The sequence below is a fragment of the Dama dama genome, chromosome 16 (genome assembly GCF_033118175.1).
Source record: "Dama dama isolate Ldn47 chromosome 16, ASM3311817v1, whole genome shotgun sequence".
Lineage (NCBI taxonomy): Eukaryota > Metazoa > Chordata > Mammalia > Artiodactyla > Cervidae > Dama > Dama dama.
In genome coordinates this window covers 31,610,651-31,754,829 of record NC_083696.1, presented here as the reverse complement: position 1 = coordinate 31,754,829, position 144,179 = coordinate 31,610,651, and the positions used below count along the sequence as shown (strand labels likewise).

Sequence of the window (144,179 nt, the reverse complement as noted above, 5' to 3'; positions counted from 1 at the left end):
GACTGATACAATAATAGCAATACCAAGCAATATAGAACAGCAAAAGATGAACTGTTACAATTAAACCTAAGTAATTACTGGATATTCCTCATATGGATGCCTACTTGGCTTCATGTATATTCCTTAAATAGACAGGCCATGTCTCAGAGATTGTGCCTCCAAGATCTCAAGAAATGAATTCATAGAGGCAGAAGAGAGATTTTAACATAGAGTCTGAAAGGGCAGATGAGAGAACTCCAGAGGAAAGGACAATTAGGCCCGTATGGGTGGCAAAGCTGTAAATGTTTCAGACCTATCAAACATTCAAAGCCTTCAGCACTTCTTTAGTAGGCATTTTGCAAATTCTTCTTATTGATTCTCAATACTTTCTATGCTTTTTAGTCTCTGGGCATACCTCACTTATGTACTTTTGTGGACTATCTACAATCCTACAGTTTTCCTAATTTCTACTCTGCCTGGTCTCCATAGCATACTAAGTGTGACTCTGCAAAGGAATTTGAGACCTGAATTAGGCTCTGTCAAGACATCAATGCAGGGAATTACAGCGAAGATTCTTCCAGCATCTTGGACCAAACATGATCAGAATACTCAATACATTTCTTTAAATGTGTTCCTTCAGACACTACTTTTAAGAGAACAATGGAGGTGTCAAAATATTTGCTGGTTTTGAGTCAAGAACTTACTTCAGAGGGTCTCAAATATTTTACCATTGATCTAACATATTTTTATAGCTACAGAGAATAACAAGATATTACTTTCCTTGCTTACATAATGAAAATGGAAATCTTAAGAAGACACCCTATCCTTGCTAAAAGTAACCATTGTATGTTTTATAACACTTTAAACTTTCTCTGTGTGGTCTTTGGCTTTATATGGGTGCATCCCTATTCAAAACTCAGATATGGCTCACTTAGAGTTCATTCACTCAGAGCTCCCTCATACTCTCCATTAAAAAAAAAAAGGAGGAAAGGAAGGAAGGAAGAAAAAAAGGAAGAAAGAAAAAAGAAGAAAAAAAATCAGATATGAAGTTTCTTTCTGTTGTTTGTGTCCTGTTGATAGCCCTGATAGAGATGCAATAATAACAAAAGGATAAACATTTGTGAAAAAAAAATTTTTAAAACCCTCCAATTGCAGTTGAGGTAAGATACTTAAGAAACAAAAGCCATTGCTCCATAGATACTTGACTTATTCATCAACCTGGAAATGATAGAGTCCAAGTTTAAGTGGCTCACTTTATAAATGTTTAAATGCTGTGCCTCAATAGCACACCCTGTCAAGGGTGAATCTGAGACGTGGCCCTCAGAGTTTGATTCCCTGCTTTCTATTCCCCCCATCCCTGTGGGCAGCGGGTGCATCAACCCTGAACCTCAGAACTGCATGACTCCCTTGGATCAAGGACTCTAGGAACCAAGGTGCAATTTGCAGTCAGAGTCCACTCGTTTTCTTCCACATGGCCTCATCTGTTTAGATTACCTGGATCGATGAGGAAGTATGTAGGGGCTTTATCTTCAAAGATAAACTTCTCTGGCGAGACACAGGGAATGCCCAGTCTGCACAGTATCTTGGTGCTCTGAATCTTCTTCCGTATGGTGACCATTGACACGGATTTGGACTGATTGATGAGAATCTCGTAAGGAAAAGTGTGCACGGGAGGAGGGATCCCATACTCAGAGATTCTCTGCTGGGATTTGGAGAGTCTCTCCACGGGGGAGAGGGACCTGGGAAGCAAGCTGCGGTGCAGAAGCTCAGTCATAGACTCCGGCCGCTCTTCTCTTCTTACCACCTTGCACGTGAAAACAGGTAAGGAGTCGTCTGCTCTCCCGTCAGTCCCCCCGGTTCCATTCAGGAAATGCTTTTGACTGAGCATTCTCTGAGCTTCACCAGGTGAAATACAGTGTATTTTCAGGAGATTCAATTTCTTGTTCTCCTTATTAAAATTCTCAACAAATGCATATAATTCTGGCAGCTGTAGAAAAAAAAAGTGGGGAACCAGGAGATTGATCAAAATGTCATTGTCTGGTAGACTAAAAAATCCTAGAACAAATAGGGCAACAATCCTACAAACAGAAACATCTATCTTTGAAAGATAACTTTGCCTAACTAACTAAACAAAATCAATTGTGGGTCGAACTTGTTGAATTCAGAAGGTTGACAGAGGGTCGAATCATAGATTGAGTCCCAAAAGGGTATTAGTTTGACACATTGTTAAATCCTGTGAACTCAAATGAGCCCATTAGACGTGGATTCTAATGTCTTTAAGATCTTTCCTACTTTAAAATTCTATGAGTGATTAGGGAGAGAGACTGCTGTGGGCATTGGTGACCTCTGTTTTGAGTAAGGCTATAGTTCTTTCTCTCTTTCCTGCCAGCTCAACAGTAAAGAATCCGCCTGTAATGAAGAAGATGGGGTTTGATCCCTGGGTTGGGAAGATCCCTGGAGAGGGAAATGGCAACCCATTCCAGTTTTCTTGCCTGAGAAATCCCATGGACAGAGGAGCTTGGTGGGCTACATTCCATGGATTCACAAAAGAGTCAGACATGACTGAGCAACTCAAGAACAACAACATATTTCTTTTGAAGGAAGAAAGGGAGCTGAGCTAATCCAAATATCAAAACTTCACCCTGGTGTCCCAAGGGCTCAAATGTTCAGGAATGCCAAGCAAAGGAAGCTGTAATTGTCCTTATTCACTGAATATTTTACCAAAGCACATGGGTTTGTGGAGTGTTTGACAATGGTTGTTGGCAGAAAAGACAGTAAGAGTTCTTTCAGAGTACCCTTCTCCATCTAAAATCCTGTATTGAAAAAATAAAGTTCCTAGAGTATCCTGCCTACTAATCCTGTTATTCCTAACAGGCTTCTGAGGCCTTTGGAAGGCCAGCAAGGCTGAAGTGAGAGCCTGCTCTTGGGCAGGCGAGTTTCCCTTCAGTCCTGGTCAACTCTCTTGCAAGAGCAGCAGATGGGAAGGAGGCTAAAGCTGGCACAGGGCTCTTTCATAGGCATTGCCATCACTGTGAAGACGCGTGAGAACCCCTGCCGGCAAGCGCCGCATGCTGCTGTGACAATAAAGCGTAAGTCACTGGAGAGAGATTTTTGTGTTCTCGGTGGCCCATCGCTGGGAAAACAGGAGTTGGGATTTGAACAATTCTTGAATGTCAAGTGTCCTGTACTCTCAAGTACTTACCGAGCATGTCAGAGAGTCATCTTCCTCACCATCTTTACTCAGATCCATGTCTCTATTGAAGGACATTGTTCCTTGACTTGAATCTTTGATTCCTAAAAGATCAAAATAAGGGAAGACCAAAAGAAAGATGGAAAATCAGATAAACTACAAAGAGAGAAAGGGAACACTTTTAAGTCTTCAGAAGTTAGTAAGACACCTTTAAATTTTATACCATTTAAATATTTCTTTTGTTGTCTCCTTACTCTGTCAGTCAAATTAATGATGTTTCAACCAAATCTTTTTTATGAAACACCTCAAATTTTTATGTGACATGTATTTTTAGGCATTTAATACTAGTTCAAAGGATTCTATATGGATTGTTCGATTTTCTTAGGTCTATATTTTTTTTATCAACTTCAGTTGCTCTGAATATTAACTCACCTACCTCCTTATCCAGAAAAAGTATTTTTTATTCAGGAAAAAAAGGCTAACAATAATGAAAACAACAATAATTAATGTTTGGAAATAATTTGCTTTGGGCCCCATATAGAGGAGGCACTTTACAGATGGGATTTTGTTTAACCCCTTTGTGAGAGACTAAAAATGGCCACAGAACATTCACAATTAGCCTCATGGATAAGAGGTGCCTAAGCATGCTCAGGGCTTCTCTAGTGGCTCAGACAGTAAAGAATCTGCCCGCAGTGTGGGAGACCTGGGTTCAATCCCTGAGTTGGGAAGGTCCCCTGGAGGAGGGCATGGCAACCCATTCCAGTATTCTTGCCTGTAGTTTCCCCATGAACAAGGAGCTTGGTGGGCTATAGGCCATGGGGTCGCGAAGAGTCAGACATCATTGAGTGACTAAGGACAGCACAAGTCTGCGCGACATTTGACTGTGGGCTGGCTTTATGCTTGGCTCTGACTGGCAACACAAGTTAAGGCACTGAGGAGCTTTGCAGTTTCACTGCACACTCTGGGAGGCCTGAGCCACCCTGTAAGGGGATACAGCTACCCTTCTGGAAAAACCATGTGGAGTCAAGACCCAGCACCAGACCCTGGACATGTAAATGGGGCCATCTTGAATCATGATGGCCCCAGATGACCTCAGCTGTACCAGAAACTTGAGATGAATTCAGATGGAGAAGAACCGTCAGCTGAGTCAGCCAACTCCAGAATCATGGCACGTAATCAATTACAGTTGTTTCTAGATGCTGCGTTTTGAGTGGATTGTTACAAAGCAATAAATACGAGATAAACTCCATGGTAGTTAAATTCTTGGTTTGAATTATTCCAGTGAACCTCAGTTGGTAGGTAGGGTATGTGAGAAAACATCTTCTTGGGCACACTTGTATGCTAACCTGTGGGTACGGTAACTGGGAGGAGTGTCAGAGATGAGTCCAGAATGCTCATTTGGTATTTGGGGATGAAGTAAAAATGGTTAGGTGCTTCCTCCTTCCCAAGCAAAGTGGGAAAATTCAGGATGAAGGGTATATACTTGAATATAGATTTATTTGAATATATACTCATTTTGGGATATTTATTATTTGACGATATCTACGTATATCTATTGGAAAAGACCCTGATGCTGGGAGGGATTGGGGGCAGGAGGAGAGGGGGACGACAGAGGATGAGATGGCTGGATGGCATCACCGACTCGATTGACATGAGTTTGAGTAAACTCCGGGAGTTTGTGATGGACAGGGAGGTCTGGTGTGCTGCGATTTCATGGGGTCGCAAAGAGTCAGACACGACTTAGCAACTGAACTGAACTGAACTGAATATATATCTAAGATATAGATTTATATCTTAATATATTATTGTTACTACTAAGTCCACTATATTTATGACTATATCTGTACCTAAAGATATATATGAAGTGAAGTCGCTCAGTCGTGTCTGACTCTTCGCTACCCCATGGACTGTAGCCTACCAGGATCCTCAGTCCATGGGATTTTCCAGGCAAGAGTACTGGAGTGGGTTGCCATTTCCTTCTCAAGGGGATCTTCCTGATCCAGGGATCGAACCCGTGTCTCCCGCATTGTAGGCAGACGCTTTACCGTCTGAGCTACCAGGGAAGTCCCAGATATATATATATGTAAAACATAGGAAACACCAGGGAATCCATGGCAGTCCAGCGGTCAGGATTCCTTACCTTCACTGCTGACGCCCCAGTTTCAATCCCTGGTCAGGAAACTAAGATCCTGCAAGACGTACAGGAGGGCCAGATAGAATGCCTCCCCGCCCCCAAACAAGAAACAAAGCTGATGTAACACAACATGCCTACCCACTTTCCTACCTTTGGGACCCACTTTCCTACCTTTGGGCAGAGGCTTCACATACTTGTCAAACCCCAACCTGCTGAAATAAGACTTGATTGTGCTTCCCTTTTGATAGGGAAAGCTAAGAAAACTATTTCTGGAAAGAAAACTATTTCTCAAACTTGCTTCACCTGAAACCTCTGGAGTTTCGTGGTCAGCCATGACTTGCCTTTCAGGGCAGTCGTCCACCACGGGAGGGCTGCCTTCTCCCATTACCAATAGGCAAAACATTCTCTCTCTTTTTTTAAATTTTATTTTTAATTGGAAGATAGTTACTTTACAATATTATGATGGCTTCTGCCATATATCAACATGAATCAGCCATAGGCATACACATGCCCCCCTCCCTCTTAAACCTCCCTCCCATCTCATTCTTCATCCCATCCCTCTGGGTTATCGCAGAGTACCAGCTTTGGATTCCCGGCATCACACAGCAAATTCCCACTGGCTATCTATTTTACGTATGGTAATGTATATGTCTTAATACTACTCTCTCAAGTCATTCCCACCTCAGCCTCCCCCACTGTGGCTGTGTCTGTTCTTTACATCTGTGTCTCTTTTGCTGCCTGCAAATAGGATCGTCAGTACCATCGTTCTAGACTCCATATATATGTGTTAGTATTGGATATTTGTCTTTCTGCTTCTGACTTACTTCACTCTGTATAATAGGCTCTAGGTTCATCTGCCTCATTAGAACGAACTCAAATGCATTCTTTTTTTATAGCTGAGTAATATTTCACTGTGCATATGTACCACAGCTTCATTACCCACTCACCTGCAGATGGACATCTACATACTGCCACATCCTTGTTGTTGTTCAGTCATCAGTTGTGTCCAGCTCTTTGTGACCCCACAGACTGCAGCACACCAGGCTTCCCTGTCCTCCACCATCTCCTGGAATTTATTCAAACTCATGTCCATTGAGCTGGTGATGCTATCCAACCATCTCACCCTCTGTCGTCCCCTTCTCCTCCTGCCTTCAATCTTTCCCAGCATGGGTGTCTTTTCCAATGAGTTGGCTTGTCCCATCAGGTGGCCAAACTATTGGTGCTTCAGCTTCAGCATCAGTCCTTCCAATGAACATTCAGGGTTGATTTCCTTTAAGATTGACTGGTTTGACCTCCTTGCTGTCCCAGGGACTCTCAAGAGTTTTCTCCAACACCACAGTTCAAAAGCATCAGTTTTTTGGCACTCAGCCTTTTTTATGGCCCAACTCTCACATCCGTACATAACTACTGGAAAAACCAAAGCTTTAACTATACGGACCTTTGTCGGCAAAGTAATGTCTCTGTTTTTTAATATGCTAAGTTCATCACAGCTTTTTTCTTTTCTTTTATTTCATGGCTACAGTCACCATCCACAGTGATTTTGGAGCCCCCCAAAATAAAGTCTGTCATTGTTTCCATTGTTTCCCCATCTATCCGCCAAGAAGTGATGGGACCAGGATCTTAGTTTTTTGAATGTTGAGTTTCAAGCCAGCTTTTTCACTCTCCTGTTTTACCTTCATCAAGAGGCTCTTTAGTTCTTCACTTTCTGCCATTAGGGTGGTGTCACCTACATATCTGAGGCTACTGATATTTCTCCCAGCAATCTTGATTCCAGCCTGAAATTCATCCAGCCCAGCATTTAGCATGTTGTACTCTGCATGTAAGTGATGCACTCCTTTTCAGATTTTGAACCATTTTATTGTTTCCTGTACAGTTCTAACTATTGCTTCTTGATCTGCATATAGATTTCTCAGGAGACAGGTAAGGTAGTCTGGTATTCCCATCTCTTTAAGGATTTTCCACAGTTTATTGTGATCCACACAGTCAGAGGCTTTAGCGTAGTCAGTGAAGAAAGTAGATGTTTTTCTGGAACTCTGTTGCTTTTTCTATGATCCAACGACTGTTGGCAATTTGATCTCTGGCTTCTCTGCCTTTTCTAAATCTGGTTTGTACGTCTGGAAGTTCTTGGTTCACATATTGTTGAAGCCTAGCTTGGAGAATTTTGAGCATTACTTTGCTAGCATGTGAAATGATTGGAATTGTGCTGCAGGTTGAACATTCTTTGGCATTGCCCTTTTTTGGGATTGAAATGAAAACTGACCTTTTCCAGTCCTGTGGCCACTGCTGAGTCTTCCAAATTTGCTGACATATTGAGTGCAGCACTTTCACAGCATCATCTTGTAGGGTTTGAAATAGCTTGGCTAGAATTTCATCACCTCCACTAGTTTTGTTCATAGTGATGCTTCCTAAGGCCCACTTGACTTCACCCTCCAGGATGTCTGGCTCTAGGTGAGTGATCACACCATCGTGGTTATCTGGGTCATTAAGATCTTTTTTGTATAGTTCTTCTGTGTATTCTTGCCATCTCTTCTTAATATCTTCTGCTTCTGCTAGGTTCATACCATTTCTGTCCTTTATTGTGCCCATCTTTGCATGAAATGTTCCCTTGGTATCTCTAATTTTCTTGAAAAGGTATCTAGTCTTTCCCATTCTATTGTTTTCCTCTGTTTCTTTGCATTGATTGCTGAGGAAGGCTTTATCTCTCCTTGCTCTTCTTTGGAACTCGGCATTCAAAAGGGTATATCTTTCCTTTTCTCCTTTGCCTTTCACTCCTCTTCTTTCCTCAGTTATTTGTAAGGCCTCCTCAGACAACCATTTTGCTATTTTGTATTTCTTTTTCTGGGGTGGTCTGGAACACCTCCTCCTGTAAGATGTTACAAACCTCCATCCATAGTTCTCCAGGCTCTCTGTCTATCAGAACTAAAGCCTTGAATCTATTTGTCACTTCCACTGCATAATCATTAGGGATTTGATTTAGGTCATACTTGAATGGCCTAGTGGTTTTCCCTATGTTCTTCCATTTAAGTCCTAATTTCGCAACAAGGAGTTCATGATCTGAGCTAGTCAGCTCTCGTTCTTATTTTTTCTGACTGTATAGATCTTCTCCATCTTCAGCTACAAAGAATATAATTAATCTGATTTTGGCATTGACCATCTGGTGATGTCCATGAGCAAAGTTGTCTCTTGTGTTGTTGGAAGAGGGTGTTTGCTATGACCAACACAAGTTCTAGCTATTGTAAATAGCTAGCCATGTCCTAGCTGTTTTAAATAGTTCTGTGATGAACACTGGGGTACATGTGTCTTTTTCAATTATGATTTCCTCAGGGTATGTGCCCAGTAATGGGATTTCTGGATCATATGGTAGTTTATTCCTAGGTTTTTGAGAAATCTCCATAGTGGTCTCCATAGTTGCTGTATCAATTTTCATTCCCACCAACAGTGCAAGAGAATTCCCTTTTAATCATACCCTCTCCAGCATTTATTGCTTGTAGAGTTTTTGATGATGGCCATTCTGACGGATATGAGATGATACCTCATTGTGATTTTTTAAAGTTAATTTATTTTTTTATTGAAGGATAATTGCTTTACAGAATTTTGCTGTTTTCTGTCAAACCTCAACATGAATCAGCGATAGGTATGCATATATCCCCTCCCCTCATTGTGATTTTGATTTCATTTCTCTAATGAAGAGCAATATTGAGCATCTTTTCCTGTGTTTATTAGCCATCTGTATGTCTTCTTTGGAGAAATGTCTATTTAGGTCTTCTGCCCACTTTTTGATTGTGTCGTTTGTTTTTCTGGTATTGAGCTGCATGAGCTGTTTGTGTATTTTGTACATTAATCCTTTGTCTGTGGTTTCATTTGCTACTATTTTCTCCCATTCTGTGGGTTGTCTTTTCACCTTGCTTATAATTTCCTTCATTGTGAAAAAGTTTTTAGGTTTAATTAGGTTTCATTTGTTTATTTTTGCTTTTATTTCTATTACTCTAGGAGGTGGGTCATAGAGGATCTTGCTGTGATTTATGTCAAAGAGTGTTCTGCCTATGTTTTCCTTTAAGAGTTTTATAGTTTCTGGTCTTACACTTAGGCCTTTAATCCATTTTGAGATTTTTTGTGTATGTTGTTAAGAAGTGTTCTAATATTCCTTTACACATAGTTGCCCAGTTTTCGCAGTACCACTTACTGAAGACTGTCTTTTGTCCATTGTATATTTTTGCCTCCTTTGTCAAAGATAAGGTGCCCATAGGTCCCTGGATTTATCTCCAGGCTTCTTGGATTGGACGAATCAATGCTGTGAAAATGACTATTTTACCCAAAGCAATCTATAAGTTCAGTACAATTAATATTAAACTAAGAATTTTTCATGGAATTAGAACAAATGGTTTGACAGCTTGTATGGAAACACAAAAGACCCTAAATAGCTAAAGCAATCTTAAGAAGACTGAAGAAGGAGGAACCAACCATCCTAACTTCAGGATATACTACAAAGCTACAGTCACCAAGACAGTGTGGTACTGGCACAAAGACAGAAACATAGGCCAGTGGAACAAGAAATTCTCTTGCTGGACCTACTGCTGAGGATCTTGCCCTCTCATTGTAGGGTCAAGACTCAGAACACTAGAACAGAATATTAGCCAATGATGCTTTTATCTAGTTTAATGCTGACTTCATAACACACTCAGACTATGAGCCAAGTCAGTGCACGCACTTGGGTTAGCCCTGTAATGTAACCCCCCTGGACTGAATTCCTAGAAAAGCCATGAAAATATAGCCAATGTCCTGTTACAGATTCATGCAACTGGAGGGAGCCCTTGTCAGGATTCTCTAGCACTTCTATTTATCATCTGTTATTCCCAGAAATTCCTACAGTTGATTCTGATTTTACCAAGATCAAGGGCATCTCACAGGAACTCCTCTCCATCTGCCATCATACCCAACTTCTCTCTGCTCATCTAATGGTAACTTTATCCATTCCACATTGGTATATTTTATCCTCCCCATAACTCCTGAGCTCTTTCCCCTTCTTCCCTCCCCTTCAAAGGGGAAATAACTTCTCTTTCTCCTTCTTGTTTCTCTACTGTTCTCTTATCTTCAATCTCATGACCCCCAAGGGCTTCTTTCTTTTTTTTTACAGACATGTAAAATCTCTTCCATTTGGGAAAAAATACAGTTTCTCTTGACTCTGATCCTACCTCCAACCTTTAAATTTTCTCTCTCCTTTGCCTCTCTGTACTTGCTATTTATAATATTCTCATTATCTAATCTTCAGAATTTAGCTTTCACCCTGACTAATGAAACCAAATTGAATTCTTGAAGGCAGTAGTGACTTCCTCATCATCAGTGTTAATGTTGTTTTTAAAGTCCTCATTTCATACATCTCAACTCTTAACTACCCCTTTGCTTTGAAATTGATTTTTAAAACTCTCCTGGTGATCCAGTGGCTAAGACTCTATGCTCGCAATGCAGGGAACCCGGGTTTAATCCCTGATCAGGGAAGTAGATCTCACATGCCACAGCTAAATATCCTGCATGTTGCAACTAAGAGCCATTACAGCCAAATAAATTAATTAATTAAAATCTTCCTTATTTTTCCTAAACTCATTTTAATGATCTCAGTGTAAAATTTCTAATAAGAAACCTGATTGATTTCAGATTTGGACTATTGCAGTCATCTTCTGGTTTCCTTGCCCTTATTTTTTATTTTTACTTTTTTATAACCTATCCTAAATTTACTATTTGCATGTAATCTCTTTATAATGACCATGTTAATGTGTGTCTTTAACAATATTGCTTCACCATATTCACACAATTAAACATTCCTTTTTGCGCAGGGATCCTGACTGTACTATTGTGCCACCAGGTGGCGTTTATTGGAAGTTTGCCTCTAATACTCCTTACAACTTTTTCTTTCAATCTCTCTCCTCCCCTCTTTCCTTCCTTCCTTCCCTCCTCTCTTGACTGATTTTTTTTGGCTTTAATTTATGGTATGCCTTAATTCAGCAAATACTTTACAATGTATCAGGTACTGGACTAGGCCTTAGGAAAGACAAATGAAGGACTGTGTGTGCAAATAATAAGGAAAGATTTCTAAGACATTTACAAATATTTATTAATTACCATTATGCCCCAGGCACTGTTTAAGTCCTTGATATACATTAGCAAACAAACAAACAAAAAGTTTCTGCTTTTGTGAGGTTTACATACAGGGGAGACACACAGAAAATCGTATATATAATAAATGAATTAATAAATGGGAAAGCCATAAGTGCTACAAAGGAAACAAAATAGATCAGGGTCAAGGGGATTGGGAGTGCCACGGGCTGGGTGTAACTTTAATAGGGTCATCAAGGGAGATAATTGAGGTACCATTTGAGCAAAGACTTGTAGGGGATGTGAACCCTTAGGGTAACTATGGGGAGAAACGTCCAGACAGAGCAACCGGGGCAGAGGCCATATGCTTCTGCCTGGAGAAAGAGCAGGTTGCAAGACAAACAGGAGAGCGAGGAAGTGAGGGGAAGAAGGCAGAGAGGAGACCATGTGTCCTCATGGTCTTGGAAGCTGGCTTTTCTCAGAGGGAAGCCAGGAGCCATTGCAGGTTCTGTGACAGCTTCTGACTTATATTTTTTAAAGAACACTCTGGCAGTCATGCGGAGAGACAAACTGTTAAACTGTTTTATCCATATAATGCTAATTGTCCAATGTGATTCCACACATTTAAAAAAGCTGTATGTGTGCTTTATGTAGCAGAGAAAATGTATACCAAGTGAATATATCAATACATGCATAGATGTCAGTTCATAGCAAATCATCTGGAAGGACAAAATTTCAACAGAAGTGAGTGAGTAGGAAGGGGATGAAAAGCAAGCTTTTGCTCTTATTATCATCTTGCATTTTGCTTGAATTTCTTTTTTAAATTGTAAGCATGTGTCTCTCTTGCAGTGTCAAAAGAATACTGTTAGAAATGTGGCTGACTTCCTGTTTGAGGAGAAAGTGGTATACAATGGGAAAGATCACCCCATGACTGTCTTCTTGTATATAGTTACTTATGTACCCAGTCATGTGACAGGCCATTGAGAACAATGAAGCACTGAAGCAATATCTGAAATAATTCCTACTCTAAGAATGTTTTTTGAGGAACTTCCCTGGTGGTCCAGTGGCTAAGAATTGCCTTGCAGTGCAGATGACATGGGTTTGATCGTTGGTTGGGGAACTAAGATCCATATGCCACAGGACAACCAAGTCTGCCTGAGGCAACTACTGAGTCTGCACAATGAAGATCTTGCTGACACAGCTAAGATCTGACACAGCTGAGACCTCACACAACTAAAACCAGAGGCAAATAAGACCTTACGCAATTAAGATGCAACATGGCCCAGTGGCTGTCAAGACTAGCCTCATGGCCTGTGTTTGCAGGAAATTGGACATGGCTGTTGCCATTACCATCTATTCTCCTAGGTACATGTATTATGAGTAGTACTGGTGAGTTTAGTTGCTTATGAAGTATTTGCTAACTCTGCACCTCTCCAATAGAGTAGCCGACAGCTCTGGGTGTGAGTGCTTGAAATGTAACTAGTCCAAACTGAGATGTTCTCTTGTACGAACAAAAGAACAAAAAAACCTCACTCATGAGTCATATGTTGGTCACATGCTTAAAGTACATTATTTTAGATGTATTGGGTTAAATAAAATATGCTAAAAATAATTTTGGTTGTATCTTTAAAAAAAAGTTTCCCTGGCCACGCCACATAGCATGTGGGCTCTTAGTATCCCAACCAGGAACTGAACCCATGCACCCTGCATTGGAAGCCTGAAGTCTTAACCATCGGATCACCAGGGATTTCCAATCTTGGCTGCTTCTCTCACTTTTTCTAATGTGTCTACGAGAAAATTTAAGCTCACAAAAGTGACTGTCATTCTTATTCTATTGGTACTGATCTAAAACATGATGTTGATCTGGCAATGAGCACAGGCGGGTGCTGTTAGGGAAACTAAAATGGAGGTAGTCTTGTTCAGGCTTCAGACGTAGGATAGCTGGCCTCTGGCCGACTTCTGACCTTGCCGGGATCCTGCCTGGACTACATGCCTGGCTGCAAGCACACCAGTTGTTACCAGCAAGTTAAGTGGCATTTAAGATAAGAAAGGGAGTGGGTCTTGGCGTTTCTTAAGCCACTGGGTACCTGGCCCGTTCCCCAGGGTCTAAGGAATCCTATGATTCACAAGGTGAGACAAACAGCTTTGTAAATTTAAAGAAAAACCAGAGCGGCATGTTTGCAGTCTGGGATTATAAATGGGAGCCCCCAAAGCTGCAATCTGAAGTCTTACTCATGGGGTTGACATACAGCCTGGGACCCTTTCCCAGTTGGGACTCCAGATTGCTGTCCTTCGGGACTTCCCAGCGCTGTGAAATGTGAACACCTGGGTGTCTATTTTAGTCAATAGCCCACTCCCTGAAATGACTTTTCACGGAGTTTTCAGTGACAAAGAGAACAAAGAATTGCTGTAGCCTTGTTCTTGGTGTATACATACAACATATATATCAACACTTCACAGTTGCAGCTGGAAATGCTTTGTCACATGGTATAGTGTTAATATTTATATAGTAAGATCTTGGATAAAACTTTTGTCAATAGTTCATTTTGTTTCTTTCTGAGCATAACATGGGATTAACTTGTAAGTTTATAAATTCTTAACAGAAATGTAAGAAGGTACTCTGTGTTTACCAATGAAATTAATTTTGTCCTGAAAGCATTGTTTGTACTTGTTCTGGGAAAAACTCCATTGGTTGATTAGAATAGTGTCATTGTGTTTGCTTGCTGAATGACTCACAAACTTCAGTGGTATCCTCCAAGTGGGAATTATAACTGCATGGAGGGCTTGTAGAGTGAATTTTGATCTAATCAAATTCAGTTTTCAGGTATTTATTGTGGCACCTCTTATTCAGTTTCAGTTTCAACCACTTTGGTAAAATCATCACACCTGCAGATTTGCTTGACTCAGTCAATCCTGACTGACACTCCACATTACCTGTGTGTTTGTAAGATTATTCTGATCTATAGGACAGATGCTACTGTTTCCATCACTATTTTATGCTTCAGTGAACACTTTTGAGGCACTGCTCCTTTTAAAAGAATGAATTGGAGTAGACTATAACCCAACAGCAATAACAAAGGTTGCAAATTTGCAAAAGATAAACAAGCCAATGGTGTGAAACCAGGATGAATCTTGATAACTGAATGTTATGTGACAAGCTGGTTAATGGAGTCCTTGTGAGAAATGCTTCACATTGAAAGAAGCAATGATTACTGAGAACAAAATGGATTTCTGTGAAATCATGGCAATCTTACTTCTCCAGTTCATGAGGTGTGATGATGACTGTTTCACTGCTTTTTCCTCTGAAGCCCCCAAAGGCCCTGTGGTCTGCGGAGAGATCTCTGTGTTCCCTGCTGTGGGGACACTTCAAGCAAGGGAGCCTCCCTGGAGGCAGGCAAGAGCCCACAGGGACCTGAGGATTCCATAGACACATGGGCTCCGACCTGATCTCTCACCAAAATGCCTAACCGACCTTCCTGTGTGCTTTCTTTCGATTCCTCAGCCCTCGAGTCTGTCTGTCCGTCCGTCCCCAGGAACGACTTTCCTGGTGTAGCGACTGGCCCAGGGTCAGTGCTCAATAATCATAGGTCTTCTGCTTAGGTTATCTGGAGACTTCATTGATGAGGTAATCTGCACACTTGCTTGATGACGGAACACACTTTGCTCTTGTGGGTTATGTTACACAATCAGAGTAGGGAGTGTGGTGCAACCAGATTCTGCACCTCTGAGGAGGAAGTGAGTCTGCAGCATCAGTCAAGAGCAGAGCGTGGGGTGAGGATGGTGACCTCATGGAAGGCATCTTGCAGCCCTGGCTGGTGCTGATGCTGAGACAGCATATCAGTCTTGAGAAGATATTAGACGCTTTCTGATGGGTAGATTTTATGACTGTAAAATGACCTTATTATTGAAATTCTTGCACTTCCCTCATAGCTCAGTCAGTAAAGAATCTGTCTGCAATGCAGGAGACCCGGGTTCGATTCCTGGGTTGGGAAGATCCCCAGGAGAAAGAAATGGCAACCCACTCCCATATTCTTGCCTGGAGAATCCCACAGACAGAGGAGCCTGGCAGGCTACAATCCATGGGGTCGCAAGGGTCCGACACGACTTAGCAACTAAACCACCATCACCATTGAAATTCTTGTAGGAAAAAGAAACATTATAGTAGAGAATGAAAATCAGTTCCCCCATTGGAATAACAACTAATTAATTTTTAAAAATGAAACGAAAGATTATTTAGATTCTATAATGCTTTACAATTTTCAAAAGTTTCACACAAATGATTTCATGTAATTCCATAATAACCCTTTTATTTTTTTTCTTACCCCACCTTGTCTGTGCCCTCTTGCCTCTCCCTATTGGTAATTACTAGTTCATTCTCTGAATCTATGAGTCTGTTTCTTGTTTTATTTACTTTTTATTTACTGTTTTTTTTTTTTTTTGCCACTTGGCATGCGAGATCTTAGTTTCCAGGCCAGGGATTGAACCCGGGCTTGCTGCAGTGAAAAAAGCACGGAATCTTAACCCCTGGATCACCAGGGAATTCTCTGACTGGTTTGTTGTATTTTTTTTTAGCGAAATAATTGCTTTTTAAAAACTTGAATTTTTCTTGGGAATGCAATTATATTGCTAATTTAATACAAAGCTTCTTTTTTCCTTTAAGATTTTTTACATGGATCATTTTAAAGCCTTTATTGAATTTTTACAATATTAATTCTTTTTACTGTTTTAGTTTCTGGCTGTGAGACATGTGGGATCTTAGCTTCCCGACCAGGGATCGAACCCACACCCCCTGCATTGAAAAGCGAAATCTCAACCACTGGACCGCCACTGAAGTCCCAAGTCTTCTTTATCTTGTCTATAATCAATAAGCCTGGTGTTTTATGAGCCGTTTTAGTTTACAATGGATTGGAAAGTCCAGAGTATTCACACATGCCTCTCTCCATCATACGCAGTTTCTCCTATCATTGACACCTTGCGTTAGTGGGATGCATTCATTGAAACTGATGAACCAACAGTATACATTATTATTACTTCAGTTCATAATTTCCATCAGCGTTCATTCTGTGCTGACTGTATCCTACGGGTGTTGACAAATGTATGAAGACGTGAACCCACTATCGTGTATCACACAGAACAGTTTACCTGCCCTAAAAACCCCATGCTTCATCTTTTTAACCTTCTAAAAGCCACGCTGGGTTAGCCTTCCTAAAAGAGAACTGTGATGCAGACTTGCTCTTGCTGCAGTCAGCGCTGTCAGCGGCTTCCCTGGGACCCGCAAAGGACAAGCTTGCAGCGCTCGGGCTTCTCACCCTCCAGCCTCCCTTGCATCCGCCACCGCTCCTCTCCCAGGGCCTTCGAGTCCTGCCGCTGCTCTTTGACCTTCCCCACACGCGCCCCGCGCCTCCCCACTCCCTGCCTGTTTATGTCGTTTTTCTCTCCACACGAAGGCCCGGGCCTTTCCCTCAGAGCGGCCTTCTCTCAGAGCCCAGCGCAGGAGCCCTCCCGCGACAGACTCTGTTCCCTTGAGAGAGCCATCTCCCGCTTCTCAGAGCCTCCCTGACGCCGTCCCTGTCTCCTCAATGGCATTTACAGGTGGACCTCACGTTACTGCACTTGCCAGATCCTGCATTTTTTACAAATTGAAGGTTTGTGGCAACCTTGCGTTGTCAGATGATGGTTAGTATTAATATTTTAGCAATAAGTTAGTTTTTAATGAAGGTATGTACATTTGTTTACATATAATGCTATTGCACACCTAATAGACTACAGTATATTGTAAGCATAACTTTCATAGGCACTAGGAAACCAAAAACATGTGTCTCTCTTCATTGCAAGATTCGATTTCTTGCTGGAATCCGGAACCCAACCCAGCACGTCTCCGAGGTCTGCCTGCATCATTTTCCATCTCGTTTAGTTGGACTTGTTTTATTTCCCCCAGTGCAGCATGGTGGGTAAGAGAATGTGCTCTGGAACCGAGACCTTTCTTGCTGGCCTCTGACCTCAGTATTGGGTGTACACACACATAATGTGGGGACAGTTTGCATGGTGTGAACCGCCTGGAGTTATGTGAGGATAGAATGAGTTCATCCACGTGGCGTTGACAAGACAGCCTGGCCCCCAGGAAGAGCTCGCAGATCATTAGCTGTTTGTTACTCCTCCGGTCTTCCTCCCACCACCCTCCGCCTGGAGGGCAAGCTCCTGGGGAGTCCAGGGCCTGTCACATTCACCTCTGTGTCCTCCACAGGGCAAGACTCAGGAAAGCCTGAGAGCAAGGGCTCAGTAGAAGCTTAATGGTTACACAGCCGAAGCCCTGACGTCCCACACCAAAACAAGTGTAAAAAACAAACCGACAAGACAGACTCTGATGCTTAAAGCATCAGAACCAGCCCTGCCCTGCCCGAGCCCATTACAGAGAACGTGGCCATGAACATCTTTGCTGTGATGCTTACAGTAGAGTTTGTTGTGGCCCTGGGTCTCAGGGGATGGGGCGGGAAGCAGCCTTCAGTGCTTCAGGAAAGGGTGATGGATGATGCCAGTGTTTTCAGAAATGGGAAATAATCAGTACCTGGTGTAGGCTCCAGGGGAAGCCTCTGCGTGCTTCTGGTCCCCTTGGTGGAGGCGGCAGCTCTTGACCAAAGGCTGGAATCCCAAAGGCAGGAGCTGGGCTCCCAAAGATGGAAACGCAAAGAAGAGAGACACCGTTCTACTCGGCAACCTAAAGGAGGAGGGACAGCTTCTTTGGTGTATCTTGTAATTGCGTCCATCATTGCACCTACAAATGTTTCTATTCTGCTTCCTCTGATACCAAAGAACAGCCAGGCAGCAATAGTGGGGCTTCCTGCCCCGCCTCTTCTTCAGGGAACTGGCAAAGAGACTAAACAGGATTTGGGGCCAGTCTGGAAAGACTGCCCCGGGGTCAGCACCCTTAACCTGTGGGCTATTCACAATAGCACGGTGCACTTGCGGGTGCTCCGACACTGAGACATTAAAGCAGCACATAGGAAGGAAGGAAGGATGCTGGGGTAGGGTAGAGTGGGGTGGATCAGAGGGAACAATTCCATCCGAGGGAATGGCTGAGGAGAGCTGCCTGTGCTGACTGTTCCGAGCGCTGCGGGCGGTCCCCAGGGAACTGGGCCTGCTCAGGACCTTCACTGGCTGGATGAACATTGGCCTTGAGGACTGACAGGCCTGTTGGGACAGGGGGAGGAGGTGACATCTGGCAGCTTCGGATGGGAGCCCGCATGACTGGTTCATTTATTCCCATCATTCAGTTTGGGCCCAAGAGACAGCTTGTCCCTGTGAGCTGGTTCTGGAAAACGGGAGAGAAATTTCCCTGCCCTTTTTTTTTTTTTTTTTTTGATCTCTTCGTTCAGATTTTCATCTCTACTGAGGCTGTAATGCTCAAGGCTGCATTTGGGGAGAGGGAGGAGAAGGGATGCCAAGCAAGGTCAGAGCAGAGCAGTCTGAGGGCATGGGTGGGGAAGGCAGGGTGTGCCGAGATGGAGAGAGGGCTCCAAGGGAGGAGGGAGACTGTGTGGGCTCAGGCCTCACCCCTGGGGCCAGCTTCCCACGACCTCCTGGAGGCCTGAAAGTCCTGACCTGACTTGTAGCCATGGACGCAGCTGCCATCTGTCCCCAGTCCTGCTCTTTTCTGCCCCTCTCTCCACCTCCCACTTCACCTACCCCCTCCTTGCCAAACCCAGACTGGCTTCATTTTCCTTCCTCTGTGTTCTCACTTACCACTTGCTTTACAGTTCTCTGTTTAGGTGGCCAACTTGATCATTAATCTGTGTGCCTGGGGCCGGGGCAGAGCCTCATTCACCCTGTGACCCCATCCCCAGCCCTGCACCTGGCACATGCCAGAGCCGAGGAAGTGCTGAGCAGATGAGTGTGGCCGCCCATTGTGACATACGGACAGCCTCAAGGTCACAGAAATAGCTGTGTGACACTGTCAGGGGATCATCTCCTTGCTTGAGGGTAATGGGTGGAGGATGGAAAGTTTTTTTTTTTTAAAGTGAGCTTTAAATAACTGAATTGGGAATATAATTTCTAGTTGGTCAAGTTTTTCCTTCTGTAGACATACGCAAAGTGCAAACGAGGTGTCAAAACAGTTCAATAATAGGAGACAGACCCTTGCTCCCCGCATCTGCCTAAAAGGTTGGGTTAGTTGTACTAACTGAAGATGTGAGCCAAGATGTTGTGCCCTGGACTCTGCTCTCGCCCTGACATGGCTCCTTGCTCAGGAGATGGTCATCACTGAAAACTCCCCAAAGACCATTTCCTTAGAAAGGAACCTAAAGGAGTATGATCAGTGTTTTCCAGACACACAGAATCGGTAGAATAAGGACTTCCCTGGTGGTCCATTGGTTAAGCATCTGCCTCGCAATGCAGGGGACTCAGGTTCAATTCCTGGTCCCGGAACTAATAGCCCACATGTCGCAGGGTAACTAAGCCTCTGTGCCATGACTAAAGAGAAGACTGCGCATTGTAACAAAATGCTCATGTGCCGCAATGAAGGATCCCGTGTGCCGCAACTAAGAGCCGACACAGCCGAAAAAGAAAAACAGAACCAGTAGGATGCACACACATGCAGGGCTGGCTCTTATCATGCTCGGGCTTTGTGTCCACAGATTCAACCAACAGCGGATCAAAAATATTAGAAAAAAATTCCAGAAAGTTTCAAAACGCAAAACTTGAATATGATCTGTTCTGACATCTATTTACATAGTCTCTACATTGTATGTACAACTATTCACATAACATTTATACTGTTAGGTATTACAAGTAATTTCTGGATGATTTAAAATATATGGGAAGGTGCAAGTAGGTTTTCTATACGGAACTTGAACATCTGAGGATTTTTGTATACGCGGAGGGTCCTGGAATCAACTCCCCGCAGATACAGACAGAGGTGTATAGAAAAGATGATTTATTATACAGAATTGCCTCACACAGTCATGGAGGCCAAGAATCTTTGATCTGCAAGTTGGAGATTCAGGAAACCTAATGGTGTGATTCAGTCTGAGGCAAGGGCCTGAGAACTAGAGGAGCTGATGGTATAAATGCCCGTCCCAGAACAGGAGATGAAGTGAGATATCCCAGCTCAACAGTGAGGCAGGAAAAAGGTGGACAAAATGTTCCTTCTGGTGTCTTTATTTTATTCGGACCCTCACTGGATTGGGCGGTGCCCACCCACATTGGGGAGGCAGATCTATTGATTCTGAAACACCCTCCCAGACATGCCCAGAAAAGATGTTTAATCTCGGCACCTCCTGGCCAGTCAATTTGACACAAAGAACTGTCCATCATCATTGGGTAATTAAGTAGTCTGGCTAATTGGGAGTCATCAGCTTTTAAAAATTGTGGTGAAATAAATATAACATAAAATTTACTATTTTAACCATTTTTTAAGTCTAGTGGCATTTAAGTACATTCATATTGTGCAGCCATCATGATTATCCACCTCCAGAACTTTTTCATCTTCCCAAACTGAAACGGACCCCATTAAACAGTAATTCCCTTTCTTCGCTCCCCTAGCCTCTACTTTCTGCTCCTATGAGTTTGATTCCTCTAGTTTGATACCTCATACAAGTAAACCATACAATATTTGTCCTTTTTGTGACAGGTTTATTTCGCTTAGCATGGGGTCTTCAAGATTCATCCATGTTGTAGCATGAGTCAGAAGTTCCTTACTTTTTAAGACTGAATAATATTCCATTGTTACTGAATTCGGGTTTGGCTAATTCTAGGTACCAGTCAGGGCAATCAGGCTTCGGGTTCATTTTTACCTGTGGGGATGCAGGGGTAGCATTGTTGGTGGTGCTAATGGTGACCAGGAATGACAGCAGATGAGGTGCAGTGAGACAGGCGTGGCCTCTACAGCGACCCCAGTGGATTTTATGTGCCTAAACTTATTGACTTTTTCTAATACAGACTTGATGTTGTGGAGGCTGTCTTCCCCAAGAGGAAAAATATCTGAATTTTTGTGGTATTTTTAAGATACAGAGAAGTTTGCTATATTGAGAGTAAAACATAACTCCCTAAAATAATCTAGGTTTTATTTCCTATAATGCTAAGTTGTGTTGTTCAGTTGCCAAGTCGAGTCTGACTCTTTGTGACCCCGTGGGCTGCAGCACACCAGGCTACCTGTCCCTCACCATCTCCTGGAGTTTGCCCGAGTTCATGTCCATTGAGTCAGTGAGTTGTCCTCCAGTCTTCCTCAGTAGCATATTGGACACCTTCTGACCTGGGGTGCTCATATTGGTGTCATATCTTTTTGCCTTTTCATGCATTTCATGGAGTTCTCACGGCTAGTACACTGGAGTGGCTTCCATCCCTTCCTCCAGTGGATCACGTTTTGTCAGAACTCTCCGCTGTGAACATTCTGTCTTGGGTGGCACCACACGGCATGGCTCATAGCTTCTTTGAGTTACACAAGCCCCTTCATGAAAAGGCCTGATCCATGACGGGGAATGCCAAGTTGCTTTGTTTTAAATAAATGCTTGGACGTGGGCTATCTCCTCTCCGCCGCTCGCCGCTCCAGCACCACGCAGCCACCCCTCGTCGCTTTCACAGTAATCCAAGTCTATGCCCCACCAGTGCTGAAGAAGCTGAAGTTGAACAGTTCTATGAAGACCTACAAGACCTTTTAGAACTAACACCCAAAAAAGATGTCCTTTTCATTATAGGGGACTGGAATGTAAGAAGTCAAGAAAAACCTGGAGTAACAGGCAAATTTGGCCTTGGAGTACGGAATGAAGCAGAGCAAAGGCTAATAGAGTTTTGCGAAGAGAACACACTGGTCATAGCAAACACCCTCTTCCAACAACACAAGAGAAGACTCTACACATGGACATCACCAGAAGATGGTCAACACCAAAATCAGACTGATCATATTCTTTGCAGCCAAAGATGGAGAAGCTCTATACAGTCAGCAAAAACAAGACAGGAGCTGACTGTGGCTCAGATCATGAATTCCTTATTGCCAAATTAAACTGAAGAAAGTAGGGAAAACCACTAGACCATTCAGGTAATACCTAAATCAAATCCCTTATGATTATACAGTGGAAGTGAGAAATAGATTCAAGGGATTAGATCTGATAGACAGAGAGAGAGCCTGGTGAACTATGGACGGAGGTTCATGACATTGTACAGGAGACAGGGAGCAATACCATCCCCAAGAAAAAAGAAATGCAAAAAAGCAAAATGGCTGTCTGAGGAGGCCTTACAAATAGTTGTGAAAAGAAGAGAAGGAAAAAGCAAAGGAGAAAAGCAAGGATATACCCATTTGAATGCAGAGTTCCAAAGAATAGCAAGGAGAAATAAGAAAGCCTTCCTCAGCAATCAATGCAAAGAAATAGCGAAAACAATAGAATGGCAAAGACTAGAGATCTCTTCAAGAAAATTAGAGATACCAAGGGAACATTTCATGCAAAGATGGGCACAATAAAGGACAGAAATGGTATGGACCTAGTAGAAGCAGAAGATACTAACAAGAGGTGGCAAGAATACACAAAAGAACTATACAAAAAAAGATCTTCATGACCCAGATAATCACGATGGTGTGATCACTCACCTAGAGCCAGACTTCCTGGAATGTGAAGTCAAGTGGGCCTTAGGAAGCATCACTACGAACAAAGCTAGTGGAGGTGATGGAATTCCAGTTGAGCTATTTCAGATCCTAAGATGATGCTGTGAAAGTGCTGCACTCAATATGTCAGCAAATATGGAAAACTCAGCAGTGGCCACAGGACTGGAAAAGGTCAGTGTTCATTCCAATTCCAAAGAAAGGCAATGCCAAAGAATGCTCAAACTGCCGCACAATTGCACTCATCTCACACACTAACAAAGTAATGCTCAAAATTCTCCAAGCCAGGCTTCAACAGTAGGTGAATTGTGAGCTTCCAGATGTTCAAGCTGGATTTAGAAAAAGCAGAGGAACCAGAGATCAGATTGCCAACATCTGTTGGATCATCAAAAAAGTGAGATTTCCAGAAAGACATCTACTTTTGCTTTATTGACTATGTCAAAGCCTTTGACTGTGTGGATCACCATAAACTGTGGAAAATTCTGAAAGAGATGGGAATAGCAGACCATCTCACCTGCCTCCTGAGAAGTCTGTATGCAGGTCAAGAAGCAACAATTAGAACTAGACGTGGAACAACAGACTGGTTCCAAATCGCAAAAGGAGTATGACAAGGCTGTATGTTGTCACCCTGCTTATTTACTTATATGCAGAGTACATCATGAGAAATGCTGGACTGGATGAAGCACTAGTTGGAATCAAGATTGCCGGGAGAAACATCAGTAACCTCAGATATGCAGATGATACCACACTTATGGCAGAAAGTGAAGAACTAAAGAGCCTCTTGATGAAAGTGAAAGAGGAGAGTGAAAAAGTTGACTTAAAGCTCAACATTCAGAAAACTGAGATCATGACACCTGGTCCCATCACTTCATGGCAAATAGATGGGGAGACAGTGGAAACAGTGGCTGACTTTATTTGTTTGGGCTCCAAAATCACTGCGGATTGTGACTGCAGCCATGAAATTAAAAGATGCTGACTCCACGGAAGAAAAGCTATGACCAACCTAGACAGCATATTAAAAAGCAGAGACATTACTTTGCCAACAAATATCTGTCTAGTCAAGGCTATGGTTTTTCCAGTAGTCATGTATGGATGGGAGAGTTGGACTCTAAAAATGCTGAGCACCAAAGAATTGATGAAGTGTGGTGTTGGAGAAGACTCTTGAGAGTCCCATGGACTGCAAGGAGATCAAACCAGTCCAACCTAAAGGAGATCAGTCCTGAATATTCATTGGAAGGACTGATGCTGAAGCTGAAACTCCAATACTTTGGCTACATGATGTAAAGAACTGACTCATTCGAAAAGAGTCAGTCAATCTTTACCTGATGCCGGGAAAGATTGAAGGCAGAGAAGGGGATGAGAGGGGATGAGAGAGGATGAGATGGTTGGATGGCATAACCGACTCAATGGACAGGAGCATGAGCAAGCTCTGGGAGTTGGTGATGAACAGGGAGACCTGGTGTGCTGCAGTCCATGGGGTCGCAGAGTTGGACACTACTGAGTGACTGAACTGAACTGATAACCCCCTAATTGAGGGTTATAGTTCCATAAACTCTTTCTTTGGCTGATAATCCATGGGCTTACCTTGTGGCTCTGTTGGTAAAGAATATGCCTGCATAAAAATATACAATGGAAAAAAGACAATTTCTTTAACAAGTGGTGCTGAGAAAACTGGTCAACCACTTGTAAATTAATGAAACTAGAACACTTTCTAACAGCATACACAAAAACAAACTCAAAATGGATTAAAGATCTAAATTAAGACCAGAAACTATAAACTCCTAGAGGAAAACATAGGCAAAACACTCTGACATAAATCACAGCAAGATCCTCTATGCCTCACCTCCCAGAGAGAAGGAAATAAAAGCAAAAACAAACAAATGGGACTTAATTAAATTTAAAAGCTTTTGCACAATGAAGGAAACTATAAACAAGGTGAAAAGACAGCCTTCAGAATGGGAGAAAATAATAGCAAATGAAGAAACAAAGGATTAATCTCAAAAATATACAAGCAGCTCATACAGCTCAATACCAGAAAAATAAAGGACCCAATCAAAAAATGGGCCAAAGAACTAACAGACGTTTCTCCAAAGACATACAGATGGCTAACAAACACATGAAAAGATGATCAACATCACTCATTATCAGAGAAATGCAAATCAAAACCACAATGAGGTACCATTACATGCCAGTTAGAATGGCTGCTATCCAAAAGTCTACAAGCAATAAATGCTGGAGAGGGTGTGGAGAAAAGGGAACCCTCTTACACTGTTGTTGGGAATGCAAACTAGTACAGCCACTATGGAGAAAAGTGTGGAGATTCCTTAAAAAACTGGAAATAGAACTGCCATATGACCCAGCAATCCCATTGCGGGCATACACACCGAGGAAACCAGATCTGAAAGAGACACATGCACCCCAATGTGCATCGCAGCACTGTTTATAACAGCCAGGATACGGAAGCAACCTAGATGTCCATCAGCAGACGAATGGATAAGCAAATTGTGGTACATATACACCATGGAATATTACTCAGCCGTTAAAAAGAATACATTTGAATCAGTTCTAATGAGATGGATGAAACTGGAGCCCATTATACAGAGTGAAGTAAGTCAGAAAGAAAAACACCAATACAGTATATTAATGTATATATATGAAATTTAGAAAGATGGTAGTGATGACCCTACATGTGATGGTAGAGACACAGATAAAAAGAACAGAACTTTGGACTCTGTAGGAGAAGGCGAGGGTAGGATAATTTGAGAGAATAGCATTGAAACATGTATATTACCATATGTGAAATAGATGGTTCAATGCATGTTCAATGTATCCACTGAACAGTCCAAGTTCGATGCATCAAACAGGGCACTCAGGGATGGGATGGGAAAGCAGGTGGGAGGGGGGTTCGGGCTGGGGGACACATGTACACCTATGACTGATTCATGTCAATGTATGGCAAAAACCAGTACAGTATTGTAAAGTAATTAGCCTCCAATTAAAAAAAAAAAAAAAAAAAGAACCCGCCTGTAACGCGGGAGACCTGGGTCTGATCCCTGGGTTGGGAAAATCCCCTGGAGAAGGGAAAGGCTACCCACTCCAGTATTCTGGCCTGGAGAATTCCATGGACTTTATAGTACATGAGGTCGCAAAGAGTTGGACATGACTGAGCCAATTTCAGTTTTTCACTTTTCCATGGGTGAGAGGGGCTAGGACTGTAATGCACTGAGCATGCACTCTAAGCTGATGCTGCTTGCCTGCAGTTAGCTCAGCAACTCACCCCAATTCTGAGCTTGTTCTAGAGAAGGGAAACAGGCTGAGAGAAGTTCCTTACTCTGTGTTAGGTCTGAAGACTACAAAATGACAGACCCCAGGATTCAATCCAGGTGTATCTCACCCCTGACCTATGTGCACACCAGCTTCCCACAAATAGCACAAACTTAGCGTCCATATCGCATTTGTGTTGATTCCACCCAGAAGCCGTCTCTCTGGCCCGAGGTGTGTCTGTTTGAGGCACAAATGTGATGCTGGTAGTTAAAGACGATAAAGAGCTTTGCAGGCAGTGAGTGTCCTTAAAGCTGTTAGACGGCAGGGGAATTACCAGGCGCTTAACATCACAGGCTTCTGTGTTTCTAGATCTCAGCCTCCAAAACAAGAAAGCCTGGTTTTTCAAGATATGTCTTGCTGAGTGAAATCTAGGAAGTCCTGGAAACTTAACGGACATCTGATCTTGCAGGGATTTTTCCAACCCTCTTCTACCCTTTCCTCTTCGAGGAGGGAAAAAAAAAAAAAAGCCATTCTTATGGGTTCAGAGACAGAAGGCAGGGCTCACCCATCATTTCTTGAATGAAATTCCTCAAGGGGTATTTTAGTCACAGTGGCCTGAGCCCCACAGTTAACCTCCTGTTAGGGAAGACTGACTGGGCTTCTAAACCTGATCTAACCATGATCATCCATCAGCTCTGCCTCCCTGTGAATCTCCCTCCATAGCAGCTGACGGCCTATGTGTCACACAGGGTGCTACCAAGTGACCACACAGGATGCCCAGGAGCTGAAGCAGAGCTGGGATGAACAGGATGCAGAACAGACCGGACATGACATGGCTATAGGAGTTATTCTGCCAAATAACCAAGTGCTTGGTGCTAAGTGAGTATCAAAGAAAATGACGGTGCTCCTGTCTTCAAGAACCTTTCACTATCGTGCAAGCAACAAACCAAAACCCAGACACCAGCACAAACATTGCTAATGTGATTGGCCAAAAGTCACAAAATGCTAGCCTGTTGGGGTTGGTGTTAGTGGAGCCCCTCCCACTTCACACTGGCCCTGCCCTCAGATCCCCTTTGGGGTTTTGCAGTAGCTTCCTCCTGTCTGCCCTCCTCCTGTAGCCTTCTCCAGCTCCACGGGGCAGCCAGGCGGACACTTCACAATGTAGTCCTTTTCATGACCCCCTTGGGAAAGCCTACGTAGCTCCTGACACCCAGAGAACCCAGAGTCAGTTCCAGGTCCTGGGCCCACCTGCCATCTCCTGCACCTCGTGCCTGTCTTCTAAGTTTCCTGGCGTGCTTTTAACCCTCCTTACTTTTGTTCATTCTCTTCCCTCTTTCCCCTCTAAGCTCGGCTCAGGTGTCATAGCCTCTTAGATACCTTTTTAGAAGTGCACCCGCAATCTCGGTTCTTATCACGTGTGAAAAAGTGGAAGTGTTAGTTGCTCAGTCGTCTTTGCGACCCCATGGACGACAACTTGCCAGGGTCCTCTGTCCATGGAATTCTACAGCAAGAATACTGGAGTGGAAAAAAAAAAATACTGGAGTAGGTAGATATTCCCTTCTCTAGGGATCTTCCTGACCTTGAACCCAGGTCACCTGCATTGCAGACAGATTCTTTACTGAGCCATCCTTAGATACCTTTTTAGAAGTGCATCTGCAATCTCAGTTATCATGTGTAGCGTGACCTAACGGTGGGGGTCATGCGGTTGGAGTCAGATGCTGTGGCTTGTTGTCCTGACTCGACTACTTACCATGTGACCTCAGGTCAGCTGTCAATATTTTATCCATGCTACACTTCAGTTTCTTATTTATGAAAAAGACAGTCATCAGACTTACTTTACTGGGCTGCTGTGAAGAGTATGCTAATCAGAACAGTTCCTGGTGTGAAGCAAGTATGGAATAAATACTATCAGCCTTTACCTACTATTTTACTTACCTATTCATTCATGTCTGCTGCATTTGTCAGTGCTGAGATCTTTGAGGTCAGAGCCTGTCTCTGGTTATCTGTGAAGTTTCAGGGATGGGAGAAACCAGGTGCTTACAAATATGCCTGAAGGTATAGTAGGAGATGAACATAAAGCTCAAGTGACAGAGTTGGAAAAAGCATTCCATATCAGGATAATGCCACTTGAGAAAGTAAAGAACAAATCTGCGTGGGAGGCTGTAGGTCGCAGTTTGGATGAAGCGAATGACCATAACTTACAATGAGAAGGGGAGAAAGGCAATGCAGAAGAGAGAGGATGAGGATGAGGACTCTGGAGCCCAGAGCAATCTGAAATGGTCTGTCAGTAGGCTGCACAGGGAACCCAGCTACTGAAAGAGTGGATGCAACAGAATTGGGTGGGGAAAATCCTGGCAGCGGGGAGACTGGTTAGAAAAATATGGCATTACTTACTAGTGGCAACAATGGCTCTACTCCCAAATCCTGCTGTCTTAAAAGAAAAGGCAACTTTATGATCACAAAGAGGCTACTTTTCTTTTTTTTTATTGGCAATTCAATCTCTACATATATACAGTATTGCATAAATTATAAGTGGGTTGACAATTATAGTAACAATACAAATTCATAAGCATTTACATAAAGCGGCTGCTCTAGGTTTTGGTGCATTTTGTGCCAGGTACCTTAGTAAATATAACAAACATACAGGAACGCAGCTACTTCAATTCATAAGAACAGGCTTTCAAAAGCAGCAAATATGTCATCTCATAGAACACTTAAGTCAAATCCAGGAAAATCAGTAACTAAAGGACAAAAGGAACACTGTTTAAGAAAGGGTGGCGATAAAAATGTTAGGTTAAAATATTAGGCTTAAACTTTTAGCAACTGGACTTAGGATCCAGAAAGTGTACACATGCTGGGAATTATAAGAAAAGATCCCCGTGTTCTGCTTCACAATCACTACCTCATTCCAAAAGAACAACTCTGGGTTGCTACGGTGCCCGCTTCCCTGCTAATATGAACTCCTGTTGCAAGTCCTAGTGAAACAAGATGGTAATTCACATACGTGGGTTTTAAAATAAGACTCTTCTCACCCCAAATAAAATAAAGCTAAATAGGCTCTCCAAATGACAAGAAAATCTAATCAAAATGCTGACCAGATAAGAAGGCAGATCACCCAGCTACCTCCACTGGCTGCCTCAGAGCACACAGCTGGCGTGGCACCTCCGAGAGAGGAGATGTGGGTGGTCCCCCCTCTGCCCCGATCCAGCCTGCAGTGGGGGGGACAAAAGCCCATCAGCATCCCTGGGGTTTTATTCCCCAGGTAAAGAACTGAGTGAGTGGGTTAGACGGCTTTTAAGAGAACTTCCTGCTATTTTTTGTTTGGCCTTGCCATGCAGCATTTTGGGGTCTTATTTCCCTGATCAGGGGTGGAACCCACGCTGCCTGCAGTGGAAGCATCGAATCTTAACCACTGGACCACCAGGGAAGTCCCTTAAAGAGACTTTAAGAGCATGGATCTAAGTCAGCTTGAGGTCTCACCGCTGGGCAGACACTTAAGAGTGGCAAAAGAAATGGACTTAAAAACAGGTGGGTGAAGTATTTACCTTCTGATCTCATCACTGGGAACTGTTCGGCACTGTAGTTCAAGGAAAGCTTTGTCCAGTATTTTAATCTAATGGCTGGGGATGTTACAGGGTAATAAGCAAATGAGGCATCTGACACTGAAATTCTGGATAAAAAATGTAGGAACACTATGCCAAGTCTGGGTAGGAAAACAGTGCGCCATCACACGACACCAGCAGTCTAAGACATCTTGCCTCTGAATTTCAAGTCATCAATCTTGTTGGGAAGAGAAAAGATCTACCAAAGCACAGCAGTTAAGAATACGTTTTCTGAAATCCTCCCAGGAAGGCCACTTCCATGGAACCAGTTCTAACAGAAAGGATGCAGGAAGGAGAATTTAACTTTTTCTTTACAGATCAGAAAGAAGACCCAAAGAGAGCAATGGATTCTCATTTTCTGTCCCCTATAAAGAACAAAAGTATCAATTCTTCTGGAATCTAACACACTGGCTTCATTTTCAAATGCATCACTTTATTTTCCTTGGAAGGCAGTCATACATTACACACCTTAAGCATGTGACAGTCACATGGTTTCTTCAATAAGCCCTAGAGCTTCCACAGCTCTCCTGGGGCCTGCAGCCCGAGCAGTCCTGAGGAGTCAAATGTTAAAGCTTTCTCCACAGCCACATGTTCCTTTGATGTTTGGGTTATTGAACACAAACTCACTAGATAATTTGTCTTCAACATAGTCCATTTCTGTCCCCAACAGTGTTAGCTGTGCTTTCTTCTCGATGAACACTCTGACTCCTGAGGGAGAAGAAAACGTGAGTCACAGAACATGAGTCATGCCCACCCTGGAACCTGCTGATTCAAAGCACAACCGAACTTTAAATAGTAACCGCTAACAGAAGTCAAACAAGACGCTTGTGAATCTGTCTCATTTCCTTTAAGGAATGCAGCGCTCAGTTTCCTGTCAGTCCCCTTTCCTACACAATAATTCATGTCAAAGACAATTGCATTAGGCTAGACAGCTGTACACAAGCAAATTCCATGACAATTCTGTGTAAAACTGGAATTTGCCACATGATGAAAATCTGTATCTTCTCAGTAAGAGTTCTGTAAAGATGCAGTCAATAAAATTAATGAAAATCCTGAAATGACATCTGTGCACACAAAAACTGCCAAGCCTTGGGAAACACAAAGGACTATGATACAATGGACTGATTTAACAGGACTAAGTCAGAGTGATCAGGACAAGTGTTCTGTTTTTCTACTTATGGACTGGAAAACTGATAATAACATAACTTCCTAGTTACTATGTAGGTGGAGGTGGGTATCCTCATAAATACAAATGGATTAAGAAAGATTTCTTCCTTACAAGAAACTGAGTCAGATAAGAGGGTACAGGATTAAGATACTTTTATGCATTGATTTTAAAAATAATATTTACTTATTTGACATAGATGCTTCACACCAAAGTGGTTGGTTCATTCAAGTGGTTGAAGTTTTATCATCTTAAAATTTTTAGGCACACAATAATAACCTTTCATAACTGAAACAAGTTAAGTTTCCAATAATCTATTATTGGAAACAAGTAAGTTTCCAATTATCTATCCAATAATCTATCAACTGGTTACTAAGAGCACAGCTCTGGGGTAAACTTGATTGGGTTCAAATGTTCACAAGGCCATTTCCTAACTGTGTGACCTTTCGCAAACATATTTAACCTTAGTACCTCAGTTTCTTCATCTGCCAAATGGGGGCAATATAGAACTATTCTCATTTGGTTGCTGTGTATAAAACAGTTAACATATGAAAGCCTGTCAAACCATGTCTCCCTCATAGTGAGCATTAGCCACCATTCTTACTATTATCATCATTACTCTTCAGGCTTCAGAAGGCTAAACATTTCAGGTAGAACAAAGTGCCCAGAAAAAGTTTGTTTAAAACCCACCATCTTGAATAACTTCTTCATCAGAGTCTCCTTTTGTCTTTGTATATTCTAAAGTGTAGGAAAGGCCATTACAACCCCTGGTTCGGACACCAACTTTCACACCAACCTGCAAAGGCATTGTAAAAGTAAACTTGGTTTTGAAGTAGCACAGATTAAACAATTATTTTAATAAAAGCCCTATCTGACATTCATTTCTTCAAAAGCGAAAGATAAATATTAGATTTCTGTTACAAAATGTCCCTTTAGGAAGCAGAATGAGAAACTAGCATATAAAAATCTCAGCTATCTACACATATCACTACAATGATGGCAGGGATCTGAAAAAGAATAAAACCAATTATATACAAAGAAAGAATACAAAGGGAAAACTGCTCCCCAAAACTACAGTCATCACTACCATAAAAATGAGCTATGTGTTTCTTCCTGTTTTCTTTCAGTCTATTTCATATAAAATCTAAACTTTTTTTGGGGGCTACACCACACAGCTTGTACGATCTTACTTCCTTGACCAGGGATTGAACCTGCACCCTTGGCAGTGAAGGCCCAGGGTCCTAATCAGAGGACTTCCAGGGAATTCCCTAAGCACAGCTTTTATTAGGAGTAGAAACAAAAAAGTTTATTCTCTGTTTTTTCCCACTTAAAACACTTCCCCATGTAATTAACTTGTATAATTATCATTTGCAATTAATGCCTTTGTAATATTCCACTATACCTAAACCCAAGTTTACTACTTAACGATTACTATTAGCCGTTTAGTCTGGGAATAACCATTTTTAAGAGAAGAATTTTAATTTCAAAAAGGAATAATCACCTTTGCTTTTTTAAAGGAAAAAAATATCCAAAGGCAGATACGACTATCTAAGAAAACCGGACTTTCTCAAAAATGTTTTTGCTCTGCCTCATCACGTGAGCCGCTCCCTGAAGTCTCCCTGTGGTTAGGTTCACCAAGGTTCATACGCCGTCACCTGGCAATCTCATTTTGCCTCTAAGTGACATGGAGCCGTAATTCTGCAAACATTCTCGACTACCAGAAAGCAAAAGATTGCAGTCAACACAGACACAAGAAATTTAATAAGTGGTCAAAGAGCACTTTTAAAATACTAATATCAAAATAAATAAAATAAAATAAAATACTAATATCTTCTTCTATGTAATTTTCTAACATTTCCCCAACTTCTATTCTGGGGTCCCATCTTTTTCATGTGTGTATATAGCATTATTATAAGAAATATCATTTCAGTAAGCTGATCTTGTTTCCCTGAAAAGCAGTAACATGTGCTTGCTCCAGTAAAGTAACTATAACGTGGGAAGACATCTGGTGAAGAGCGTGAGTTAGATGCTAAGCCATCTGGGGGTTCTGATGAACCAAAGCATTCAGAGCACTCTCTTCTGTCTTCAAACAAGGAGACAGTAGTCTTATTCACACCTTCAGAGTGACAGCTTTGAGAATATGCGAGGAAATTTCACATACTCAACAAGGTAAATAGTAAACTCCCTGACTGAAATTCTGGAGCACATGTCATAAATATTTAACTTAGCTTTGATCTTTACAACAGGAAGACTCAAAGTAGCAGGAAGTTCAACTATCAGGAAAAGATTCAGGCACTTTAGGTAACTGGAGTTTGGAAAAGGAGCTGCTTACGCCACAAATAACACCTGATGAAGTGTCTGCTCAACCCTTTTCACGTCACGAACAAACTTTCCTCAACACCACAAAGCAAAATTGTGTCAACTGGTCAATTTATGCTCTGGTCTTTAGTCTACCCAAATTGAGTTGGAACACTGATACACTTTATATTTAATAATTCTTAGGATGAACATGCTAGAACTCCCATTACACTGTAACACAGATTGTGCAAAGGAACCCAGAAATTACTCTGTTGTCTAATCACCAAATATTCATTGTCTTGGAAGTCATTTACATATCCCTTAGATAATTAACGATGCACTAAGATGATATGCATACCCCTTGTTGAACAATTCTATATTGAAGAGTATCGTCTACATAGATGAACTAAGCTATGCCTACAGGTCTAGAGCAATGGGCATGCTACAGGCAGTAAATATATGCTGAATAGTATTTGTGGCAGCACTGAAAAAGGACAACCCCAAAGACCTTTAATATGAGAGCCTGGCTAAATAAACTTGTTCAGTGGAATATACTCCTCTATGCAGCCATGAAAAAGAATGAGGACCTTTACATAAGGACAGGGAAGGATCTTCAAGCCATATTATCAGGGCAAAGCAAAGTGTTACCACAGCCTGCATGGCCTGCTTTCACCTAGGTAGGAAAAAAGACACATGCAAACGGAACAAGCAAGGCCTAGGCTGGCGGTCAGGGAATTACTCTGCAGAAGCCAGAGATGCTGCCTAACATCCTGCAATCCACTCTCAACAAAGAACTACCCAGTCCAAAACATCATTGGTGCCGAGGCTGAGAAACCCTGGTCGAGGTATAAATAAAATACAGATGTCTCTGCAAGGACATGAGGAGACTGCCTCTTAGAGGGGAGAGTGAACAAAGGATGTGGGGTGAGAGAGTGACTTCCTTTTCATAACCATCTGTATTATTTGCATTTAACAATCATGAGTGTATTTTACTTTTTAAAATAAAAACCCCTAATTAATCAAAGTATACTGTTTATCACAAGATAAACTTCTTGTGAAAACACAACTTCAATTTGTTTGTAAATATTTGTCTGATCGGTTTTACTTACATGTTCAGGCTTATCTTTAAGAAGTTGTTTTATCTTGTTTACTGCTGAAGGTGTCTGAAAAAAGAAAAGGTTATTAAGTTGTTAGTTATAAATTTTATGTTCTTAAAGCCTTGTATTTCCTAGGCTTTAAGAATTCAGGACTAATCTTTAACAAATTCATGTGATGAATTTATGTTCCATTCTTGCCAAGTACCTTTTGGATTTTATATAGGCATATGAACTCTACTCAATTAAAAGCATTTAAAAAATTAAAAAAAAAAAAACATCTACTAGCAACATCCTCCTCATCCCTCCGTCCTCTACTCCAGTCCAGGAGAGCTCCCTGTCGTAATCTCTACAGTACCATCTCCTCATAGCACAAGCTTTTCCGGTCAGCATCTACCTTGTATTCCTACTCTATGCTCAGCACACTGCCTGAGACACGGAAGGGGCTCCACACTCAATGAGTGACATCAAGTGCCGCGCTGGGAGAGACAACTTTCAGGCACTCTTCCTGTTGCTCATTCTGCTTACCCTAAACCTCTTCAGAGCCAAACAAATGCATGCCTAGAGGAAAAAGTAAGATAGGGTAATAACATCAAATAACACCGAGTGCGCCTCTCATGCCAGTCCCACCAAATGTTTACAGAGATTCTTAAATCAGCATCTCGGGTATCTAAATGAAAAGGCAGAGGAACCAGAGATCAAATTGCCAACATCCGCTGGATCATCGAAAAAGCAAGAGAGTTCCAGAAAAACATCTATTTCTGCTTTACTGACTATGCCAAAGCCTTTGACTGTGTGGATCACAATAAACTGTGGAAAATTCTTCAAGAGATGGGAATACCAGACCACCTGACCTGCCTCTTGAGAAACCTGTATGCAGGTCAGGAAGCAACAGTTAAAACTGGACATGGAACTGAACTGAAGCTAGTCAATGATACAAATAAGAACACACAAAAGTTTTCAGGGGAAATGCTGTTTAACTGAGCCTAGTTGTTCTCAAAATAAGAAAATGTCTTGATGTACTACATGTGTATAGATAAACTTTGATGAAAAAGCCTTTCCAGGGAGAAAGCCTATCCCAGGGCATTCTAGGCCTACGTCTTAGCTGTGTCTTAGCCCATTACTTGGCTTAAACACGGATAAAAGTCCCTCTTCCTCAGGATTCTTGCGAAGAGCAAATGAGCAAATTAATGAAGAGCATCTGGAAGAGTACCAGGAACAAAGAGCCCAACATAAGCCAGCTGTTACTCCAATGTGAGTATGTCATCATGAAAAGACATGTCTTTCCTACTTTCTGTTTTACTAGCTCCTCTAGCTGGCAATGCTATGCAGCTTCTCTAATTTTCTATACAGGCATTTTCTTGGTTTATGAAATTGAGTGGACATTATGACCATCACTGGGGCCAGAGCTCAAGCCTGTGCTGGGGGAGCAGCCTGGATGGATGGCTCGGGGGTGCCCTTTCACTCCGTCTGGTGGGGGCCTGGCCAGATGAAGATGCCAAAGCAGAGTCTGGACCCAAGAAAACTCATGAAACAAATTTAGAAGGTTGAGACTAGCATTAAAAAAGCAGCTCCCTCCCCCCACCCCCAAATAGAAGATAAACCAATGACCTGCACTTGACAAACAGTTTGTTAAACTTTGATTTCAGTTATTAATATATGCTGTGGACATATTTCTTACTGTGTCACTGAAAAAAAAAAGTTAAATTAATCACAGTGGGTTAAGGTTTAAAAAGGCCATTTCCCACGGTTCTACCAGAACAGGAGCCAACAGAGCAACAATTTGGAATGGGATGGGGATGGGGGAAAGGAGGAAATGCTGAAGAATTATGGATTTTTTTTTTTTTTTGAGATTACAATTATGTCAGCTTCAAATAGTTACAGAAATTTTAGTGAAAAAAGTTTTTAAGTGCTTATTTACCTTTCGAAATGACTGCCAGTAAAAACTAGCTTTCCAAATTTCCCGGTCAAATTTCCCATGTGAGAGAAATTAACCTAATTACTATCAAATTACAATCAACAGATTTTCAGTAAATTAAAAAAAAAATGGAGCAGCCATGGGAAAATATTCCCTGCAAGTCCAACCTGATGTGGAACCTTGGTTTAGAGCTGGTGGCTTGGAGGTGTGCTGCTGCGTGATGTAAGATCAGGGCAGGCGTGCTACGCTGCCCCTATGCCCCCTGGTGTTTCTTTTCATCCCAACCAGACCTGGACCTGGGTCAATCTTTGGCAGTGAAAGCACCAAACCCTGACCACTGGACAACCAGGGAACTCCTGAGCCCTATGCCTAACTTTCTAACTTGTCTAATCTGGCTTTACAAAAGTAACAAGTTTCCTTTTTTTCCCAACTCCTGGTAGAAAACACTTAAGCAGCAAACGACAATTCAGAGAGAGTGGTTCCCTTATCACAAAGCGGTTGATGTTCAACATCTCATACTGAAAGGAGCTTGAGGGAAAAATAACCTGTGTGTTGGGGAACTGTCGTTACAGGAACCAAAACGTGTCTTAACTGTCTAGTCAGGCAGAAACCAAACATACCCCACTGGGAGGAGTGTTACTAATGAGGATGGAAAACCTTGCTGAGTACTCATTTCAGGGGAAAGAATCTTCCAAGTGATAGATGTTCAGAACAAGTCAGAACGACTGAACAGGAAACATTTGGGACCTAAGATCCTTCAAGGAAATAATATAAAAACTTCAAAACAACATGTTGCATGCCTAATGTCTCTCCAATTCAACATACTCCCCAAACAACTAAGAAACCCACATCTGTCCAAGAAATTTATGGATAATTAATGAGTATAATTCACCTGAGATTTGGTCAGTGAATTAAAATTTAAGCAGCCCCTGAAACTCAATGAAATATAATGATGTCTTTCATACATGTATCACAGAACAACATTCTTTCATGAGTATCTTTGAGTGAGATATTTTGGCCTTAAAAAAATAAAAGAGTTCCAGTCTGTCTTTGTTGCCGAAATTACAGGAAAAAGCACTGTAGATGAAAAAGCTTTTTTTAACTACTTCATAGCAACATACTTTTACTTTATCCAATGCCATAGGGTTTCTATTCCTTGTAGCAGAAACTTTCCATCCTCAATACTGTATTTCCTTAGTCATTCCCCAGGCAATTTTCATTTTTTGCTGTTTAAGGAAACAAGATTAAAACCCAAAGTTAACTCCATGATTATGTATACTAAATATGAGCCAACAACTACAACCTATTTTATTTTCATAATAAATCTGACATTTTACAGTTTAAAAGATGGCAGATAAGGAGTAGCCAATGAATATATTACAGTATACTGTTTAATTCATTCTTTAATAACTATGGCATTATGGTGCTGTTTCCCTTTTGCCTTTTACTATTCCTGTGTCTGCAGGTAATCATTGTATCTATTCACAATTTGTAGCCTACTTTTGAAAGTTTAACATGCTTCTTATTTGACACATAGTATAATAACATACATATATTCGCTGTCTGCAGAGTACTTTCCAGATGCTTAATGGTTTATATGCACCATCGTTTTATTCGATTCTGTGATTTAGGTATTAAAGATTACACATTCAAATAGTTGCACAGGACTACCAAGTCAAAGAATGAAGAATTATCACTCTCAAACCTTTAAAAAAAAGTCATGATTTACAAATCTCACCAACAGGATTTACTCTAATGTAACTGACCTTTCACTGTTAGATATTCAGGCTACTTCCAATTGTTTCCTGTGTAATGTCCCTTAAACTATCTCCATATACAAGTCCCACAGCTTGGTCACTGTTCCAAAGGACTTCTGGGCTAGTCCTTCAGTGTACTTAACATTATATTGTTTCCATACGCTTCTCAACCAGGTGCAGCTAAAAATTAAGCCTTGAGACACTCACTGTATATAATAAATTAACTTGTCTCTGGTGCATCTAGAATGATGCTGGCTATGTGGCATTAATCTTTACAGCTTTCGCTGAGCTTTAGGCCAGCTGTGGGTATATCTCTAACAGTAAATTACAGCGTCAATGATTCTAATTTGTATAACAATGGAAATAAAGGGCTCTGCCAGCAGTGGGGGTTTCCCAGGTGGCACTAGTGGTGAAGAACCTGCCTGCCAACAGAGGAGACGTAAGAGACGTGGGTTCGATCCCTGGATTGGAAAGATCCCCTGGAGGAGGGCATGGCAACCCACTCTAGTATTCTTGCCCGGAGAATCCCATGGACAGAGGAGCCGGAAGGGCTACAGTTCATAGGGTCACAAAGAGTCAATCACGACCGAAGCGATTGAGCATGTACGCGTGCCAACAGTGGAATGTTAAATCTTCAAATTCTTTGGTTAGCTAAAGTAAAGTTACTCTTGCTCCTGGATGTTCAATACCATTCATCAATTTGTGGGTCTGCCGGGAAGGAGGGGAAAGGGGACGTCATCCTCCCGGGGTGTTCTCTGCAGGTGTGAAGGGTACTGCCCTTGACGTGGTGAGTTGAAATCTTAAGGTATTCTATCAAGGGCCTATCCTGGGCTGCATAAAAGTGCCTGGGACTAACCTTTTAAGTCTTTCTTTCCAGCAAACGGCCAACGTCCCCTGGATTAACATCAGTTACTCCTGATAATTTGGTGCTGAAAACATGGAATCACACTTCTTGCTGACAGGTATAGCACTTCTCCAAGGTTGCAATACATCTAATTCTTGTCAAAATACATCTATGTCAAAACTTACATATTTAGCTAACATTTCTCTCTTCTTACCAGTTTTATTATCTCATTAAATTTGCTCTCATCTCTCTTCACTCATTAGTCCTTTGATGATTTCACCCCTTTTGCACTTAAATGAACATGGTGGTGTTAAATGTTTGCAAAAACACTTGAAAGTTAGGCAGACATCAATACATGTGTTAAGGCCAGTGTGTTAAGACTAGGCAACACATGCTGGGATTAAAATGACTGCAAGCCTGCTACCACAGACCTCTGGTGGAAAGCAACAGGGGTGTGCCCTGGCACCAGCTAAGATCACAGGGAAAGGGACTGAAGTCTGCTAGAGAGTTAAGTCGGATAAATTCACACAACGGACTCCTGCATGCTAACTGGAAATGTTGATATAAGGCAACACAGAGTCCGTGTGAACCGAGCACTGAAATGATAAAGCAGTGCTGGTGACAGAACTGGCCTGCTAAGCTAGAACAAGTAATCGGGTATAAAGGAGCAAGCATGGATTGAGAGCTCAGGTCTGAGAAAGGGAGCTAGGTTATCATTCCCAGTCATTTCTAGAGGTGCCAAAGGCCTGGCCCAGGACTGTGTCCCAGGAGGGTGGGAAATGTAGGTCTTAGACTTAATGGTGTATCCTTCAGAAATGAAAATGGGCTTGGTGGCACAGAAAAAAGGAATGCAGAATATAGGATCATGTCCTTATGGACCCAAAACAGTGACCCATTATGAAAACAAATTCTCCCACCTGATCGTGACTTTATTCTGTTTCGCTAAATCCTAATTTTCCGGCAGCAATTTGCCATAACCCTTCTTATGGCATTAGATTGAACAAAATCCATGATTCATTCTCATCTTTTTTCCCAGTCTTCAGGAAGTGCTTGCGCAAAGGTTTCTTAATCAAGAGTAGCGTGCATGTCTGTGTGCGTGTGAGAAGAACGCTGATTATAAGTTTTCTTATGAAATTAATCTTTTAAAACCGCAAATAGTGACTACTTAATGGTTAGGGGGTTTTCCTTTGGGGCCAAGTGTGTGTAGGAACTACGGTTCCATAAATACTGTGAATGTATTAAACGTCACCGAATCGAACGCTTAAGAATGGTTAATTTTCTGTGAATTTTCCCTCAGTTAAAAACAAAACAAAACTGGGCAGTACGTCGAGGAACCAGTATGCACAGTTAATTCTGTTAAAGAGCTACAGCACGTACTCGGTCCCCTTTGAGTGTGTTTGACCTTTCACCCTGAGTACGTTGTAAACTCACTCAGGGTAGAAATGTATCCTTCTTTGTTAGAGTCACCAGGGCCTAGGACGACTGGAGGCACAGAGTATCTCAAAGCCTCTTCCACCCCAGACATCAGGAAGCAACCCTTTGTGAGCTGCAGCCTTGATCTCCGCAAGGGGGGTGGGCTTTGTTTGCGCTCTCACCGGCGCTCAAGCACACCGCTGAGGTCCTCCGGCTGGGCTCGACTCGGCTCCTCCATAAGGGCCTCAAGCTGGTTCATTCACCCGTTACGCCTGGAATCTGGCACATCAACCTCTAAACCACCTGCGATCCCCAGCATTGCAGCCCCTGCAAGACCCTGCGCGGCCCCAGGGTCCCGGAAAGCCGCGGGGACTGCCGGGGGCCACGCTCACACCGCCCCTCCCCCCTCCGCACGCGGCGGCGCGCGGCCTGCTGGGAAACGTAGTTCCCGGAGCCGCGCCCGCCCGCGCTTGTTTATCTCAGCAGCAGGGGCGAGTAGGCAGTGAGGGCGATGCGGCGGCTGCGGCCCGGCTCTAGGGCGCAGTCGTCATGCCGTGCAGTGCCCCGCCACCCTGACCTCCCATCTTGCGGGGGGCAGAGGTGAGCCAATGTCACCGGCCCGGCCACGCGCCCCAACCACTCACCAGGGTGAGGGCGGCCCGGGTGGGCTGCAGCTTCCTCTTGCTCACAGCCCGGACAGTGGCCCGGACTAACGAAGCCGACATCCTCGCCGTCCTGCCGCCCCGGTCTCTAGGGCTGGAGGTCGGCCATCTCAACCTCTCTCCATGGACACCGCGGGCACTCTGACGCCACAAGCTCCGGCGCACGGAGCCCTGGGCTCCGCTCCTCGAGGGCCCGCCCTCGCGACCGCTATTGGGCGGGCCGTGTGAGTGACGGGCGAGGGGGCGGGGCGCGGCGCTAGGGCATCGGTCACGTGACGCGGGGCGCAGGGGTCAAAAGAAAGGTCGTCACTTTGCCTGCTGTCTTGGCCCGCGGTCTCTAGCAGCACTGGGGCACGTGGAAAGAGCTCCGCCTTGTGGACTCTGGAGGCGCGCGGTACCTCGCCCTGCCCTCTGGACAAGGTGCGGCGCCGCCGATTAAGAGCTCAGAGTCCACAGGCCGCGGAGCTGCAGCTTTCAAGGACAGACTGGATCCGAGGCCCAGGCAGCTCCCCACATTCCCGTCTTCCTTTTTGATTCGGCGAGGCAGTTTTTAGGAGCGTAGGATTACCGCAGATCGATAAACAACTTGCTCCCTTCCGCCTTCCCCAAGCTGCTCCGGAGGTTGAAAGACGGTACTAATGCAAAGTTCGCTTTAGGTTGGAATCCAATCTTACTGTAAGATGTGACTAGGCAGCTCGGGGGATACTCACTTTTATAGCGAGTATCAGTCGATAACTTTATTGAATACCTGTTGCTTGTCAGATTTTGTGACTCCCTTTTAATCCACAAATATTTCCCGAGCCCCAGGCACTATACCCGGGCATTATTAACAGGAAGCCCGGTAAACAGGAGAGAGATCGTGGTAGGAAATGCAGCAGCGGTTGCAGATGGGAGGAAGACACCAGGAAAGGAGGCATTTCTCGTGAAAGTGCTAGAGGTAAAGGGGAAAAGGAGGGGTTCTGTGGACTGGTGCTGGGGAGGATGGATTCTTCAGCAGTGTTTTGATGTGGAAAGAACTATTCAGGTGATTTTTTTTTTTAATTTTAAAATGCCAGGCCAGGGCTGGAGTGACGAGTTTGGGCTAGGAGAGGGCTCCCGCTCGTCCCTCGCTGTGCGCACCACCGCGAGTGGAGTGTCAAGTGTTTATTAGAGCCCAGTTATATTTCATCCCTCAGATCCTACAGAATTGGCTAGTTAATTCATTAAGTGATTGTCTCCCTGCTAATGAGATGCAGTCGCACTGACAGTAAGAGGATGGTTATTTTTCCAAGCCCCGCTATATACAGAAGAAACTGGGATTAAGCGATGGTAGCGTGGAATTTTGGAGAAGGAAATGGCAGCCCACTCCAGTGTTCTTGCCTGGAGAATCCCAGGGACGAGGGAACCTGGTGGGCTGCCATCTATGGGGTCGCACAGAGTCGGACACGACTGAAGTGACTTAGCAGCAGCAGCGTGGAATTTTGGCTCATGTTTGACTAGGTGGGTGATCTAGGTCAAGGCATGTCCCTTCTCATCCCCTTTCTCCTACAGGTATGGTGAAAATTAAACGAAAAGCTCTTGGAAGAGTACAGGGGATACAGCAGCACTCCATAAACTGTGCTAATGGGTAATGGATACCGGAAGATGCCATAAATTGTGAAAATACTTTATATGGTACAATACCATTATACATTTGTCCAAACCCACAGAATGTGCTATGCCAAGAATGAATCTTAAACAATGGACTCTGGGTGATAATGATGTGCCCCTGTGGGTTCGTGGACTGTAACAAATGTCCCACTCTGGTACGGCATGTGGACAGTGGTGGAGGTTGGGGCACTGCACCACACTTAAGGGAACTCTGCGTTCTGCTCAGTTTTACCTTGAACCTAAGCCTGCTCTAAAAAGTAAAGTTGGTTAATAAAAAAGTTTAAAAAAAGCCTTGCCATGCTCTCCTCCAGGGGATCTTCCTGGAGGGGAGCCCCAGGGATCAAAGCCCCATCTCTTCTGTCTTCTCCTGTATTTGCAAGCGGTTCTTTACCATTAGGGCCAACTGGGAAGCTTTCTTTTAGGTTGGTGCAAAAGTGTTTGCGGTTTTATATTATTGAAATCTGCCATTTGATATTGGGATACATTCTTAAATGTGGTTATGTTATATACCATTTTAATGTGCATTTCTCACTTTATGTTTTTTGCTAATGACTTAACTACATGCTGATTTTAGACTATGAAAATGATGTTAGGCAAAAAGCAAATTTGAGCGACTTTCTTATTTGAGTTTAAAATGGGTCATAAAGCACCAGAGACAGCTCTCAACACCACCACCTTTTTGGCCCAGGAACTGCTAACAAACATACAGGGCAGTGGTGAGTCAAGAAGTTTTGCAAAGGAGACCAGAGCCTTGAAGATGAGGAATGCAGTGGCCAGCAATCAGAAGCTGACAATGACCAATTGAGAGCATTATCAAAGCTGATCCTCTTAAAATTATATGAAATGTTGCCCAAGAACTCAACATCAATCATTCTATGGTTGTTTTGCATTAAAACAAATTGGAAAGGTGAAAAAACTCGGTAAGTGGGTGCCACAGGAGCTGACTGCAAATAAAAAAAGATCATCTCTTTGAAGTGTCGTCCTCTCTTATTCGATGCAACTGTACCGAACCATTTCTGGATCAGATTGTGAGGTGCGATGAAAAGTGGATTTTATACAACCAGCGGCTGACTAGCTCAGTGGTTTGACCTAGAAGCTCCAAAGCAAACTTGCACCAAAAAAAGGGTCACGGTCAGTTTGGTGGTCTGCTGTCGGTCTAATCCACTACAGCTTTCTGAATTCTGGTGAAACCATTACATCTGAGAAGTATACTCAGCAAATGATGAGAGGCACTGAAAACTGCGACGTCTACAGCCACTTGCAGTCAGCACTGGTCAACAGGAAAGCACCCAGTTCTTCCCCATGCCAATGCGTGTCACACAACCAGTACTTCAAAAGTTGAACAAATTGGGCTAGGAAGTTTTGCCTCATCTACCACATTCACCTGACCTCTCAGCAACCAACTACTTCTTCAAGCATCTTGACAACTTTTTGCAGGGAAAACACTTACACAACCTGTAGGATGCAGAAAATGCTTTGCAAGAGTTCATCAAAGCCCAAAGGATGGATTTTTATGCTACAGGAGTAAACAAACTTACTTCTTGTTGGCAAAACTGCATTGATTTTAATGGTTTCTATTCTGATTAATAAAGATGTTTGAGCCTAGTTATAATAATTTAAAATTCAAGGTCCAACATCACAAGTACTTTTTCACCAACCTAATATTTAGTACACACTACTCAGTTTTTAGATACTATCACCAACTCAGTGGACATGAATTTGTGCAAACTCTGGGAGGCAGTGAAGGACAGGGGAGCCTGGTGTGCTGCAGTTCACGGGGTCAAAAAGTGAGACACGACTTAGCAACTGGACTAAACAACTCAGTTTTTAACTTGTTGGCTGTTTTGCATGTACATGCTCAATCACATAATCTGCTTGTCAGTGGATGAGGTATACCTCATGTTATCTGCAACTGGTACAGATCCCTGAAAGAAACCGACGCGTTAGAAGAGTGTCTTCATGACTATGTAAAAACTGTGTGCTTATCTCAGAGCAGCAGCTGTTCTGTGGGGTCAAGATGAGGCATGTGTGGGAACTGCTGGAAGTGGTTGCAAGGTATAACCATGTCTAGATTTCCAGTAATAGGTTAAAACCTTACAACGGGGAAATGTTCAACACTGCACTTCAGGATTTCATTTCAGGGTTCTATACATTAAAGTATCCTCTGGGTAAGAAGGCACTGGATCCTCACTATTGTGGAAGGGCAGGTATGATTTCCATTTTGCAGGCAAGGAAAATGAACTGCTTAGAGGTCAGGGGGATTTGCTACACTCTTCAGCTGGAAAAATGGCAGAGCCAGAACCTAATTAAGCAGAGAATTCCAGTCAGTGCAAAGCGTGCTAAATTCTTGACTGCAGCTATCCAAATAAGCCGTCTTTCGAAGAAAAAATAAGTACTGAGCACATCTTTGTAGTTTTAGAGAGATTTGTTAAATTGTTAGCTTTTTCAACAATTTTCTGCCTATAACATGAACCCTATTGACTTAGCTACACAGGATTTTTTCCACTAGGGTTTTATATATATATATTTATTTATTTTAAATAAATTGAAGTATCTCAGAACACCTTAATAGTACCTCTGACTGTGCATAGTGCTGTTACTGTAAACACTCAGCAAGAGATTAAAAAGTGTAGACTGGGGGTATGAAAATGGATTTCGATATTTTCGTTTGTTTTTGAGAGGAAGAGGAAGGGAGAACCCTGGTAGCGGGGCACTTTTGGAGCTTGTAGGAGATAGGCCAGCTGCATTTGCAAGATAGCCACGCCCTGGAACCTGGACTCAGCATGGAACAGATGTACCTGTCCCCTGGCTGGGGTGCTAAGAGGGGGCTGTGACCAGCACCCAAGCAGAGGGAGTGAAGAACCAAGGGCAGCACATTGTCCAGGTCTGCAGGCAAGCACTCGTCACTGCCCCACGGAGTCAGTGTGAGGAGTTGAAAAACTGAACCCGAAGCTATCAAATTCACTGGACAGAATCTACTCTAGGAATCAGAATAAAATGTAGGGAACTTTTTAACATTCTTAAAAGGATATATGAAAATATGGCATCCTGAGAAGGAAGATAATAAGAAAAAACTAAAAGACAGGAACAGGAAGGTGATGGGTGGTAGGCTAGGTAAGTTCAAGAAAATTAAAAGTACAGTAATAAAAAATTGATGTGAGAAATGAATGGCAGAATGACACTAAAAATCAAGCTAGTCATGTGGAGATCAAGCTTGACAAGTTTTCCCAAAAGAAAGGAAAGAGATGATTGGGAGAGGCATCTGAGAAAAAAAATATTTCTGAGAAATAAAATTATGAAAAAGATATATTCTAAAACAAACAAAACTTAGGTGGGAAGAGACACTGGATTCACTTTTGTTTCAGACAAAAGTTAATGTCAAACCTTTGTTTGATACAAAAGGTATAAGGAGAAATAAACACAGAAGCATCCACACAGAAAAATAAAACCTATAAGGGAACAAAAATAAGGTTGGCTGTAGTCTTCTGTGACTATGCCAGAAGACAACAGAATGGTATCAAATCTTTTCAAAGAAAGTGAAGAGAATTTTATGTCCAGTTGACTTTGCAGAGCCTCGCAGCCAAAAAAATAAATGTGCGTGCGTGTGCAGGCTCAGTGGCTTTAGTTGTGTCAGACTTTGCGACCCTGTGGACTGCAGCCCACCAGGCTCCTCTGTCCATGGGATTCTCCAGGCAAGATTACTGGAGTGGGTTGCCATGCCCTCCTCCAGGGGATCTTCCTGACCCAGGGATCGAACCCACGTCTCCTGCACTGCAGGCTGATTCTTTACCCACTGAGTCCTCTGGGAAGGCCCCCAACCCAAATAAATAAAGTTAATTTTGATATGATTCTTCTTTAGGTGGAAAATGTCTTCAAGGAATTTGTTTAAAAGAAAAGCATACAGGTGTGCTACTTTCGAGCGCTCTTCTATCTGGGAACGCTTGCCCAGCAAGCACCCCCAGCAGCCCTCCCTATGCATCCCTGCCCTTAAGTCTGTGCGGCTCGTCTGCACACTCCCGGGGCTTGGCAGGTGCTGGCTGTCAGTGACCACCAGACAGACGAGCACGTGGAGATGCAGCGTGGGATAAAGGGGCGTAGAGCCCTTAATCCTTCACCTGGTTTCCTCATGAAACCTAGGACTCTCACTGGAAAGTAAGGTGGATAAAATTACAGGTTGAAATCTTGATTTTATTTCAAAATGATAATCCGAGGCATGGTTCTGACCACTTTCGAAGGGCTCGTGAATTAGAGAAACAGTTCTGTGAAGGCTCCAGTCAGATCTAAATGATACCAATCAAACTTGTGATTGGCAGAGACAGCCTCTTTAATCATCAGGGATTTTAAAAGTCATCCACCCTGATTTCGGAGTATCATAAAAAGTAAAAATTACTTTTATTTTGTCATTTTTCCTTTGCAAATGTTTTTAGCAGCAAACAGGACTCTTGTTTTCCTTACTTCATTTTTACGATCATAGTAGTTATATGTCAATTTAAAATTAGAGAGGGAAAAAAACTAAAAGCCCTTCAGTGGCACTGCTCATCCGTAGGAGGCTCACATAATAGGTGGTAATTCATGTTCATGTTATCAATTCTACAAATATCAATAAAATAAGGTTTGTAAATTGTAAATACAGCAGTAGCAGTTCACACGTTTGACACGCTTTCACACAAGGATTCAGTTGACAACAATAAATATAATTTCCCCTCTTCAAAACAAACAAAAAGGATTTATAAAGGAAAAAAAGGATTAATTTACTTGGAGTTTATCAGCCCACTATTTTTAGTGTGCTTTGAAATAATTAAAAAGCTTGAAATTGTATTCAATGAATACTGGCCCATAGTTACATTTTTTTTTTTTTTAAAACCTGTCTTAAATACATACATCATGGCTTTCTATTGAAATCCTTAAATCTGTAGGGATCTGTAGTAGGTAAGACTGTATTAAACATTTTTTTCCTCATTAACAATTTCATTAAGTTAAAAAAAATCTGACATTTCCCTTAAATGTTAAGTTGAAGCCTGATCTATGCTGCTGTGTCCTGTAAAATGAACCTAATTTTCAAAGTGAATGGGACGCCTGAGTGGCCATTTAGAAGGCGGCATTTTCCTTCCCTCATGATTCCTGCTGGGTCCTCTTCGCTGAGGCTTTTCCCTGAGTCATATATTTACTGGAAAGGCTACCTAGAGGAGGGGAAAAAACAAAACCCAACATAAATGAAACAGGCCTCACTTCATCGTAAACGCTATACAACTACTTCTTACGGTTAGTATTTACAGAAACTTCATACTCGGCACTTGTTTTGAATCAAGTCATCTGGCTAGGTATGAAAAGGTATAACAGAAGCCTCGTCATATTCTTTCTAAATGCAGATGAGCTGCTAGAGTGACGTCACGTTATGACATGCACGCTCACCTCATACTGGTACAGAGGCCAGGAGAACTTTTTAAAGCTCTGCTTTGCATCTGCAACCAAACAGAATAAACTCCAAAGAATTCTTTGGTCAGAAATAAATATCTCGTGTCATTACTCTGCAGACATGAAGCTGTGAGTGGTGACATGGTAGCCATAACTTATTGATTTAAAAGAAAAAAAAGGAAATTTATTGTATTTACAGCTGAAGGACAGAAATGAGGACTGCTAATTACATGCACACCACAGAACAGTTAATAGATTTTGTTCTGGAGTCAAAACAAGCAGTTCAATGAAACAAGGAAATTGACAAATTCTTAAGTGATCACTTACAAGAAAGTAGTATCTAGCAAAGGATATACACACATTGATTATACACATTTCAAGCCAATGGTGGAAAGTATGGATTGTTCACTAACTGGTATTGTGTCAAACAAGTAATTTTGGAAGGAAAGGGATAGATAAGTTTCCTTCCTCACATCATACCTTTCCTCCTTACCTAATTTCAAATGAATTATAGAATTAAATATGAGAGAGTCAAAGTGTAAGAAGTAGTGAATATTTTGGAGTGGGGAAAGAGTTTCCTAAGTATACCGCATTATGCTTTACTTATTAAAAGGGCTTTCTATTCTTAGCACTAAAGAAATTACAAATTCATAGAAAAAAGACAAACACTAATAGACAGCTGGTGAAAGAAAAAGCAACATATGAAAGAGAAAAAAAAGTATGTAAGTAGATAAAAATTAATCAATATCAGTGGGTAATCAAAGAAATGCAAAGTAAAACAAGGTATCAATTCTTAACCACTAACTGCTGAAGGAAGAGCAGAAGGACAGCTAGGTGTGCAGAAATTTTGCTAACGGAATATTCATATAAACCACAGAAACCTTGTAAAGCATGCAAATAACACAAATGTCCAGAACTTGTGATATGCCTAATTATAAACACAATAACATATTAGGTATGCAGAGAAGGATAATTAATAACATGAAAAATGAAGGTTATAAATCCTCATGAATAGTATTTTCATTAAAACTAAAAATTAATAAAAAAAACACATTTGAAAAACACCACTAATCAAATACGTATTGCCTCATTTTGGTTATCTGTAAAATGAAGACAATAATACCTATCCCCTTGGAGTTACTGTGAAGATTAAATAAATTAATATAGGTAAAACAACTGAACAGTACCTGGCACACAGAAAGTGCTCAATCAATGCTAACTATTATCATTACATTGATGTAAAAAGATGAGAAGATTTTATCTCCAAAACTGAAATAATAGTTAATGCTTTAAAATGGGACAAGTATAAATGGCTTTTACTTTCAATTTGTCTAAACTATACTTTCTAAAATGTCCAAAGTCAACTTATTAAGTATGCAAACAAACTTATGCCCCCTCAAAAGCAAACTTTCCAAAGCAAGATATCCTGAGAGTCAACTCAGTGAAAAATCAGTGATATGGCAGGAAGAATCAAAGCACTCTATGAGTATAAATACTATATTCATACCACAGATTGTCTATTGGTCAAAAATTGTCTATTGGTCAATGTCTTTGACATTCTAAACTTCATGAAGTACTGAGGAAAGGCTTTTCACTTAAGGGACAAAAATTTACATCAGTACCTCATATTCTACATACAACCAGATAGAATAAAGATCTAAATAAGAAAAATAAAGTTTTAAAGCTATTAGAAAAAAAATACAGATGGATATCTTTACAACTTCAGGTGAGGGAAAAATTTCTGAAAGACAACCCTAAAATCATGAATCACATATCCATGAAAACTAATCAGGGAAAACCAATCATCTAATTATCTCAAAATTAAAAACTGAAGTGGTACAAGGCAAGATATACTGGAAGAAAACATTTAGAATGTATGTAATAATAAATACATGGTATTCACAGCCAGTAAGCATATAAAAAGGTGCTTAGCATCACCAGAGTAAAAAAAAAAAATATATATATATATATCTATTAGAAAACCACAGTATTTTTTCACTCATCATATTTGTATGAATAAACACTGTTGATGTAAGTGGTAACTGTTTCAGCCAATTAGGGGGTATCTGACAGTATTTAAGTTGAAAAGGCAAATATGCACATATGAAAATGCTCAAATACTCAAATCCTATAGAATCTCTCAAATATGCTCAAGAAGACACACAGAAGAGTGTTCACTACAACACTGCTTATAACAGCAAAACACCAGACATAATCTAAATGCTCATGTACTAGGTGATGTTTACATAAAATATTCTGTATTCATACGATGCAATACTGTAAAGAGACTAAATCCATATACAACATATATAAATTTCAAAATCATTGTTAGATATAAAAGGCAAGTTGTAAAACATTCATATTATACAGTGTGAGTCATTTAAGTTTAAAAATTCACCAAGGATACGTATATTAAAGTATATACATGTTAAAGGATACATATTAAGAGTTTAAAAAAGAACGGGTACCTGAATTCTTATTAATAATAAATGACTGAAAAGAAAATATGAAAAAATAAGGCCAATTCTCTAGTAGATGAGTAGTTGTTATATTATTTAGATCTTTAAAAAATTTTTTGCCCAAATGTTAAGAAACAGTTCTAAGAATACTTTTAGTTTTATTACTTATCACTTAAACATGTAGTCCCCTGTATACATACATACATACATACATATATATATATATATATATATATATATGGGTGTGTGTGTATCTATGTATATAAAAATCTCAACATACCTGAAGAAGCTTCATGTAAAAAAATTCACACACAAAAAGATAAAACTATGGGACTTCCCTGCTTCAGTGGTTGGGACTCTGTGCTTCCACTGCAGGGTTTGATCCCCTGGTTGGGAACTAAGAACTTGCATGCTGCACGGTTCGGTCAAGAAAAAAAGATAAAACTACTATAAATAAAATATGAATTTTTATGTAATCTGGGGGAAGAACATGAAATTCTTAAAAATGTGTAAGCATGACTTGAAACTACCATACAGTTGGCTAGCTCAAACTACTAAAACAAATGTATCCATGGCAAAATAAATCATAAATGAGGTTGAAAGAATAATAAACTGGTGATGATGATGGATACTATAACATATTTGACAAAGCATGAATAAATTTCTAAGTAGAAAGAACTAAAGACAAAAATGAATACTCAAAAATACCAAGATGTAACATGAAGAAATACAAATGAAAATGTGGAAAATTGTTAGAATTCAATGGCAAGAACAGAACTTCAAGCAGACTGGCAAAAAAGACTATCCTAAATGAAGCAAGGGTATGGGAAAATTGTGACTGACTCTCTGAAACTGTCCACAATCACAATGTGGCATTATTGGTATCGCTGTCAAAATATGGTTACTTTTAAACCTATTATTCTCCTAAGTGGGAATTTATCCTGAGGAAATAACTAGACAAATATGCAAACTGACATTGCAGTGTTTTATATAGACAGTGGTCTTCAACCTTGGGTACATGGTATTAAGCTATTCCTGAATAGCTTAAGAGGACAAGTGGGTTGAGTTTTGAGAGAGTTGACCACAGTGCTTCAATTTTTATCTGAGTTCTTTTTGAGAATGTCTTTGTCGCCCAGGTTTTGGGGTGGTTCTCAGGAATCATACCACTTTCTCTTTACCCTTTCACAAGACAGAGAGAGACACGTGTGTTATAACCATTCACCTCTTAATGTGGCACATTACCCTAAGTGAAAAAGAAAAAGCCTTGGGAGGCAGAGAAGCACACAAAATGCTGGGATCTGTAGCAACATGTGAATACATCTAATAAAAACCCAAATTTTTAGCTTTCATAAAATTAACTGGTAGTTGATAACCATCAGAATAAGTTCTGATGATACGATTTATGTGATTTTTCGGTGATTTGATTAAAAAGGAATGAAAACAACTGAGTGGCACTGTTGTATCTTCCCTTCCCAGACTCCAAGACTTATTTCTATTCCTTGTAATTTGCTATTATAAAGACTAATGAGGTTTCACAATGTTTATGAAGTATAAAACAAAAGATTAGGAAGAGAAATGATTCACTGTTTCATTTGTGCATTAAGTAGTACTACTCTGAAAATAAATGAATGCATGGGATAAAAGTCTCATCTAATTAAATGAAAGTCATTTTCAGTAAGTAAACATAGGAAGCAATTTTTAATCAAAATTTGTAACATTGGTTTTGGTCAATTATATTCTTCTAATAACTATAAACAATTTAGAAGACATTTTTACACTTTGAGATTTAACAAAAAGCTGAAAAATTCAATTTATATGAACACTTTTGCGGCCAGTCAATAAAATGCTTGAAATATATATGATAAAAATATATCATCTTAAGATAAAATTCCATGGAAGTGAAACAAAAGAATTCAAGGAGAAAAAAAAAGATGTAAAATTTCTGCAATAATATTTATATTTCATTTGATACATTTAAAAAGACTGATTTAAAAGTTTTGTTTTTAAAATGCCAATATTTTCCAAAAAAACCTCCAGAAATTACATGTTTTGCAACTATGACAAAAAACTTAGATGTCAACTTAAACACATACAAGGAGATATATGGGTGGTTCAACATTTTGGGAGCGAGTATGCAAGCAAAAAAGTTTTGAAGACACTGATATAACAAATATTTGAAAAGCACTAGTTCCATTAATAAAGAATGGTTAAATACATAATGTATGTTCATATATTGGAATATCAAGAAGGGTATGAAAAACAATAATCTATATATTCACTGATAATAAGATCTTCCCATATGGTTTTCAAAAAGTGCTTCTATTATTTTAAATTTACTATCATAAAGACCACTGTGCTTTTGTTTTTTAATAAGTAAGCTTTAACATCCTGGTCAAGGAAAAAAGTATACATTATCATAAAGGAGAAAAGATATTCACCAATCTCTTATAGCATCTCCAATATTTAAGATTTCAAACCCTTGGATTAAAATGGAATAAACAAAGACACAGAGGTAGTTTCTTTTGAAAAGTAATTTTCTTTCCAAAAACAGTAGAGGATTAAGAAATAGACAAATGTTAGTTTCTTGAGATTCTCATACAGTTTGTGACTATGGTTCTTCAATCTCCACATACTCTTTTGTTAGAAACTTCTGTTATATATTTGTCCTAGAAGTTAGACAGTCAGAGCATAGTTGGAGACTTTCTGTTCACTACAGCAATAAGAGTAGTAATAATTTATCAAGTGATGTGTGCCAGATACGGTGTTAAGGGCTTTACATATATGAAACTAATCCTTACAGTTGCCCTGTGAGATATTAGCCCCAGTTTATGGACAAGGACACTGAGGCAGAGAGGCTCACTAACTGGACAGAGGTAATGGAGCTAGTAAATGACTGGGTTGGATGTCAAGCCAGAGTAAGTCTGACTTTAAAGCTCATGTTCTTGATCACTCTCCCACTTTTCTTTACTCTGTCAAAATGAGTCCACCTCTCATCAATGAAACTTACTGAACATCGAAGGCACTGTTAGCTGTGTGTATGTGACGGAGGGAGGAATCGAGAGCAAGGAAACTCGTGGGATTTCCCATCTACTGCTGTCTCATTTGAGAGTCAAGAACCGTATGTAGCTTAGTGGAACGGAGGAAGTATCAGGAGAGGAAAGAGAACTTGGATGAGAACTCGGATGTGGGTGGCTGCTTTAACCTCAGCAGCACAAGACAGATGGTGCTATTGCCAATTTTATAAACGGGACACCTGGAGCTCAGAGGAGCTCACCTCTTTCTTCTAAGGTCAATTCAGCTATTGCCGAAGAGCAGGGGCTGTACACACTAGCAGGTTCTCCTCAGGAAACCACCCATGCATCACAGATAAAGTCTGTGAAAAGGAAGAGCTTTCTGGAAACTTAATCCTACTTAATGTTGAGACATTTCACATAACAACATACATAACTTGTGTAAATTTTTCATGGATAAATTTGACAGTATTAATAGTTGTCATTAACTTGAGGAGTTTATTAGAAAAGATAAGTTTTAACCACTTATAAATTTTTTTTTCTGGTAGAAAGCAAACTTTATTGCAATAACTTTTTTTTTCTGTAGTAAGCTTAAGTTTTATGGTTATTAAAAAGATTTATAAATACGTAAATCTTTCACTCAGAAGATAATTTACTGAAATCCTAACCTACTGTCAATTGGTATTGCCATTTCTAGGTATATGTCTAACATCTGTACTTTTCCCCCACTTAAAATTTTACTTTCAAGATGCATAAAATCTTTAGCAGAAGCAATGATGACAGATGTCCTGCAGGACACCAAACGCCATCGGCGCCCACCAGCAGAGGCTCTCACAGCATCAGGTACTGTTCTAAGTGCTTTTGCATAGATTTTGCAACTGTCCTATAAGATAAGTATTATTATTATCCCATTTAACAGATGAGGAAACTGAAGCAATGGAGGATAAGATCACAAAGCTACAAATCACACCGCGCAATCTGACGGCAAAGCTGGTATTCATAAACATCTTACCTTTGACAAAACAAATCGCAACTAAGCAAGGACCAGTATTTTCTTAAGTAAAGTGTTCTGGAAATACCTATTCAAGGCTGAAGCTTGTAAAGACAACAGTCTTTTCGCTTCTTTACATCTGGTAACTATGTGACCTTCAAACTCTCAGAGGATCTATGGGAAACAGCCCCACACTCTCCCATCCACTCTCATTTGCTGAAGGAGCTTCCAGAGCAGCTTGTCAATCTCCTCATCCATGTTTCATGGCCACTCCCACTATCAAATCCTCTCAGAACAGACCCCATTCTCATTTTGCTCCATTTCATTTTGAGGGTTTTCCCAGTAGAACTTTTCTTATTTTTAAGTCCATGCATTCCACTGAGAACAATTACAAAACCTTCCCAGGAAAGAGCTGCTCTTGCCTGTTCTTACAGAATCTCCTATGTCTTCACCTTTCATGGATACCATGATCCCCTTTTGGGTAAGGGTGGTAATTCTTTGAAGATTTCTGTTTCTCTTTGCGACATTCTACCTCAGTCTGATTGTAGAGAAACTTGATGCCATTTCAAATGGTTTTCCCAATCATTAAAAAAACACAACTGTAAAGTATTCACATATTATAAAAATAAAGGCCTATTTCTAAGTAGATCATTTTATATACTTGAGATAATTCATCTTGGTACTAATAGAAACAGAAGTACTTAAATAATTTAATAATTCAATTTATTTTCCTTGTTAACATTCGAAGTAGAGACGGCCAAATGCCCTTCACCTGGAGCTTCGTTAGCTTTCCCAGGGTGAGACCACTGCGCCCTGGCTTGTTGCAGCCTGGGCTGGCGACAGCAGGGAAGAGCTCTATCTGCTGCGGGGCTGGGGAGGCTGCCAAGGTTCTGGGAGTGCTCTCTCTCAGAAACTGACACCTGATGGGACAGACGGCTTGGCCTCTTCATTCTCTGTAACTAACACAGGCATAGCTCCAATCTACAAGCAAACACTGTTTGCACCTTAGCAATAACATACAACACGTAAAAGCTGACCACAAAATAGGTGGCTTGTTTTACAATATATATGAAACTGTCAGGTTTTATCAATGAAGCTTTAAGTTCAAAAACTTGAACTTTTCTCATCAACTATACAATCAAGTTAAAAAGAGTACACAAGCTCTATTTTTTAAACAATTTCCCTTCTTTAATCCTACTTTACTGAAAATTAGAGCAGAGAAGAGAAAGAGATATTAAACAAAACTAGTTAAGTGTCTAAAGGCCAGCTGTTTGCATCATGTATTATAGTTTCATCCCCTTAAAAAAAAAAAAGCTGAAAAAGTGATCCATTATATGTTAGTTACTTTGATTTTTCTTTTACCCCTCAAATTTCTCCCTTCTATTTCAGGATTAAAACTACTCTTGAAACACCAAGAAAGGCCTTCATAGCATCCTATTTTCCCCTCCCTTTTAGCATCTATCCTTGGGCCTGGGGGGACTGGGTAGGGATGGGGTCCCTGGCACGGAGCCATAGCTGAGGTCAGGTACCCTACAATTCTTTCAGCACTTCTCAGCACAACTCCCTACAAGCAGGTTTTTTGGCCCCCTATTTCAAAGAAATGACTCTTTTCAAAGTCACAGTGAGGGACTTCTGTGTTGCCAAATAAAATGCTGCATTCTCAGTCCTCGTTGAACAGACCTATCAGAAGCAATTTGCACAAAGCCAACTGCCCCCTCTTCGAGGCACTTTCTCCATTAAAGCTCCATTAAAAGATCAAACTCGCTGCTTCTCCATCCCTACTGTTAAACATTTTTTTCTGAGGGTGTGTGTCTGTCTCCTTGGTTTATTTTGCCTAAGCCTCTACATGCTTTTCTCTTTTCTTTCTGCATGTATTTCCTAAGTGATTGCAGTCAGATCCAGGGCTTAACTACCATCAATTACATACTGATCATCCTCAAATTTTTATCTGCAGACTGGACTTCTGCTCTAAATGCCAGGCTCCTTCCTATATCTACTTGGCTATTCAACACCTCTACCACAATATCTAGCAGGTCTCTTAAAACTTATACATTTAAAGCTGAACTCTATTTCTCCCCATAGCCTGTTCTTCCTGATGGTTCCCCAGCACAGGAAATTAAAACTTCACTCTTCTAGCTGCTCAGAACAGAAAAATCACAGTGTCACCTCTGAGTCTCAAAATCTCAGCATTTTCTGTCATGCCTTATCATCCAACTCTTCAACGATCATGTCAGCCCGACCTTTAAAGTCTCCAGAACATGAGCAGGCCTCACTTCCTCCATCCCTTCCACCCATGTCCAAGCTGTCCTCATCTCTTCTCTAACTACAGAAGGAGCCTCCTTGTTGGGTTTTCACCCCTGCCTCCTCAGCAGCCATAGTGAACCTTTTGACAATTCAGATGACACCACTCCTTTGCCTCCAACAGCTGCCCATCTCACATAGAGGAAAAAACCCATCCCTCCCACTGCTGAAGGGGTTGTGTGACCCACCGCCGTGTACCCTGACCTCACCCCCAGTCACCCTCTTCTCCCTCATCTGGCTTAGTGTCGCCACTCGGGACAAAACTGTTTTCAGCTCTGTTGTAAGAGTCTAAATCCAAGTTCTTCTCGACTTGCTTCTTCCTTTCACTTTGATTCTTTGCTGAAATATTACTTTATCAGAGGCTGCCTCCTTCCCAACATTCTCTTTTCCTTTTCCTTCTTTATATTTCTTAACATCTATCGCTGCATGAAATATGTCTGTCTCTTTTCTGACAAGAAGGCAGAGTAAATGAGAGAAGGGGCTTTTATCTTCAGTATTTAGGCCCACACACCGCACTTGGAGGGGGTGGGTGGGTGGAAGGTGTGGCTTAATATTTGTTGAAGGAACCAGTAAATGACATAGTTGAGAGAGAGTGTTCAGGCACACGATTACTTTCTTTCTTTGGTGGCAAATAATCTCCATGAGGAGAATATACTGCTGACAAGACAGTGGCAATTTCAAAGCAGAAACAAAATGTGTAGAAGAGGAACAAATAATTAGAGACTATGGTTCCTATTCAAGGATGGTATAAGAATCACCTAGAACATTAAAAAAAAAAACACAGGCCTAAGCCTAACCCTCGAAGAATCTGATTTAGGAAATGAAGGTAGGGGCAGGGCAAGTCTATTTTTAAAAGCTCCCCAAGTTATTCTGATGTCCAATCTCTGTTAAAACCACTTATTTAAAGGAAGTGCCTCAAAAGGCATGTGGTACACTATGCAGTAAATAAAATAACACACATTTGTTTTTTTAAAAACCCACATACCTGACTGGGGACTCAAAAATATAGATGTTTTTTGTTTCTTTTGGTCTTCATGTAAAAGCACTGCCTAAAAAATGAAATAGACTGGTTTACAAAGTCGAAAGGAACAGCATCCGAAACAGTCTGAAAACTGTAACCAAATCCAAGGAGAGCTGAAATTAGGCATGTGGGTGGCAGAACTTTGCAAGTTAATCGACAAGCAAGACACACCTGCAGGACCCCCGAAAGGCACGCCCGGCAGCCGGCGCACAGCAAGCTCACCGCTCACGGCACCGCGGGCGGGGCAGAGGAGCCGCCGGACCTGCCCGGCCCCTCCCGAGCACCTGGCCCAGAGCTGCTTGCACTCACGGAGTGTTTGCGGGAGAGGCAGAGACGGGAGGGTTTCCTGCTCGGGTCTGAGCTAGGTTTACCTGAACAAATGTGCCAGCTGGTCTCAAAGGGTTTTGTGAAGAAGGGGATCCAAATACACAATCTGATTTAGACAGACCTGAGAAAGAAATGAGCACTTTTTGTTCTTACTTTAAATTGAAAACAGTGGCCCTGTTTCAAATTTTCACAGAAAGATTTTCTGTTGAGGTGACAGAGCTCTACTCAAAATATTATGTGGACAAAATTCTAATGTATTAGAAGAAATGGGACGGAAGAACATAATCTTTAGACAGAAGCTGATTATTTTTAATTGCTATTGGAGGAAATTCACCATACTTTGGCCCCACTCCTCTTTTACTTCTCTTTAGTGTGTGTGTTAGTCACTCAGTCGTGTCTGACTCTTTGCGACCCTATGGAATTCTCCTCGTGTGTGTGTGTGTGTGTGTGTGTGTGTGTGTCTGTGTGTTAGTCAGTCACTCAGTCGTGTCGGACTCTTTGCGACCCTGCGGACTGGAATTCTGTGTGTGTGTGTGTGTTAGTCACTCAGTCGTGTCTGACTCTTTGTGACCCTATGGACTGGAATTCTGTGTGTGTGTGTGTGTGTGTGTGGTAGTCACTCAGTCGTGTCTGACTCTTTGCGACCCTATGGACTGGAATTCTGTGTGTGTGTGTGTGTGTGTGTGTGTGTGTGTGTGTGTGTGGTAGTCACTCAGTCGTGTCTGACTCTTTGCGACCCTATGGAATTCTCCTCGTGTGTGTGTGTGTGTGTGTGTGTGTGTGTGTGTGTCTGTGTGTTAGTCAGTCACTCAGTCGTGTCGGACTCTTTGCGACCCTGCGGACTGGAATTCTGTGTGTGTGTGTGTGTTAGTCACTCAGTCGTGTCTGACTCTTTGTGACCCTATGGACTGGAATTCTGTGTGTGTGTGTGTGTGTGTGTGTGTGTGTGTGTGTGTGTGTGTGTGTGGTAGTCACTCAGTCGTGTCTGACTCTTTGCGACCCTATGGACTGGAATTCTGTGTGTGTGTGTGTGTGTGTGTGTGTGTGTGTGTGTGTGTGGTAGTCACTCAGTCGTGTCTGACTCTTTGCGACCCTATGGAATTCTCCTCGTGTGTGTGTGTGTGTGTGTGTGTGTGTGTCTGTGTGTTAGTCAGTCACTCAGTCGTGTCGGACTCTTTGCGACCCTGCGGACTGGAATTCTGTGTGTGTGTGTGTGTTAGTCACTCAGTCGTGTCTGACTCTTTGTGACCCTATGGACTGGAATTCTGTGTGTGTGTGTGTGTGTGTGTGGTAGTCACTCAGTCGTGTCTGACTCTTTGCGACCCTATGGACTGGAATTCTGTGTGTGTGTGTGTGTGTGTGTGTGTGTGTGTGGTAGTCACTCAGTCGTGTCTGACTCTTTGCGACCCTATGGAATTCTCCTCGTGTGTGTGTGTGTGTGTGTGTGTGTGTGTGTGTCTGTGTGTTAGTCAGTCACTCAGTCGTGTCGGACTCTTTGCGACCCTGCGGACTGGAATTCTGTGTGTGTGTGTGTGTTAGTCACTCAGTCGTGTCTGACTCTTTGTGACCCTATGGACTGGAATTCTGTGTGTGTGTGTGTGTGTGTGTGGTAGTCACTCAGTCGTGTCTGACTCTTTGCGACCCTATGGACTGGAATTCTGTGTGTGTGTGTGTGTGTGTGTGTGTGTGGTAGTCACTCAGTCGTGTCTGACTCTTTGCGACCCTATGGAATTCTCCTCGTGTGTGTGTGTGTGTGTGTGTGTGTGTGTGTCTGTGTGTTAGTCAGTCACTCAGTCGTGTCGGACTCTTTGCGACCCTGCGGACTGGAATTCTGTGTGTGTGTGTGTGTTAGTCACTCAGTCGTGTCTGACTCTTTGTGACCCTATGGACTGGAATTCTGTGTGTGTGTGTGTGGGTGTGTGTGTGTGTGTGTGTGGTAGTCACTCAGTCGTGTCTGACTCTTTGCGACCCTATGGACTGGAATTCTGTGTGTGTGTGGTAGTCACTCAGTCGTGTCTGACTCTTTGCGACCCTATGGACTGGAATTCTGTGTGTGTGTGTGTGTGTGTGTGTGTGTTAGTCACTCAGTCGTGTCTGACTCTTTGCGACGCTATGGACTGTAGCCTGCCATGCTGTTCTGGAATTCTCCTGGCAAGAATACTGAAGTGAGCAGTCTGAGATACCAGGGAAGCCCCTCCTCTCTTTGTTTTACATTATGACTACTTGATTTAATACAAAAACATGGCAGTCTGGAGGAACCAAGATTCTAGTATTTTCTGTATGCTTGATAATACCTCATCCCTGTTCCAGGACAGCCCCTGTCCCTCTTGATTGGCTGCTGCCCTCTAGATGGCCAGGATTATGGCTCTATGTTTTAAAAATTTTGGTAGGATCTTAGTTCCCTGACCAGTGATTGAATCCGGGCCCACGGCAGTAAAAGTGCCAAATTCAAACCACTTGACCGCCAGGGAATTCCCTACTTTCACTATTTTGAGAGCTTCACTTATTTTGTTTACTCCACTTACTACTGGCAACTTAAAACTTGCTACTAGCTAGAAAGAGAGATCCATCCAAGCTGGGGGAGTGCAGGGGCATCCCTGCACCACTTTGTTGTACCAAAGAGGAAGGCAATGCCCATGTACTTCTTGCTCTGAGTAAAAGCAGACAGTGAGCTGTTCTGAAGGGTAGCCTACAAAAGGCATTTTGATGAGACTGTATTACATCTTATGTATATATACTGTTTACAGTTGCCTCATCTGTAACTGAGGATATCAAAATAATACCACAGTTAACGGGGCTCTGGTGAAAATTAGATGAATTTACCCATGTAAAGTACTTAAATAGTGCCTGACCCACCGAAAGTGCTCAATGCCTGTTAGCTATTGCTTTTATTTTAATTTCTTTTAAACATTTTACCCTTATAATTATAAAACATCATTTTATTCTGCTATATGTCCCTTGTGAGGGCAATAAAAGTTTGAATTTCTTAGAAGTAGGACAAGCTGAAGCAGTATAAACATTTCATAAACATTTACATTCTATTTTAAAATTAATAATAAAACAATTTAAGAACTTACTTTTCATATAAAGCTTATTTAAAAAAATAAGGATGACTGATCTAAAACTTTCCTATCTTAAAAAAAGAGATACTATATTGCTGATATGGTATCATAAAGTGGAAGAGAGGTATCAGTGTTCCAGGAACGACAAGGACTAGAGTGAATAGTTTAAGGAAACTTTCAGTGCTGACGTTTTTTATGCTGTCCATAAACACTTAACAGTTGAGGACATGAACAGGGTCACTAATTTAATCAAAAACATTATTTCTCAGGTTTTCATTTTTATGATAAATTTCATCCACTTTCACAGGTTTGTTCTGAGAAAAAAAGTGAGAGTGTATAAACTGCCTTGTAAACTGTAACTTACCCTCCCCGCTCCAAGGTACCCTTACTTTTAATAGTCTGTTAAAAATATGCCCCAAACGGATGCTTCACTCATTTCATAGAAAAAGCAAATTAAGATCCGACAAATCACAGGGGCAAGATCTATGGATGACATTCAACTATGGACAGAAACTACATTTTCCCTCATTGTAAGAATAAGCATGCTCACTGAAGAAAATGATGCAATGCAAAGGTAATTCTCTGCAGGCAGAGGCACCACTAATGGTGTCACCCTTCTTCTACTCCCCTGTTTAGGCCTGTGAGCACATGCGTTTAAACAACAATAGAAATGGCTCCTGCACACAAAGTGTGGTGTCCTGAGATCACTTCAGCTATGCCTACCCATGGCTCTTCCATTTCAAAAGTGCACATACTGAGTTGGGAAAGCTCAAGTAAGTGGTAGCTTGTCTTCTGGTCAATTAGGTCAGCACTAGTCCCTAACCTTTCCGGTACCAGGGACCATTTCATGGAAGACATTTTTTCCATGGACTGGGTGCTGGGGGCAGGTGGAGGGGGGCAGGGTGGTGGTAGTTCAGGAGGTGATGCAAGCCATGGGGAGTGGTGGAGAGCAGCACATGAAGCTTCTCTTGCTCACCCATTGCTCACTTCCCACTGTGCAGCCCGGCTCCTAACAGGTCACAGACCAGGGCTGGTCCATGGCCTGGGGGGTGTTGGGGACCCCTGTCTTAACTTTTTAATTACTGGGGATTACTAGGTCTTCAATTCATTGATAATCTTATCTGAAAAGTCAACCAAACTTATCAGAGTCAACCAGACTGATAAGCCTCTTAAAAAACCAGGAATAAGTGTTTAAAAACACATAGAGAATTAGAAGTAAAGGTGGGGGAGGTGGGTTTACTTTCTGAAAAACAAAATCTTATCCAGTAAATAGATCTGTACATATAACTAAAATAGTTAAGAACTCTAAAAAAGAGATTTCCCTTGAGATGTGAGTGCAAACATCAAGGCATGATGGGCATCCATACCTGAAGAGCCTTTAAACTGAGGGCATTCCTTTTTAATGTGCCCTTCTCGTCCACAAATAAAACAACGTTTTTCTCTTAAGTCTTTGTCCTCCGGTCTCTTCCACTTCTCCACTGGTGGCCTGAGGATTTTCTCTCTCCCTGGCTCAGCGGCTGCCCTCACTGGCTTGGCTTTCTGAGGTGTGCACTGCATGGGTTTATCTTCTTTTGTTGACACCTCTCTCTCTGTGTACTTGTTTTGAATTTCTTTATCTTCTTTGCTTTTTTTGTCTCTGTTCTCAGGGTATCTTTGGTTCAGGGTATCTTCCTGATCTCGCCGTCGCCTCACTCTGTAGAAGATATAATACTAGTAGGAAAAATCTGAACAGAAACCTAACAAACTATTAAGACCCCTCCAGGTTTAGGAGACAGCTAGATACAGAAGGCATCAGAGGGAAAAATAAGAATTTAAGTCCATCTTCTCTGTTAACATATTTTTGACTGGGGGATTTCTGCAGAAACTACCATCTGTGGCATTAATACATCTCTGGTCAATAATGTGTTAAGAAACACCCTCAGAGCTTAAGGGTGTAGTTGTTCACTTTCACAATTATTCTAATACTGTGAAACCAGTTTTTGCAATTAGTGGAACTTCTTAATTTAATACCTACTCTGGTACTGATGTAATAAAACTCAAATTACCTTTGGACTGATTTCTTAAAACTTTCTGGCCCACTAGCATTCTTTACTAGCACTGGAAACTTGAGACATAAAACTTTAGGTTCACAATGGAACAATGGTTACAAGGAGCTTTGTGCTCTTAAACTGTCAAAATTATTTCTTCCTTGCCCTATAGCATCAGTGGCTACTATCTTAATAAAAAATAAAGTAAGAAATAAGAGCCTTGAATTCCAGATGGTGATTTAAGTACCATGTTTTTAAATGAGAATATTATCGTCCACTTAAAAATACCACCACCACAAAACAAGAATATGTCCCAAGCAAGCAACCAAAAACATCTCCCTCTGCCCTCCTGAAAACATTATCAGAAGAAAGCATGATGACCAAATCAAGTAGGTCACCACAACACACAATAATTATTAAGAATTAAAATGCATACAAGTGAAGGGTCCTATAGTGCAGTATAGTATTACTGAGTCTCAATTCCCACACAGTGCACCCCAGTTATTGTACATCAAAAGTATAACTGAGATCCTTAAAAAAAACCCATTTTACTTTTCAATGACTGAAATGATTTTGGACTTCTCATTGCTGTAAAATGGAGGAATTTCAGTTTCCTCTTCTGCTCTTCCAGCCTTGTTGGAAAGCGTAATAACCAAATGATCACGGGGTGATGAGGGACGTGCCCAAAGTTAGGAAAAGGGACGAGGCCTGGAAGACTGTCTCCTGTACACTCAAGTTAATCCTAGCCATCTGACTTAAAGGCAGGTTTTAAATCACTTCATTTTCCTTGTAAAAAATCTCCAAGTTATCTGAGAACTTCTGGGTTTAATATAAGTTTATTTCCTGGTACAAGAGAATCTCATTTGAAAACTGGTGCAGTAAGAAAATAAAAACAAAACCACCCTTTTGAATGTTCACTTACTTTCTCCTCATAGGACAGTCCTTCATGAAGTGTCCGATTTTCCCACAAATGCGGCAACATCTATCATTTGGGGCCAGCTCTCCTTCAGTTAGCACATCTGGATCAAAAAAGTACTCCTAGCAGAATATAAATACATTAAAAACCTAAACTACTAATAACAGATCCAAACACAAAAACTAACCAGTATCAATCAGGAATCTTATATCTCAACATTGACAAATCATTATTTTTAATAATTATTATTTTATTGTTTAAATAAAAAAATCTAAAACCATTAAGAGGTGTAATTCAGGATAGGTTTACCTGAATTCATTTTGGTTAATTTCTTTTCACCGTGCAGAACACTTTAACCCTACCTTTTTCCCCAGCACAACTCTAAATAAGAGTATTACATATGCCTGTGAGTCAGCTTCCTAGGATCTGGGGAAAACTGAGGCCAGGTACAAAAACTTCATTTTCTCATAAAAACAAAAGGCTAAAACCTAAAAAGAAAGAAGCTATGTGTTGTTGCTTTGTTGTGGCTTCTGAAGGAAGTATCAGAGGAAAGGAAAGACAATGGCCTGGATTCTAGCCTCCTTACCACTGACATGAAGCTGGGTGCCAGCAGAGGCGGCATCACCTGGGGGTTTGCACGACATGCAGTCTTGGGCCCCACCCCAGACCTCCTGAATTAGAATCTGCATTTTAACAAAATCCCCAGGTGATCTGTTAGAACAAGTTTCAGAAGCAGGGTGTAGAAGACTGCCACAGCAATATCTAGCAAAAACTAGATGCAGAGATGTAATCAAATGCTGAACATGCTTACACACCTGATAACTTAAAGTTCATTTAAAAAGCCTTAATTAGGAAAATTAATGCAGGAGAAAAACCCCTTTATTTTTAACACACAACACTCTAGTTCCTAGCCCCTTCCCCTTTTTTCTCACTAAAATGAATTTTTATAATGTAATTTTGTTTTGCTTTTATTGTGTGGTTCCATAAAAACCTGAGTATCAGGTTATATGAGGACAGATTTTTAGCACAGGGAGCACTGTGTCTCTCCTAGCTTTATTAAGGTATTTATTATTCTTTGCAAGCAGACTGGAAAATTTAGATTTTCCTAAATCTAGGAAAATCCACCCAAAGTTCACTTCTGGCTATCTCTCCCCATGCTGCTGACAAATGACTTCAAAATAGCTATGTTTATGAAAAGGCTTTAATTGTGGCTAGACTCACCAAACTTTGGAGTATTTAGGTTATTACTGAAGTAATGTATACAAATTAGGTGCTTAAAAGGGTTTTGGAACTAGCTTTTTGGTATTTCCAACAGACACTTACCATTTTTGAGGGGTAGTCCTTTGGAAATCCTTTGACTGGAATCCCAAATACTCTTCTCCCATTAATAAATGCTTTCATTATAAAATTTGTCACTTAGAAAAAAAGAATAAAGTCTCAATTAAATGGATTAACAGGAAAAGAGAAGGCATTATTATTTATAAACAAAGCAGAACTTACTTTTCCTTGATAATCCGGCTCCAAGATTATGATTCAAATCAAACGGATCTAAGTAAAGAAAATTAATGAAAACAAAAAAAATATAAATAGGAAATACCACTACTTATACATTAAGTGAAGTCTATAACAAAAAGAAAGCGTTACATACTTAAAAGTATTAAAATAAGTGCATTTTTAATGAGCTTCAAGTCTATAATACAGCTAAGTACTATTTATTTCTAAATATATGGAAAGTTTTTCCCAAAAAGTATCCATCAAAAATGAGGATATTGCTTTATATCTGAATTCTTAGAGTCCTTCATATTATGAGAAGGTGCTTTATTTTGGACAACAAAATACTATTTGGAAAAGACATATTAGTCTGATATCACCAAATCATACTAGTTTTAGAGGTATATAGAAGCCACAAATATATTTAAAACATTTTACCACTGAATGTTCCTGCTAATTAACAGCCTTACAAAAAATCATTTTGGAAAATAAATTTATTGGGACCTCCCTTTTGGTCCAGTGGTTATTAAGAATCTGCCTTCCAAAGCAGGGGACTAAGATTAGATCCCTGGTTGGGGAAGTAAGATTCCACATGTTGCAGGGCAACTAAGCCTGTGTGCCACAACTATTGGGCCCACACGCATGTAACTACTGAAGCCCTGGCGCCTGTGCTCCGCAGCAAGAGAAGCCACCACAATGAGAAGGCCTTGCGCTCTCTGCCAACTGGGAAGTGCCCTGCAGTCTCTGGAACTAGAAAAAGCCTGTGCATGGCAACAAGACCCATGCAGCCAAAAATAAATGAATAAATAAATCTTAAAAACAAAACAAACAAACAAAACCAAACCAAAAACAAGCAAAGGGGAAACAAAACAGAACCTTTTTCGAGGCTCATCTAACACTTAGGAAAATGGAGGAGGTATACAGTGCACGTAAGAGGAGTAAAGAAGTAAAAAGAGGCACCCTTCTGGTTGTCTTGTTACGCTTCTCATGTACAGTAACTGGGGTATACCATTTGGGATTCGGACCCACTATGAGTTTACTGGAGAGAAGCGCCCTTCACTCCGTTTGACGTCACTAACACTTGCTGTAAGGTTGCCTTTCTAGAAGGTTTGGCCACGCTGTCCCCTGGTGACTTCTGTGTGTGCTGTGTGGAAGTATTTCTGGTGCTTGCTTGCTGTAGCAGAGATACTACAGTATTAGTTACTGTACAAACACTGCAAACTACCACCACTGAAATTTCTCGATTCTAGAATAACTAGTCAGAAGTCGTCCTTCTAAGACAGCCTATTACTAATGGCTCATTTATAAATAATGTAAAGTTAAAAGCAAAAGGTAATGAGACTTCAAAAATTCAAAAACAAATTAATAACTGGCAGACCATAAGAATCCACTGTGATAATGGAAAGGTTTAAGACAAAGTTCTGTTTTTAGCTATGGGATACTAAAAAGTTACAACCATATCCATAATCCATGGTCATCTGAATTTAATTTTGTAAGTGGTCATCATATTTTAATAATGTAAATTAGCAGAAGTATTGACAATAGCACAACCTAAAGTAACACGTTTTTTAGGTGATTATAGTTAAAAAAATTATAGAAGACTAAAATATTTCTTAAGCATTTTCAATTGCATTTTTGAGCATTTAAACTCTGTCTTTAAAATTAAAATCTCACAAATTGATCATTTACAGGTGGAATCTAAAAAAGAAAACAAACAAATGAATATAACAAAACAGAACAGACTCACAGATATAGAGAACAAACTAGTGGTTTCCAGGAGGGAAAGGGAAGTGTGGAGGGGCGAGACGAGCTATGGGATTCAGAGACACAAACTACCATGTATAAAACAAATAAGCAACAAGAATATACTGTACAGCACAAGGGATACAGCCAATGTTTTATAATAACTTTAAATGGAATATAATCTACAAAACACTGAAACTCTATTTTGTACACAGGAAACTAATATAACATTGTAAATCAACTATACAAATCAATACTGAGCAACCACTGAAAATAATCCGGTGTACAGACAGAATAGAGGATCAAAGTAAAACCATTCAGTGTAAAAAGCAAGTCTCAGAATAATGACCACAAATATCTAAAAGAAAAAAGTGTATGTATATATATAAATTTATCTGGGTACATACAAATATATATAAAGTTAATACAAAAAATCTACAATTATAACAATTAAAATCCCCCAAATTGGAAATAAACAATTAAATACACACACAAATGGCCCATGAATCCTAGCATTCAGCATGGGCGAACTAAATGACAAATTTTTGAAGCTGGCTTATCTCTATAGCAACCTTATTCTCCAGAACTTGTTAAACAAAGATAAAGGACTTATTATGGTGAACAAAGATTTTTGGATTTGTAAGAAACCCCACATGAGAGCATCAGTCATTAAAAAAGAAGGAAACAGATCAGTCTGCCTGACATGGACAGTAACAGGGCAACTGCTAGGTGCATCCTGATAGGTGGCTCAGGGCGGCTTGGGAAGATCTCTGCAAGGACCAAGAATACCCTCATCAGTTCAATCTCTATATTCTATTCAGTTTTAAGTTCGATTTTATTAGTACCTTCAATAACAATGTATTTTGATGTCCACTGTTTCTTAAAAGTTGTAAGCAGACTTTTTCTCCTGATGCTAATTACATGTTCTTTAAAATCAAATTCCTCTGTGTAGAAACGAAGAAGTCCCAACCACAGCTGCCCAACAGATTCTGTATTTTTTCCATATTCTGGCCAATAGTTGGGCTAGAAATAGAAGGAACAAGAGATATCATGCTCTATAGTAAAGTGTTAATATCAATAGTCATTTGTATCTTAGGGAATAAATCTGGATTTATTTTAATTAACTAGAGTTTCAATATATAAAAACAATTATAAAACTTTTCTATTTTAAAGTATCATTTACATGAGTTTATTAATCTCTACCCTATGACCCAGAGACAGAAAGTGCTCTGGGTTTTAAATGTCAAACCTCAGAATGCATGTTTGTGGAAGAATCTAGAAATAAATTTTAGAGCCTTGGTGACACCTAGTTATTATACCTCTGTACCTCAAGAGTTTTTCTAAATTCTGTAGGAAATCACAGAGCAAATTATTTGTTCATTTGGAGTAAAGCTACTTAACCATTTTGAATTATTAGTCAGTAAAGAAATCCTGCATACAGTTCCTACAAACTCACCTGGCTTAAAAAATATTTTCAACTTCAAAGGAGTCATCTGTATATGCTATTTTTCTTTTTTACTATCACAATATAAATATAACAACTGATAATATAATCATTGACCATCTACACTACAGCACAGTATAGCTAACTTTCAGTCAAGGATGTAAAAAATCTTTACTATTAAAATACGTACCAGTTCATCTATTTGATCAAAAAAATAAATATTCCAGCCATCAACAAATATTTCAGGTTTCTTTTCACCTTTGTATATCTGAAATTAATTTTTAAACTATTAGTATGGATTACAAACTTAGTGCATTGATACAAAAACTTGTAGGAAAATAGTAAAAATTTTAACTACAGAATCACAGAATTTTAGAGAAGGAAAAGGGCTCAAAAATCATCCAGCTCTACAGATGACAAATACAATTTCCTTTACTAGTACCTCCTGAAGGACAGGAATAACTGGTGGATTCCTCTGCTGAAGAAAATATAGCACCATGAGCGTATATGCGTATGACGATAAGCTGCCTCTAGAAGCATCACCAATATCGCACATCTGGGGGTAAGGAAAAGGAGGAACAAAGGAAAGATCACTAATGTCTTCTGCTACACTTGCAGCTATTCTATTGTCACTAAAAGTAAGGTGCTTCTAGACAGCACTAATATAAAAATCACACTTTTCAAATGCTAAAATATGTCAACAAAACCAAATAAGACCAACCAAAAAAAAAAAAAAATCAAAGAGTAAAACAAACCCCAACAAAGTTGTGGAACTATCAGCCACAAGCAGTATTAGATTATCATGTAAAATTAAGGTAACATTTAGTTTGTTCAGTAGGGCTTCTCAAATAGTTGGCTATGGTTCTTTAAAAATATAGGTGTATGTTTTTTTTTTTTTTTTTTTTAATTGAAGTATAGTTGGCTTACAATATTATATTAGTTTCACGTGTATAACACAGTAATGCAATTTATTTTTATAGATTATACTCCATTTAAAGTTATTATAAAACAGGGAACTGTCTGGTGGTCCAGTGTTTAGGACTTTCTGCTGTCACTGTGGAGGGCCCAGGTTCTATTCTTGGTCAGTAAGCTAAAATCCCAGAAGCTCTGCGGCGTGGCCAAAGGAAAAAAAAGTTATTACAAAACAATGGCTACATCCTCTGCGCTGCACAACATATCCTTGTTGCTAATTTACTTCACATATAGTAGTTTGTGTCTCTTAATCCCATAACATCCCTGTCTTCCCCACTGGTAACCACTAGTTTGTTTTCTACATGACTGGGTTTGTTTCTTACTTTTTCAACAAGATTTAAAGATGTAAAGAAATTTCCTGAGGAAATCTCAGGAGGAAGCATACTTACCTTTGTAAATACTTTCATAGTATAGCACAAATATTTCACTCTGGGATCAATGGCTGAGTAAGCAGATAAGAGTCTTGTGTTATGAAGGGCCTATTAAAAGGGAAATTATATAACCTTAAAAAAAAGTTTTAAGGTGAAATATTCTGAATAGGTTTACAGTGTAATTCATTTTTAAGATGAAGACATTTAGACTGAAACTAATATTTTTCCCCTACAGAGAAGCTTTACTAACTTACTAGATGAGAATTATAAGACATCTAATCTCAGGCCACCTTAGTCTAAACATTCCTAGAAAATACGGGCTATAAAAATAATCAGTTCCCTTTAACTCAACCTAAGATCTGCATCCCTGCCTATTATTCATATTAAATGTCCTTAGGGGCCGGAGAGGTTTCAGAGAGCCTTGAAAACAAACCAGGTCTGAGACCAAAGACACACACACATACACCAAAATTAAAGTTCAAGCCAAAAAAACCCAAAACAAAACAAAAAAACACTTGCCACTCTGACCTCATTTTTAATGAATACTAATGTTTACTCAATTCTGTGTTATATCCCCAGTCTCAGAACACTGCTAGACACTTAGTAAGCACTAGTAACTACTAAAAGAATGAGCAGGATGAAATGAATGGCTTAATTTTACTTAAAGACTGAGTAAATTAAGAGATACTTCTTCCCCTTAATCTCCATAAAGAAAAAGTCTAGGGAAAAATCTTACCAATGTGTTATACAAACTGATGTCCACTTCGAGACCGCTTCTCAAATGGAAGAACTTCACAATCGGCACCTTTGCTGTTGTAATAGGCAAGATGTTTCTCAGTCCTAGGTTGGGAAACAAGATAGTGTCATTAAACCCAGCAGCAGAGGGTATAAGTTGCTCTCATGTTAATGTTCCAACATAGAATGAAGTAAACCTGGCTTTGGCTTGTCTCAGTGAGTCACCAAGACTAGTCAAAGAACTGTTATTAACAAACATGATTCTTCTGGCAAAGTTTACATTTGTTAAACACATGAATATCTGAAGTACAAGAATCAACAAGGCAGCCACAGTGCTTCAGGAACACACTGGATCCTGTGTATGTGTGTAGAGCTGCCAGTCTGATACACCTCAAAACAGGAAACTACTACAGAATCTGGACTAGGTGCGCCCTCCCTGTTCTCTCTGTATGACCACACACATTATATGAAGAAAAGCCGTACATCGTATGAGTCATCATCTGAATGCCCATCATGCAGCTAGAAGCTATGTCAGTATAAGAAAAGAATCAGTGTCAACAGGAGAGGAGGATATTGCCTCATCTAGGTTCTGAAAAACTACAGGCAGAAAAGAGCAGGCTGAGGGAACTTAGCAGGCAAGGACAACTGCACAGGGAAGGGGAGCTGCCTGAAACAGAACGACAAGCTCGGGGAACTTCCATGGAATTGTGCAAGCGACAGAGTAGACTTGAGGGAAAGAAATAACGAGTAACAGGAGAAGTGGCAAAAACTGAGAAGAGCCCAAATATGGAACAAATATATCCTTGGAGGCAAAGATGCCAATGAACTGGCAAAATCTGGGAAGAATCACTGACTACTGGAGGTACTCGGAAGAGAGACAGGATGACCATTATAAAAATTGACCTGGGCCTGAACTATAATGGTGGCATGGGAATGAAGAGAAGCAGCAAGACATGTTTGAGAGCACCTCTAACTGGATGGGTTGGGGAAGAAGTAGGGGAAAGGAAGGCTATAACAGAAAGAACATTCCCTGAACACCCATATTCCTTTACAAACATTACCTCCTAAGACCATTCACCCTTACCGAAAAGATGACACAGACCCAGAGAAATGAACATGCTTAGGAATATACAGTTGGTGAATTGTGGAGTGGGAATTCAAATCTAGGTATGTCTGACTCTATTGAACCTAGTCTGCTGCTGCTGCTGCTAAGTCGCTTCAGTCATGTATGACTTTGTGGGACCCCATGGACTGCAGCCCACCAGGCTCCTCCATCCATGGGATTTTCCAGGTAAGAGTACTGGAGTGGGGTGCCATTGCCTTCTCCGTGAACCTAGTCTAGGACAGGCTAATTATCACTTCACTCATTTCGGTGATTCCAAGGATGTCAATGTCAATAACCAAGAGAGAGGATGTAGAAGGAAGAACAGCTAGTGGCGGTTGTAGCAGAAGGGAAGTGGAAGAGAGAAAGATGTGTTTATTCTGGGTGCTGAGGTCCGAGTTCCTTTTGAGAGAGTTAAATGGTGGCATCTAGAAGGACAGATGACTAATGATCTGGAATTTAGAAAAAAAAAGTATGCAGATGAAAGGAATTTCAGCAGAAAAGGTATGCATGGGAGACAGAAGTCGTCTAACTTATACTGATGGGGAGAAGGGGCAAGGAAGCTCTACTTACTGAACACTCAGCAAGTCAGGCCTTGTACTGTAATATATTATTTTTCTTAATCTTAAATCCTATTACTGTTTTTTCTGCTTTACAGATGAGAAACTGAGTGCTTATGATGAAGGTGAGTGACTTTTTGGAATCACACAGCCAGCAAGCAAGGACCCAAGATTTAAAACTAGGGAGTCTGATTTTAGAAGCCACCATTAATTACTTTGCTATGGTGGCTTTAAATTAAGTATCCTTTTTTTCCCCATCTCCTTCCTAGATGGAGAAATTCTAGAATTTGACACTGTTAAGTCACCATTTTGACATTTATAAACCTGTCCTCTAGGATTTATTCACAGTACATCATTCTGGCTCCTATTTTACCTTTCCAATAGCTCCTTTTTCAGTGCCCTTAATTTCTACACTTATAAATTAAAGCTTGGTCCTCGACCTCCCTCATAATCCCATGGAACTGTTTTAATCTTGGCCTCTTCCTTCAAGGTTTTCAATACAAAACTGCTTCATTTTGTTCTTCAATCTTAACTGGCAACTCTATGTTCTAACTGCTTGCTGGACTGTTAACTCTTAGAGATTATAGCTTCATGGCAAACTATCACTCCACACTGCAAACATTCCCATTCCCATTTCTTAGTTCAGATATCAGCCTGAACCCATACTTCCTACTTGCAGGTTCTGAATCTAGGAAATCTCCCTTTGGAATCTCTCATATTCTTTTCCTTTTAGGATCACTGGCATCTGGTTAAGATCCTTCTGCCCTATCCCTTAGACTGTATCTTCCCTAAGAGCATACAAGCTGCCTAAAAAGTTCTGCTTTTATTGGGTTTCTTCTCTCAAACACAGTTCACATTTTCCTACTAGTTCCCACTTGAAACTCCTCTCAAAATGTATCAATCTTCTCATTGTCCTACAAAATCAATTACAGTGATTCTCATAGTCACATCCATGCATCTTTGGAATGACTTCTCATCTTATCCTTTTCAAATCATTTTCATCAATATCATGAGATCAGAACAAGCCCATCTCTTCCATGAACCTCCCCTACCCAACTCTTTCCCCAAATCTCTCTCTCCTCAGAAGTTATTTAATACTTACTGTAGGCTCTACAAGTCATTTTAATAAATGAATACCACCATACATTGTTCCACACACTGTGAGAGTATCTTACCTTTGAGATCTGAAAGTTGTCAAAGGAAAGACCTGTAGACTTATTTTTCTATCCTACCTACATGCCCAGCACAGGAGCACATAACAAGCACCCAATAAAATATGTGGGAAAACTGCTTTCTTAATCATCACTTTCTAGCTATTATTCAATTTTTGCTCCATGCAATCTGTATTAATTATAATCTGTTTATAAAAGTCATTTTTAGTCTAAAAATGACCTATTTTTAACATGGTTCATTCTTAGAAAGTATAGGTTTTTTAGGAGAAAGTGAAGTGATGTCTGCAGCTTAATCTCAAATGGTCCAGAAAAAAACTACGAGGAAGCAAGAGATACGATGATAAATCAAATGTGGTAAAATGTTAACAACTGGTGGATCTGAACGAAGGGCAGACAGAATTCTTTGTACAGTTTTTGCTGATTTCCTTTACATTTGAAATTATTTCAAAATCAAAAGTCAAAACCTACCTCACTATGAAATACCTAATAGTCATGGCAATGTAGCAATCTAGTTTCTTTGCATAATCTTCAATAACAAAAATAAAAGAGCATACAGTTTTGAGAGGTAAAATTCCCAAAATGTTTATTTCAATGACCATAAAAATTGTATCAAAGCACATTAAAAAAATACTGATGCTCTAGGTTACTTTTCACTAGGAATAAAACAAAATTAAGATTTCTTCCCCCTGTTGTTTAAAATCACATGGTATCCTCTTTAAACTCCTGGAAATCAAAAATGCAAATAAAAGGGGTACTCCAGGTGCATACTTTGTGTGTGCATGCCCATGCTGTGGATTTAAATCTGCTCTTGACTAAGATATAAGAAAGAGTTTTATGGGTGGTTCATAGATTTTAAGTTTCACAAAGGCAAGGACCACATCTTGTTCACTTTCATTTTTAACTCTTAGCACAGATGTTTGATGTACCACATTTTAAAAGACTCTCACTGTTAACAGCATCCACAGCTACCTCTGACAAAGAGAGGCAGAGAATATGTTAATGGCATTTCAGCTCTGTGCACAATTACAGAACCTGTGTACATTTTGCAGCTGCAAATACTTGTCTAGGGTCATGCACAACCTGCTGAACAGCTCCAAGTACAATCCATCACCCCAGTCCACAGCGCTTTCCACTATACTTCAACATCACAGCCAGCAACCTTTACCTACACTTTGATTTACACTCTGTTGATAAGGCAAAATGATTCCCAAAGTTTCCTGTGTGGAGAGTATACATTTTGTCATGAAATAAAACCAAGGCAACAATACGCATACAAATTACAACCAATTCCTCAGTTTTTCATACTTAACCACACTTTTTTTCAGACACCAATGCTATAAATGTTATATGAGCCACTACACTATTTCAATCATTTGTAAATTTTAAGTATGCAAAACATTAACAAAAAAGATGAGAATATTTTTTAGATAAAGCTTATAGAGGTACCTGAATGCTTTTTGAGGACTCTTGCCAATTCTTCAATAGTTCTTACACAGTCCAACCCCTGTAGCAAAAATAGCACAGATTGACTCAAAAACAGAAGACAGGTTCCTAACCCTGTTTTGGTTTCATTTCCTCCAGAAATAACAAAATTAAATTCAAATTGTTCTACATTCATTTTTCTTTTTTAGGTGAGCATTAATCCCTACACATAGGAATATCCTAAGGATTTGGAAACCCTCATGCACCCTACTTACTAACTGCTCTTAGAGCAGCAAGAAAGGCTGAAATCAGTGTCCCTAGAAAAGTCTCTGAACCACCGAGAACCTCCAATTTTTCTCCTTTATGTGACAGAATTAATAAGAGAGAGCTTCTGTGGCCTGTCTTATTCATTCTGGGTAGGTCTTCATTATAGCTTAATTAAGAGCTGATGAACTGCTGTGGGGAGTGATTAAGCTCAGATTATTTCTCCATAGGACTGGTCGAACATATAATGCACAAAAAGTTATATAGCAAATATGAGTAACATTTCAAATATTTAAAAAACATTTGGGCTGACCTTTTTAACATTAAGTCCTTTTGTTGGTTAGTTGGTTATATACTTCCCAAAATTTGGAATTTAATTTAGAAATGCCCTCACAACTAGTTTATTAATCATGTAAAAATTCAATCTCAATGATGTATAATCAGGTCATTCATATATTGGACCCAATTGTCCTTATCCACCTTATTCACCAAAGTCACGCCAGATAACTTGTGGCTATTTTCTCAAATCAGATACATCCTCAAGGGACAAAACCCTGAAACTCAGAAAAGGCATAAGAAGATCCAGAGCAACAGCAGCACCACTCATTTGGATGTGCAGTATTTGGACTACTGTTGTTAAATAAGAAAGGGGATGGATTTAGTACTTCTTAAACTTTATACCTTTTCACAGTATTTTATATTTGACAAATACCATCAAGGTTGGCAAACCTTTTCTGCCTTGTGGGCCACATGGCCTGTTGCAAGGACTCAACCCTGGAGTTCGAGTGAAAGCACATGTAGACCACACATAAACGAAAGGGTGTAGCTGAATGCCAAAAAACTGACATTAAAAAAAAACAAACAGGCAGTAGGCCGTAGTTCACTGACTCCTGACATACACTGATCCAAGCTGAGGTACACAAGAATCTCCTGAGGCAAGGCAAATCTCATTTCTGTATTAGAGATAAGCAACCAAAGACGGACAAGTCTGTCTTGAATCCAGTTTAGCACCCTTTTATCCCTGTGCCATGGGCTTCCCTGGTGGCTCAGCTGGTAAAGAATCCGCCTGCAATGTGGGAGACCTGGGTTCGATCCCTGGGTTGGGAAGATCCCCTGGAGAAGGTAAAGGCTACCCACTCCAGTATTATGGCCTGGAGAATTCCCTGGAGTATATAGTCCATGGGGTCGCAAGAGTCAAGACACGACTGAGTGACTTTCCCTTTCATCACTGTATCACACTGGCTGCCTGCTAAAACTTCAGAGGAAACCTTATGTGGGTGTATTTATGCACCTGCGTCAGCCTAGTGGCTATGCCAAAGGGACATTGGAAAGGCTAGTTTGGCTTTCTAGAATTCCCAGATGTCACTTTCATATCCAGTTTGTATGACAGGTTGGAAGCACAAGCCTCCTCACATTCACCTCTAAACTTCTAATGTATTTATTTGGCCAGACAGATTGTGCCAAATGGCATACTCCATATGACACACCCTGATAAATTCAGAAAATACCATGCTGAATTGTGAATCAAGATTGTCAAAACACATGTGACAGCAAATGCAAGTTTTATGTGGTCACTGTACCTCAGCAGTTTCAAGTCCGTTAATTGTCATGCAGACATCAAGGTCACTCTGTTTGAACCCAAATCCATTTTTGGAGGAGCCAAACAAGCTTAATTTAGTTCCTGTTAGAGATATATGAAAAGTAACAACCAACCTGAGTACATTTAATTTTCTGACCAAAGCAACTCTCTTACGAATCAAAAATACTCAGTTATTAAGTGTTTTATAATAACCTCATAATAATTATTTTTTTATTAGCTAGTCTTTTATTATAGATTACTTCCTCTCAAAATTTACTATAAATAAATACAAGCTATAAAAGACACGAAAGATTATCAAATGTCACTTTATTCTTAGATGCAAGGACATTTCAAGGAAAATGTGGATCACCTAAGCACACTTAATAATGTAAGCTTACTACTTTCTAAATAAACTCACTTTTTAGAGGTCTGAACCTTGACTCTCAACTAATAAATGAAGTTCACATGTATCTGCTAAGTGAAATACTACTACACTGCAACTGTCTTCTCTGTTGTCAAAATTAGGACTGGATAGACCTAAAACCATCCTAGGAGTATCATAAAACAAAGAAGCCCTGTCCCCACCATCACTTGCAAGACTACTTTCTTATGCTCAAAATTAATGTTCTTGTAACACACGCACTCGTTCTGAAGCAAAGCAACTCTATCTTTCTTTTCTTAAAGCTAAACAATTATTTACCTGGAAACTCCTGCCTTATGAAATTTTCTAGGTTTTGCCGAATATGTTCACGTGCCTGATCTTCTAGAACAGTTGGAGAAAAATCCTCTGTTTAAGACAAACAGATACATTCAGAAACAAAGATTGTTCACATTCTCTGAAAAATATTTTTCAATAAACCTAATTAGCTAAAAAAACACAAAAACCAACCAAACCCTAAATTTTGTGTCTTCTCAGTAGACAGTATTAAGCAATGTATAATAAAGATGCCTTTTTCAATGAGTCTATCACTAAGAACTGTTCCTGAGATGGAAACCAGTCTGCACAAGGGTTCTGTTCCTGGGTTTCACAGAGGCTCAGAGCCCGAAAAGGCAGAGGGTAAACACAACAGTTTGTGAGTATATATTTATACATATATATAAAACACATTTTATATGTGTGTATATATATATATTTTCACATATTCCCCCCTAAGGAGAATAGTTTTCTTTCGTCACTTACACCCTCCAGAGATTTAAAGAACAAAACCCTGATTAAGAACAAGTGACTTATGACTCAGACAGACATCTTAACATGCAGCAATGTGATGTGTCATAATCCTCTCCTCTTAGCAGCTGCATGCCTCTCCATCAAATGGTTTTCCTTGTAGAACTTAAACCTCTGCACACCAACACTTCCCCAAAGTGATGTTCCTTAAAGGTTATTGAAGTGAAGTCACTCAGTCGGGTCTGACTCTTTGTGACCCCGTGGACTGTAGCCCACCAGGCTCCTCCCGTCCATGGGATTCTCCAGGCAAGAATACTGGAGTGGGTTGCCATTTCCTCCTCCAAAAGGTTATTAATTAGCATTAATTAAAAAGTATTCTAAGTTCAAATTTTGGAAATGTTAGATAAAAGAGTTAGTAAATAAGCTTTTAACCTAAACATTTCCAGGAGCCTTTATTGTGCTAATATGCCCTGAGAATCTCTAAGGGAGGAGGCAGGATATACAGTTATTCCCCCTTGACCTTTGGAATACTTCTTGTTACTAAATACTATTAATGGCAGGTACCTAGAAAAGCATTTCAAGGAACATCAGTCGGGAAATGATAGTACTCCAATCGTAAGACTTAAAAGATTCTCCTTCCCTGTCTTTCTTTAACAAGTATTTATTGCATGTCCCAAATGGATACACAGAGTACTATGGATACAACAGACAATGCAAAAGACAGCCTGGATAATGTAGCTAATGGGTTAGTGAGTCAGATTAACTCTTGAGAAAACATCAATTTTATATTTTGACAAATAAAAAGAAATGTTAATAACTTACTGTAACACTGAATGCAAACTTGATCTAAGATATTTGAAAATTTGGGTGTTAATGGAGGCAAAGGTTCCAGCTGGATTCTTTTGAAGTCTTCAGGACAGTCCTTCTTTAGATGACCCTCTCGTTTGCATAAACTGCAAACCACTGTAGGAGACTGCAGGAAGATGCCAAAGCAAAACAAGACTTAAATAAAGGAGCCTTGAATCTTTTTTCCAAAGTACACATTCTCCACCTCACATTCCAAAGGAATGAAAATATAGTGGCATGGCCACTCCAAACACACTCAGGAGAAAAAGGCAGTTATTTTGACTACCAACAGCATTTCTTTTCTCCTCTGCAAATTCCCAAGAGATTAATGACAGCAGCAGACCTAGTGGCTGCTCGGGAGTGACCCACTACTGAGACGGGCGGGAGCCCTGTTTGAGTACATGAAACTCCAAAGTACATGCATTAAAGCTCTTTCAAATCTCCTAGTTCCATGTATAGGAGTGGCACTGATTACCTTGCCTTTGGTGAAGGTGAGTTTACTAAATTCATAGAGGAAATCAGACTGGTCCACAGTTGAATTTTCCTCACACACACTTTCTTCTTTAAGGCTGATTTTATTAAGTTCCATTAGAAGATTTCCATCTACATGGTGTTTTCCACATTCTTTCAAGTCATCATACTTAGTAGATCCATCTAATTCCACATCCTCTTCAGACAGGGCATCCTCATCCCCTGATCCAGTGAAGGTGTTGTCTAATTCGTCTCCATTAGCAATGTCATCCTCATCTTCCCTTCGGGAAATGGAGAGCCTTGGTTCTTCCTCCTCCTCCTCCTCCTCTTCCTCATCAGAGTGAAGGATTCCTGATATCTGGCTCTGTCTTGAAGGGGTAAAGTGGCTTACAGCATCTCCGAGTTCACTGGTACCTTCTATGCTTTCTTCATCAATATCAGCCTTGGCATATGAAGTAGGAAATTCATCATACTCTTTAGCTATAGGATTTCTGAAGCCTTTTAGATCCAAATTGGCATCTTTCTCCTTATTTCCTGGGCTGCCACAGGTGACAAGCGTGCCACACTTGCTACTACTTAAAGCTTGATCATCAGCAGTCAAAGGCATCTGCTTGCCTTCCTTTCCACTTTTTTCTTTCTTATTTTTACTTCCTGTTTCTTGATGATGTACTTCAATGTCCTTAGAGTCACTAGAACTGACTCTTGCCTTAATACAGTCAGAGTTTTCCAGGTGGACACTGATGTGTGAGTTTTCCATTTTCTCTGCTGATGGGCTTTCAAAGTTTTTAGCAGTCTCTTTAAGAGTAAGTGGCTGTGCCTTGCAGGTCTTTGCAGTTGAACTGGCAGCACCAGAACCTTGAGCCAAAACTGAGTTTTTGAGTTTATCACCTTTCGCTTGTACCTCTGGATCATGTTTCGCTATTTCTTTAGAACGTTCAGAAGTACAGCTGACAGTACTCAGAGGCTTTGGAAGGCTGGATTTCATAACTTTGTGTGGAAGAGCAAAATATTTATACGTTGTCCTTAAACAATGAAGTATATATTCAAACACAGGTTGATTATTTAGGGTCCTTGCCACATTTCTTTTTACAGAGTAGGGATCTGTAATAAAAAAAAAAAATCCACTACTTCAGACATTTCTATTTCATGTTTTAAAAACCAGCCTGCTACACAGATAAAGACAACAAATAAGTAACAGTACAACTTATCATTTATCTTATGTGCTTTTTTAAAAAACTGGGGATGGGGAATAAGAAGATACAGTTTTAAAAACAAAAAGAAATGCTTTCTTAAACATCTGCTCTATGAAGAGAACCCATTCTATTCAGAACCATTACCCCTTCCCTACTCTGTGCTGTGACTGTGGAGGTTAAAAAAAAAAAAGTCATCAGTGTGGCTCTCATGCCCTCGGGAAGCAGGGTCTTCCCTCTGGGCGCTGCTGAGTGCTCTGCCTCCCCGCTCAGCCAGGCCCTGCGGTTTGTAGAGCTTACCTCCACTCTTCTGCCCTGGGAAGCCCCATCACTGAACTGGCTGGACTGAATTCAGGGGCGAGAGGGAGGCACCAGGAGGAGACACCACTTCTCTCAATCTTTTCTCCTCCCCTAGAACTCCAGCAGGTTAGGCAATTGGCCAGAAGAGCTGAGCCAGAGAAACTGCAGGGGAGGGTTTAAAAATGTGAGATCCCCATGACTGCACACAGAATTTATGCAAAATGCAAAAACCCTCTTATGCAATATAAGGCTTGAAAAAAATCAAGCAAAAATAAGAGAATTCCATTTAGGAGGTTCTTTAAATTATTTGAAGGAGGAGAATTAAGATTTCTAGAGGGGTTTCCATCTCCTGACTTTGTAAAGCTGATAGGAGTTCGTCCATTTAGAGGAATCTACAGGGCACACCAGTATGTCTTTCATATAATGGTTTCAGCTAAATAAGACTTAACTCATTTAAGAGCTAAGTGTTTTTAAAGAGAAAAGGTGTTTTTATGAATAAGTTCTAAATATTACTGCAGGTATTCCAAAAATAAACTCTCCATGGAGAGAAATTTAATGAAGAATGCTGTTTTTCATGAGAAAAGGTATTTTCCTCAACCTCTGTAAAACTAAACAACATCAGTAACAATTCATGAAAGGACTGAATCTAAAGATCCAGAAATGAGAAGAGCGAAGAGGAAAGGGGGATTTACATGTCACTTGGAAAAGACTTTTTAAGCATTTAAAGTTATTAAGCAATTTACAAAGAAAATAAGGACACAGACAGCTATGCCTTTTAGTTGCATAAGTAATTAAAAATTTTTATCACAGCACTTAAAAAACTCAGGATGAACAATTTGGTCCCTTGGAAAGATCTATTGTAACACATGCAAGATTCTCGCTATCTACTTCACCTTTGGGGTCAGGCCTACCTTACATGTAGAAGCTGAAAAAAGACTGAAATAAAAAGCATGCTGTTAGACTGATACCTTAAAAAAAAGGGGGGGTGGGGTTGGGACTTAAAGATAAATATTTTGAAATACCTTCAATGGCAATGCGTTTTTTGGGCCAATCCTTTGATTCACGAGATATCGATTCTTTGACACGGATACTTATCACTAAATCAGCCAAATTAAATTCTAAAGCGTAGAATCGGAGCAATTCCACCCAGAGCTGCCCAACTGGTACTGAAGGCTGCTGTTTTGAATCAAATATTAATGATACCTATTAACAGCAAAGAGAAAATATACAGGTTATTTCAGATGGCAGTACAATTTGAAAAATTAGAGATCTTCAAGCATCAAATTAAATAAATCTGAAAAACCTCAGCAAAGATATGAACCGGCAGTCTATCTTGATAAATCACATTCTAGGTTCTATTTTGATTGTGAGAAAACAGCATTCCTTCAGTGAATTCTGGGGTTAAAGTTATGTGAAAATCTAGTCGGTATCACAGGAATAGACAGGCAGCAGACAAGCAAGCGGCATTCCTAAATCTGACGTCTTAAGGGCAGGTGGAGAGAACCGTGCTGCCCTGCTGCTACTCTCAGCTCTGAGTCCTCCCTGCCCCTGCCGCCGGAGGGCGCCTTTACACCGTTGGACACAGAAGTGGACTGCAGCTGTGAGCAAAGAGGAGAAGGAAAAACGCTCCTCTCACGTGCTCTGAGAAGTTACATTAAGTTCATTGGTTCTTCCAGCAGCAACTGATTTTAAAGTCGAATAAATAACCCTTGATATCAGAAATACAAGTTTTCCACTCACAGACTCATGATGTGACATACTGTGATATAATACAGTGGAAAGTTCAAAGGACTTAGAAAAAGAGAGGGTCCAAATACTGACTTTGTCACTTCACAGGTTTTGACTGCTTCGTGACTTAACTTCTTCATTCTTGGACTGGCAGTATAGCTCAGAAGCGAGAGAACTGGCTTTCGAATGGGACATGCTAAGCTTTCAAATCCAGCTCTTCCATTTACTAGCTGTGTCTGATCCTGGTGAAGGTATATAAGCTGTCTAAGCCTCAGTTTCCTCATCTGAACAATGGGGATCATAGTACCCACCTCATAGGGCTGTTGGGAGGACTGAGTGAGAGAGAGTCTGTTAAGAGCTTAGCACAGTGCCTGGCACACATGTTCAAAAAATGGTCGCTATCATTATCTGCAGAGTAGGGATGATACCACCTATAACACAGGATAGTTATGAGGATTAAATCAGAAACAAGGGAAAGCATCTGGCAGACTGGTTGCTGTCTGTATTTTTTCATTTAGGTATAGTCTTTTTAAATACAAGAAATCCATATATCATTGAAACCATGTCACAACTGTAAGATGCTCTTAAGAGGTAATTTAGTTCAACTCCCATATGCTATAAGAGAAGGAACTGAAAACCAAAGAGCTTATGTGGCTTGCATGGCAGAAGAACAACGTCTCCTGATCCCAGGCCAGTGCTCTTTCACCAGACTATGCAATGGCAACACTGTCCAGACCTCACTTAATTTTAGAAGTGGCAGCATGATTAATCTCTCCAATTAGCATTCAAATGCAAAGATAAAAGTATTTAACTGGTCTTTCAGCAGTAGCCTTTCCTTCTAGGGTATACAAATTTGCTTCCAATTGCACTTTATTATATCAAGCTTCAAAATAAGTGGTGTGGTCACAGATTTATTCAGTAAATCTCAACACAAACATTCTGTGAAATAAGCTAAGAGTCATCAGGTGGATTTACAAACCAAACCTGATTAAAAATGTAGTTGTTTTGGTCCCACGAACAACAGTTGAGGACACAAAGAAAACTCCAGAAATGGAAGGTTCCATTAGATTTCACTTCTTTATCCATATATTCAACATCTCACTGAAATGACTTCACAATATCATAACATGGAACTTAAGAGACCTCTGACATACGTAGACTAGCAGTACTTACACTGTTGTTATTTTTTTTAAAAACATAGAGAACACTGTGTTTTTCAAATAAAGTAAGAGTAGTAGCTAGCATTTACTGAGTGCTTACCATATGCTCGGCACTGAGTTAAGCATTCTATAAATCAATGACCCTATGAGTAGGTACCAATATCATCTCCATTTACAGGTGAGGAAACTGGGGCACAGAAAGATTAAAGTCACCTGCCCAAAGACACACAGCTAGAAGTGGGTGAGCTGGGATACAAATTCAAATATTCTGGCTCCACAATCTGTGCTCTTAGCCACCACTGGAACCCCAAATAGACAAATGACACAAGTGGCGTGTTCTGGTGGCAGCTCAGGTAGGGTGCCACCACCATTCTCTTCCCCTCAACAAAACCAAGAACATGTGATTCACCAACATCTCCCCAATTTTAGGCCAGAGTAAACACGGATTACAGGAGTGACATGACCTGTTTGTGAAGAGCTGGGATTAGAATCCCAGTCTCAGAGGTATTTTGTGGATATTATTGTCATTTTACCCCAAAGAGATATGGGAAAGCTCATGGAGTCAAGGACTGTTTACCAATTTGGGTTAGAATCCTACTGTTACATTGCTTAGATTTTTGTTTGAAATTCTAATGGCAGCTCATTTCTAGTGCATAAATTCTCCTTCCCAATACTAACGGTATGAATAAGGACAAGTATACTACCACAGGCTTATTCAATGTTATTTTAGCAATATGAGGTTAGTTAACTTTTCTTATATTTAAACCTCATAATACCACTTAAGACCTAAGCTCTTGGAGGATAGATAGGAACTTATTTTTGAATTCTCAGCCTCTTTCACAGCACCTTACACAGAGAAGAAATCATGTAACTGTGGATTCAATGATTTCAATTTTACCTTTTATTCCTTGTCTATTCAAACTGAACACACTAGAAATTAAACAGTTATGAAACAGTTAAAGATAGCTGATGAAAGAAGAGAGGAAGACTAACTCATAAACTCCACAATTAACACTGAATTAAAAATAAATTATAAGACCAGGCATGAGAGAGAACAGACCTGTCCCCTTTTAATGGCTATTTCCTTTGGTGCCTCCTCTTTTGTTGAGTCCACATTCCCTGCAACATTATCAGTGTATTCCCAGACCACAGAGTTCTTCTCAATTTCTTTAAGGTTGAAGTTTCCTAATTTGTCTAGTGAGAATCCTTCAATCTAGGAAAAATTAGACACATGTTATAAGGCAGAAATGATTTTAAAACAATCAGAGCGTATTAATCCTGGAAGAAATGAAAAGTAACAGTTCACTGAAAATATGAAAGGCATCTTTTATCAAAAGATTATCTTTGAGACATCTGTAAATTTAAAGAGAAAAAAATCAAGGTTTTGATTTGCAAAAGAAATGGTGATTTTTGGAAATAGTGAAGTTAAAGTCGCTCAATCGTGTCCAACTCTTTGTGACCCCATGGACTATACAGTCCATGGAATTCTCTAGGCCAGAACACTGGAGTGGGTAGCATTTCCCTTCTCCAGGGGATCTTCCCAACCCAGGTCTCTGGCATTGCAGGCGGACTCTTTACCAGCTGAGCCACAAGGGAAGCACTTTTGGAAATAATTTTTTATAGATAGTCTAACAGATCATGGCCTAGGCCTAAGGCCATGGTTCTGGTGTAAAACCATGTAGGCCCAAATCTCACTCTCTTCGGCACTAGCTGTGAGACCTTCAGTAAGATCCTTGTTTTCTTCAGGTCTCAGGTTCTTGTAAAAAGGGGTAACACTAGCAACTCCTTAATGGGATAGTTATGGAAAAAATAATGGACATAAAGCATTCAGATACAGGGCATGGTATATAGTAAGCGCTCAATAAACATAAAGTGTTTCTTTGGACATGGTTAAGATGCTAAAGAAAAGCATAGGCTCAAAAGGTCTAAGAAATGTGGAACAAACTTGAACAGACTTCTTTACTGTAGGTATAGTGGGATTTTTCACAGCCTTTAAACATGCTATTAACATACATAATGAATTGTGGGCTAGGGTATGACTGTGGTAGCCTGATTCTCCAATGTATTTTCACATTAAATGGACAACTTCTGTGGTTTACCTGACAGCAATCCTAAACCGTAAGACATGTTGCTCCCCTGCTCATCAAAGTTTCCTTCTAACGCAGGATGAAATGTGGTCTTTTCTAGGGCCTAGGTGGGGCTTCCCAGGTGGCTCAGTAGTTAAAAAAAAAAGAGTTCATCTGAAATGTAGATGTGCGTTCAATTCCTGGGCTGGGAAGGTCCCTGGAGGGAGGAAATGGCAACCCACTCCAGCATTCTTCCCTAGGAAATCCCACAGACTGTAGAGCCTATAACCCTTAGTAACTGTTCTGCAATTCTTAGATACTCTGTTCCATTTCTTATTCATTCTTTTCTTCCTCCTTGCTTTTCAGTTTAAGAAGTTTCTATTGAGTAAAGCTTACTGATTTTTTTCCTTTAGAGTCCTAAGCATATTAAGTCATATTGTTAAAATTCCTGATAATTCCAACGCGCGCTCTGTTTCTTCAAACTATGACTTTGCCTTTCAGTATGCCTTATAATTTTTTTGTTGAAAGCTAGGTAAAACCCTGTGGTGTGGGGTTTTTTCCCTCTATCTGCCTGGAGTCAGGCAACGTACTGTTTGTTGTAGCTGTAGATGTCAGCGGGCTATAACTTCTGTTGGTATCCTTGTTTTTGTCTCTTCTACTGTTTTTGGGTTTCCCAAGACACTTCTTAAATGAAATCTTTCTACTGTAACCCCATTATTACACAGGAGGCTGAATGATGTTGCAGTAAGCTGTGGAGAGAAGGGAGACATCCTATAGTCCTATGAGGTCTCAGTCTTTTAGTGAGACTGTGATCCTGGGCTGTAACCTTCGTGTTTCTCAATCCTGTCAATCTGAGGTGAGACAGGGAACAACAGAACATTGGAGTCGGCTATTTTCCCTTGCCCCAGGTCAGTCAGACCCTGAAAAAACTCAAGGTGGTTCAGTTCAGTTTAGTTGCTTAGTCGTGTCCGACTCTTTGTGATCCCATGGACTGCAGCACATCAGGCTTCCCTATCCATCACTAACTCCCAGAGCTTGCTCAAATGCATGTCCATTGAGTCGGTAATGCTATCCAACCATTACATCCTCTGTCATCCCCTTCTCCTCCCACCTTCAATCTTTCCCAGCGTCAGGGTCTTTTCCAATGAGTCAGTTCTTCATATCAGGTGGCCAAAGTATTGGAGTTTCAGTTTCAGCATCAGTCCTTCCAATGAATATTCAGGAGTGATTTCCTTTAGGATCTCCTTGCAGTTCAAGGAACTCTTAAGTCTTCTCCAACACCACAGTTCAAAGCATTAATTCGGCGGCGCTCAGCTTTCTTTATAGTCCAACTCTCACATCCATACATGACTACTGGAAAAACCACAGCTTTGACTAGATGGATCTTTGTTGGCAAACTAATGTCTCTGCTTTTTAATATGCTGTCTAGGTTGGTCATAGCTTTTTTCCCAAGGAGCAAGCGTTTTTTAATTTCATGGCTGCGGTCACCATTGGTAGTGATTTTGGAGCCCCCCCAAAATAGTCTCTGTTTCATTTCCCCATCTATTTGCCATGAAGTAACGGGACTGGATGCCATGATCTTAGTTTTCTGAATGTTGAGCTTTAAACCAACTTTTTCACTCTCCTCTTTCACTTTCATCAAGAGGCTCTTTAGTTCTTTGCTTTCAGCCATAAGGGTGGTGTCATCTGCATATTTGAGGTTATTGATATTTCTCCCAGCAATCTTGATGGGAGAAGCACTCTGTGCTTCATCCAGTCCGGCATTTCACATGATATACTCTGCATCTAAGTTAAATAAGCAGGGTGACAATATACATCCTTGATGTACTCCTTTCCCAATTCGGAACCAGTCCGTTGTTCCATATCTGGTTCTAACTGTTGTTTCTTGACCTGCAACAGATTTCTCAGGAGGCAGGTAAGGTGGTCTGGTTTTCCCAATCTCTTTAAGAATTTTCCAGTTTCTTGTGATCCACACAAAGGCTCTGGCATAGTCAATAAAGCGGTATATGTTTTTCTGGAACTCTTGCTGTTTTGATGATCCAACAGATGTTGGCCAATTTGATCTCTGGTTCCTCTGCCTTTTCTAAATCCAGCTCGAACATATGGACGTTCATAGTTCACATACTGGTTAAGCCTGGCTTAGAGAATTTTGAGCATTACTTTGTTAGTGTGTGAGATGAGTCCAATTGTGGGGTTGTTTGAACATTCTTTGGCATTGTCTTTCTTTGGGACTGGTATAAAAACTGACCTTTTCCAGTCCTGTGACCACTGCTGAGTTTTCCAAATTTGCTGGCATATTGAGTTCTGCACTTTAACAAGGAGGTTCAGTTCAGCTGCTCAGTCGTGTCTGACTCTTTGTGACCCCATGAACCGCAGCACGCCAGGCCTCCCTGTCCATCACCAACTCCCGGAGTTTACCCAAACTCATGTCCATTGAGTTGGTGATGCCATCCAACCATCTCATCCTCTGTTGTCCCCTTCTCCTCCTGCCCTCAATCTTTCCCAGCATCAGGGTCTTTTCTAATGAGTCAGCTCTTTGCAACAGGTCGCCAAAGTACTGGAGCTTCAGCTTCAGCATCAGTCCTTCCAATGAACACCCAGGACTGATCTTTAGGATGGACTGTTTTGATCTCCTTGCAGTCCAAGGGATTCTCAAGAGACTTCTCCAACACCACAGTTCAAAAGCATCAATTCTTCAGCGATTAGCTTTCTTTATAGTCCAACTTGGCTCTGGTAATACTGTTTCCCTTGAGGGCAGGCTTTTACTTTAGACAGCAGAACGTTCTAGGCAATGTCAAATTGACCACTTTTTTCCTGGATAGAGGATTTTTCTTGGATCTTTACCCTGAGGAACCTGGTGGGCATTTCTGGAGATAAAACTCATGAAATGAGCACCCTATGAATGGGCCCCCTGCTGTTTTTCACTTTCATGCTTATCCAAACAAAACTTTAAGAATCACGGTTTTCTTAGCCTGGTAGTGGTTCCAGTGGCAGGATTCTGTTCCTGGGTTTCTGCTCTGACAAGTTACATATCTGCCTGTCTCTCCAATTGGGGGCCAGTGGTTTTCTCCATGACCCCACTTCTGAAGGATCTAATAAGAGTTGTTGATTTTCAGCATGCTCAGCTTTTTTCTTTTTGTGAGGATGGAGCGATGACTTCCAAGATCCTTATATGGTGCACTGAATTGGTCAACAGTCAGTCAGAGATGTGCTGAGTTGCCAGAATTAAGGGTTACACTTCTCTGTATTTTCCTTCTTTGTTTTTTTCCCCCTTATTATTTGGTGGCCCTAGTTCCTCTGCCCAGAAAGAGGAGTGGCTTTTCTACTAGTAAAGCCACTGAAAAACAGGAACTCACTCTGTGTTGGGTCACTTGCTTAATTTTTGGCTTCTCTCTAAAGTCTGTCTGAGTTTGTTCAGTCTCCAGAGCCTTCAGGTTGTTATTTTATGTGTTTTGTTGAGAATTTACAGCTGTTATTTCCAGAAGGATCACTTGTTTACGAGTTCAAGCTTCCATACCGTAAGTGGAACTTGACTTTCTATTGAAGGGGAAAAGGACTACATCTGTTCTCCTGCCTTGTTCTAGGAGTTACACATGATCTCATTTCAAAATTTCTCAGATGAGTCTTTCCCCAAAGCTCAGAGATTAAACAACTTGCTCAAGGTTACAAGGATTTTAGTGGCAAATCCTGGGTGACTCTCAGGGCTGTCAAACTTTTAACACTTGACACTACTCTTCTTTATACTGTATTATCTGGCATTCTTAAAGTGAAAATAATTGTTTCCTAAGGGTTAAGTTTATATAATCTAAAATAAAAATGATTCAAGAAAATATTTACTAGGAGACTAGTAAAATATTGTTGTAGGGGATAAAAGAGGCTAAGAAGACAGGGTTACATCTATTCATCATTCACAACTCACATATCAGTATCAAATGAAAATAAAACAAAAATTTTAATTGGGAGTAAAAGGTCAGAAAGACAGTCTCCAACATGAAAGAGATCTAAGTAGGTTGGGAGAGAATGACCAAAAGATTTTTGAAAACACAGATCAGAGCACAGAAATATGACAGTCTAAACTTCTTGACAAAGAATCTAATCTTATTCACCCATGTATTACTTTCAGGGCTTAGTACAATGACTAACATACAGAGTGATTTAAAGATTTTGAAGAAGTTAATGGTTTGGATATTTTCAAACACATCATTTTGAGGTTTTCAATAATTTTCTACAGAAACAGTGATATAAAATATCTGACATGAACAAGGCACTGAACTTCTTTTCTGTCACTTGTATATTTTTGATTAATACTCTAGCAGAAACCAGCACACCGATAACTGACTAGTTTAAAAAGGTGAAAACTAAGATCACTTTGGGTCAGGCAGTAGTCCACCTTATTTGATATATACAGTTCAACCCAGTGTTTGACCACTATATACTTGTTTTTGTCATTAAAATTTCCAATAAATAAAAGGCATAATCAAAACCAAATTCTGTCATCTTAGAGAACTTCTAGTATCACTGCCAAGGAAATAATACACTTGGCTATAGACAAAGGTATTTATGCTTCTCTTAAGCAAATCCTGAGGAGACTCCATCACCAGAAGAGAAGCACTTTTTTTCCTGCATCTTCACATCAGTGACAGATGCCCACTTCAGAGATGATGAAGACACAAGAAAAGGCAGATTTTACTAAGACAGCAGTGATATGGCAACACAACCAACCTCTTCTCACACATTTTTTGGCCCAGGAGTCCAACTGGTTTGGTTGTATCTTACAGTCCTATCTCTCTTGGATCAAAGTGAAAAGAAAACTTCAAAGACTTTTTCAAAGACTTTCACATCAGACTTAGGTCTGATGAAAAGGGTTATTTGTCAACTAAGGGTTGACTTTGTTCTCTCACCCTTTTTTTTTTCATGAGGAGAACAGACTGGCAAGGATACCCTGAATGTTTTAACTTCAGTACCACAAGCACAAAGAGAACTCCCTTTAGGTAACTGGGTCGCAGCACAGCAGACTGCAATTCCTAAAGCCAGGACAGCGTTTCTGCTTCAGCCTTTTTCATCTCAGGGCCTGCCTGATAAAGGTCCTTGCTTAATTCTCAACACATTTAGTATAAAGAAAAAAATTCCCTAAGATCTTATTTAATATATATATATATATATATATATATATATATATATATATATATATATATCTCCATAGTTAAGAACTATGGCTCTGGAACATCTCCTCCTTAAATGATGAGAATCCTGCATATGGTAAGAAGACAAGTAGTTAAAATACTGGATGTATCACAGGAAGTTTTACTAAGTGACGCTTTTTATAAAATAAGGATACACGTAAGACTTTTATCAAGGAATTTTACCTAGGGATTAAAAGTGAGGATTTCAAGAGAATGAAAATAACCTCATTTTGACTTTGAGATGGCTCCTTCTTAAATCTTACTATTTAAATAAATCAGCTCAACTTTAATTTATCCAGAAAGAAAGAGTGGTCACCTTACTGAAGTCTTATTCATCTTAAAGATTACAGCAAAATATTATTTAAGAGGTGACTTCTAAGTTCTGCATCTTGTGGTATGAGTAGCAATCTAAGCACTTATATTTTCCTTTGTTTCACAGGGAAAAGGGTAGAAAGAGAACAAAAGACCAGTAAAAGAAAGTGATAGTGAACTGAATGCTTCCTATGGTCTGTCTGGAGGTGATACATAAATTCAAAGTATCAAATTAAAAAACTGTACCCAAAGAAAGTGTGTAGCAAATGATAATGTAGGTTCACATTCTCTTGTCTTACAAACCTCAAGATCATGTGCTCCATAAATTATGTTTCTTTGGTTTAGAAAAGTACCAGTCTCCCTAGCAGAGTATATGGCAGCATCTTGTAGCCAAATACATCAATATTGCAGCAGTGAGAGGTATGAATTTTCATAATAATATGATAAATAAATTCACGTCAGTTCTGGTTAGGTTTTTAGACTTTGAAATTATGCACAAGGGATTGTGGCCCCATAATAAAATCAATATCAGATATATAAGCAAAAAATGTTTTATACCCATGATCCTAGATAAACAGGCAGAAGGGGTTCTTTCCTCTGTTGAAGAAAGAAAACGGCCATCAGAGCAAACACATAAGGTGGCAAACCTCCTTCTTCAGGGCGATCTATGCTGCAAAGCTATAAATAAGAGAAAAGAGGATAAGATTCTTTTGTACCAACTTGTCATTTATGCAATTTGGTCTAAAATCTTTTAATTCATTTCCATTTATCACGTGATTTAGTCTTCAAAATGAAACTCCATAATGACAAAATACCCAACTTCCTTATACTTATGTTGTAAACACATATTGTGGTTTTCAGTGACAGTTTCCACTTCCACTTTTTCATTTTGTTAACTAAACTCACTTGTGAAAGGCTCTAAAAATCTATTCTTTGATATCCATGGTAAATCTATTCACTTGGTTCAAAAACTTGTTAATAAAGTCAAAATAATGATTCAATCCCAAATGTAAGCCAATTGACTGCTCAGTTTAATGGTCCCCTCATGCTTAGCTGCTACCTGGAAAATGCATGCTTTAGTCAGAAACATAATTAGAGGAAAGAAAGCAGGCAAACCAATTAGCACTGGCAGAAAATAACAACTTAGTGATGAAGTAGGAGGCTGCTTTCAAAGCACAGCATATTGTGATTACCAATTCACTCAATTAAGAGTGGGGCATCCTCTGTCTCTGTTGCATCTTCGGACTCAAGCAACAGGAATTGTCACTGCCATATCCTAATCCATAAAGCTTTTGGCTTTTTTCTATACAGAATCTCAAGTTTATAATTGTGATGAGACCCTACATTTTGGAGAAATGTTAGATGCTCTCATGTTCATCTGAGCATTTCATTAGGATACCATGTTTAAAATACTGCAGAAATGTAAAGCAAGATCAGATAGTGGCTTTCATTTTCTGGGAGTCTTTGGGTATATTACTGGGGCTTCCCAGGTGGCTCAGTGGTAAAGAATCCACCTGCCAATACAGGAGATGCAGGTTCGATCCCTGGGTTGGGAAGATACTTGGGAGGCGGAAACGGCAACCCACTCCAGTATTCTTGTCAAAATTCCATGGACTGAAGAGCCTGGAGGGTTGCAGTCCATGGGGTAGCAAAGAGTCAACATGACTGACTAAGCATGGGTTTATTATTGGATGGTATAAGAGGCTTTATCTCAACTCTCCTGTATCTAAGACTTACTTCAGGAAACCAGTTAAAGTGTAAACTCATAAGCCATAACTCAGATTTGACCTATAAATCTATTTTTTAATAAGTATCATAAATCAATGATCTTTTGAATAATATGCTATAGTCAAACAGAAACAGTTTTTCTTTCTATATACATTAGAATTTCTAATACTCAGATGCCAACTCTCTTGATGTCTGTAAATACGCATCCAAACATTTAAGATTAAATGAACCATGTAAAAATCAAAGTGTACTGCTTATGCATATGTAGAATGTATTCATTCATTTAAAGAACTCAAACCTACCTTTGCCCAGTACCTAAATGCAATCACCAGAGGAACCAGCTTTGATTCTAGTTTTCCAAGGGCAGTTAAATGATTTGTTGTCAGACAAGCATTTTCATTTCCTGCACTCACTTTACAAAGAAGACCACTGGTTGGGGGTAGAGGGTGACAATGGGAAGGAAAAACAGAAAGATAAAGTGTTATACAGATATCAGGTTTCTTTTACACCATCACCAACTAATTTACACTGATAATAAACACCTTAAAAATGAAAATAAAAAACTCATTAAAACTTTATGGGTCATTTAAATAACTGGCTTAAAAAAAAGATGGGGCAGCTATTTTTTGGGTAAACTTTATTTTGTAAGAGCTAAAACTGTCACGTTTTCTTATATTAAAACAGCTTTTTAGGGGAAAATGCAAAGAAGAAGTGTAAAATGTTTCAAATGGGAGTATGAATTCATCTTAGTAGGAGCAAAAGTGTTTTCCCTAGCTGGAGGAATCTGCTTGATGGTGAATCATTACAGCCTGCACACCATCCATCTACGGTGGGAATGGGAGTGTTTCCAGATGGAGAGAGAAAGCTGGGTGAAGTCATACCGACTGTTTTCAGTACTGTTTAAATTGCTGCTAAAAAGAATGGCAAATAAAGGTGATCAGAGCAAGTAACTATTTGACAGTTTTTGTTTTTTTTTACTGAAATGGATCAAAATGCTTCCTTTCTATATTTTTTCCTTTTAAGTAATTTTCTTCTTTTTAAAATAAAACACCTTTTCCTCTTGGGTTAAACACCAAAAGTAGAGGGAGAAAGCTAATAGTAAGCTTATGAAATTAACCACTTAGGAGCTTGTAATTCTAGATACTGGACATTAAGATGTAGTAAAGTACAAATGCTTTTGGCAAGCTGATACTTAATAAACAGCTGAAAAAAACAGAGACCTCTGCTTTTCTCTGCACACCACCACTGGCACTCGAGCATGGAAATCCGCATCAACATCAATAAAAGAGTCTGGAAAAAGAAAAGAATATGACACAGATTAGTTAATTAAGCCTTTGTTCAAAAGCACAATTAGATAAAGTACCAGTACCAGCTGCGCATCATCTGTTGGGTCTTTCGAAAGACCATTATGAAATAAAGCTCTTAAAAGATGATTATGAAATAAAAATGACTTGAAAAGGAAAAAGTATTACATTCAAGAATCAAGTAATCACATTAATTTAAAACCCTTATTTAAAAAAAAAAAACCCTTATCTTACAAAATTAATGTCTGATTAGAAATGGCTACCTTATTGAACTAAAACATTTAAATGTTAGGTCAGTTAACAATTATAAATACGGATAGGACAATAAAAAACAAAATTGCTGCAAAAGCTACTAAAACATGTGGGGTCAAAATACACACTGACTGAAGTAAGAAGAAAAGTTTAAACATTTCATTCAGTCAGAACAAAAAGGATGGGAAAGACTAATTCAGGGATGAGACAATTAAACCAGGCCTATGGAAAGCACACAAGCTGTCAAGTCCCAGCTGGACATTATCTGGACATATGATAATATACCTGGGAACAATTATTTGTTGATTCATTAATCTGAGTTGAGTCACACTATTATTCATAAAGTATCAATTTGAGCCATGGAATACAGATGCACATCCTTTAGTTTCAACCTCAAGAGTAAATTTTACATATTTTGACTCTTATCAGTCTTAGGCTAGGGCCTGTATAATCTTAACAAATTGTGACATTATCACAAAGCAAAAAGCTTTACTTACAAAATAGTTATTCTGCATAGTAGAACAACTAACAAGACTCCAATTAACCTGCTAATAATTCATGGGCATTTGCTTTAGTTATTTGTTTGGCTATTACTCATATAAGTAAATCAAAAAACATGACTTCCTATTTTCAAAGCTTGAGAAATAAGATATATTCAAATTATAGACAAAAGAAAAATTTAAGAACAAAATGTGGAAAGAATTTGGCCTTACCATTGTTCTTTAAACATTCTTGGACAAGTAAGAGAACATCTGGCTGAGACATCTAGGAAATAAATCAATGAATACATCAAATAATTTATAAGTACTTTGGCTTCACTGATATAATACACAATCATCTGAAGTTACTCAAATGCCTTTCCAAACCAGAAAGCACCTTACTACCTGAGTAAAGGAACTAATCATTGTGCTATGTGCACACAGTCAGACACAGAGAGATGAGCACTGAAAGATGACGACTGTGGGCAAAAAGAGACTGACTACTCAGTTAACTCCTGATTCACTAATTCATGAGTTAATTAGCCTCTCAGCAAATCTAGTTGTGGCTAGAAGCTGTCAACCTGTTAATACTATACTATTGTCCTGTGAGACTACTTCAACAGATTGCTTACTGGTGTCCACTTCTGTCTTGCCTTTCTCTAATCCCTGCTACACAGGGAACCAAAACCACTCAAAACCATGCATTAGATCCAGTCCTGACCCTCCTTAAAACTCTCAGTCTGGCTACTTAATGCCCTTAGGTCAAAATGAAATTCCAGCTTCCTGTATTTTGGGATCCAGGCTACATCTCTATCCTGATCTTATGCTCCACTTTCTCTAGGTCCCTTCACAGCCCTAACAATTTTCCTTTTAGCTCCTTGAACAGGCCACGCTCAATGCTTGCAAATGATGTGCCTTCAAGCCAAAACACTCCTTCACTCTCCATCCATTTTCATCTTTTAGAGTTCAGCTTAAATGTTATCCATTCAAAGGGGCTTCAGGACTGCTTGTTTTCTGTCACAGAACCTTGTTTTTCTGAATTGCTCTTATTATAATTATCTATACATAATTACTTATCTCCTTCACTAGGTATGAATTTCATGAAGAAGTAATCCTATTTTTTTTGTCCTCTAGAACCTAGTATAGTGCTTGGCATATCACACCGACTCGAATGAATGACATGAAATCAAAATAACTGCCGTGCTGGTAAAATATTAGAATTTAAGGTTAAAAGAAAAGTAAAATCTTGGTCAACTGACTAGGTAGCTATAGCAATTGGGGATAGCAAGGAATGAGAGAGTGTGAAACAGAACATCTGGGGGAGGAGGTCAGAAATCTTTACTTCTATTTTTAAGCAGTAACCCAAGTAAATGGGCATAAACCATTTGCAAACTGGCCTGCAGGAACCACCAGTAAGGAAATGAATAACCTACTAAAGTGCCTTCCAGTTTTAAAGTTCTGACTCATCAACATCTTTCTGAACCATGTTTAAGCCAGAAATCTAGGCTAGGTGCAGTTCTTCAAAAGTGTAATTATTTTTACAAGGTGGGTGTATGTAAGAGGAAACTCAGAAATAAATGGGAGCTTGCAGGTCTTAAATGTTTATATGTATGTATATGTATGTGTATATATATATATATATATATATATACACAGACACACCCATTTGAAATCTGAAATCCTTTGCTGCCACTGCAAAGCTGAATTGTCAAGATAATTTAATCTTTTCAAGTTAATAGAGCTAAGTAATGTCATCAGATTCACATGGTTAAAAAAACCAGTATTTGAAGAAAGCATGAAAGGTATGTAGAACAAGAAGAAATACTCTTTAAAATTGAAGGCACAGAGAACATTAAAAAAAATTTTCAGGAAAAAATTATACTTTTAAAAACAAAGTAGTTTTAGGGAAAAAAAAATTACACTTAAACTGTCCTTAAACATCTAAAATATAACCACACATAGCTCACATTTAGAGAAAAAAAAAATAGAACTTCCATACCACTCTGTGAAAATTCTACCATTTATTTTGTACTTACAATGGCTGGAAATTGAATGTCAATGTTTATATCCGAATTTTTGAAACCAAATCTGCTACAGGATGACCCATATAATCTCAGAGAGCAATCTAAAAAAAATTTTTTTAAATAAATAGAAGTCATTTATAAAGTAAAATTTCTCAATAGTTAATGCAAGACACTGCTATTTCAGAAATGGAACCGTCAACTAAAACTACACACAAAAGAAACACAGTGTTCAAGTCTGGCACAATGAAAGGACAAGAATGGGTGACTCTTGGCTCTTGCTTTCACTGTATTTTATTTAAAAGGGAAGACTGCATTGAAAAGTAGTTTACTTTAATAGCCACTCTTTTCATACAAGTTGTAAAATACATTAATACTTCCTTTATTACTTCACATTTTGCAGAGAAAATACTAGCTGAAATGATTTTTAAAATATGGAAGTCAAAAAGAGATGTCTAACTTTGTTATGTTTATAAACTTTGGAGTACACAGAGGAGTTAATGCAAATACTTCATTCAGCTTTTTGAAAGCATACATAGGTGGAATTTACTATAAAGATCATGGTTCAGTAAAACAATAATCATAAAAATCAGCATTACATTACTTTCAATATGAATACTCATTATATTATGAACAAAAAGTTTAATTTAACATAATATAATCCTTTCAGGAAAACTTTAGAAAGTGATTATAATATCACTGATATAACTTAAAATGTTAGGCAAAAAGTGAGTCACTCTTTACAGGAAGATGTGTGTATGGGTACTACCTATATTTATTTTATGGCATTTTCCCCCCAATGTTTTACTACTGTTGGGCCAAAAAAGGGAACTTTGTATCTTTTTTCTTTCCCAGGTTAAGTCAAGTAATTTCTTTGGGTTTTAACAATTTTTCCAAGACAAAGTACACTCAATTTTACAATGGAAATCTATGACAAAAATCAAAATTACAAATGACATCTCAGGAACTTGTCTACATCAAAGATGAGATACCTAATATAAGGAAATGAACAGATTCTTGTTCTTTATTTTTCTGAACACAAATATATGAATATGAATCATATACTATATGAATATTTCAGTAAAATGAATAGTTTGATGGGTAATACAATGATAAATTCAAGTAGTGATTTGTTTTCAACCCTGGCTGTGGATTAGAATCACCTGTGGAGCTTTCTATAAAAAAATAGTTTTTCATGGCTCCATAGACATAACTTGGAAACATCAATTCAACAGTACACAAAATTTATTATAAAACAGTTTTCAAAGCTCATTTTAGATGGTGCAATTCTTTTAAGCTTGGTTAAACAGAACTTTTTCTGAACAGAGATAACTTGAAAATGACTCCAGGACACTTTAACTCAAAATATTCTGTCAATGTACATAGGTAGAAAGGTGTGGTGATCATTTTGTAATGTATAAAAAATATTGTTATCACTATGCTGTACACCTAAAACTGATATACTGTAAGCCAATTATACCTCAACTAAAAAAGGAAATGAACTTAGAGATGGAAAATAAATAGAAAGGTAAACAAAACATATACACAAAAGTCCCATGGTGCTCTAATTAATATGGGACATGTAGACGAACACAATGAAACTCACAATGAAGACAGGTTAATAACAACATATGTAAAAGTCTTTGCTACCCTAGGGTAAGCCAGGAAAAACAAAAACATAAAGAGCTTCAGTACAAAAACATAAACGAAAAATTGAGAGCTTCAGAACATGGCAAATTGATTTCTATTAGGCAAAAATTAACTAATGGTAAGAAAAATGAATGGGGTATTTTAGGTAGCTAAAAAGAAAAACAAATCTAGAAAATACCTGGTAACTTGTGTTGGAACACACTTTCCATGATACGTTTAATTTCTAGTCTCTGTTCCAAGTTCTCATTGTGTAAGCCAAACTCCTGTACCACTCTGTCAATGGCAATACCAATTGCATTTATCTGGGAGGGTGTAGGCGGGGGTAACGTGGTGAGCAACTCTTCCTCTTGCTTCTCCTTTTAAGATCAATGTTGAGATTAAAAATGACTCACACCATTTTACCTTCTACCAGTCACTGAGACAACACCCTGTACAGTACTCTTGAATATTTTTCTCAGCCCTCCTTCTCCCTTTAGCTGTGTTAGTCTTCATCTTATCAAACATGCACACACTTCTTTATGCACATAAAATGATAATAGAGGGAAGGGAGGAATAAGGAAAAAGTGTAAGGAAAGAACATTAGAAACAGCAATGGCAAATTATTTACTTTGTTATTACTGGCATAAGGACACATATCTAGGTCCTAGCATTGGCTTCATCCGTCCTGATACTGTCCTAAGGAAATTCACAAGACTACCCAGCAAAACCTATCTGACCAGTATAAAGTATTCTGGTTAACATAAATTCAGCAATATAAATAACCAAATTATTAGTATCACAGTCTTAAGCAAAGTCATAAAGATGACAAGTAATAACAGACAAACATATGTGTTTAGGTTACATTACACTTACCTTAATGTTTTTCTTGTGCCTCTTCTCTTTGATATGCTTATGAGCAAATGCAATGGATTCAATTAAAACATCACAAAGTTTGCAGGTGTACTTTGCTGAAGGGTAGTTTCTTGGTCGCTACAATTTGAAGAGATTTACAGACATGTATATATTTGCATATAAATACGTATTTATAGAGACATGTAGAGAGCAAGATGTACAGAGACAAAATACAGGTAAACAAAAGCTGGCCAAAAGATGATTTCCTATACACTTATTAAATTGTTAATAAATTACTGTCACTATCATTACGCTAATGATTGTTTTTTACAAGAAATTCTGAAAAAAAAAAGGAAACTTTATTAAATCAAACTGAATATCACTTTTGCTCTATAGTGCTTAAATACCAAAGTAGGATATATAATTCATTAAAGCACGTTCCAATTACTAACATAGTTTAAACCAAAACAAGGATTTTAACTAACAAATAAAGCAGTTACCCTTTTCAGCCTGTCGATGCAGTCTCTTTTCAGCCGCTCCTCAGCCTGCTGTAAGCCCAGCAGCTCCTTCGTTGAAAGCACAGACTCATCGATCACAGGGCCTTCCAAGTCTCCATCCTGTTCATTTTCGTCGTTTCTAGTTCTCCGTGGCTTCCGAGGTCTGGACCTCGGCTTCTTGTTTTCTTAAGTTAGGGGGAAAATATTATTGGCGATACGGAATAACACCACTCCCAAGTCCAAAGCAGAGCTTACATATTTATTCATGAAATCACGTGATAGCTGAATGACACCTGAACGCAGAGCAAAAGGGAAGGTACACCTCTCCCATGGATATGCTTAACTGCTCACTAAGCACCTCAACATGTGGATACACTAATCCACAGAAGCCATCTTTTTGGAAAACAAAACACTTCTACTTCAACCATATAATCTGATTCTATCATTTCTTCCTGGTATACTGCTGAGCTTTTTCAAGCAATAGTAAAAACAGTAAAATAGTAAAAATTATGACTTGAAAGCAAGTATACATCAGTAATTCTATATTTAATAATTTCTAATATACCTGTAAGGATACTTGGTATTCTAAAGAAAACTGTCCACATTTGCTTCCATTTTTTGTAAGTATACAACCCCAATGTATACCCCAAAGATGGACAATGTATCTCCAAAGAACTCAGAAATCAACTTCATTCTTTATCTGGAGTGAAAATCCATTACTAAATTGTAAATCGGGCAATCATAGAATTGGGCCCTCCCCCACGTTAAACTCAAGAAATTGAAGCCAAAATTTTATTTACTGAAGACAACTATTAACCATTTTATCTTTACTTTCATTTTAGCTTCTTTGATGAGCCTGCACAGATAACATTTCAAATGAAAAAACAAAAACAAATTAGCAATGGAAATAAAAGCTTTCTGCAAGTACAGACTAATTCATCTGCTTATAAACTCTGCTGTTAGTTCTACAGTCCTTATAACTGATAAATGAATCTGTTCCTTTTTTAAGACTCAGGACTTTTCAACTTCAGTAAAACTGAAGACGTTTGTGCAATTCATCTACAAAAAAAAAAAACTGTTCTAAATAGCTTTGGTAATTTCCATCAAGTTCTGAAAATGAAGTTGCTAGTACCATATAAAAGTAAAATGAAATTCATTTCCTCAATTAAAATTGTGATTAAGTGGACTGAATAGTTTTTAAATGGCTTACCAAAAATTATTCTCTGAAAATATAAACAAACTGAAATGCTCTGCATGAAGCAGCTGCCATGACAGGTTTTCAGTGGAACTCATTACTTGTACAGCAGGTACAATGAATCAGTTGACTGAAAAGAAATTATGTCAGGAAAGGGAGGTATGGGATCCTTAATTTAAAAAAAAAAAAAAAGCTCTGAAGGAAAAGCAGCACGCAATGTACTCAAACTACCCTGAGATGAATATAATTAAATTCTGCAAACAGCTTCAATACTACGATAAAGCAGCAATTAAAAGAATAAAGAAGTATTAGGACAAATAGTTTTTTTTTTAATAGGAATCAAAATGGACCAAACAAAATAGTAAAAGACAAATAGTTAAAATCAGTCTATTGCTTTTTAACACTTCCTGTATTCCCAACTAAATTAGCACAATCTTTTAAAACCTCACTGCTGGTTCACCAAAACAAAAATTGATATGGAACCAAATTCCTTTTTTCACTTCTCTCTCTCGATTACAAAGGCTTCTCGATATATTTGCTATATAATTTTTCTAGAAAGAGTGACTTTAATTTCTCCCCAAAAGTACAGTTAACTTTACAAAGAGAAGTGGAGGGCTGCACAGATTTTGCCTGATGATGACAACTGCAGCTACCAATATTGACTATTTTTTCATGCAACAGATGCAACATAGGTACCCTAGGTGGCTTCAGATTAATCCCTAAAGTGATCCTATCATGGATGCTAATATTATCCCCAGGATACAGATGCAGAAAATGCTGGTCCAAGAAAGTAAGTACCTTGTCCAGGCACACATGACTAAAGCAAATAAAGGGATATGAAGCAGAGATTAGAGCATGGATGGATTTCTGAAATTCACCTAACAATACAAGAAAAATCCTTTCTTGTAGGAAAGCTATTCACATCTAAAATAGATTAGAACTCCCTTTTACTTTGTAAAATAAACAAATAAATTAACCAGAACTGACAAGGTATACAAAATCCTAAACTGAATTTCATAGGCCTGCATGGTAAAAACAGTCAAATAAAATCTCATTGGAGGGAATCGAGGAAGGCAAAGCTGGGTATCGCTAAAAAAAATTTCCATAATTACTTAGAGGAAGACTACCTGGCTCCTCCCAGGCTCTAGGTAGTAATATGAATTCTCTACATACAGTATTCCAAGTTTCTCATATTTTATTTGAATATGGTCCATTATTCCATTTACAAAAGATACATGTATCTGAATGGATGTTTCCAGCTAAGATCATTAATGGCACTGTCCCAACTATATTAAATTGGCAATCTAGGATATTTGAGGAATGAAGTAGGTAGGGGCAGTACAGGGAACTGAAAAATACAAAGTTAGTATCAAAAAACAAAGCAATGCTATGATAATTTTCATTACATCTTTTTCATATCATTTAATAAGAACCTTTGTTATTAAGGTATAAGTTTGATTTAAGAAAATTTCAGTTCCTTTAATGAGAGCCTTTTAAGGATACTCTGAGTATAATGCAAAGCTTATACTATAAACTGAACTTCTTGCTACAGTAAGTAATATTATGCCAAAGCTTAACATTTTCTTTGTGAAGATTTTTAAAGGATAAAAACTGAACAGTCCTTCATTTCCAAACTGAAAGCAAACGCCTGTAATTTCATATAGAGAAAACATCAGCGTTTTGGATTGACTTCAACAAAAAGATAGTAAAAACTGCAGGTCCCATTCAATATCACTTAAGGTTTCCTTTTAAGACTAGACAGGAATACAGAAAAACAGGCTTTCAGTCTCTTGTAATATCTATCTGGTGGCAAACTTTTGAGCTGTAAACCTTTCCTTTTATAATGCTGCTCAAAATCAACCTTTTCTGAAAGACTAACAATTGATAACTAAATTAAAATGTCCATGTCCCACTTGGACACAGTAATAAAGAACTACTTAAATATACACAAACTTCGAAAGCCCAGAAATTATGAATACGTGTTCATTTCTCTCTGTCAGATTCCAGGTCAGTGAGGCCGAGTTCATGGCCAGAGCAGCACAGTACATGACTTCAGTCCCACTTCCTCATCTACCACTTTGCGTAAACAAGTAGGAACAAATTTAACCTCTCCGGAGACACAGCTACCTGCTCTGTAAAACTGTGATTCTACCTTTGATACATCATGACAGTGCTGCAATTCCTTCAAGTTCTTTTCAGCTTAAAGATTTACAAGGCTGTTTGATTCTTCTGTTTCTCTGCTACATGGACAAAATCTATTTGTTTTTTAGAAGAAGGGATAAATAACAACTTTGGGGCAATTATCAAGCACATAGGGTGCTTAGAATTGGGTTTTGGTTTTACTGAAACTAAAAGGCAAAGCTTTTAACTGAATTTCCGACTTTTTAACCAATGTTTTTCAACCTGTTTGCTATGTTCACTTTTGAGAAAAAAAAAATCTTGCACTCTCCTCCTCTAGACATTGATACTTCACACAAAATATGTGTATCCCTCTGTACCAGGAGATACATGCAATCTATACTATGCTTTTATATCAAATAAGTTTTTTTTAAGCTTTACATTCTGTCATTTATATTATGGAGACATACATAATTTCAAGTACAAAATTACAATATATAATTTAGAAAATACATACATACCACTCAGAAATTATGACATATCCCTAGGGGGATAAGATCACCCTCTTCTGTAAAAAGCACCAATGGGAAACATACTTTTACTAAGGTAAAAGGAGCCTTGTGGCAAAGTAAACTTTTAAAGGAATCAATATATGCAGTGTGTTGAAGCTTCCCAAATAACAGGATTATCCTTAAAATAATCACATTAAATAAGCCAAAACTATGAAAAATTGGAACTGCATTGCTGAAAATAATAAAGCTCCTCTGAATGAAAAATAAGACATTGCTGACTTCAGGGTTGTAACTTGACAAGTTGGAAACATTACCAGGGCTTCCCGCTTCCATTTCTGACATGGTGTCCAGGTTTGTCAGCTCTTTATGAAATAGTCGTCTTACAGTTCTGCAGCCTCTTCCATCCTGCCACCTATATCCATCGTCACTTTCCTGAAAAGAGTCTCTTCTTGGTCGGTTTATAACAGGGATTCTAGGTCCAGGTTTGTATTCTCTCCAACTGTCTGAATTACTGGCAAGTTCATCAGAGAGCCATCTCTTACTCTGATCTTTGTGGTTGTCATTGAGCCAAGTGGGTTGACTGTAAATTGGGTTCTTAAATGCATATGGATTGCTAGAAACAGCATACGGTCCTTTTCTGGGGGTATTCCCATAGTTCCCTGGTGTTACTTTTTTTTTGGGAAGGCCTTTTTCCATTTTACTGCTATGGCCTTTAGCATAATCATCCATTATTAAATAATCTTGTTGAGGGTGACCCCTTCTGAAATCCTCATCATCTGTAGTCCCTCGCTCTTTAGGACGCCTCACAAAATAAGGTTTTGTGGCATCTCCCATGGTCTTCGACTTCAGTTTTCTTCCTGTTCACCTGAAGAAGGTGTTTTGGAGAAACATCAAACTATCAATATAACAAGGCATCATATCAAATTCACAAAATGTCACACACTTATTGTACAGATGCATAAAAGCCTGCAAGAAACTCTTTTCCTAATTTCCATCACACTCCAATAATCAGTGCATTATATTAGAACTGGGAGGCTTAGTTTTATAATATCTTCATAGAAATTAGTACTATTTAATATGAAGATGAAAACTAAATCTGTCTTAAAAACTGCAATATTAAAAAATGTCACTCATACCAAGCTGGTTGGCATTTACCTATATAACGAAAGCTCTTTTCTTCAGAACCTTGGCCCCTCCCCAAAAAAACCAAATACCTCACCCCGAGCCTATACTTCAGAGAACTCCCCAGTCTTTTAAAAAAACAAGCTGGCAATTACTTTTAAGTGTTAATAGAGAGTAACCGAAACTTTGTGGAGGCAGTACATCTCTCGACTCCACTTTTCAGTCCCTTCTCGGTACCCTGGGGCCTCGGCTCCGCTCGCCAGTATACAGAACGACAGGCTCCGATCGCTCGGGCTACAGAGAGGCTGGGCTTCCGACCAAGGCTCCGCTCGGGTCGGAGGGGCTGGCTTTACGACCAAGGGACAACTCCCGGTATCCACCCCAGTCCTCATTTCCCCACCCCAAACAACTTCGGTTTTGTCATGAAACAGCAATTCTCCCTCCTCGATCCCCAGGTGACGGCCCCACCCCCGATCTGCCTCAGTCTCCATCCTCTGAGTGGGAGACCGAGAAACAGGAGGCGTCTCCGCACTCCTGGCCACGAAGCCACCGCGGGGACCAGGAAGCAGGAAGTGACCTGCCTCCTCGATGGGGTTCCGGGGTCTCCCCCGGCCGGACAGGGGCCTGGGGGCGAGTGCCTCCACCCCGATCCCTTTTTCTCCAGTCCCCGAGGGGTTTGATACAAAGTGAAGGTGCGGACTCAAGCCCGAGAGCTCAGTCCTCGACGGCCTGGGGGATCCCTGGTCCTCGCAACTGAGGCGAGGAGGCCGGCAGAGGATGGAGTCAACGTACCTCTCGGGCCAGGCCCGCCCTCAACTCTGGAGACCGGAGAACCCACCGGAGAGCCACCCCGGACGCGAGTCTGAAAGGGACACAGTGGGAAAGGCGCCCAGGAACACTCACCACCTCCGCCGCGGCCCCCCGCCTCTTCCTGTCCCGGCCGGGCTCCCTCTCCGTGTTTTCCTTCAGCCCCACTTCCGGCGCTCAGCGCTGTCTCATTGTGCGCGATTGGGAGCCGGCGCTGCCCCCGCCCGAGCGCTCCGTCGCGCACGCCGGAAACGCCCGCCTCACCCGGAGTCCCGCCCCTCCCGCTTCCGCCGTCGCAGTGGCTGTTGCGCCCGCGCGTTTTACGGGGGTCGGGGGTACGGTCGGGTTCGGGGCTTCGGCTATTAGCTCTTGTTCGCTTGGAGGTGTACTTACCTCGCTTTCTCTTTCTCCTGGATCTCGAAAGCACCGGGAAAGCGTGCGGAGGAAGCCTCTGGTTCTCCACGGGGAGACGCGGAGCTCGCGGTCTGGGCGCAGCAATACGCCCGGGTCGGCTCGGAGGCTCGGCTTTATCCGTGGATGCTTGGGGTTGCCTGTGGGCAAGTTCAGCCTGGGTCTGAGGCCTCGTAACGCTTGCTGTTTTTCTGATAATTCGAATGATTGACCGTTTCTGTGAGATCTTAGTTACCGACTCTCTAGAAACGCTAACGTTTAAGCGTCTCCTGTTCACCCAGGTCTCCGTGAGGCTCAGGGAAATGCTTCCTCCCCGCCCGCCCCGCCTCCGCCTCTTAGATTGCGTGCGGGTTAGTTTCTCTTAAAAACAAAATCTTGTTTTGAAAAAAATGTATAATCGCACAGAATGACCAAGGAGGGCATTCATACGCGAATTTTTGAACGGAGAATTTCTAATGCAATTAGCGAACAACCTGTATTCCTTTTTTCCCTCTGTCTCTTCTGTTGAGTTTACCTTCCCTGCTATCTGCCGTGTTATAAATACTTTGAAAGCCTCGAGCAACTAATTAGGGAGTGTCTAGGAAATGCAAGAGTTTTGATTTATCTGCTTTTTAAGGGCGTTTAAATTTAAACCCATGAGATTCTGTTGGGATTATGGTTTTAATCCCAACAGGATCTTACTGGCTGTTGCCAGGCACTGTTCTGAGTGCTTTACAAATAATTACTCATTTAATCCTCACAACAGCTCCACTGGGAAAATATTATCCCCATTTTAAAGGTGGGGAAGGCGTACTCTGCTGCCCCCTTCTGATGCCTATGTCAGAAGCTTTCTCTATCTCCTCTATACTTTAATAAAACTTTATTACACAAAAGCTCTGAGCGATCCAGCCTCGTCTCTGGCCCCGGATTGAATTCATCTCCTCCGGAGGCCAAGAATCCCGCGTCTCATTGTTCAGCAACAACCTTTCGTCTTGGGGGGCTCATCCGGGATCCTTCAGGACAAGATGGGCCTGACAATCTATGTGAGCCTACTTCTGCTGACTCCAGAAATCCTGAGTCTGCCGTTTGATCCTCAAGACAATGCCTTCCTGTCCTGGGCTCATAGCAATGCCTTCCTGTCCTGGGCTCACTCCTATGCTGCTTTCCACAATCGGTCTAACTGCTGGGTCTGCGGAGCACTCCCCTCTTCATCAGTGGAAGGCGTCCCATGGTGGACATCTCCACTTCAAGGAAAGGACTTTCCCCAAGTCTGTAAATACCTTCAACAATCGCATGTGATGCCTCTTCTTAAACTGATGACATCTAACAACCTTAAGATGGACTGATGTAACTATGGACATAATGTGACTTTTCATTTTGATTTTAACTTGGTTTAATGACTATTTTGCCTTACATCTGTAACTGTATAATGGGGTTTTCTAACCGTCTAAAAGCTTTTAATTTACAAATAGTTGTCCGAGCTCCTATGAGTGCCACAGCCTCCTCCAACTATTACTTGGAGCCCCTGGATCAGACATCCTCACTATGAGGATTAGGAGAATATGTTGCCTCACCAATTTAGGGACAACGCCCCTTGTCAGCTCGGAAGCTGTTATGGAATGAGAACGACGCCCCTTTTCCCTAGGCAACATAAGTCTCCTAAAAGAAAAGGGGGGAATGAGAGAGTCATTTCCTAGGCAGGTTGATAAGAAGTCTAGGGGTCCCCAAGGAGAGAGAGGCCTGGGATATTCAAGGAGGAAGAAAGGACAAACTTTAAACTTTTTTTCCTCTACATTCCTTAGGATTATATAACAATAATGTATCCTGCCTGAGGACAGTCTTTGGATTAAACCCTCTGGCTAATTCTGTTATCTTAAAACATAAATTATGGGAGTAGGTCTGGTCTTTACAAGGATGCATCCTGCCTGAGGACAATCTTTGGATTAAAACTTCTGGCCAACTCTGTTATCTTAAAATGTAAATTATGGGAGTGAGTCTGGTGAGGTCTTTGCAGCCTCCAGACATTCTTTGGATTCATTGGAGATTATATAACTCCATTGCTAATACTAGCAAAGGGGGTACTCTATTGCCCCCTTCTGATGCCTGTGTCAGAAGCTTTCTCTATCTCCTTTATACTTTAATAAAACTTTATTACACACACAAAAAAATAAAGGTGGGGAAATCGTGTTTATGGTGAAGTAAATAGAGCCACTGGAATCCAATCACTAATAAGGCAGTGTATTCTTAACCACTGTCTATACTAAAGATGATTTAAAACAGGTAGGTACAACTTTCGTATAATGCTTTTTCTAGATGCTTTGGTTCTGAAAATACCTGACATGCCAAGGATCTGACAGGCAGACAGTGACCTTTTATAAAAGGTCCAAAGGGAGTGTGATGATACATGACTGCATTTATTACATGGGCCATCACACCTAGTCGAGTAATTATGGAAGAACTGGTTTAGCAAAAGTTGGTCTTGACTGTTTAGAGTTCTGGAGGAGTAGTAGAGGATACATCTTTTTAAGGGTCTAAAGTATTTTTTATTTGCATTTTTAAATTTGGTTTGATTACTTTTGGGATGTCTATGGAGGGAATACTGAGTTTCTTTGAATTTTTGAGGGCTTCCCTTGTAGCTCAGCTGGTAAAGAATCCGCCTGCAATGTGGGAGACCTGGGTTCTATCCCTGGGTTGGGAAGATCCCTGGAGAAGGGAAAGGCTACCCACTCTAGTATTCTGGCCTGGAGAATTCCATGGACTATGTAGTCCATGGGGTCGTAAGGAGTCGCACAGGACTGAGCAACTTTCACTTTGAATCTTTGAGGTGATTGCTTCATGGTCCAGATGTGTTTCCAACAATTTGAATTAGCATTGTGGGGGCTATCTGGTTTAGAGGTCATTAACAAATTGCAAAGATCTAACAAAATCTCCTGCTTCTGCCTGCTGTAGAATCTCTTAAGTAAATTATTCCAGGATCTTATATTTATGATCTAAGAAGTTGTGTAAAGTGAAAGAATTTTATTTCCAGTATGTGTTTTTAAACCTTGGGAAAATTGGTGAGTTGGTATATGCGAATAATTAAAACCTAGACTGTACTGTTCCAGAATCAGCCATTTATTTAGGGCCATTCATCCTTTTCATTTTTTCAACAAATGTTGAATGCCTGATATGTGAAAATAGTCTCTGTTCTTAAAGTGTTGAAAAATACAGTAAAGGTACAGAATGTCCTGAAATTGAAAATTTAGGACTTTGCTTAGATGAATGTACTCCTCCCACCCCACCCCACCCCCAACCCCCCCCAAAACTGAGCTAATCTTACCCTGGGCTCTACTTCACTCTGGGAACTCTGGGGAAAAATTTTTAAGTTGTCAGTTAACATTATCTCAAGTCTTTGCTAAGTCACATCTTTGATGATTTGGTTTCTTGGATATATGCCCCATATTTCACATTTCTTTCTCCACTCCCTTTGCATGCCATGTGGGTGTGATGATCTGGAGTCAGAATGATTGAAAAGAAGTGTCCCTGGCTGCATATCCACAAGCTCTTTCAGGGGTTTTCTTGCTTCTCTGGTCTTTTCAGTCTCTGTTCTTTGCCTTGTTGCTGGGTATCTGATGCTGAGGTGTGATACTCAGGGACTCGTGGTTAGTTCACCCAGCTTCGTCCATCTCCAGTGGTTTGCCAATGTGCACCCATCCTGCACTTGATGGCATCATGCATCTCTCCTGAGATCTAGCTGCAACTTCCAGGAGATTTTCAGTGTTCGTGGTCAACTACTTCTTCCTATTTGGCTGTCTCCTGGCTGCTTTACCATCTGTCTTCCTTGATATCAAGAAGAATCCAGAAACATATTGACTCTTTTCAGGGATACATGGAACCTCAAGATATGCCTGAAAGTGCCAATTTCAGCTTCCTCTGCTTGACTTTAGGTTCCCCACAGCCCTGCTCTGCCAGGGCTTTTTTTTTGGTTTAACTTCCCAAGAGGCCTCAGCATTTACTGAATCAGGAACCTGAGAATATCCTTGGCCTCATATACTACTCCCTAGAGCCTGCAGCTCTCCCATTGCAACTGAAAATTGGGGGCTATCTGAGGCTGCAGAATTTGTCTCTAGGCGATCTTCGTCTCTACAGACTCAACCCACAAAAGATACCAGGAAGCTGCTCCAGCTCCTTGCCAACCAGCCCAGCACAGGTGAGGTCCTTTGTCCCAGCCCTGGACACCAGGCAGTGATGGAGGGAAATTAGCTGTATCTTCAAAAGGAGATAGAGCTGGTTGGTTCGTGGATCTTTGGCAGTGTTGGTGATAAAAAGATGGGAGAGGAAGAAAGGAAACTGCTACTGACTGACTAACCACTGGGCTAAGCAATCAGTACTGTGTGTCTGATTTCTCACAATTCTACAGTTCCTGAATTATGCCAGGAAACAGGTTCAAAGGGTAAAGTCATAGGTGTATAGTAACATGGCTTAACTGGCCTGTTTGCAATGTGACCACAACCTTTTAAGACTTTAGCACTTAACTTTTTTTTTTTTTTTTTTTACTGTACCATGCACCAAGCTTCTCTCCCCTGACTGAACCCTGATACCCCCAGGAGCCAGTGTTTCTGAATTCTCCTTCCTTTAGACCACTCTCTGAAACTGCAGTTCAGTTGTCTTGGGCCATGGCTCCAGCTTTGCCTCTACTTTGATTTTTGGTAAATTATCTTCCCTCATGGTCTTCAGGTTCCTTGACTGTAAGCATGAGAAGAAACGTGATGCCAAACATCCAGTCAGTATTCTTGACTAACTGTGAACAGCTCAGTTCTCATTAGTAACTAATTTTGGATTTTATATACATATATTATATATACTGTGCATTTTAGCATAGATAGGTAGATAGATAGATAGATAATGACTTGTCTTTATTGATTATTTTAAATCTATGAAGATTGCATTTATGTACTTTGAGGTTTATTTTTAGATTATCTTCTATTTATGATATCAAATTTTTCTCTATAGTTATGATATAAAATCTTTTTTTCAAATACATGAGTTTAAAAAATCATATCCATTTAAAGAAAACTAGTAATAATTACTGAGGGATGTCAAAAATCATGAAGATGATATACATATGATTGAACTTTGGGAAGCATTGGACCCAGTGATGGAGAGAGAAAATCATGAAGATGATATACATATGATTGAACTTTGGGAAGCATTGGACCCAGTGATGGAGAGAGAAAATGTCCAGAATTAAACACTGAGGCTGTCCAACATTTAGACATTAAGAAAAATAAGAGAAGCTGGTAAGACTGAAGAAGGAAGAGAATCAGTGATAAGAGGGCTTTTAAGAGAGTGTAGTGAGCTGCTCTGGCCTGATGGATGCCGAATGTACCCAAACTGCTACGTCCCCTTGGGAGCGGGGGATCCCTAACCAGCCTAGGTTGAGACATTTCCTAACGTCGGGTGCTGTGCTATGTTGTGCTTAGTTGCTCAGTCCTCCGACTCTCTGCGACCCCATGGACGGTCCAGGCTGCTCTGTCCATGAGGATTCTCCAGGCAGTAATACTGGAGTGGGTTGCCATGCTCTCCTCCAGGGAATCTTCTCATCCCAGGGGTTGAACCCAGTTCTCTTGCATTGCAAGCGGATTCATTACCATCTGAGCCACCAGGGAAGCCCAATACTGGATGGGGTTAACAAAAATTTCCTGAAGCAGTCCCTGCCAAGTAACATCCATTGCTTTGCAACTATCCTGTCCTGGACCAAACAGGTGGAAACTGAGAAGGGATGGGAATGAAGGGGATGGGAAAAATAGTGTTTAGAAGTCAAAGTTGGTGGAAGTGCGGGAAAGTTTTGCAATGTAGTGAGAAAAATGAAGTCTAAATTAGGATTGTAGCAACAATAGGTAAGGATAAAGTGCGGCTTGAAGAGTAGTCTTCATTAAAGAAAATGGAGTAGAGTTTGATTAAATAAAAATAGTAAAAAATATTAATGGCTCTAATCTTGAACTGTCTTATTATTCTTTAACTGTTGTACTTTATCCCCTAGGCATGAAACAGTCTGAAGTGATTATCAGGGTGGGGCTGCCAGATAAAATACTTGAGACATACTTATATTAAAACAATTGCTTGTTTAGCTGAAATTCAGACTGTACTGGGTGTCCTGTATTAATTAGTTAATTTTTTGTTGCTAACTTTGGCTGTCTCCAATATTTTCAGGAGGCTTTCTGCTAGAGCTTAAACTCTAGGCAGAGATCCGCCAAACTGGAGTTACTTGTCACATTTTCTTCCTTTCCTGCTCTTCCTCTCTTCTTCCCTCTGTACATATGTATATTCTTTAGCTGAACCATTTGAGAGTTAGTTGCAGCTATCTGGATGCCTTGGCCCCCAGACTCAGCATGTATCTTTTTTTTTTTTTTTTTTTATTATTATATCATTTCCCTTTATTTTGTTAATTTTTTTTTATTTGGCTATTTATTTATTTTTGGGTTTTGTCACACATTGATATGAATCAGCCATAGAGTTACATGCATTCCCCATCCCGATCCCCCCTCCCACCTCCCTCTCCACCCGATTCCTCTGGGTCTTCCCAGTACACCAGGCCCGAACACTTGTCCCATGCATCCCACCTGGGCTGGTGATCTGTTTCACCATAGATAATATACATGCTGTTCTTTCAAAACATCCCACCCTCACATTCTCCCACAGAGTTCAAAAGTCTGTTCTGTACTTCTGTGTCTCTTTTTCTGTTTTGCATATAGGGTTATTGTTACCTTCTTTCTAAATTCCATATATATGTGTTAGTATGCTGTAATGTTCTTAATCTTTCTGGCTTACTTCACTCTGTATAATGGGCTCCAGTTTCATCCATCTCATTAGAACTGATTCAAATGAATTCTTTTTCATGGCTGAGTAGTATTCCATGGTGTATATGTACCACAGCTTCCTTATCCATTCATCTGCTGATGGGCATCTAGGTTGCTTCCATGTTCTGGCTATTATAAACAGTGCTGCGATGAACATTGGGGTGCATGTGTCTCTTTCAGATCTGGTTTCCTCAGTGTGTATGCCCAAGAGTGGGATTGCTGGGTCATATGGCAGTTCTATTTCCAGTTTTTTAAGAAATCTCCACACTGTTCTCCATAGCGGCTGTACTAGTTTGCATTCCCACCAACAGTGTAAGAAGGTTCCCTTTTCTCCACACCCTTTCCAGCATTTATTGCTTGTAGACTTTTGGATAGCAGCCATCCTGACTGGCGTGTAATGGTACCTCATTGTGGTTTTGATTTGCATTTCTCTGATAATGAGTGATGTTGAGCATCTTTTCATGTGTTTGTTAGCCATCTGTATGTCTTCTTTGGAGAAATGTCTGTTTAGTTCTTTGGCCCATTTTTGATTGGGTCATTTATTTTTCTGGAATTGAGCTGCAGGGGTTGCTTGTATATTTTTGAGATTAATCCTTTGTCTGTTTCTTCATTTGCTATTATTTTCTCCCAATCTGAGGGCTGTCTTTTCACCTTGCTTATAGTTTCCTTTGTTGTGCAAAAGCTTTTAAGTTTCATTAGGTCCCATTTGTTTAGTTTTGCTTTTATTTCCAATATTCTGGGAGGTGGGTCATAGAGGATCCTGCTGTGATTTATGTCGGAGAGTGTTTTGCCTATGTTCTCCTCTAGGAGTTTTATAGTTTCTGGTCTTACATTTAGATCTTTAATCCATTTTGAGTTTATTTTTGTGTATGGTGTTAGAAAGTGTTCTAGTTTCATTCTTTTACAAGTGGTTGACCAGTTTTCCCAGCACCACTTGTTAAAGAGGTTATCTTTTTTCCATTGAATATCCTTGCCTCCTTTGTCAAAGATAAGGTGTCCATAGGTTCGTGGATTTATCTCTGGGCTTTCTATTTTGTTCCACTGATCTATATTTCTGTCTTTGTGCCAGTACGACACTGTCTTGATGACTGTGGCTTTGTAGTAGAGTCTGAAGTCAGGCAGGTTGATTCCTCCAGTTCTATTCTTCTTTCTCAAGATTACTTTGGCTATTCGAGGTTTTTTGTATTTCCATACAAATTGTGAAATTATTTGTTCTAGTTCTGTGAAAAATACCGTTGGTAGCTTGATAGAGATTGCATTGAATCTATAGATTGTTTTGGGTAGAATAGCCATTTTGATAATATTGATTCTTCCAATCCATGAACACGGTATGTTTCTCCATCTGTTTGTGTCCTCTTTGATTTCTTTCATCAGTGTTTTATAGTTTTCTGTGTATAGGTCTTTTGTTTCTTTAGGTAGATATACTCCTAAGTATTTTATTCTTTTTGTTCCAATGGTGAATGGTATTGTTGCCTTAATTTCTCTTTCTGTTTTTTCATTGTTAGTATATAGGAATGCAAGGGATTTCTGTGTGTTAATTTTATATCCTGCAACTTTACTATATTCATTGATTAGCTCTAGTAATTTTCTGGAAGAGTCTTTAGGGTTTTCTGTGTAGAGGATCATGTCATCTGCAAACAGCGAGAGTTTCACTTCTTCTTTTCCTATCTGGATTCCTTTTACTTCTTTTTCTGCTCTGATTGCTGTGGCCAAAACTTCCAAGACTATGTTGAATAGTAGTGGTGAGAGTGGGCACCCTTGTCTTGTTCCTGATTTCAAGGGAAATGCTTTCAATTTTTCACCATTGAGGGTGATGCTTGCTGTGGGTTTGTCATATATAGCTTTTATTATGTTGAGGTATGTTCCTTCTATTCCTGCTTTCTGGAGAGTTTTAATCATAAATGAGTGTTGAATTTTGTCAAAGGCTTTCTCTGCATCTATTGAGATAATTATATGGTTTTTAATCTTTCAGTTTGTTAATGTGGTGTATTACATTGATTGATTTGCGGATATTAAAGAATCCTTGCATTCCTGGGATAAAGCCCACTTGGTCATGGTGTATGATTTTTTTAATATGTTGTTGGATTCTGTTTGCTAGAATTTTGTTAAGGATTTTTGCATCTATGTTCATCAATGATATTGACCTGTAGTGTTCTTTTTTTGTGGCATCTTTGTCTGGTTTTGGAATTAGGGTGATTGTGGCCTCATAGAATGTTTGGAAGTTTACCTTCTTCTGCAATTTTCTAGAAGAGTTTGAGTAAGATAGGTGCTAGCTCTTCTCTAAATTTTTGGTAGAATTCAGCTGTGAAGCCGTCTGATCCTGAGCTTTTGTTTGCTGGAAGATTTCTGATTACAGTTTCGATTTCCTTGCTTGTGATGGGTCTGTTAAGATCTTCTATTTCTTCCTGGTTCAGTTTTGGAAAGTTATACTTTTCTAGGAATTTGTCCATTTCTTCCAAGTTGTCCATTTTATTTGCATAGAGCTGCTGGTAGTAGTCTCTTATGATCCTTTGTATTTCAGTGTTGTCTGTTGTGATCTCTCCATTTTCATTTCTAATTTTGTTAATTTGGTTCTTCTCTCTTTGTTTCTTAATGAGTCTTGCTAATGGTTTGTCAATTTTGTTTATTTTTTCAAAAAACCAGCTTTTAGCTTTGTTGATTTTTGCTATGGTCTCTTTAGTTTCTTTTGCATTTATTTCTGCCCTAATTTTTAAGATTTCTTTCCTTCTGCTAAGCCTGGGCTTCTTCATTTCTTCCTTCTCTAATTGCTTTAGGTGTAGAGTTAGGTTATTTATTTGACTTTTTTCTTGTTTCTTGATGTAAGCCTGTAATGCTATGAACCTTCCCCTTAGCACTGCTTTTACAGTGTCCCATAGGTTTTGGGTTGTTGTGTTTTCATTTTCACTCATTTCTATACATATTTTGATTTCTTTTTTGATTTCTTCTATAATTTGTTGGTTATTCAGAAGCGTGTTATTTAGCCTCCATATGTTTGAATTTTTAACAATTTTTTTCCTGTAATTGAGATCTAATCTTACTGCACTGTGGTCAGAAAAGATGACTGGAATGATTTCAATTTTTTTGAATTTTCCAAGACCAGATTTATGGCCCAGGATGTGATCTATAGCATGTATCTTTTAAAAGTGAGGATATTTTCCTATGTAACCACAATGCAGTTACCACTCTCAGTATTATTGATGTAATACTACTTTTTTTTTGTGTGTGTAATAAAGTTTTATTAAAGTATAAAGAAGATAGAGAAAGCTTCTGACATAGGCATCAGAAGGGGGCAAAAGAGTACCCCCTTTGCTAGTGTTAGCAATGGAGTTATATACTCTCCAATGAATCCAAAGAATGTCTGGAGGTTGTAAAGACCTCACCAAACCTACTCCCATAATTTACATTTTAAGATAACAGAGTTGGCCAGAAGGTTTAATCCAAAGTCTGTCCTCAGGCAGGATACATTATTGTTATATAATCCTAAGGAATGTAGAGGAAAAAAAGTTTAAAGTTTGTCCTTTCTTCCTCCTTGAATATCCCAGGCCTCTCTCTCCTTGGGGACCCCTAGACTTCTTATCAACCTGCCTAGGAAATGACTCTCTCATTCCCCCCTTTTCTTTTAGGAGACTTATGTGGCCTAGGGAAAAGGGGCGTCATTCTCATTCCATAACAGCTTCCGAGCTGACAAGGGGCGTTGTCCCTAAATTGGTGAGGCAACATATTCTCCTAATCCTCATAGTGAGGATGTCTGATCCAGGGGCTCCAAGTAATAGTTGGAGGAGGCTGTGGCACTCATAGGAGCTCGGACAACTATTTGTAAATTAAAAGCTTTTAGACGGTTAGAAAACCCCATTATACAGTTACAGATGTAAGGCAAAATAGTCATTAAACCAAGTTAAAATCAAAATGAAAAGTCACATTATGTCCATAGTCCAAGATCAGTCCATCTTAAGGTTGTTAGATGTCATCAGTTTAAGAAGAGGCATCACATGCGATTGTTGAAGGTATTTGCAGACTTGGGGAAAGTCCTTTCCTTGAAGTGGAGATGTCCACCATGGGACGCCTTCCACTGATGAAGAGGGGAGTGCTCCGCAGACCCAGCAGTTAGACCGATTGTGGAAAGCAGCATAGGAGTGAGCCCAGGACAGGAAGGCATTGTCTTGAGGATCAAACGGCAGACTCAGGATTTCTGGAGTCAGCAGAAGTAGGCTCACATAGATTGTCAGGCCCATCTTGTCCTGAAGGATCCCGGATGAGCCCCCCAAGACGAAAGGTTGTTGCTGAACGATGAGATGCGGGATTCTTGGCCTCTGGAGGAGATGAATTCAATCCAGGGCCAGAGACGAGGCTGGGTCGCTCAGAGCTTTTGTGTAATAAAGTTTTATTAAAGTATAGAGGAGATAGAGAAAGCTTCTGACATAGGCATCAGAAGGGGGCAAAAGAGTACCCCCGTAATACTACTTTTTAAACATGCAGTCCACATTTCAATTTCTGCAATTGTCCCGGTAATGTCCTTCAGCATTTTTTTTTTTTTTTTTGTATTAAAGATTTGAGAAAGGATCATACCTTGTATTGGATTTATTTTCATGTCTCTTTAGTATTCTTTATTGTAGTATAGGTTGACAGTATTTTCTTCTTCTTTTTTTAGTATTTCATTTGTAATATTGATATTTTTGAAGAGTCCAGTCCCATTATTTTACAGATGTCTTAAGTGTTTACCCGTGCTTAGACTTAACGTTAAACGTTTTTGGCAGGAGTGCTACATATATGATATATTACACATCTTGAGTGTCACAACATCTGAGTGATGTATCACACATCTGAGCGTGTCACAACAGAGGACATAAGACGTGAATATGTCCTCTTAATGATGATAAGTTGGATTATTTGATTAAGGTGTTATCTACTGTTTTTCTCCATTATAAAGACTCCTTTTCCCTTTGTCATTAGTAAGTTGGAATGTGATGGAATACTTTGGGGTATGTGAAGATCCTGTTTCACTGTATTTCACCCAATGGTTTTAGTATCCATCATATATTACTGTGGTGGTTATGAAATAGTGCTTTTCTATTTCTGTCATCTCTTTTATGTTTATTGGCATTCTTCTCTAAAGGAGGACTTTCTCTTCTAATTGCTTTAAAATTAAAAAAAAAAAACAACTGTGGATTCATGGATTCTATTTTATTTAGTGTGTTGTAATCCATTCCTGTCCTTATTCACCTTAATGCTCATACTGTCCCAAATTTGGCAAGTGGCAGCCCCTTAAATGGGTTCTTATATCTCTGACATATCTTGCTCAGTTTTGGGTACTTCCTTAATTTCTGGCACAAGAAAAAGCTCCATGCTCACCTTGAAATTAGGAATTTTCCAAAGGGCTTGGAGAATGGTGTTTAGAAAACACTCCCTGGGCCCCTTGTGTGCTCATTGCTCTGGAGTGAGACTGCTTTTAGGTCCTCTCCATGGACAGTACTAGAAACACTTAAAAATCATGAGTTCATAATGATGCTGTAATTGATACCCAATCTGATAGAATAGAATTCTACCTCCATTTCATATTTTCATCTTTGTTCTCCCACAGTGAACTCCCTGCTTCCTCAGAACATCACTGTTTACTCATTTGCTTATTTCTACAATATACACAAAACAGTTTCAGAACTGCTTCATCAATACCCAAAACAAGCTTACCTAATAAAGGTCAAGGTTTTTTTGTCCTTAGAATATATCCCACTGAAAGTGTTTAGTCAGAATAATTTGTTATGTTCAGATGTTTTTTGCATTCTTTTTTCTTTGCAATTGTCTTATTAACTTGGTTATAATCAAGCTTATTCATTTGTTTCACTTTCAGGTCCTCCTACCCACCCATTCTTGTTTATTTATTTTTTTAATATATAAAATGTTAACATGGTTCAAATTTGAAACTACATAAAAATTATATTTGGACAGGTCCTGTCCCCTTTCCATCTCTTCCATTTCATTTCCCAATCCCCATAGATAATCAAACTTGTTTCCTGTTAATCTTTTCTGTTTATTTTTTGTAAAAAGTAGTGATACATGTACCCTAACATTCATTGTAGCACTATTTACAATAGCCACACATGGGAGCAACCTGAATGTCCATTGACGGATGAATGGATAAAGAATATGTAGCATACACACACACACAAACAGGAATATTACTCAGCCATAAAAAGGAGATAATGCCATTTATAGTAACATGGATCAGCCTAGAGATTACCATACAAATTAATCAGAAATAGACTTATAGACATAGAAAACAAACTTATGGCTACCAAAGAGGAGAGGGGGAAGTGATAAATCAGGATTTTGGAATCAACGTATATAATTGTTTGTTTTGTTCTAATTGCTAAATCATGTCTACCCTGCCAGGCTCCTCTGTCCATGGGACTTTCCAGGTAAGAATACTGGAGTGGGTTGCCATTTCCTTAGGATATCTTCCCAAGCCAGGGATGGAAGCTGCGTCCTGCATTGGCAGATGAGTTCTTTACCACTGAGCCACCTTGGAAGGCCAACTACATGAAAAATAACCAACAGGGTCTTACTATATATTTGAATAGAACTTTGAACAGAACTATGCTACAATCAAATGAAGCATAATTTTCAGTCTCTGTAGTTTTATGCAGAGAAGGCAATGGCACCCCACTCCAGTACTCTTGCCTGGAAAATCCCATGGACAGAGGAGCCTGGTGGGCTGCAGTCCATGGGGTCCCTGCAAGTTGGATACAACTAAGCAACTTCATTTTCACTTTTCACTTTCATGCATTGGAGGAGGAAATGGCAACCCACTCCAGTATTCTTGCCTGGAGAATCCCAGGGATGGGGGAGCCTAGTGGGCTGCCGTCTATGGGGTCGCACAGAGTCAGACATGACTGAAGCGACTTAGCAGCAGCAGCAGTAGTTTTATGTACAAAAGAATAAGTTTTATAAGGAGCTTGAGGGCAATGACCTTCAAGATGAAGCTTCATTTTGTAACAGTATTGCAAAACAGTTTGATATGTGAGGTTAAAAATAAAACATTTTCTGATTTGAGTGAGTTGTGTATTTGCTTTGCAGTTTGGTGAAAGGTTAATAATAATCTACTTGGTGTTATCAAAGGCTCTCACTTTAATTCTGTGAGGTACATTGGGCAAGGGTTATTACCCTGTTATATAGATGAGGAAATTGAAACTGAGTGAGTTTTGGGGACTAATCCAAAGCCATGTGACTAATAAGTGCCAGGGTCAAAACTAAAATCTCAGGTTGTTTTGATTTCTAATTCAGTATTCTTTCAGTAACTGACGACTAAATACTGAATTATGAATTTACATACTTTGAGTTTATGTTTTGATGGTGATTCAAAATTGGGAGTTTTTCCTTGTATGTTGATGGAAAGTTCATTTTAAAAATACCAATGATTTAAATGAAATTACTTGGTTAACAAATGTTTACTTTTCTGATTTGGGGTGTGCTATTACACATTGATTGGTAGTCAGTAGGAATGATGAGAAAACTGGAAATAAAGTATAAACGTGTTTCATTTGCCATTTTCAGAGTTTCCTAGGGATTCCTGTCGATTTCCCTTTGCCCTTAAGATAAAGACTGATACTATCACATGACCCACAGGCCCCAAGGAGCCTGGCTGGTCCTTCGCTGCCTTCCAATGCCATGCTGCCCATTTTCCTGGGCTGTCTTTGCCCTGGCCACACTTTGCCTTCTTTCACTCTTCAAACCTGCCAACGCAGGGGCTGTATACGTACTCATCTTCCCAGGGTGCTTTTGTCTCCTTTCTTCACCCAGTTAATGTCTCATCACTCAATGCTCACATCAGTAAGATCATTTGTTCAGGGAAGCTTTTCTGACTTCTCTGGCTGGGCCAGTCTCTCTGTTATCTTCTCTCCTAGTGTCCTGTGCTCCTCCTTTATAGGTCCCCTCGTGGTCACAATGTTACCAAAGTTTGTGCAATTACTTGATCAATGTCGTCTCTCCCACTTGTGCACACCAGGAGAGCAAGAACTCTGGTTTTGTCTCCATGGTGTTCCACAGCCTGGGCTGGTGCCCAGCACATAATAAAGAGTTCAGCTGGTACTGATGTATCAGTGATGATGTGCATGGTTGCATGCATGCATGAACCTGGACACTTCCCTCGGTTGATGCACCTCTTTCATACCTTCCCATCTTCCCTGGTGGCTCAGATGGTAAAGCGTCTGCTTGCAATGAAGGAGACCAGAGTTCGATCTCTGGATTGGGAAGATCCCCTGAAGGAAATGGCAACCCACTCCAGTACTCTTGCCTGGAAAATCCCATGGAGAGAGGAGCCTGGTAGGCTACATTCCATGGGGTGGCAAAGAGTTGGACATGATTGAGTGACTTCACTTTCACTTTTCACTTTCATCTTCTCTAGGTCTTTTTGATTTTTGCATATCTGCTCATGACATTTTGAGTCTTTAGTAGATACATGTTTGTGTAATATTGCCTCTCTAGCTCCTGATTCTGCAGGTATATTCTCTTTTGTAACTTCTCAACTCAGACATAAACCCCACACATGCCATAACCCACTCATAAGCTTTCATGGATTTAGCGGTTTTGGTGAGAATCTGAGGAGCTGTCTTCGATTGCTACCCACCCTGGCATCATTTCACTGACTCTTCTTTATTCTCTGTCTATCCCAGTTTCCTCTTCCCTCCTGACTCTTCCTCTTCCACTCCAGCAGTGTAACAGGCATCTCACCCCATGCAGGATCATTTAGCAGAAGCCATGATACCAACCCACATCTGTGACCCCCCAGACCCTTTCTCAACAAAAGTAGACCTTGTGCAAGATGAAGTCTAGTACCAGCTATTGAAAGTAAGTAATAACAAAGAAATACAATGTTGCTATGCTATATTAAAACATCATTTCTAGTCAAAGTTTGAAGACTGTCCAGTGCTCTAGCCCATGGCATCTGGGGAGAGATTGGTGGAAGGGAGGATAAGAGGAAGTGAGGGTAGTGAATAACTCTCACACTTCCTAAGACATGTTCTTGTTGTTCAGTCGCTAAGTCATGTCTGACTCTTTATGACCCCATGTACTGGAACATGCCAGCCTCCTCTGTATTCTGCTAACTCCCAGAGTTTGCTGAAATTCATGTCCATTGAGCCAGTGATGGTATCTAACAATCTTATACTCTGCCATTTCCTTCTCCTTTTGCCTTCAATCTTTCCCAGCATCGGGGTCTTGAGTTGGCTCTTTGCATCAGGTGGCCAAAGTATTGAGCTTCAGCTTCTGCAATAGTCCTTCCAATGAATATTCAGGGTTGGTTTATTTTAGGATTGACTGGTTTGTCCAAGGGACTCTCAAGAGTCTTCTCCATCATCACAATTCGAAGCATCAACTCTTTGGAACTCAGCCTTCTTTATGGTCCAACTCACATCTGTACATGACTACTGGAAAAATTATAGCTTTGACTCTATGGACCTTTGTTGGCAGAGTGATGTCTCCCCTTCTTAATATGATGTCTAGCTTTGTCATAGCTTTCTTTCCAGGGAGCGAGCATCTTTTAATTTCATGGCTGCAGTCACTGTCTGCAGTGGTTTTGGAGTCCAAGAAAGTGAAATCTACCACTGTTTCCACTTTTTCTGCTTCTCTTTGCCATGAAGTGATAATTTTTTTAACGTTAAATTTCAAGCCAACTTTTCCATGCTTATCTGTCACCTGCATCAAGAGGCTCTTTAGTTCCTCTTCACTTTCTGTCCTTAGAATGTTATCATCTACATATCTGAGGTTTTTGATATTTCTCCCAGCAATCTTGATTCAGCTTGTGACTCACCCAGCCTGGCGTTTCTTATGATGTGCTGTGCATATAAGTTAAATAAGCTGGGTGACAATACATCGCCTTGTCATACTCCTTTCTTGGTTTTGAGCCAATCCATTGTTCCATGTCTAGTTCTAATTGTTCCTTCTTGACCAGCATACAGGTTTCTCAGGAGACAGGTAACATGGTCTGGTATTCCCATCTGTTTAAGAATTTTCCATAGTTTGTTGTGATCCACACAGTCAAAGGATTTAGGGTAGTCAATGAAGCAGAAGTAGTTGTTTTTCTGGAATTCCCTTGCTTTTGGCATGATCCAATGAATGCCAGCAATATGGTCTCTGGTTCTTCTGCCTCTTCAAAACCCAGCTTGTACATTTGGAAATTCTTGGTTCAGGTACTGCTGAGGCAGTAATGTGCCATCTTCCTCTTGCAGTCATTTGAGCCTGCTGGAATTTTCTTTTCTTTTTTTTTTTTGTGAGTATTTTAAAAATTTTATTAGTTACATATTTATATTTTATATATTTATATTTTTATCAATGCACACCTTCTATAAGGGTTTTCTATTTCTGTTTCTTTTTTTTTTTTAACTTTTTACTTTTATTTTTTTTATTTTTTATTAGTTGGAGGCTAATTACTTCACAACATTTCAGTGGGTCTTGTCATACATTGATATGAATCAGCCATAGAGTTACACGCATTCCCGATCCTGATCCCCCCTCCTACCCCCCTAGAATTTTCAAAGTGGGTGTTTCTACCACCCTCAGTTCTTTCAGGTTTTGTTGCATTTCTTCATCCAAAGCTATCTTGATAAACGCGTCTTGTGTTACTGTCACTTTAGGGTCTGAGGTTTTGGTGCCTACCCTGGAGAGCTTTAGTTTTATTCTGTTCCAGGTACTCATAAGAGCGAGCCTTTATCTAGATAAATCAACAACAAACTGCCATCTCACTCCACTTTCAACCATTATGGAGCCCTTTTTGTGTGCCAGGAGCTGAACTGTGGTGGTTACCTGCGTTATCTCCTTATATCCTTACAACTGCCCTTCAAGACAGACCCGACCATTATCCCCATCATATAGGGGTGGAAACTGGGACTCAGAGGGGATAGTAATCGTGTCCTAAGACACACAACTAGGAATAGCAGAGCCAGGTTATGAACCGCCAACTCACCCCAAAGCCTGTGAGCCTAAATGTCAAGCTATTTACCATGGCTGGGGGAGGAGGGGATGAGGAATGAAAACCAGTATTTTGTTAGGTCAACAGCTATGTTTACACTCTCTGTGTAAACAGTGAAATTTCTCCATAGGAGTCACATCAGAAGAGGCAGTAAGTCCTGAAAGCGCACTGGTGAACTTGGCTGTCTGAACTGCTGTTTGCTTTTTGCTGTGCATCAGTGTCTTTTCTTCGGCTATCATCTTTTTTTGTTTGTTAGTCAAAGTGTCTCAACCAAGCTCTCATTTGGAAAAACTGTCTGTAGTTTTCTAGAGAAAAATCTGCTTCCCTTTTCACTTTTTCCTAAGATCTCTTCCCACAAAAAGGCAATATCCTTGAATTCGTATCATTCCTGGCATTAGTGAACCAGGGTCAGAAACCTGTGTAGGTTTTTAAGGTAATTGACTTCTTCCCGACCCCCCATACATGTGCGTGCGCACACACACACACACACACACACACACACACACACAGCCTTTGCATAGTCATTATTTAAAATATAGGCTTAAAAACTCTTGGGTTCAGGTAGACTATTAAAATGACTTCAAAAGCTGTGGTACATATACACTATGGAATATTACTCAGCCATTAAAAAGAATTCATTTGAATCAGTTCTAATGAGATGGATGAAACTGGAGCCCATTATACAGAGTGAAGTAAGCCAGAAAGATAAAGACCAATACAGTATACTAATGCATATATATGGAATTTAAAAAGATGGTAACGATAACCCTATATGCAAAACAGAAAAAGAGACACAGACTTACAGAACAGACTTTTGGACTCTGTGGGAGAAGGCGAGGGTGGGATGTTCTGAGAGAATAGCACTGAAACAAGTATACTATCAAGGGTGAAACAGATCACTAGCCCAGGTTGGATGCATGAGACAAGTGCTCAGGGCTGGTGCACTGGGAAGACCCAGAGGGATGGGATGGAGAGGGAGGTGGGAGGGGGGATTGGGATGGGGAACCGGGATGGGGAACACATGTAAATCCATGGCTGATTCATGTCAATGTATGGCAAAAACCACTACAATATTGTAAAGTAATTAGCCTCCAACTAATAAAAATAAATGGAAAAAAAATTAAAAAAACAAAATGACTTCAAAATAATGTTGAGTTTGTGTAAGAGTGGAGTGGGGGGTCAGTTGCAGTGTCAAGATCGAGCACATCGTGAAGCAGCTCTGGAGCCCACTTACAGACCACAACGATTTATGCAACAGGACGGCTAATGACAGGCTCCCTTCTTGAAAAGTAGAGTGATTCAGAATACAGATTTTTCGCCTACCCTTGCATTTGAAGTTAGGAGCTGGCTGTGGCAATTCCCAGGAAGTCTTTGAATCATCTGTTCTTGTATTTTCTTATGCGATTGCTCTTTTTAGAACAATCTAGTACATGTCAGCTGAAAAAAAAAGTTACTTGCAAAGAGAGAATGAATTTTTATGTGGGGATGGGGACACAGAGTTCACTTTCTTCCTCTCCAGGTGGGAACATGGTGAAGAGAATGAGTTAATAATTCTCAGGGAAATAGATGAGTTTTTATGAACCCAGATACCTGGAGAACTTCATGAAACGAAGTCATTGTATTGTAACTTTTAACTTTAGTCCTGGGGTGTATAAAGTGATGAAGACATGGTCATTTCACTTTAACAGATAAATACTAATAAAGGAGATGAATACCAGAGGAACCCGAATTTGCACATAGCCTCATGAAGCAAAAATAAACTGGGTACCTATTGTGAAATCATTTTTGGTGCAGTATGCCCCAGGGCTGTATCACCTCTGGTATTTTTTCCATCTACATAAGAATGTTCCAGTCCATGCAGATCCTGGATTTAGATAAACAGATGGTTACTTTTTAGATAAATCAGATGAGGTCCTGGATTGTGCTAGCACAGGAGAAAAGCTTATTCTTCTATTTGTCAAGTATTTATCTTTACTAAAGCATTTTGTAAGGCACTAAATCCTGGTTTCCACTCCTATCTTTTATTATCCCCTCATTTCCTGGGATTCTGGGAGGAGTGGTGGAAAAGGTGGTGGTGGTTTAGTCGCTAAGGCGTGTCCAACTCTTGCGACCCCATGGACTGTAGCCTGCCATGCTCCTCTGTCTATGGGATTCTCTAGGCAAGAATACTGGAGTGGGTTGCCATTTCCTTCTCCAGGGGATCTTCCCAACCCAGGAATTGAACCTGGGTCTCCTGTGTTGCAGGCAGATTCTTTACCATCTGAGCTACAAGGGAAGCCCTGGTGGAAGAGGCAACAATATTAGTATCACAGAATTTTAGATCAAAACGTGCTTCAGAGGAATCCTCGAATGTCCCCCAAATGTGTGTTCATGAACTGATGATAATTAGGAGATTTTCAGCATTTGAACAAAATGAAAAGCAAATAAAGTATATTTTGTGTAACGTAACATGTATTCAATTTAAAAGGAGATTAAAAGAAAGAATATCTGTCCTACTTTTCTAATTTGGGAGGAATGAAACCTTCATCTTCTACCTTTTCTTTGCCGCCCCCTTTTCTGTGAACAAAACCAGAATATGTCACCCCAAAATATGTCTCTTTGACAGGAAAAATTATTTTAAGCTGAAAGCAATTAAGAAGCAGCAAATATAGGAAAAGCTCTGCCTTTTGTACCTAAACTCAGGGTATAAATTCTCCTTTTACTGGAGATGGGCTCTTCACCAGCCCAGAGATATCAGAGAAATGTAGGAACAAATCTTATTCCACTAGTGTCTTCCTGTATAGTTACCTCCCCACAGCTTGCCACTTTTGAAGCCTAAAACTACTTTCTATTGTCCCATCATTCCTCTAAAGACTTACTGTTCTTGGTTGAAGTTGCTATATAATCTGGAGTTCTGAGCCATTGCTTTGAGTTACTCTTCTTTTAGGTTTCTCTTGACTGATGTGAGCTGCAGGCTTTGTTTTTCTCTTGTTAATTTGTTGTTGTTGTTGTTAAGAGCCCCAGCTGAAAACCTAAGATGGGTAGAGGTAAAGTTTTATTTCTCTTGCATCTGTCAGAGGAGAAGAGGCTCAAGAAACTGAGGCCCAGGTGGGTCAGACCCAAACTATCACTTTGGTCCTAGGCTGGGCAAGGGTTCAGTAACACTGTAAACCCAATCAGTCCAGAGGGCAGTCTCTTCCTCCCTCCTTTGCAACCAGATTCAACCAGATCCTCTCCACAAGGCTAATCTGACTCATAATCCAGTCACAAGCAGAGGAGGTGGAGCAGAGACAGAATTATGGCTTGCTAGAGTGGGCCAGGCTTCCCAGGGGGCTCAGTGGTAAAGAATCTGCCTGCAATGTGGGAGATGTGAGTTCAATCCCTGGGTTGGGAAGATCCCCTGGAGAAGGAAATGGCAACCCACTCCAGTGTTCTTGCCTGGGAAATCCCATGGACAGAAGAGCCTGATGGGCTACAGTCCATGGGGTCACAAGAGTTGGACGTGACTTAGCAGCTAAACAACAACAACGTGTGGGCCAGGCTTAGCCTCCTTCACCACAGAAAGAGACATAGGTGCAGTGAACTCTTACCTAGACCTTGCCCACCAGTGAGCCTTGCCCAGTAAATGTCAGCTCTTCTGTCACATTAGGTGCTTCTCTTCCCTTTGGATGGCATGAGTGTGGAGTGGAAACTCTCTTTCCAGCATTGGCCTAGATGTGGAATTGTTGGAGGAAAATCCTCCATGAACCAAAATGGAGAGTTCAAGAGGGTGGGGCTGGCTATAGACTTTACTGAAAGAGCCTCAGTACTTCGACAGTTTCATTGTGTCTGGCATTACTGCATAGCTGAGAGTTGGAGAGAATCAAAGAAGAGAATCATAGAATGGAGTTTGTAGTTCCATAATCAGATTAAGAGATTTTTCATAATTAATAATTTAAAAATTGTAACATATATATGAAATTTACAGACTTAACCATTTTTAAGTGCACAGTTCAGTGATATTAAGTATATTCACATTGCTGGCTAACCATAACAATCATCTATCTCTAGAACTTTTTTTCATCTTCTCAAATTGAAACTCTGTACCAATGAAACAATAACTCCCTCCTCCCTCCAGCTCCTGACAACCACTGTTCTTCTTTCTGCCTCTATTAATTTGCTTATTCTAAGTACCACATGTAAGAGGAATCATATATATTCCTTCTCAGTTCAGTTCAGTTCAGTCGCTCAGTCGTGTCCGACTCTTTGCGACCCCATGAACCACAGCATGCCAGGCCTCCCTGTCCATCACCAACTGCCGGAGTCCACCCAAACCCATGTCCATTGAGTCGGTGATGCCATCCCACCATCTCATCCTCTGTCATCCCCTTCTCCTCCTGCACTCAATCTTTCCTAGCATCAGGATCATTTCTAATCAGTCAGCTCTTCGCATCAGGTGGCCAAATGCCCTATATACAAATATAAATACCTTGTATTTCCTCTTGTGAGTAGCTTCTTTCACTTAGCATAATGTCTTCAAGACTGGTTTCTACTGTAGCAGGTGTTGGAATTTCCTTCCTTTTTAAACCTAGCTAATAATTCCATTGTATGTATTTAACTGACTGTTCTCTGTGGAAACTTGAGCCAGACCCTCAACCTGACAGCTGGTACCTGTTGAACCAATAGTTCTAGGAATGGCTTAAAAATGCCAGACTCCTAGCATATTCCTGAGCATAGAGCTGGGGACTGGGAGTTGTAGGATAGATTTTTTTTTTTGGAGAGTATACTGTATGGTTTAATTTCTGTGAAAATTAAGAACAGGAAATAATATACAGTGGTAGAATTTAAAATAGTGGCTACTCTGGGGGGATATATTGAATGGGAAGGGGCAGAAAGAGCTTTCTAGATTGGTGAAAATGTTCTATGTCTTGATCTGAATTGTGGTTACACAGATATATTTATGTATAAAAGCATAAATGACAATACTTGTTGGACTAAATATGGAAGCACCCATGGGGTCTGCAGCTTCTACCGTGCAGTCAGGTGAAGATCTCAGTCTTGTGATCTGGCTCCTGTTTGGATGGATGGTGTTGCATGGACCTGTGGCTCAGAGGGCAGTGGAAGAAGACCCTGCATACTGACATGGTCTCTGAATCACAGCACCCACATTTCCACTGTCCACCATCAACACCTGCTGTCTTGAAACACTCTTCAGGGCCAGGGACACCACCCGTGATGGTTCATACCCAACACACTCATATATTACTATATCACTCATATATCACACATCGTATATCACGATGCTTAGGTCATGAGGAAAGGTGCCTCATGTGACCTAAAAAACCCAACGTAAGATACATTCTTCACCTCAACTGAGAAGCACAGAGCGATCAAGGAAATACAGGGGTGCCACCATTTCTATGGTTTCTCTCTCAGGATCCATCCCTTGGGAAGCTAGCATGTGGACGGTACCTCTAACCTCTGACTTGGCCCTAAAAGTGCCTTTTGTGCCATTGGGATCCAGAACCTTCTGTCTGTAACACTCATGAAGGAGACAGTTCTGCTGTCAGGATTGTGTTCTTGAGAAGAAGATTCCTACCATAGAGCAGTTCAGCCTCTCTGGATGTGTAATCATTAATGTAGGCTTATGTTAATATTTGGGTGTTTTTGTGTCACAGGCTTTGTGTATTTAGAGTATCTTAGACTTTTGTCTGATGTTCATTGCAGGATGTCTGGTGAGTGATGTTGAGCATTAAATGGAATATCATGTGGAATCGAAAACAGAAAAGGCAATGAATTTTGGCTTACAGTGTGTGTGGCCTTGAAGCTATCTTAACATTCTGTTCTGACCTGTTTTGGGGTCCTCTGGGGCAGTAGCTGAGCTGCCCACTTCACAGCCCCCAGGGTAGGTGTGGAGAGCAAGGCCCAGCTTGTCTGAGCAAAGGAGGCACTTATCTGATAGGCTGCACTGCATCTGATTTGGCATCAGGTGTGGTTGCCAAGCCCAGCTCCTCCAGAGATGCCAGCTGGTGTCCCCTTATTCAGTTTTGTGAGGCTCCTTGTTACTCTGTGGGGCATTGGTACTTAACCAACCCCCTAATAAAATTACTTTTGGGTCCTCATTTGGATCTCTGTCAGTTCTTCACTGGTTGTAGTGAGGGTGAGAAGAAGGGTGATAGATGATTGTAGTTGTTGTCATCTTTAATCTATTTTGAACATAAAGGGTTGGCAAGCCCATGTGAATCCTTAAAAAAATTTTTTTTCCCTAACTTACCAATGGACTCATTGTCTGGAATCTACTATCTTAAAAATACACAGAACTACGTGATTGCTTTACAAATAAGGAATCAGAAGCCAGTTTACTTAACTTGCCCATGGTCATAGACGGTGGCCAAACTATGCTGGCAGTTTCATCCAAACTGTTTACAAGTCCCATTTGAGGTGTAGAACCCTACTAATTTCACCCACTAGGCTTGGAAACACCCTGATAGTTGCTCCAGGACCCACAGTGGTCTGGTGGAAGGTGGGAGAGACCCCTGGCCCTGGGCTGTCATGACTATCATGTCCATGACATGGGAGGCCAAGATGGAAAGGGAGAAATAGGGTAAATCCAGTTTCCCCTCCTTTAAAGTCACAAAACAGTGCAGTTGAAAATTAGAATGTGTGATCTGAAAGTCATGTTAGCATCTGGCTGGCAAGACTTTCTTGTGTGAGCACTTGTCGAATCAGCATCGTTTTACAAGCATGCCTCAAGGGCCACATTTCCAGATCAGCCTTTGTATGTCTATCTAGTGAATATTCACCCATGAGATACTTGAAAACATTGTCTCATTGATTTTTGAGTTGTGAATTCAGCTGCTCCTAATGTTTCCAATTGGACTTCCCAGTGGCTCAGTGGTAAAGAATTCACCTGTTATGCAGAAGAGGTGGGTTTGATCCCTGGGTCAGGAAGATCCCCTAGAGGAGGAAATGGCAACCCACCCCAGTATTCTTGCCTGGAAAATCTCACGGACAAGAGGAGCCTAGTGGGCTACAGTTCATGGGGTTGCAAAAGAGTCAGACACAACTTAGTGACTAAAAACAATGTTCCAAAGATAATTTCTAGGAAGGGCTTATCTCCTCCGAAGGGAAATGTCCTAGTCCATTTGGACTACTATAGTGAAATACTGTGTGACTTATGAAAAATAGTTTATTTCTTACAATTCTGGAGTTGAAAGTCCAAGATCAGAGTGCCAGCGTGGTTGGGCAGACTTTCCCTATGTCCTCACATGGTGGAATGGCTGAAGGAGCTCCGTGGGGTCTCTCCTAGGGGCACTAATCCCATTCTTGAGGACTCCACCCTCATGAGCTAAGCACCTCCCATAGGCCCCACCTCCTAATGCCATCCATCACATTGGGAGTTAAGTTTCATTATATAAATGGCGGGGGGTGGAGGGGCAAAAATATTCAGTCTGTAGCAGGATGTGTTAAAAACTAGGTGGTAACCTGTGATGGAAAATGTGGTCTACCCAGGAGAACAGGTGTCACTGTTATAAAGCAAAACAAATGTTATAAATACATCTTGTCCATTTCTAGAGTGCTCCCCATGTCTTCATTGATTCAATAAATGTTTATTAAGTCATGTCGTAATGTAGCATCCGTTGCTCTACACACTTGGGATACATCAAAGAACAAAACAGGAAGAAACAAAGGCCAAGGTCTCTGGTCTCCTGGAACTTACATTTCAGTGCAGGAGGACAGCGTGTGTAACAAATAACACCATTGTCCTGTGGGAAAGGAGGTGGGGAGGGAAAGGATGGAGCAGGGTTGGGGGGGAGCAGGAACCAGTGTGCGCTGGGGTGGGATATGGGGCCTCAGTGAGGCCTGAGCTCTCTAAACCATCCAATGTGCGCAGGCCTGGCCCTGTGGTCCTTCCCAAGGCTGATCACTGGATGATCACCTGATCTTGGCCGCCCTCGCCCTCTCCATTTCTTTCCTTTCCTCTTCATACCCTGGTTCTTTGGCATTTTCCGCTGCGCTTTCCCTCTCCCATTTTCTTTCCTGTGTCTATACCCTATCTTTAGTGTTGTTATTGCTTTTTCCTGTCATCTATGTCCCTGTCTCATTCTTCTCTTTCCTCTGAATTTCTTCTTTCCCTCTTTTCTCCACTTTCCTTTCAACTTGTCACACTGGAAAGAAGGAAAATACCATCTGAAGGGCACACGTACGGAGTGAAAGGGCCAAACAGGCCACATGACGTTATCACCTAACTTGTTTTAACATAACGTGCTGCTGCTGCTGCTGCTAAGTCGCTTCAGTCGTGGCCGACTCTGTGCGACCCCATAGACGGCAGCCCACCAGGCTCCGCCGTCCCTGGGATTCTCCAGGCAAGAACACTGGAGGGGGTTGCCATTTCCTTCTCCAATGCGTGAAAGTGAAAAGTGAAAGTGAAGTCGCTCAGTCGTGTCCGACTCTTGGCGACCCCATGGACTGCAGGCTACCAGGCTCCTCCATCCATGGGATTTTCCAGGCAAGACTACTGGAGTGGGTTGCCATTGCCTTCTCCGCACCATAATGTGAAATATACTCTAATTTTTGAAGTATGACTTTTTTCTTAGAAATGTTACATGATGCAAAGCAAGAAGACCATGGTGAATTTAACTCCTAAGAGTTTATTCTGCAATAAAACAGGCTTTGAATACAGACAAGCAAACAGCACACATTCAATTTCTCTTTTTACAGAGCCCAGAATTCTTTTTTCTCCACGCTAGGTGGCAGTCGAGTCAAAGAGAAACATTCAAGGCAGTTTAGGTGAGTTTTTCCACAAGGCTGGGATGAAGATGGGGACCAAGACAAATAGTATAAAGAGAAAGTTAAATTACTACAGAGGTGTGATATGACACTCTGACAAGTCACATGATCATTTTGGAAAAATATGTTTGGGGCCATGTCTCTTTACAGAGTAAGTAAAGCATTAGAGACCTGTTAAATCTAACTCCTAATTCATGATGTAACTTTTGGTTGGCAAGGTGAAGATTTTGAGTTTGCCTTTGAAAATAGTTCCTGGGTTTGTTAATATATGTGGGTACTTTTGAGTCTTCTTCCCGTGAGATCTAAGTTCTCTGAGACCTAACTCAGAGGACATTTAATGTGAACATTGGAAACCCTGAGGAAATCAGCTCTTCAGTAGTTTTCAAATATTTTAGTAAGAAATTTAAGAGTAATGTACTGAAGATTCTCAAAATAGCAACAAAAATAATTATACAGAGTGGAGATAATGCAAATTTGTTAAACTGTTAGTAGTTGGTGAACCCAGATGGAAGGTATATGATGTTCATTGTTATATTGCTCTTGTAACTTTTCCAGAGCTTTAAAATTTTTCAAAGTAAAGAATAGAAAATAGGAAAAAAAAAAAAAAAACAACCTAAGTGTAGATGGAATGTTCAATAATTTGGAGATAGTTAAAACATCTCAAAACATTTGTTCAATAGAATATATGTCTGTTATATGATAATATGTGAAAACACTTATGACTAAATGGTGAATGAAAATGGCAGGCTATAAAACTTTATTTGGAGTAGGATCTCATTATAGTTGGAAGAAAAAACACACATTCCAGGAACTAAAAATAAAAGCTACTTTACCACGATGTTAATCTCTAGGTGCTTATACTGTGGAAGAGATTTATTTTCATTGCGTTTTTATGTATTTACATTTTCCCAACTTTTTATTATGGAATTCTTCCAACAGTCAGAAAATTTGAAAGACTAATACAATGAACATCCATGTATTCTCTACTTAGTTTCAACAATTGTTAGCTCTCTCATATTTGCCCTAACTATATCTATCTGTATCTATGTGTCACAGTTGGCGAACTAAAGTCAAGGCCAGTTCTGACCCATCACCTGTTTTTGTACAACCCTGAATTAATGAAGGTTTTTTACATTTTTAAGCAGCAACATTTTATCTAGTTACACAGTTGCCTCCAAAACATCCTTGATTTTGTCTTTTGATCTACAAAGCCTAAAACTGTTACTATCTTGTCCTTTACAGAAAAATTTTGCCAGCCCTGGATCTACAAACACATGTACACACACACACACATACACACACACACACAAGCAGAGTTTTACTGAATCATTTGAAAAGCAAGTTGCAGACATTATAACATTTCTCCCTCAGTTACTTTATTAATGCATCTCCTAAGAACAAAATAGTACTCACTTAAACGTAATATTGTTATTGTACCAAGAAATGAACAATTATTTTATAATACCATGGAATACCCATCCATATGCAAATTTGTGTAATTGTATTTGCAAACTTCACAGAATGAAAATGCATAACTTTATAAGACTAAAAAATTTCTTTAAAAAATCAGATGTTGTTAGAGTCAACATGAATTTTTAGCATTAATTTTATACAAGGGATTTAGGCAATTTCATATAAAGGATTTAGGAAAATTGCTCTATGCACCTATTCCCTTGGGCATTTCAGGTCAAAATTTAATGTGTTTACAGGTCAAACAGCTCATATTCTGCAAAGCAGTCAGTGTTGGTGGTCATGTTATTGTTTCTACACTTGTAGGCAGGAAAAGGTATGATGCTGTGAGATTTTCTTCTTTGCATTTAAAAATATAATCTCTAATATCTCTAATAATTTTTGAAGCTGGGTGATTGGTGTATGGAAATTTCCTGTCTTATCCCCTCTTCCACTTTTGTGTATGTGTGAAAGTTTCCATGATAAAAAATGTATGTGTGTACACATCACTATAGTAATAGGCTTGACTTGAGACCTACATCTGCAAATTTGCTTTTAAACTATGTCAGAATGCTAAAACTTAGATGTGAAAATTGTGTGTGTGTGTGTTTGAATGAACCTTTTATTTTAGAATAGGAAACATGGTAGTTATGGCAAACAAAATATAGAAAGATTGGCTTAAAAATTTGAATGGATTTTGAGAAAAGGCTACTTTGGGAGCCTTTTTGGGTAAACATTTCATTTTTTGTGGATTGTGAATCATGTGTTGGAATCACCTGATTTAGCTGTGGTATAACTAAGTCTGGAGGTTTTGGGGGACACTCTGTTTTTAAACTTCCCCACCACCAATCATGATTATGGTTACATGAGATTCATGTCTTAAAAAAAGAGATCTGTGTCCCAAAGCTCTGGAATTATTTAAACCATGTACTTTGGAAGCTCATCTTTGTTCTGTTTGAGCCATAATGTTATGTCTGCTTTTACCACAATCATATGGATAAGGAACTGTCAGGTCAGGCCCTCTCCCATCATGCAACAATGTAGAATCTGCTTTACAAAGTCAATGGAAAACTCTCTTCTTGCTTTATGAAGAGGTCAGAGATAAATATTCCAGTGCATTTTTTAAAACAATGGAGATAATCATGTGTTTTTTCATAAGAAAAAAGTATTCATAAAAATTTGGGAGAGAGTTATAGTGGGCCCTTGGAAATACTTGTGATTAAAAGTGTGGTGCAATTATATTTTTGCAAATGTGAAACGTTCAGATTTCTAATGTGCTCAATGAGATACAAAGAGAAAAGTTAATTATGGAGTGTTAAATTCAGGGCAGCCAGATATACTTCAATTTGCATAATAAATATTCACTCTTTTGGAAAGAAATTGTCACAGAATATTTTCTTCCCATTGAGTAGGAAATGTACTCCTTCCCCTTTGTATGTTTTCCTTATAATATGATAATCCACTTTCTGGCACTTCATCATATCAATAATAAAATCTATATATGTTGGGCTTTGTGTGGGTTCATGAAGCAACTTTTCATCTGTTAATGTCATTTCTCCAACAAATGGCTTCTTTTCTTCGTGTTTTCATCTTTTATTTTTATTACAGTATTGTTATTTTCTACAGTCACCAGGAACAGTGAATTAGCAATACCAAAGCATTACTCTTAGGGAAAATACAGGGCGCTAACAATCTCTGGTCATAATATTTACACAACTAGGTAAATTGGTCAATACATAAACTTGTTTTATGTATGTTTTTGTTTAAGGAGATTTTATTTAATGTATATTGTTGATTTTTAAAATAGAATTCACGTTGATAGCGTTAAAACTCAGGCCTGAAGGAAGCTTATCTGACACATATTCTTTCTCTGTAAGGTACATCACAGCCTTCTTGCACCTTGGAATACTGGACAGCACTTCTGCATGATGCTTGGGGGTCATTGTAAACAGTGAAAGCATCAACAAAAAGCTAAAAGTTGTGAAAAACATGGCCCTACATAGACCAAGGAAAGGACACAGTTTGTATTATGAAAGCTGAGCCCTCTCAAACTGTTGTGAGGAAAGCATACACTGGAATACTATGCTTGGCAAGTAGTAGGTTCTCAGCTAAGTACGTAGGATTGGTGCAGGGATGGGTAGCTTCATGGAGAAAGTGACTTTTGAGCTGCGCCTTGACGTGTGAGAAGGGTGTTCGGGGTGCACTGCTGGTGGGAGGAGGGTGCAGCACACTGGGCTTCTGAGCGCTTTGTGTTCTGTACCTTATATGCCCCTTGTAGTCAAGCATGGTGCTGGGAACGTAATAGTTACTCAGTTAATAAATGTTGACCGGTTGGAAGGGCCCCTTTTGATCTCTTTGGCATCTGTTGCTTTGCCAAGCCACCTGTTTTCATAACAACAAGTATCTTTGGCATGTTATACACCAATCTTTAGAGATTTAGTCTGTAGTAATTGAATAACAGAAGGTACATACTTCAACTAAGAGTAGTATACTTCCAAACTGATTTTGAGTAAGAATGTGGCTGGAAAATGAAAGACAGGGAGAAAGAAGATAAGAAAATATGTGTGTGGGGGAAAGAAAGAGAAAAGTGACATGTATCAGTGTGGGTGAATCTTAGCAGTATAATATTAAGTGCAATAGTAATTTCCCAAAGAATGTATGCTAGCATATCATCTGGAGAAACAGGGCAGCTAACGTCCCCAGCGAGGGGCCTCTGAATGTGATTTACTGAGAAAAACATAGCACACAGCATCACTTCTGTGATATTCCTGTCAAAATATAAATCCTGAATGCAACAGGAAGGAAACATCAGGAGAACCCAAATTGAGTGATGTTAATAAAATACCAGACAAATATTCAACGTCGTGCAGAGCAAAGAATGGTGAAGGAAATGTTTGAGATTAAAGAGGACTAGAGACACACAACTGAATGCTATTTGAATCTGGATCAGATTTTTGTACTTAAAAAAATTGCTGTAAACATTATTATTGGGACAGTTGAAAAAACTTAAAAATAGACTGTTGCTAAAATATAAGTATAGAATCAAGGTTACATGTTCTCACTTGTGGTTATGTAAGAGATTTTCCTTGTTCTTAGGAAATACACACTGGTGTGTTAGGGGGTGAAGAGGCAAGATATATGCAACTTATTTTCAAATGAGTTGGAGAACAGTAACTCTATAAACAAATATATAAATCAAATATAAATAAAGTATATCAGGGCTATATGGGGGGGTTCTTTGTGCTGTCCTTGAAATGTTTTTGTAATTTTGAACTTATTTCAAAATAAAAAGTAAAAATCTATAAGATAAAGCTAAAACCAAGAAGAAAGTAGGCATAACACTATACCTTTCATAGACTTAAGATACTAGAGTAAGATGTTCTAAAAAAGGACTACATGTAGAAACAATAAAACTGTATTAAAGAAGGGGATGATGGCCAGGATTTGGTATGGTGGCCATTCTGGATTGGGGAACCAGGAGGTAGGATAGAAGGCTACCAAATGTTGTCCTGTAGAATATTGTGAGATCCCCCCTTTTTCTTTCACCAGTTGTTAGATTCACTGGTGCTTATTACATTATTAAAAAGAAGAAATTAGAAAAAGCATGAACCAAATAAAAGGGGACCATGATTCATCTGTTTTCATCTGAGGTCAATTTAGGAAAAAAACCAGAAAAATGGTAAGTTAGAGAGAGGGCAGAGGGAAAGAGAGAGAAATGGAAAAATCAAGGAGTCAGAAAAAAATGGGACATCAGTTCTTTTGAGGGAAAAGAAAAAAAAAAAAAAAACAGGTCTGAAGAAATAAACTGAAGAAAGGAGTGAGAAAAGATCGAGCTTATTTCTGAGAGAAGAATGGGTTGGAAGAAATCGAAAGAATGAGAACTGGGAATGCTGAGGCAGAAGAAAAACCTAAATGGCATTTCTGAACCGCAAGAGGGACACTGTGTCTCCACAGAGGAGTGTCAGCCAAAGGGCCAGATTCCAGGAAAGGGTGATGTGGTTAAACAACACAGCAAGGCTTGGTCTAACAGGAGGCTGACACTCAGCCAGCTGGGCTTTTCCAAAAACTTGGAGAGTTGTGGTCAGTTCTGGCTTCTTCAATACTCCAAGCTATTAATTAGGAGAAACCGCTAGGTGAACCTGTGGCCATAATCACCTATGATGAGGGCTTATGCCCAGACACTTGCTGCAGGTAACTGTAGGCACTCCTCTGGGGGCCGCCATCTTGGGTCAACCTCTGGTGTCCAGTGGAAGTCACAAGGGGAAACTGGGAATTGTGCAAAGTGCAGATGCATTTATCAAGGAAATTTGTCACTCCTAATCATTGTCCTGAGGCCTCTGAATGCTCAGTGATGACAGGCCAACAAATGACTCTCCTTGTCAGCATTGACATGACCAGAACACTCTGGAAATAAACAAGCTGTCTCCAGGTTTAGTCCTTCCTCTGTTTTGCTCTATGATCTTTGGAAAGAAAACCAACCAAAGAAAATGGCTATGTTGGAGTGGGAAAGGGGTGATTCATTCTGCCCTCGTGATGGGAAAAACAAGGACTTTAGCTCCTACTTACCTAGCCTTTGGGGCTTTCCTGGTGGCTCAGACAGTAGAGAATCTGTCTGCAATGCAGATGTCCCAGGTTCGATCCCTTAGATCCCCTGGAGAAGGAAATGGCAACCCACTCCAGTATTGTTGCCTGAAGAATCCCGTGGACAAGGGAACTTGGCAGGCTACAATCCATGGGGTTGCAAAGAGTGACTGTTCTTCACCTTGGATCTGTTTTTGTGTTGAGCTAATCACAGCCCCCTGGACAAATGGTGATTTCCTCTTATCACTCCCTCCATTCACTTGAAATGTCCTATTTCCCTATTTCTCTCAACCTGGGGAATGAATAATTTTCTTTGAAGTTAAATAAATGCTCTGTTCAAGTGGTACTTCTTCCATTAAACTTTCCTATATCCTGTGCCCCTGACCATCCCACTTACACACAGGGTCTCTCACCCCTTGGGAACCCCTCCTGTGTTCTTTGGATGTCTTTCAGAGTTAGAGTGCTTCACTGCATTGATTTATTACATATCTTCTACTTCTGTCCTTTGAAGACAGAGCATTAAATTCAGTACTCGATGAATGTTGAGTAGCTCTATGATGAATAAGGCCATGTTAGTGCTTTACATACCTTGCCTCATTTAAGCCTCACACAGCCCTAGAAGGTGGTTACTATTATCATTAATCCTGTCCTTAGAAAAAACAAGTCTCACAGAGGATAAGCTATTCATCTAAGACCATAGCATTATTAAGCCATAGAAGTTGGATTTCAACATAGATAGTCTGACTTCAGAGTCCTCCTTTGATAGTTCAGTTCAGTCACTCAGTCTTGTCCAACTTTTTGCAACCCCATGGACTGCAGCACACCAGGCCTCCCTGTCCATCACTAACTCCCAGAGCCTGCTCATACTCAATGTCCATTGAGTCAGTGATGCCATCCAACCATCTCATCCTCTGTCATCCCCTTCTTCTCCCACCTTCAATCTTTCCCAACATCAGGGTCTTTTCCAATGAGTCAGTTCTTTGCATCAGGTGGCCAAAATATTGGAGTTTCAGCTTCAACATCAGTCCTTCCAATGAATATTCAGGACTGATTTCCTTTAGGATGGACTGGTTGGATCTCCTTGCAGTCCAAGGGACTCTCAAGAGTCTTCTCCAACACCACAGTTCAAAAGCATCAATTCTGTCTTTATAGTCTAGCTCTCACATCCATACATGACTACTGGAAAAACCATAGCCTTGACTAGATGGACCTTTGTTGGCAAAGTAATGTCTCTGCTTTTTAATATGCTGTCTAGTTTGGTCATAACTTTTCTTCCAAGGAGTAAGTGTCTTTTAGTTTCATGGCTGCAGTCACCATCTGCAGTGATTTTGGAACACCCCAAAATAAAGTCAGCCACTGTTTCACTGTTTCCCCATCTATTTGCCATGAAGTGATAGGACCAGAAGCCATAATCTTAGTTTTCTGAATGTTGTGCTTTAGACCAACTTTTCATTCTCCTCTTTCACTTTCATCAAAGGGCTCTTTAGTTCTTCTTCACTTTCTGCCATAAGGGTGGTGTCATCTTCATATCTGAGGTTATTGATATTTCTCCCAGCAATCTTGATTCTAACTTGTGCTTCTTCCAGCCCAGCGTTTCTCATGATGTACTCTGCATATAAGTTAAATAAGCAGGATGACAATATACAGCCTTGATGTACTCTTTTCCCAATTTGGAACCAGTCTGTTGTTCCATATCCAGTTCTAACTGTTGCTTCCTGACCTGCATACAGATTTCTCAAGAGTCAGGTCAGGTGGTATGGTATTCCCATGTCTTTCAGAATTTTCCACAGTTTGTGGTGATCCACACAGTCAAAGGCTTTGGCATAGCTGATAAAGCAGAAATAGATGTTTTTCTGGAACTCTCTTGCTTTTTCGATGATCCAACGGATGTTGGCAATTTGATCTCTGGCTCCTCTGCCTTTTCTAAAACCAGCTTGAACATCTGGAAGTTCATGGTTCATGTACTGTTGAAGCCTGGCTTGGAGAATTTTGAGCACCACTTTACTAGCGTGTGAGATGAGTGTAGTTGTGCAGTAGTTTGAGCATTCTTTGGCATTGCCTTTCTTTGGGATTGGTACATCCCATGATAGTACAGCCTCCTGAGCAATCATGAGTTACAGGTGAATCAAGATGTTGAGCATTTCTACCTACTCTAAATATTTCAAGGCTCAATGTAATCATTGGTTGTTGTTTAGTCACTAAGTTGCATCTAACTCTTTTGTGACCTCATAGATGTAGCCGTGGAGAAGGCACTGGCAGCCCACTCCAGTCCTCTTCCTTGGAAAATCCCATGGACGGAGGAGCCTGGTGGGCTGCAGTCCATGGAGTCGCTACGAGTCGGACACGACTGAGCGACTTCACTTTCACGCATTGGAGAAGGAAATGGCAACCCCCTCCAGTGTTCTTGCCTGGAGAATCCCAGGGATGGCGGAGCCTGGTGGGCTGCCGTCTATGGGGTCGCACAGAGTCAGACACGACTGAAGCGACTTAGCAGCAGCAGCAGATGTAGCCCGTCAGGCTGCTCTGTCCATGCGATTTCCCAGGTAAGAATACTGGAGTCGGTTGCCATTTCCTTCTCCAGGAGATCTTCCTGACTCAGGGACTGAACCCACGTCTTCTGTGTAGCAGGCGGAGTCTTTACCACTGAGCAACCTGGGAAGCCCCCAGTGTAATCATTATGTCTAATGATTATGGTGAATGTTCATGAAATCTAAGACATGAACTTTGCCTCAAGTAGCTTGAACCATTTGAGAAACTCCAACAAATATATGGAGCATTTCATGAACAATGCAAAATAATAGACACTCATAAGTGTATGTATTTTTGGCACTTCTTTTTTTTCATTTATTTTTATTAGTTGGAGGCTAATTACTTTACAATATTGTAGTGGTTTTGGTCATACATTGACATGAATCAGCCATGGATTTACATGTATTCCCCATCCCGATTCCCCGCCCCCCCCCCCCCCCGATCCCTCTGGGTCTTCCCAGTGCACCAGGCCCGAGCACTTGTCTCATGCATCTAGCCTGGGCTGGTGATCTGTTTCACCCTAGATAATATACATGTTTCGATGCTGTTCTCTCTAAACATCCCACCCTCGCCTTCTCCTACAGAGTCCAAAATTCTGTTCTGTTGGCACTTCTATATACAAGGCATCTTGTGTAAATGCCAAAGGCTAGAAAGAAAAATGAAGCAACTATGATATCCCAATTTTCTGGGATGGATTGGATTATTAAAAATGACAGCTCTATTAAAATACACAATATACTCATATACCATAAAATTCACATACACCATAAAAATCACTCTTTGAAAGTCTGCAATTCAGTGGTTTTAAGCACTTTTATAGAGTTCTGCAACCATTACCACTAGATAATTTTAGAACATTTTCATCACCCCAAAACGAAATCCTACACCCATCAGTGGCCATTTTTCCTTTCCCCTGACAATTCATTGAGCCCCTGACAACCACTAATCTACTTTCTATCCCTATAGGTTTGCCTATTTGATAAATGGGTTTCATGTTTATGAAATCTATTCCATTTGCCGAAATGACCAAGCTGATGATCTTAAGAGTCATGGAAAATCAAGAGACCCAGAACAGCCAAAATATCTTTAAAAAGTACAATATGTGACATTTCATGCCTGGTTTCCTTCACTTAGCATAATGTTTTCATCTGTATGTCAATATTTTTGTTATTGTTGTTGTTTAGTCATTAAGTCATGTCTGACTCTTTGTAACCTCCTGGACTATATAGCCTGCCAGTCTCCTCTGTGCAGTATTCCAGGCAAGAATACTGGAGTTGGTTGCCATTTCCTGACCCGGGGATCAAACCCCTATCTCCTGAAAGGGCAGGTGGATTCTTTATCACTGAGCCACCAGGGAAGCCCGTATATGTCAATACTACCTTCCTTTAATGACTGAAAAATATTCCATTATATGAAAACACACATTTTGTTGACTCAGTTATCTGTTGAAGGACAACTGGATTGCTTCTACTTTTTGGTTATTTTGAATAGTGTTGCTATGTACATCTGTGTACAAGTTTCCTTTGCTGTGCAAAAGCTTTTAAGTTTAATCAGGCCCCCCTTATTCACTTTTGTTTTTATTTCTGGTACTCTAGGAGGTGAGCCACAGAGGATCTTGCTTTGATTTATATCATCGAGTGTTCTGCCTGTGGTTTCCTCTAAGAGTTTTATAGTTTCTGGTCTTATATTTAGATGTTTAATCCATTTTGAGTTTATCTTTGTGTATGGTGTTAGGCAATGTTCTAATTTCATTCTTTTACATGTAGCTGTCCAGTTTTCCCAGCACTATTTATTGAATTTATTATTGCCCCGTTGTATATTATTACCTCACTTGTAAAAGATAAGGTACCCATAGGTGCTGGGTTTATTTCTGGACTTTCTATTTTGTTCCACTGGTCTATATTTCTGTTTTTGTGCCAGTACCATACTGTCTTGATGACTTGTAGTATAATCTGAAGTCAGGAAGGTTGATTCCTCCAGTTCTTAAAGTCAATTTTATGTAATATTAATATAGGATTCCAGCTCTCTTTTTGTTACTGGTTGCATACTATATCATTTTTCCATTTTTAAACTTTCAATATATTTGTGTCTTTGAATAAAATGTCTCTTGTAGGCACAATATAATTGGATCATTAAAAAAATCCAGTGAGTTTGATTGGAATGTTTAGCCCATTTGCATTTAATATAATTACTGCTAAGTTAGGATTTATGCCTGTCATTTGCCATTTGTTTTCTATACATCTTAAATCCTTTCTGTTCCTCTAATTTCTCTATTGCCTTTTTTGTATTAAGTAGATAGATTCTAATATGCCATTTAAATTCTCTTGCTGTTGTTTCTTTTACTGTGTTTTATGCATTATTTTATTAGAAGTTGCCTTGAGGATTACAATGGACACCTTAGCCTAAAACAATCTGATTTTTATTGATAACCAGCTTACTTTTAACAGTATATAAAACTCTGCTGATGGATTGTATTTAATGTAGTATTATACTTTTCAAAACACATGTGTTGTTAAATATGATTTATTTTTATATTCTTTTAACATTTCTTATATAATTCCATGTCAAGTCATGTATGTCTTTCTTCAAAGAATTTTTAATTTAGTTGAGGAAAAAACACAGATATATGTCAAGTCCAGTGACAATGAAATATTTAAATATTAGTTCAAGACAATAACAGACATGAGTAACAGCTAATTGGTTGACCTGCAGTTGTACCCTACACATGACTACAT

General features: G+C 40.0%; 2 protein-coding genes across 11 annotated transcripts; both read right to left on the bottom strand.

The window, feature by feature from the left end:
- Window positions 1–28,712: 28,712 nt before the first annotated feature.
- On the bottom strand, window positions 28,713–41,179 carry ISCA1 (iron-sulfur cluster assembly 1). Of its 2 annotated transcripts, XM_061163721.1 has the most exons (5): window positions 40,980–41,117; window positions 37,443–37,547; window positions 34,419–34,472; window positions 31,702–31,807; window positions 28,713–30,554 (listed from the first exon to the last, which is right to left on the bottom strand). In XM_061163721.1, exons 2-5 carry the CDS (start codon window positions 37,461–37,463, stop codon window positions 30,406–30,408), a joined length of 330 nt encoding a protein of 109 aa, XP_061019704.1. In that variant the 5' UTR covers window positions 37,464–37,547; window positions 40,980–41,117; the 3' UTR covers window positions 28,713–30,405. The 2 variants fall into 2 exon arrangements, with proteins under 2 accessions (XP_061019704.1, XP_061019703.1); XM_061163720.1 differs by lacking the exon at window positions 37,443–37,547 and having other exon boundaries at window positions 40,980–41,179.
- A 5,614-nt stretch (window positions 41,180–46,793) lies between these two features.
- TUT7 (terminal uridylyl transferase 7) lies at window positions 46,794–106,361 on the bottom strand. Of its 9 annotated transcripts, none has more exons than XM_061163713.1 (29): window positions 106,342–106,361; window positions 104,334–104,884; window positions 100,198–100,379; window positions 99,719–99,835; window positions 99,045–99,222; window positions 97,232–97,320; window positions 95,430–95,481; window positions 94,381–94,450; window positions 93,463–93,589; window positions 91,991–92,110; window positions 84,932–85,084; window positions 82,006–82,186; window positions 79,498–80,594; window positions 78,999–79,149; window positions 77,712–77,798; window positions 77,013–77,113; window positions 75,193–75,250; window positions 70,914–71,017; window positions 70,196–70,285; window positions 69,277–69,390; window positions 69,025–69,102; window positions 68,236–68,413; window positions 65,657–65,704; window positions 65,480–65,571; window positions 64,163–64,278; window positions 62,581–62,906; window positions 58,196–58,272; window positions 57,789–57,852; window positions 46,794–47,806 (listed from the first exon to the last, which is right to left on the bottom strand). In XM_061163713.1, exons 2-29 carry the CDS (start codon window positions 104,851–104,853, stop codon window positions 47,739–47,741), a joined length of 4,638 nt encoding a protein of 1,545 aa, XP_061019696.1. In that variant the 5' UTR covers window positions 104,854–104,884; window positions 106,342–106,361; the 3' UTR covers window positions 46,794–47,738. The 9 variants fall into 9 exon arrangements, with proteins under 9 accessions (XP_061019696.1, XP_061019693.1, XP_061019694.1 ...); XM_061163710.1 differs by lacking the exon at window positions 106,342–106,361 and adding an exon at window positions 106,045–106,166; XM_061163711.1 differs by lacking the exon at window positions 106,342–106,361 and adding an exon at window positions 105,934–106,064.
- Between the last annotated feature and the right edge of the window lie 37,818 nt (window positions 106,362–144,179).

Bases quoted from the DNA above. Each gene is read 5' to 3' on its own strand.
- ISCA1 (XM_061163720.1), bottom strand. From the start codon at position 41,060: ATGTCGGCTTCGTTAGTCCGGGCCACTGTCCGGGCTGTGAGCAAGAGG. The intron at 31,808-34,418 runs GTAAGTAAAACC...ATGCCTTTGCAG, and splicing joins TTAAAGATAAGCCTGAACAT to GTTGGTGTGAAAGTTGGTGT. The intron at 30,555-31,701 runs GTGGGTTTTAAA...CTTCTCCCTCAG, and splicing joins TGAAGAAGTTATTCAAGATG to GAGTCAGAGTGTTCATCGAG.
- TUT7 (XM_061163713.1), bottom strand. From the start codon at position 104,853: ATGGGAGATGCCACAAAACCTTATTTTGTGAGGCGTCCTAAAGAGCGA. The intron at 64,279-65,479 runs GTAAGTGTCTGT...ATATTCTGCTAG, and splicing joins AGGACTACCCCTCAAAAATG to GAGTACTTTTTTGATCCAGA. The intron at 58,273-62,580 runs GTATGGATGCCC...TTTCTTTCTCAG, and splicing joins TCAGTTTAAAGGCTCTTCAG to GTCTGTCTAAATCAGATTGT.